Source organism: Electrona antarctica, assembly GCF_951216825.1.
Source record: "Electrona antarctica genome assembly, chromosome: 12".
In the NCBI taxonomy this organism is placed as follows: domain Eukaryota; kingdom Metazoa; phylum Chordata; class Actinopteri; order Myctophiformes; family Myctophidae; genus Electrona; species Electrona antarctica.
Window position 1 is genome coordinate 32,578,812 of NC_136793.1, and position 123,242 is coordinate 32,702,053.

Sequence of the window (123,242 nt, forward strand, 5' to 3'; positions counted from 1 at the left end):
CCTCAATTGCAGAAGCAATGGGAGCCTTATATTCCAGCCATGTGATGTCATGTCACAGACTCACAGCACATTTGACTAATACAATCAGAGAGAGCTCTCACTAGCGTGTTTACTTTCTACTGTATGACTATGATAAAACTTACAAAACTCCATCTAAATATTTGTTCATATTCATTAGGAAAGATATAAAGAAAAGTGGTTGTGTATTTCTTTTAATGAGTAGAGCACTTTTACCCACCACCTCACACAGTGGGGAATGAAACTGCATGCATGCACTATGACCAATGTAGGGGCTAGACACTATAATTCCATAACTCCATCAGAGTGAAGATGAACACTTGTATGCTTTCCTTCTTATATCCACCACGGTTCATATGCAAATGCTATGGCCTGACCTGTACACAGAAAGTCATGCCAGAAAACTTTCAGATAAGCAGTCAAATAGAGGAATGTTTAGGAGTGTGGTTGTGGTAGAGGTTGAGTTACTCTCCTACGTTGTAAATAAAATAAATCACAACCATCCTGGGCTTGTCTAGCCAGGAGGACTGCTAGTGTAATTGACTCGAACAATAGCTGAGAAATTTCTGTTTTTACCTCAGTCTCTATAGTAACACCCAAAACAGGATACTTGCTCAGATAATAAAACAAAGGCATGTGCAGCCAAGAATTCACCAGCACCATCGGCATAAGAGGGGGGGGGGGGGGGGGGGGGGTCTCAGCCCACAGCCTGTTGGTGTAGATTCTGAGGGGTTACTGTGCTGACACCTCAGACAGCTTGTGTTCACTGAAAGTATTCTACTAGAAAATGGTGTTTGTTTATTAAGAGTGATAGAGCACTCTTACAACATTGCATTGTTGTATATCATCAGCAAAGCTATTTGAAATGTATTTCTAAGGGTATGTCAGCCAACCTACCCACACTCAATACAAGCCAAAGATTCAGAAGAAGCTCTGACATTTAGTAAGTCTCCTATTTGACCTCAGACATTAATATGTTTAATAGACATTAATAGTACATTCTATTCAGGAGAAGCCTCACACAAGCTTTGATAATCGAGTTCCTTTTAACCAAGTGTTACACAAACTTCTTCAGCAATACCCCAGGAAATACTGATCCATGGCTGTCAACTCCACAACAATTCCACAAGCTATCTCTCGCAACTCTCGACCCAAGTTTGGGTTCTGAATTTCTGATCGATCCAGCTTGTGCATCAATTAAGAATTTTAGTATACTGAAAGTTTAATAAAACCCTCCTATCTTGTTATATTTATATTAACATAGCCATTGACTTAGTCACAGAATTACATTCTCACGTACACACATACACACACGGTCAAGAGGATCCAGAATATACTACTCTACTTTAAGTGTTTCAATGAGGTAATGCAAATAGTTTCGTAACAAGGAGAGGCTCTCTGGAGTGGGTCGTTAGCCCACATCCAGATGGGGGTTGCCCCCGTAGGGTCTGCTGACCTGCCCTGAACCATTCTTTGTCAAATGGTTCAAATCGGAAGGTGCCCTGGCAGCCAGTGCGGTGCCATGAAGACATCCCTCCATATCAAGAGACCATTTACAACACCTCAGTTCTCTCCATCCTTCTCTACGGTGCAGAAACCTGGCCTCTCAACAAGTGGCTGACGGAATCGATGGCGTTGACACGAGAGCGCTGCACTCAATAGAGGGGATAAAATGGCAAGATAGGGTCTTCAACATCAAACTGCAAAATTGTATATAACTCGACTGTTGGAAACCCCTTTGTTGCCAAGGTATATAGCGTCGCAGTCCCACCCCTTTCATGACGACGACAGGCCCAGGAAATAATACCCCATGCATTTTTCCCAAAGATATTTAAAAAAGTATTCATTTAAAGATCTGCAAGTCTCGAACAAAGCCAACTCGGATCGTGACAATCATGGAAACAAATAATATTTTGGGCCGAACAAATAATTACAAAGATGAAAAAACAAAAAAAAAAGTGTTGTTCGGCCCCCAAAAAATTGTTTGTTGTCATGATTTGTCACGATCCGAGTTGGGTCCAGAAAACCACGCCCACTGCTATGCTCTATTTGAAGAGATAGAGTGATAGACCATCAAGCAGGACTTGGCTATCATGACTGAAGAATTGTCAATCAATTATATCAAGTGATTATCAATTACTTGATATAAAGAATTACATCTCTTACAGTACAGTTTAACAGCACAGCACTCAACATATACGTACACATGTGTCAAAGATTTACTACTGTGCGCATGATTAAAACATATTTGGTTAAATTATAAACAGGGATCATCTTATGAAAGAAAATTTATTTCCATAACAAACACATACAGTACATTTTAACAAACATAAAAAGTGCAATATGCATTCAAACTACAGCAAATGTACAGTAAAAAAAAGTTACTGCATAATTAAATATAAAAAGAAAATGGTTACAAAAACTGTAAAGTAACCCATTGTGAGCCTTGTCACATCAGTGTGACAACAGCTGTAAATTTCATTGACGATATGAGCAAAAACATGACAGCTACAGTATGATGAGCCCAGTGACACTCCGTCTCGCTTTTGTTTTTCAAAGGTGCAAACATGTTACAGCGTTTAAATATCGTAAATGATTGACATTATGACTCACACGTTTTATACAGCTTCAATGGTGTATCCAATTTGTTGAGACAGCCATAGAACTTTGGTCTTCCACATTTCAATGAGCACAAATTAGTTTTAAAACATGGCAATGCTTGTGAACAAAAAAATATAAGACATAGAAGATTCAGTATGGAATATTCTGGTTGTTTCCTATACTATAACATTTTCTGAATGCATAAGTCTGGGCAAAAAAAAAAAAAAGTAAATGTTTCACATTATTTGATTTGACGACCTCAAGTCTATGTCACCACACACCGGAGGTGCTCTCACATTGTAAGATGATTTCAAGCCATGCAATGTGACCCTCACCCTGCCCTTCCCAATAACACAGTAGGGAATGAGGTCAATAACATTATTCTAATGTTATATTGGAAAATAGCTTTTGTACTAGCATCCACTCATTACAAGCAGTGCAAACAAAAAGGAAAACCATACATACAAATGTTTGTCCGTCCCCCCCATCGCCCCCACAAACTGAGCGGAAGCTAAAACCTTCTCTCTTCACTCTTATCCTGTTCAGTTCACCCAAAGACTCATGTACGCTATTGCATTCATGCATTATGAATAATTTTGCATTATGGGTTTAAAATGTATTTCTGTAAAATTCCTATTTGCTTTTATATAGCTTATTGGTGAATTCAATAAGAGAACTGAATTGAAATTCTAAACCAGTGTTGATTTGAGAAACAACTCTATGTACGTACCATGAGGTAACCCTTTATTTTACAATCTACCACTCTACCATCTAGTCAGATATTGTGTGGTAAACCAATTCATAAATACTTTCCTCCACATTTCAACTGAAGTTCATCAATGTACCACTTTGTACCAGACAGGTAATGATAGTACCAACGAATACCAGACCATAATTTGGTAAATATGAGGCCATAGTAAGAGCATAAAAGACTGTAAAGTTAAGGATTTTACCCCATCATAGTCCTTGCCTTACACACAGCTCTGTGCCTCTGCTCTCTCGGGTAAGGCACTTTAGTGTCCATGAATCAAACCAAGATAGAGGTGAATTAATGGCTTACATACAATGACAGATACAGCAATATGACCCTCCTCACTATAAGCAGCAGTATCAGAAACAAAGTGGCAAAGGAAGGTGTTGATGGGCACTACTAAACTCTTCATAACAAAAGGTTGGCATAAGTTTTCTGCAGGCTCCTTTAGTCAACAAGCCAATGGCACACATTTTTTCATCCATTTCATGAGATAACTTTCCTCTTTCCAGAATCTGTCTGATCCCCTCCAGCTCACCAGAGGGAGGGGTGGTGGGATGGCCGTGGAGGACTGTACCTCCATCCTTCTTGTCAGCTTATCCTGAGCTTATCCTGGGCCGGTACTCTCTCTGGGCTGTGCAGGTCCCTGCCAGGCCGAGGCTGGACAGGGATGGTATGGCAGTCCCAATCTAGGCCAGGGTCTGGCTCTGGGGACAGGGAGAGGAGCAGGAGAGTGCCTGCATCTGAGGAGCAGGCTGAACATAGGTCCTCAGAGGAGAAGTTGAGGCTCCCCAGCTTGGCGAGTGAGTTGGAGCGTTTGAGTCTGGAGGGTACAGTGAGTCCCGCTAGGCGCATACGTGCCTCGATCTCTTGGGCCCTTAGACGTACTAAGCCAGGTTTCCCCCGCACGCTACGCAGGCTGTCACTGCTGGAGCTACGTGTCAGAGTGGAGCCATGCGGTGAGGAGGTGGGCGTCAGCAGACCAGACCCCATCACACTCAGCAAGGCCTCATTGGTAGGTGGCATCACCAGTGGCTCAAGGCGTAACTGGCACGATGTGGAAGCTTTAGTTAAGTCGCCAGGTAAGACTGAGAACTCTTTCTCCTCAGTGTGAACAGAACTATTCTTGGGCCTGCAACAGGAGTGAAAATGCTGCAAAGAGCAAAGGCCCTCCTGGGATGAACCTGATAGTGTCTCCAGTCTCTCTGCCCGGCGGCGTACAAGCCCGGACCTCTGTAGCTGCATTAGCGTCTCCTGCTGCAGGCCAAGGTAGCATGTCAACACAGGCTTCTCTTCCTCCAGAGCCAAACTCATCAACTCAGGGAGAGCCTCTGAAGCCTCTGGAGGAGAAAGAAGAGTCTCCTTCTCACCCTCTATTTCTAGACCATCACAGCCATCCTTAGATTCTGCTATGTGTGGCGAGTCTCCCAGCTGATCCTTTCGGTCAGCGTCAGCTACGTCCATAGAAGGGGAGATGGCACAGTTGGCACAGTTGCACAGAGGGCTACAGGGTTTCAGCAGCTGCCCAGAGGAATGTGGGACATCTGGGGATGAGGTGGACGAGAGTGGATATGAAGAACCAGGGGGCTCAATGGAAGCAGGGTCAGTGTTAAGGCAAAGTTTAGTGGCCAGAAGCGAAGGCCCTTCTTGCTGTCTCAACTGACAGTCCCAGCGAGCAAGCAGAGAGGGATCGACCAGCTGAGGGTTTGAAGAGGCAGTTTCCTAAACACACAGAGAAGAATGGAGCAGTGAAGTGAAATTCCTACAAACTGGAATACCACTACGGTTTCTCCATGACTTGAAAATGCTATAATGTGGATCTTTATCTACTTGCATAATCCAGCACCACATACTGCCCCTGCTGCCCAAAACTTACATTGAGGTTGTGCCGACTGCTCAAATGGTTGTTGTTGTTGTTGCAGTTCTCATTCAGGGTTGCCAGGTCCATCCCGTTACTCTCCGTGTCAACCAATTCTTCCGCATCATCACCGTCACCCCCACCTCCTCCATCAGGCTGCATGAGCACCTCCATCTCAGCCTCCTCTTTCTGCACCTCCTCCTCATCCTCTTCCTCCACGGTGCTGAACTCCAGCCTCAGGCGCAGCTCCTCCAGGGGTTCTGGACCACGGCAGCAGGTCTGAGCAGCTGTGCCCTCCCCGGATGGAGCAAAGTGGGGAAGCGGTGGATCTTCACGTCCCTCAAAGGCCTCGTCATCTAGCAGGGCATCCCGCTCCACATCCTCTATTTCGATGAAGACCTTGTCCATGTTCAAGAGGGGAGGGCCACGCACGGGTGTCGATGGCTCGCTGTCCAGGGCCGTGTCAGAGAGCCGGCGGAAGTAATAGCTATTGTAGGCGGGGTCTACCTCCAATGCAACAGTCCTGTGCGGGGTGAGACATGCCGCCCCCTTGTCGGTCAGAGCTTCCTCGCAGCAGGGAGACATGCCTGGCTCTGGAGTGAGGTGGCCCGTCTCCTCCCCTACACAGCAATGTGTCATCCCCTGTTGCCCCTCCGCCATTTCACAGTCTGGGTCCGGGCGCCACAGCTTGTTGTGACGCTGTTTACTGAGACAGAAAAAAGGAGAGGATGAGGGCAACAGGCATTCAAATGACACCCACAGTCACACACACACACCCACACCCACCCACAGTCTCACACACTCACAGTCACACACCCACAGTCACACACACCCAGTCACACACACACACACACACACACAGTCACACACACAGTCACACACACACACACACACACACACACACAATCTCACACACACACAGTCTCACACACACACAGTCTCACACACACACACACACACACACACACACAGTACCTTGCATCCAGGATGCCCTCGTACTCTGCTAGCTGTCTCATAAAGCTTGCATTTGGTCGTGTGATGCTCCTCTTCTCCTTAACAAAGTTGTAGGCCTTCTCTAGTGACCAGCCGAACTCTTTCATGGCATAGGCAATAACTGTGGAGGCAGACCGACTGACACCCATCTTGCAGTGGACCAGACACTTGGAATGGTTCTTCCTATTCAGGATAAATCAAAACTCTGCCTTAACAAGTGGTTTATAGATTAGCACAATCATCAATGTGAATGAATACTGGATGGCACTTGGATGTCAATACTACTAGCTACATTGTGGTAACCATAGCTGTAAGTATGTATGTCCTTCGGTAATATTTTCTATAATATTTTCTCTGTTATGATCCAGTCGTTTGCAAAGAAGGAAAGATAGGAAATGAGATTTCACTGATTTGGCAGTCAGCATAAAATAATGGCATGTCTGTCTCTGGTGATGACGAACCGTTTCTAAAACATGCTTAACATGCAGTGACTTATTGACCTCTGTTGCATTAACAACTCACTTTGCTTTAACAATGAAGTTGTATGTGTCATTCCAGTGAGCCAGCAGGTCAGTGGCCTCCTCATCATAGACGCGTATGTTGTGATAACTGAATGTGCCTGGAAAGAAGTTGTCTATCTCCCTGGTGACATTGAGGATATAGCCCACCCTGGGGAGGAAAGATAGTGTTAGAGGACACTTTCCCATCAACATTCCTAGTTGAACAAAACAAAGTGAAAGATGTTTTGAACAAGGTTGCTGTATCTTAGCGCCTCTGTAATTGCAAAATAATTACCCAGTCTCTTGTAGCTCTTCCAGATTGGAGGCATTCCATTCTGATCCCTGCCAACAAATGACATGAAAGTACCGTTTATACCCAGTCTGTATAATTGTTCTCTTCTCAGAAAAAAATAAAGGTTCACAAGCAACATTAGCCAGACACCGGACATTCACTGAGCTGACAAGGACAAGACCAATACTAAAACCTTTTTTTTCTATAATTTTTATCCCACGATTTTGCAACCCATTTTTTTCACCCAGTGTCAATTATCTAATGTAATCCTGGTTGCTACACTTCCTCTGCCAACCTGGGGGGGCAGCGGACTGACCTCATGCTTCCTTCTATGCATGAGTAGTCCAAGCTGCTTCTTTTCACCTGACAGGGGGGAGTTTCCCCGGCCGGATGTAGCGCGTGGAAGGAACACATTATTCCGACCAGTTCCTTTCCCCTCCATCAGGGGGAGGTAGTTTAGAGACCAGGATTACTGCATGTTTTTTGTGAGGGTACCTACTACCTACCCTAGGGCAGGGGTTCTCAACCCGTGGGTCGCGACCCCTCGGAGGGTCGCCAAATTATTGTGGGGGGTCCCCAAATTATTATTTTTTTGCAACTGAATGACTAGAAAATGGAAAGGAAGAGTTTACATAGTACACATAGTACATGCATACACCTTCCCTAATGTATATCTGTGGTCCCGAGACATTGCCAAAGCATTTCAGGGGGTCCCCGGCCAAAAACGTTGAGAACACCTGCCCTAGGGGACACAGGGAGAACATGCAAACTCCACACAGAAAGGCCCTTTCGCCAACCCCGCCTCTGGTATGGGCACTGATGACACGGAGGAGAGAACACGCCCCCAGCGTCTCCAGTGGGAATCGAACCCAGGACCTTCTTGCTGTGAGGCGACAGCATTACCACCGTGCCCTACTAAAACCTTTTACAGAAAACCATAGTGTGACTAAATGCTTCAGCAGATGTAGGAGGTGACATGAGGCATCTTACCAAGTACAGATAGTCAAAAATGAGTGTGGCCTTGTCCATCTGCCCCAGGATCAGTAGCATCTCGTTGTCGATGAACTCTTTATACTCGTTCAGGTTACAGTTCATGTGCTTCTCCAGCTCTGTACGGATCTGGGAAAAGCATTAGATCGCAGATACCATGTTATTTTAGAGGCTTAAAAAGTAATACTCTTACAAGACCATACTGCTGTTTATACACATCTCTGCTGTCGGGAAGAAACCTCTTAACTTCAAATTGTTCATTTTTCAGGAAATGAAAATTATACATTTTTCAGGAAGCGGTAGTGGACTTAGTTGCTTTAGCCAGCTTTAGACAGTTTGAGGGTCCAATGGAGTTAAGAGATTTTGTCCAAAGCGATTTTTACTACTTTCCATTGGTTCAATATTATGTATGAAACACACAGATGTAAAGGGTGTTCAATAGCACTGATTTATGCAACAAAACAAAAATCAAAAACCTCAAAAATGGAGTTAGGTTTCCTCCCGACAGCAACAACTCCTTGTCTATTCACACTCACAGCCTCAGCCATAAAACATACATTAACAGACCATTTTCCTGTTATGGATTTATTTATGGATTTATTTTTAGATATTTTTAGATTTGTTCGCATTTTCTCCATTGAAAAGTTACTGAATATATCTGAATAATTTACTCAATGTTGGGCAAACCTCACTGCTATGTTTAAGAAGACATGTATGTTTGAATTTCTTTCTCAAATTAATGTATTTGCTCATCAATCTATGCTTTAAAATACATTAAAAAGAACTCAATAATAATAAGGTACCTTTGGCAAAACAAATAAAAGGAACAAAAAAGTTCAGAGTTGAATGACTTATCAAGCAAGTTTCAAGTCTCTGGAAGATCATTTTTATACCGAAATTAATAGAATCCAATGGTTTCCTTGAAAATCAAACAAACAAAGTGGTATGCTTTGACCGTGTGTCTGTCAATGGCCAGACCGCTAGAAAAAGAAACAGGACAACTGCATTATTTATGATTTCCGGGTGGTGCTCAAACGAATTATATTAATAGTGAGGACGCTCGTTTCCTTTCCGGGTTATTCAGGGAGGTAAGGGCTTTTGTTGTGAGCACAGTGATCAGTCACATTAGCTCAGACCCCTCAGCTATCATTAGAACCAGTTACATGTGCTCAGTGATGCGATACAAACTCACAAATGATTTACGATCGTCAGGATGCGCGACGGCTCACCATGGACAGCGCTCAAACCTTTTGAGATACAGCGCTTTGAAAATCCTGTTATAATGGAGGCTCAATGGAGCTGGATTTAAAAAGACGGAGGTTCTCCATACAAACCGGAGCAATGCTAAAAGGTAAATTAACGGTCGCCGCTTTCATATATGGAGTATACGGTTGTCTACGAACATTATGCGTAGTTAGCACCTTTAGGTAACGATAGCCTAGCTACGTTTATAAACGTAGATAGCAGCGAAAAAGTTAATGGTCAATGGCATTTAATGTTTGTGTTGCCACAAATTTACATCATATTTGAGGCACATTGTCCTTTCATTGTCAATGGCAAATATGAGACGTGAGGGGACAAAAGCTGTATATAGGAGGGGCTAGTGCCCCTCAATAATAATAATAAAAATCACACCCGTGTGAAGTGAGGGGCGCTCTTATCATCGTACATCATCATACATCATCTCATACTGGCCAATCAGAATGCCTGTCGCCTGTGATTGGTTAGCCGATTTGCTCGTCTACATATGACGTACATTTTCCCTTCAATGTCAATGGCGTTTATTGTTTTGATGTTTAATTTACTTCATACTGTATTTAGTGGAATTTTGACCTAATTTCTCCATTCATTGTCAATGGCAAATCTTGAGACGTGTGGGGACACAAGCTGTATATATCCCCTCAAAAAAAACAAAAAGCTATAGAGCTATACTCCTGAACAAGATCTATTTTCACCTGTTTGGAGGTGACATTCTCCAGATCCTGGCACATCATGAGGCTTCTGAGTTTGGCTTTGATAAGGCACTCCGTCCTCTCTCGTTCTGAAGGCCTACAAAAGATAGCAAGTCTTGTTAGAGACCTACAATTAAACAGCATTCACACAAACCTGGCCATTATAAATCAGTACATGAGCAGCTGTATGAGTGAATTATAATACTCTTCTTCAGAGCCAATTTATGTTGACTGACCCAACAAATATGGTTGGTGAGTCAGGCCGAGTGGTCTCCAAATCCTTCATGGCATTCCACTCGTTGATGCAGCTCTGCTCTGAAGCAATGCAGCTCTCATAGTAGCCTATCCAGGTGAGGGCCATCCCCCCTGGGAAGTAGTTGCACCTGCGGGACACCTCGCACGCCTTGTGCAGGACCTGCAATGCTGACCTACAATGAGATTGTATGTAAAAAATCACACCCGTGTGAAGTGAGGGGCGCTCTTATCATCTCATGAACAACAGAATTCATGTGATTGGTTGGCCGATTTGCACGTCTACATATGATGTAAATGTTCCCTTCATTGTCAATGGCATTTAATGTTTGTGTTGCCACATATTTACGTCATATTTGGTGGACATTTGACCTAATTTCTCCTTTCATCGTCAATGGCAAATATTGAGACGTGTGGGGACAAAAGCTGTATATAGTAGGGGCTAGCGCCCCTCAAAGATCACACCCGTGTGAAGTGATGGGCGCTCTTATCATTATACATCATCTCATGAACAACTGAATTTATGTGATTGGTCATTGGTTAGCCGATTTGTTCAGTCATTAGTTAGCCGATTTGTTCGTCTACATGACGTAAATTTTCCCTTCATTGTCAATGGCATTTAATGTTTGTGTTGCCACAAATTTATGTCATATTTGGCGGACATTTGACCTAATTTCTCCAATCATTGTAAATGGCAAATATTCACACCCGCGTGAAGTGAGGGGTGCTCTTATCATCGTACATCATGACGTAAATTAAGACACTATGCCTATTTGCTCAGACACTGACGTAAAATTCTCCATTCATTGTCAATGGGAATTTAATGTTTGTGTAGGACAAAGATCTCACCCGTGTGAGGTGAGGGGCACTAAGATATTAAAGTCTAACTCATGTTGATTAGGTGATGTAATGGTGATGTAAAAAAACAGTGCCAACACAAACATTAAACGCCATTAATTGACAATATGACATAAAATGTAAATGTTCCCTTTATTGTCAATGCGTTTACTAAACAAACTTTGAACTAAAGACAAACATTAAACCTGTGTATAGGAGGGGCTAGCGCCCCTCAAAAATAGACACTGCTCAGACACTGATGTAAAAATGTCCATTCATTGTCAATGGGAATTTAATGTTTGTGTAGGACAAAGTTTGTGCACATACACCAAAAGCTGGACATAGGAGGGGCTAGCGCCCCTCAAAAAAACCCATTGGGTCAGGATTTGTCATTTTATTATTGGCAATGGGGAGAATATTTTGTATTATTTATTGGAGCAACTATTTAAGATATCTCACCAATATTTGCAGTTCCATCATGGCTAGGTAACTCAACACAACCAAAACCTCTACCAAAGTCTATTCATACTTCTACCAGCAGGTGGCAGAATGAGTCTGGGCAGCCTCAACTGACTGGTCTTTAGAAATGTTGTGGTGCAAATGCCTGTCATGTGCAGTCAGAAGATTTATTGTCACGTGTGACTGATTTATTACCCAGTATAATTTGGACGCTGCCACCGTGGCTCCATAGGTTGATTGTTACTCACCACATTGCCTGTACTGACACCGGTTTGAAGACATGAGTCCGACCTGCTGTGTTCACTGTAAACCCCCTGGGGAGAAAATAAAACAGACGATCATTCCCTGGAGCAGAACAGGTCTACTACATGACAATGTTAGGTTGAACTATTATAAATTAACATAAAATGTAATCTGTATCTTCATATTTCAGTACAGTCATGTCTGTGTCAGTAGGAGGTTAGGGTGACAGAGGAAACCTACCCATCTCCATCCAGATGAATCTTTGCATCACTCCACAGAGGCAGCACCATGCCTATGGAACAGCTTTTGCTGAGAGAAAAAAAAGCCAAGTTACCGGTAATACAAAACATCTGCGTTTCTCTGAAATTGCTAAATTGTAATGAACACATTCCAAAAGTAGGCTATAGTGGAAACCTACCCTGAATTAAAGTTTACAAATATCTACAGGCTATGATATTCATATGGTCTGGGAAAACACAGGAAAGGTTTTTTTCTTAACATGAACAAATTTCTGCAGAATCTAGAAATCAGAGAGGTAATATGCAAACCTGACAAATATGGCACTTGTGATACTGAACTTGCAATGTGATCATGCATAATTCTGCAACTGCTCCACTGGGAATTAATTATAAGTTATGGAACAACTCCCTAGGACCTAGAAGGGAATTTCTTTTGACAAAGTGATAACAATACGACGGGACAAAGTTCACCCGAGTATAAAACCTCAAACAAATACACTGTTGGATCATGTCCAGATTGTATACCAGGATTGATCAGGCTCAACCAAAAATATGTTTTTAAGCTTTATTGTCTAGTTCAGTAGAGCATAGAGACCGGTGTTGTGTCCAAATAAACCCCAGGACTTCGCAATAATGTGGACAGCACACAAGACATTTCAAATCACACAGCGACGTGGTGCGTGCTAATTTAACACTCTGAAAAAAGTAAAGAATAGAGCACCGAAGTCTGACGTCACTTTCAGTATATACACAGGTTCATGTATTTATTTTTTTGCAGTGAAATCTCCATAGGGCGATTTTAGGTCGCTTCATATAAGAACTGTGTTTGAAAAATAAACCGACCACCCCGGCCTTTCTGTCAGGGGAGTGGCTGTGCGTCGTTAATGTCATATTTGATACAGCCAGTTTCTGGAGAAAATGGAATTAATGTGGCCGCAAAAGCCTTGAAACTACATATGAAGGCAATGTCGCTGCTAATATACGTAACGTCATGCCCAGCTGTCAACACACTGCGTTCCTGAGATTCCTCGTTGACGTAAGCTCAACTGGTGGTGACTCGACTCGTACTAACCACGAAACATTAAATATCAATAAAATAAAAATAAATTCATTCAGTTTCTGTTGTGCGACGGGCAGATGCAGCCACCCTGCCTACCCGGAAATGTAGTCTCTGGGTTGTTTGAATCGTTTCTAACGCTTATTTTGTTACTCTTTGGGTATATTTGTACAGTTCCACTTTCAGTCGATGCTTCATATCCATATGAGTGAAAAGGCCGGGGTGATCGGTTTATTTTTCAAACACAGTTCTTATGAGGCGATCTAAAATCCCCCTATGGAGATTACAATGCAAATAAAAAGTACACGAACCTGGGGACTGACGCCCTCTACTGACAGTGACGTCAGGACTTCGGTGCTCTATAAATATGATTCTTAATCACTTAGCCTTGGTGCATTTGTTTTATTCCAATTAGTTGCCTTGAACAGATATTTGCCAAGCAGGGCAGGTGAATTCCTGTGCCAGTTGTAGAGCCACATGTTCATTGGTTCACTGGTTTGCAGCCTACTATTCATTTTGTCTGCACCTCTATACTTTTCTATTGGGTTCTAAAGAGTTTGCCTTAGTGCCACTATTTACAATATAATTAGAGTCCTTAGCTTGATATGCCCTTTATGCTGATTGCAGCCATATCCTTTCAGATGCAGTGGGTGTGTCTTGCTTGATTTCCCTCATTGCAATAGAGCTTGTTCCTTGTTGACCTGCCCATATGCTGTTGTATATAACACGCCTACTTGATGTTTTGTACTCATACCTGACGAAGACCCACACGGGTCGAAACGTTGTACCAATAAAGACATTTCCTGGGAGCAGTGAAACAGTGTGCGGACATCACTTCCTTTTCATTCCACATGTTCATACCTGTCCTTGTTGGTGAAGTCCATTCCCAGCAGGATGTTTTCCTCCGTGTCCTGTCGCCCACTGGTGTAAACCACCACCATGTAGCGCACGCGGTCTGACCACGCACTCTCCAACCGCACTGCCTGGATGCAAGATAGGCCACATGTTACCTGCCAGTGCACCACTGCACTGATTAGTATATTGATACCATCCCTATCAGTTGTACCAGGCGCAAAAACATGACAATATAGCATCAAATAACCATCTATTTCTCTCAGCTAAATGCAACAAAGAAACTTTCTAGTGCCAGCTGAATGTCCTGATCATACTGTATGCACATGTACAGTTGGAGGCCATCGATATTGTCCTTTTCTTTTTGCTGTGGTTTGCGTGATCTGCGCAAAAGGACAGTTAACCCATTTTGGGCAGGAACCCCTTTTGGTGTTTTAAACATTGTTATAATTTAGCTATTGAAAAATAGCAGATCTACAAGCTCATAGCGCGCCACCGAGTGGCGCGCTACGAACTTGTAGGTCTGCTATTTTTGAAAAATCGTGAAAATATTTATTTCAGAAAACTGGAGGATTTCGAAGGATTTTTAAAAATGTTGAGGTCAGGCCTAAATGGGTCAAATGATAAGGGACAATATCGGTGGCACCCAACTGTATGTCCCTCTTGATTGTGCAAAGGGGTAATTAATAAAGGGGTACTACAGCAGTGTGGCAATCAAGTCCTACAATGTGAGCATCCTGGCAGATAACACAAGCCTTACGAACACTAAACTAACACACACTGTTTAACACATATCCATGGAAACATTTGGTAATGCTCTTCATTGTGTGTTCAAACATGTCTTCATGAGCTAATAATTATAGCAAGCAAATGAGAGTCTTAAGTACACAATAAAATGCATTCAGAAAGTTTGCCATGCCAGGGTGCCAGGTTGTTACTCACCGACCTTGATTCTCTGTGTGTGTGTGTGTGTGTGTGTGTGTGTGTGTGTGTGTGTGTGTGTGTGTGTCATCTCTCACCAGTTTGATTCTGTCTTCAGAACGAAGAATGTTTATCATCACTTGCAGGTGCTGAGGTAAGTCGCCTGTTGAGAGACAAACAGATCCATGACAACAGCTGTGTGGCGATTCAATATCATCTCACACCATGGTTTTATGTGATTATAAAACTGTGTAGACATATTGCCAATTAATCTCAACTTCAAACAAAATGAGATCCAGCCCATATTACTGGGATATTAAATGAGATCCAGCCCATATTACTGGGATATTAAATGAGATCCAGCCCATATTACTGGGATATTATATGTGAGAAATGCTCTTTAATCTGCTGACAATATGTAAAATAAGAGTGGTCCCTGGTTTTAAAGTCAAAATATTAAAACTAGTTATTGGAAAAGCATTGTGGTGGCCTAAAAAAAACAAAAAAAACGACCAAACATTTGCTTGATTGGTGTTTGAATGAGGCCATAGTGACATTGAGTGAAATGTCTGTGTGTGCCCATGTCAAGATGCATACTTGAGGCTCTCACATTGGCTCCATCAATACAGCCTAATCATATTATAAGGCTTCCTTGACTTGAACGAGTCGACTTTCAAACAATTTACTTTAGACAATGATGCATCTTGGACCGTCAATTAGCTGAAATGTGTCATCAATATGTTTCACAATTAACGAATAATATTTTTTTCTCTTTTACGTTAATGAACTGATCCTCCTCAAATTACATGGTTAACCATGAAACTACAACAAAGTTAACCCAGATAAATGGGGTGAGAACATGGGCTGTGGATTACAGTAACATGACGTCTCCTCCAACTGCAGTCGTAAGCAGCTATGGACTCAGAAAGGGAGCCAAGTATGCTTCAGTGTGTCACAACACCTCTCCTAGGTGGTTTTAATTATTGCTTTCAGCACAGTATACAACATGCCAGGCCATCTACCTGGACTCATAGTATTCATGCATACATTTAAGTCTTTCAGTTTCACAATTTGAATTCTCATTCACAAAATGCTAATAAAAAATAAAATAAAAACATAATTGAACTTGCAGCATCAGGGACTTCACAATGTTCCCATTGACAGCAACAGGGGCACCATCAATGAGGCAGGCATGATCCAAGTGCTCTCCTCACTATTGGCAGAGTTGCACATGCTAGATTGATTTATCCTGTTATAATACGCTTGGAGTTGATTTTTAATGCAATGTATGAGACCCTACTTTAAGTATAGTGATACTTATTAGGCTACTTAAGTATAGTGATACTTATTAGGCTACTTAAGACTTTAATAGGCAGCTGTTCATAGCTACTGTGGAGTCAGTACTGCTGTATGGGGCCGAGACATGGACCCTCACAGTACAACAGGAAAAGCCCTGGATGGAGTCTACACAAGAATGCTACGAATGGCACTAGGTGTCACATGGACGGACCGCATCAGAAATGTGGACCTCTATGGGGACCTACCACGTGTCACGGACAAAGTCCGAGAGAGAAGGATGAGGCTGGCAGGGCACTGCATCAGGCACCCAGAACTTGAGGCAAGTAAATTGACTCTATGGGAGCCAACCTAGGGCAAAGCCAGGAGGGGAAAGAAGCGTACCACCTATGTAGACGTGATGTGGCGTGACAGCTTGGCTGACAACACTGCAGAACTTAAGAACCTGATGTTGGATAGGAAAATTGTGGAGGGCAGTGATCCAGGAATCCCGAGTTGGTGTTGGCTAGACCTCACTCTCGCAGTAACAACAACTATTAGGCCTCGATAGCATTTCATTAACCATTCCATGAACACCGGTTCATATGACCTAATGACCCTCCACTACAACCCTTCAGTTGTTTTCAAACCGTTTCCAATCCCAGATCCCAAGTAGGTCAGACTGAAAAGCAATATTAACCCCATCATGCAAGTAACTGTGAATCGGAGTGTTCCAATGAACCACAATGCTTGTCAAAATATTTTAAAGCACTTGAGTGCATACAGGGGTTTAGCTCAAATAGCTATACCTAACTTGGCAGCCAAGTTGGCATCTGTTCTGGATAACAGCTGGAGGCTATGGGTGTTTTTCCCAGCCAGTCAAGCTCAGAGGCAGTCTGCTTGCCGTACCCAGAAACATAAGTCTATACAGACAAATATCTGTTAAGGATGTCTAAAGGTAATGATGGGAGTCTAAAAGTGCAAGGCACAAACATTGTGTAGACCAGGGGTGCCCACACATTTATGACGTGAGATCTACTTTAAAAATGACAAGCTCAACAAGATCTACCCACTGAAAAAATAATTGTACCATTGCTGAAAATAGTTTAAACATATAATGTACCTGGGGGGGCTTTGGAATAGGGAGGGGGGTGAAATTATGACAGGCAGTTTCTGCTGTCAAAATATGAACCCCCAGTATTTAACTTAAACGCCCAATGCATTCTCAATGGCAATAGCACAAACTTTGGCATGCTACTAGTCCTACATACTTACACCTAGAAACCCCATTCAAACCTATTTAGGTTCATCTTACGGTGGACATGTTTGCCTGAAAATAAATCTTTGAAATGTTTCATAGTTTTAGAAATATAGTGCTTTCAAATTTGAGAAATTCACAATGGGGCTCAATGGCAGATATTGGCACGTCAACAAAAAAAATCACTTTCACCTAGAAACTCCATTCACACATTTTATAATTCAGCTTACTGTGGAGACACATGCTGGAACTTTTTTACTTTGCAATGATTTGTAGTTTGAGTTATTTAACTTTAAACGCTCAATGCATTCTCAATGGCAATAGCACAAATGTTGGCATGCTACTAGTCCTACAATAGTCCAGGGATGGGAATGTTTACAGTCATTTGCCTTTTCATAATCCATTCATGACATGGCTTTATTGGCTTATTAGTTTCAATGCTGTGTGGATGAATTTCCAACTTTGGCCGTTTGTAAAAGCAATATGTTCCTTTGCAGAAACAGCTTTTCACTGCGATAGTGCATGTCGATAAACTGCTTCATACCGAGCCATGCTTTGTGTGATACCAGAATGTCAACACTAGGTATGCGCGGACACAAATATCGAGCCGCGCATGGGGCCCGGTGGACATATGCAGAGGTTCGCTACTGCATTTTACTCTGTGCGGAGCAGTCCATGTACGTTACAGTATGCCTTGTCTCTTAATTGGCCAGTTGAGTGTGTGTTTTTTACTGATTGCTAATTGCATTGAATTTCAGCTTTGAAATAAATTATTCTCAAGATCTATTGTATGAACTCATTACTAGTGAGTATGTGCTATGGGCGATACCCAGTGACAAGACAGAACTTGTAATACATGATGTTACACCAATGAACAAATATGCTGGGAAACAGGGAAGACAGAGGTAAAGTGGGATGATTTTCTCAGGACCAGGGTATATTTCCTCTCTGGGAAGTGGGAAAGGACAACTGTGTCATACAGGGTTCACTTTGATGTGCAAACACATTCATAGATTCATAAGTCAGTAACTGTCATTGCAATCAATGTAATAGCCCCATGACGCAAATGGTCCTGTAAGGGTATATTCTATTTAGTTCCATGGCATGGACCCATATATTTTGATACTCTCCAAGTTGAATTATGCTGAGGATTTCGCTGTGTAGTTGCTAATCTGAGATTGAACTGGTGGGGTATCTAAAGTCATAAGAGCAGTCAAAAATGTAAACATGTAAAACGCAAGTGATCTCATCGTCTACGCAGTCATTTACAAACTACATAACACAGAGAAGATCAACTTTCTTGACTAAAGAAGGCCACAGTGACTGCTGGTAAATTCTCAAAATGATTTCCCTGCCAACTAGGTTTGTAGAATAAAGTAGACCAGGGCCTCCAAATTGGTTGGTTTGGTTACCTGCCAAAGTGGCTGGCATAAAAAGACAAACTTGCCAGCAGGTGTCAAAGACTCACAGTAGGAGGTTTGGCTGGTGTCTGGCATACAGACTCACAGTAGGAGGGTTTGGCTGGTGTCTGGCATACAGACTCACAGTAGGAGGGTTTGGCTGGTGTCTGGCATACAGACTCACAGTAGGAGGGTTTGGCTGGTGTCTGGCATACAGACTCACAGTAGGAGGGTTTGGCTGGTGTCTGGCATACAGACTCACAGTAGGAGGGTTTGGCTGGTGTCTGGCATACAGACTCACAGTAGGAGGGTTTGGCTGGTGTCTGGCATACAGACTCACAGTAGGAGGGTTTGGCTGGTGTCTGGCATACAGACTCACAGTAGGAGGGTTTGGCTGGTGTCTGGCATACAGACTCACAGTAGGAGGGTTTGGCTGGTGTCTGGCATACAGACTCACAGTAGGAGGGTTTGGCTGGTGTCTGGCATACAGACTCACAGTAGGAGGGTTTGGCTGGTGTCTGGCATACAGACTCACAGTAGGAGGTTTGGCTGGTGTCTGGCATACAGACTCACAGTAGGAGGGTTTGGCTGGTGTCTGGCATACAGACTCACAGTAGGAGGGTTTGGCTGGTGTCTGGCATACAGACTCACAGTAGGAGGGTTTGGCTGGTGTCTGGCATACAGACTCACAGTAGGAGGGTTTGGCTGGTGTCTGGCATACAGACTCACAGTAGGAGGTTTGGCTGGTGTCTGGCATACAGACTCACAGTAGGAGGGTTTGGCTGGTGTCTGGCATACAGACTCACAGTAGGAGGGTTTGGCTGGTGTCTGGCATACAGACTCACAGTAGGAGGTTTGGCTGGTGTCTGGCATACAGACTCACAGTAGGAGGGTTTGGCTGGTGTCTGGCATACAGACTCACAGTAGGAGGGTTTGGCTGGTGTCTGGCATACAGACTCACAGTAGGAGGGTTTGGCTGGTGTCTGGCATACAGACTCACAGTAGGAGGGTTTGGCTGGTGTCTGGCATACAGACTCACAGTAGGAGGGTTTGGCTGGTGTCTGGCATACAGACTCACAGTAGGAGGGTTTGGCTGGTGTCTGGCATACAGACTCACAGTAGGAGGGTTTGGCTGGTGTCTGGCATACAGACTCACAGTAGGAGGGTTTGGCTGGTGTCTGGCATACAGACTCACAGTAGGAGGGTTTGGCTGGTGTCTGGCATACAGACTCACAGTAGGAGGTTTGGCTGGTGTCTGGCATACAGATTCACAGTAGGAGGGTTTGGCTGGTGTCTGGCATACAGACTCACAGTAGGAGGGTTTGGCTGGTGTCTGGCATACAGACTCACAGTAGGAGGGTTTGGCTGGTGTCTGGCATACAGACTCACAGTAGGAGGGTTTGGCTGGTGTCTGGCATACAGACTCACAGTAGGAGGGTTTGGCTGGTGTCTGGCATACAGACTCACAGTAGGAGGTTTGGCTGGTGTCTGGCATACAGACTCACAGTAGGAGGTTTGGCTGGTGTCTGGCATACAGACTCACAGTAGGAGGTTTGGCTGGTGTCTGGCATACAGACTCACAGTAGGAGGTTTGGCTGGTGTCTGGCATACAGACTCACAGTAGGAGGGTTTGGCTGGTGTCTGGCATACAGACTCACAGTAGGAGGGTTTGGCTGGTGTCTGGCATACAGACTCACAGTAGGAGGGTTTGGCTGGTGTCTGGCATACAGACTCACAGTAGGAGGGTTTGGCTGGTGTCTGGCATACAGACTCACAGTAGGAGGGTTTGGCTGGTGTCTGGCATACAGACTCACAGTAGGAGGGTTTGGCTGGTGTCTGGCATACAGACTCACAGTAGGAGGGTTTGGCTGGTGTCTGGCATACAGACTCACAGTAGGAGGGTTTGGCTGGTGTCTGGCATACAGACTCACAGTAGGAGGGTTTGGCTGGTGTCTGGCATACAGACTCACAGTAGGAGGTTTGGCTGGTGTCTGGCATACAGACTCACAGTAGGAGGGTTTGGCTGGTGTCTGGCATACAGACTCACAGTAGGAGGGTTTGGCTGGTGTCTGGCATACAGACTCACAGTAGGAGGTTTGGCTGGTGTCTGGCATACAGACTCACAGTAGGAGGGTTTGGCTGGTGTCTGGCATACAGACTCACAGTAGGAGGGTTTGGCTGGTGTCTGGCATAGACTCACAGTAGGAGGGTTTGGCTGGTGTCTGGCATAGACTCACAGTAGGAGGGTTTGGCTGGTGTCTGGCATACAGACTCACAGTAGGAGGGTTTGGCTGGTGTCTGGCATACAGACTCACAGTAGGAGGGTTTGGCTGGTGTCTGGCATACAGACTCACAGTAGGAGGGTTTGGCTGGTGTCTGGCATTCAGACTCACAGTAGGAGGGTTTGGCTGGTGTCTGGCATACAGACTCACAGTAGGAGGGTTTGGCTGGTGTCTGGCATACAGATTTGAAAAGGAAGGGATGTCCCCACACCGATTCACTGCTCCCAGGAACATTATTTATCTGTTCAAAATCAGGCACCTTTCCTCCAGCTCCACTCAGGAGCAAACATCTGAACATAAGATCAAACAAACACTACAGTACAGTAACCTTGACCAAATAAAACAAACTTCTGAAATTAGTTTAATTGATCATTTTCTTTTTTTTATGAAAAGTTTGATTGAATTTCTAAGCTTTCACATAAAGGTCAGTCATAAATGTATACAAATAAAGTATGACAAACTATAGAAATGTATCAATTAAAGGAGCATTCAGTGATTTGGGTGATTTGGAAAACCACCCAGTCCGCCCCGGTAACAAAATGTGCACATGCACGCTCTACAGTGGGGGGAAGTGCAACAGGCCAACAGCACGTGCACCAAGGCCCGCCCCCACTCAATCATGATTGGAGGAAGGCCCCACTCATCCTGATTGGATGAAGGTTTTGCCACCCGCCACCAAAACTGAAACTAGGGTTTTTTGACCCCAGGGGCTCACTGGGGACAGGGAGGAACTCCTTATATGGTCAGCACACTCTATAGTAGGGAGGATTATCCAGAAAAAAAGAAAAAATAAGTGATATTTGAATTAAGTCAAATCACAGAATATACCTTTAAAGGCACAATACAATAAAACAAACAAAAAAGAAGGGCAAGCAGCACATCACAGTAATCATAGATAAACAATACAGTCATTCATAAAAGATATATATACACACACACACAACACACATACAGCTGGGCTCCAATCCAATGGATCACTTCCTTTATAAATTAGAGTAGATCCTTGGGCAAGTAATCTATCAGCAGCTGCCTTCCATATATTCATAAAGTTGTTTTCTCTCTTCCAGACTCAGTGCAAGTGCCACACACACAAGACAGACAGACAGACAGACACCTTGTGGTTCTTACCTGCATGTTTGTGGTGGGGATGTACTTTTTGGCCCTGAGCACAGCTTCCCTGCAGAAAGAGTGCAGCTCCCTTCACCATGAAGAAGCTCTCGCTCAGGCTGTGAAACAAACAGGGGACAGGCGTTAAGACTATAGTAACAGTAGGCCTACACTCTAGCAGACACTTTGCTGCAGGGCCTCAGCACTGCACATTGGTTCTAAATGGGACTGCGTTGTACGTTTTTGTTAGAGGCATCATTCCATCTACCTTTCAGCACGCAGAGTGGTAGCTGAGAAGTGAGAAAAATGGCATTCTGTTTCAATACGGAGGTGCAGTACCAAATATTAAAGCAATGAGATGAGGATAAATCATGGGTGTCTGCTGCCAGTACGTTACCACGACAGCCAACTGGGGAAAGCCCAGTTGTCAGCCGCCATAGAGAGGGAGGCCCATGGTTCTGCAGCAGTGATAAATCAGGCTTCAGCCTGAATGCTTATCTGGCCTTTTTTGTGCTGCATGAGCTGCATTCTGATTTGATTTGTTGAGTCTGCTGCTGGTTGGGCCCTAATGGAAAACAAGACCTAAATAATTGACCCAAATGCAGTTGTTTGTGATACCAAATGTTTCTAATGGTAAAATCTGAAGTGTAATTGAACTCTTGAGAGTGTAGGAAAGGATGCAAAATGTTAAATTAAAACTCCGGATTTACTCTACTGTATACAATTCACACCTGCCTTCGTAAATAAAATCCTGTCAGGTTTTCATGTGCTTCTGGGCATTGATCTACAGATGACACAACAGCAGAAGAGACTACAGTGAAAGTGGGACTGAGCTTCTACCAATTATTCCGTTTGACTGTTCTTACTACAGGTAAGTCACTACATCGGCACGCTCGTAAATCTACCTGGCTGGCAGCAAGGTAGAACACACTCCTGGTATTCTGTGTGTTCAATCTGGCAAACCAAGACATCATAAAAAGAAAAATAGCACAGGTGTGATGACAGATTGAAACATAACAAAATCCCAACCAGAAACACAAACAAGTACTGCGTACTGCAGGCCAGGTCTTAACAGATGTACTGTATCTAGGTGACTTTTTTAAAATTCACTACATTGATGAAGTTACATATTTAGACCGAATTAGATGTGTTCCCAAAATGAACTCTTCTTGGCCACTAGACTTCCATTGTCTAGTATAGCAGACCGGTAACTGTACCAATAGAGAACAGTCCCAGTCTTGTGCTTCTCACCCCAAGCCCACTAGAAAGAGACAAAGTTCTACAGTGACCATACTGTATATATGTAGCCACTGAGGTTAGGTAGTGTTTGTCTCACATTTGGCTACTTTTACTTCTGTCTATTCTCTCTCTGCTAGAGATTTATGAGGATGTGAGGTGGCTACTCTGTCAGGGGATGGTTGATATTTTGAGGCAAGAGTTGCAGGAGCAAGAGAAAAACATAGGCTGGAGAATATAAACTCAACTAAACAGTGTTGTGTGCAAACACCAATTGGTCATGACTCATGATGCAAATCATGCAACCTACTTCATCTAGCAGACCAGCATTGGGTTCAGCGGACTTAAAACATGATACCTGATAAGCCATCAGTGCAAACAATTCATTCTTTTGAGATCTGAGGATATGTGAAACTTGCATTTCTCCTGGGGTGTAAATCAAAAGCTGTGGCCACTACTCTGAAGGCCATACTGAGACAGCCTAATTAAATGGCCTCAGCTCTGGTGTCTCTCACCCTCCAGCACCCTGCTATCAGCCTCTCCACAAACGCTACAGCTAAAAATACATCTGGTATCAAGGCAAACAAAGACTGACAGAAAGGCTTGCCAGAGAGCTGCAATGATTCCACATGATTATAACCTACAGTACCTACAGTCCGACATGCAGAACTGACATCAGGTTATACAGAAGAATGGGGTAGGAAGGCAACACCATGAAGAATGGGGTAGGAAGGCAACACCATGAAGAATGGGGTAGGAAGGCAACATCATGAAGAATGGGGTAGGAAGGCAACATCATGAAGAATGGGGTAGGAAGGCAACACCATGAAGAATGGGGTAGGAAGGCAACATCATGAAGAATGGGGTAGGAAGGCAACATCATGAAGAATGGGGTAGGAAGGCAACATCATGAAGAATGGGGTAGGAAGGCAACATCATGAAGAATGGGGTAGGAAGACAACATCATGAAGAATGGGGTAGGAAGGCAACATCATGAAGAATGGGGTAGGAAGGCAACATCATGAAGAATGGGGTAGGAAGGCAACACCATGAAGAATGGGGTAGGAAGGCAACACCATGAAGAATGGGGTAGGAAGGCAACATCATGAAGAATGGGGTAGGAAGACAACATCATGAAGAATGGGGTAGGAAGGCAACATCATGAAGAATGGGGTAGGAAGGCAACATCATGAAGAATGGGGTAGGAAGACAACATCATGAAGAATGGGGTAGGAAGGCAACATCATGAAGAATGGGGTAGGAAGGCAACATCATGAAGAATGGGGTAGGAAGGCAACACCATGAAGAATGGGGTAGGAAGGCAACATCATGAAGAATGGGGTAGGAAGGCAACATCATGAAGAATGGGGTAGGAAGGCAACACCATGAAGAATGGAGTAGGAAGGCAACACCATGAAGAATGGGGTAGGAAGGCAACATCATGAAGAATGGGGTAGGAAGGCAACACCATGAAGAATGGGGTAGGAAGGCAACATCATGAAGAATGGGGTAGGAAGGCAACATCATGAAGAATGGGGTAGGAAGGCAACATCATGAAGAATGGGGTAGGAAGGCAACATCATGAAGGATGGGGTAGGAAGGCAACACCATGTCCCAAGAATCGTATCCCATTCAATCACATCAGCTTTTTGGGGATGATAGCTTATTCTTCCGATTGTAGTTCAATATCTCAAAAGAACTCAAGGACGCAAGAACTGATCCAGTTCACCAGGCTGACAACACGACAGCTCCAAGTATTTCTGAAGCTTACGGTGTAAATGATCAGGAAATGTCAAATCAGAAGCAGATATTTTCTACTATTGTCATTCAAAGGGCGCTTTGAATAAGTTAGTAACTGTAAAAACAGCAACACAAGTTTTACTGTAAAAACAGCAAAACAGAAAGGTTTAACAGTGGCTTGGCTTTCAGAATCATAAAACAAAATCTTAGCTTAATACAGAAGCTTAGCTTAAGAAAAGGTACTAGGCGTAACCTTAAGTTTCAGATACTGTTCTCACATGGAACAGGACCTATTTAACCGTTTCCCAAGCCACTTGAGTGCATGGTTTCTGTGCGCTAAACTCACATGCGGCGTATCTCGCGCTGGTTCAACACAGCATTCTCCACGAAATAGGGCAGCATCTTCATCACAGCCTCCTGAGGTGACTCTACAACCAGATGCATCCTGTTGACCCGAGCAAATCAGCAACTCTGTCCACTATTGAGCTACCTCTCCAGCAGCTCAGAATAATCAGTAATGGAGTGTAATAGGAGAGTCGATACAATGTGCCCGGTCTCATCCCGCACTTCTGAGTGTCAGACAGTTCAAGCTGAGGAGTCTGCACTCATTGGTGTTGATCAGTGCATACGCGCTGCCTATTCATATGTCAATCCCTCTGTCCGCCTTCGCTTCTTCCATCTGCGTGTGGGTAGAGTTATAAGGAAAAGCTTTGTCAGACTCCTGCCTGGAGGGAGTTGCTGCAGTCTCCACCCGTTGCCTGAGAGGGTTGTGCTTGCCGACACACACACACACACACACACACACACACACACACACACACACACACACACACACACACACACACACACACACACACACACACACACACACACACACACACACACACACACACACACACACACACACACACACACACACACACACACACACACACACACACACACACACACACACACACACACACACACACACACACACACACACACACACACACACACACACACACACACACACACACACACACACACACACACACACACACACACACACACACCAAATCTGATGCGGACACCCAACATTGTCCTACTTTTCAGATTTAAGTACTGAGAGGTTCCCAAGAAACATGTCCAGACCCAGGATCTTGCAATGCTTTATCCAACAGACACAAGCGCTACAGAACAGTAAAGAATGCCCCTTTCTCTCCTTTAGCCTGGCACCACAAGCAACACCCACTTTCTAAACTGTAAAAGACAAATAGGAAACAAGGAGGGCACAAACCCTTCAAATGGGATATCTTGATCTTTTAGTGTGGACTTTAGAGCTGCATTCCAACGCAAGAATCAACTGACTCCCAGGCAGCATTACCAGGCAGCTTCCCACATGGGCCAAGCATGACTGGAGCGGATTGGATGAACTGGCAATGGGTTCTCTCTCCAAATCTCATTACTGTCAGGCTTTAGGGGAGGGATTCCCTTGCTGGTGCTTTCATACAAGTGGCCAGTGGTGCCTTTCACTCACTCCAGTCTGCCCTACACTGAACACAATCATGTGTGACATTGACAGAAGGTGCAATGACAATATAGGGAGAATTTTTTTCTAAACACCCCTGTCTGATGGAGTAGCCTTACAACAACAGTCATTGTTCTTTATAGTGGTAAATTCTACGATTCAGTGAACTCAGGGAAAGAATGTAACATAATCATGTGAAGGCTAACTTAAAGACTTGCTTAAAGGTTACATCACAAATGGGTCCCTGTTACAGTGCAAGGTATGCCTAAGTGGACAATAGTCTGTTATAGACCCCCATCACCCCACTTTCTTGTCTCTCTTGCATTGGGAGAATTTGCCGACTGTTAAGTCAATGGCTCTGTGACAAGGTAGATAACACAAGACCATCCTAACTTGCCATTGTCAACAGGATGAAATGGTCACTAGCTTACAATAATAATATCATTGTGATATGATTTGGCTTGCTACAGGTAGCCCCTCTATACAGTAAGACCAGATTCAGGAGAAGGGAGGTTGGTTTACAGCTCAGACATTTAACTATCATACATCACCACGTTCTTAGATTAAAATCAGTTTTGTAAGCCAGCGGTTATAGGGCAGAGAGTAGCGGGCGTCATCTTAGCCACTGCTCTGAGTCACCAGGTGTATGAGAGAGGTTACACAAACATCACTACAAAGACGCTACACAGAGGCAGTCACCAGGCTAGTTTATTATTACGCTTTCGCTGTGATCTGCACACACTATAGCACAATGGAAGAGAAGCAGCTTCTTGTGGCTGGCTGTTGCATAATGTTGCCACTTTCTCACTGACTCCGTTGAAAAAAGCAGGGGGAGGGTTAAGCAGTGCACACTGACTGTACATGGAGTGTTAGGGGCGGGGGCAGCAGCACAGGATACAAATGACATCAGCATGTTCTAAAGAAAGTGATAAACTACAGGCCCAGTTCTACTCCAGTTCCTTTGTATCTTATGCAATTCAATTTCTACTGGTCTACACACAAGCACACCACTGATCAACGGCGTCAACTTTGGGAGTGCCTGAGGGCTTGGGCACCCACTGAAAAAAGAATAAGGCAAATAGCACCCACTGAGATTAAGGCTGAAGATCCCCTCCCCCTGGTCATTTTGTCACGTAGGCACACACCTTTACGGTGTTCACAGAACAGGTATTCAAATGCTAAAACGGTGGCTTTGTTCCAGTGACCGCACGGTTCATTCACACTCCGTCTCCTGCAGCAACACAACACTAACACAGTCAGCGGATCGGCCCGTCTGTAAAGAGCCATGAGTCGGGAGGGGAGGGGAGGGCAGCAACACCGCCGGCCAATCTCCACACTGACTTGAGACTTGACAAACAGAGCCATCTCAGCAAAAATATCCCAAAACAATGTCCGGGGAACAGAGGCGGGGTGGCTGGGGGGCGGGGCGGGGGGCACCCACTGCCGTTATAGGAACCTGCCGCCCCTGCCACTGATCCATACAACCATGCACGCCATGATTTTCCTGATGATCATTGGCAGTTCTGAAGTGTGCATTTTGAGTAAACAAGTATGCGTTGCAAAAGGTCATTCACAGTGATACCCCTACATGAGTGCTTCTTGGACCCCCTCTATCATTTTAAAACTCTCTACAAGCAAAGCCTGCAGCATTGATATGGGCATGCCCACCCACACACATGCACATAGCAAGAACACGCACACACGCACATAGGGATACAGTGCAAACGCACCCCTCTGCAATGAGGCTGCATTCATATAGCTGTCAATCTAATCTAAATGTATAGTATATACACAACTGGAACAATCAGCACCTATCAAAATAAAATAAAAATACAACACACCCATGTGAAGTGAGGGGCGCTCATATCATCATACAACACATGGTGTAAATTCTCCATTCATTGTCAATGGGACAATGTTTGTGTAGGACCTAAATAGCCGATTTGCTCGCTCTTATCATCGCACATCATCATGACGTAACATGTCGATTTGCTCAGACACATATGACGTAAATTCTCCAATCATTGTCAATGGCATTTAAAATTTGTGTTAGGACAAAAATCTCTATAGCTATATATGAGGGATAAATTAACAACTAATGATACATGTTACAACGGCTTTGCTCAACCTCACGAAACTGGAGCAATATAGGGGCAAGAGAGGCCCTTACTAATAATGCATAGATCTTTACTGCATCCATGCAAAGCACATTGGTTAGATAAACTGAAATCTTTGAAAGCTTTGACTGCATTTTATTTCAAGGTCACGACAATACTTTTAGCCCGGGTCATCTGCTTTCTCATAGCACCCTCTACTCCTGAAACTGTGTGAAGCCTTTTATCAAGTCCAGATGATAACACTCAGCAACTGATCGTAATGACTTTCAGGCCAATTACGGGAAAATAATTGAAACTAGGCTCTCTTAATACATGCGAGTGAAAACAAAGTAGAATGTTAGCACAATTTCCAGACTGCTTTTATGTGTTCCACTTCCAAGTGCTACACAACATTCTTGTTAGAGGAATAACTGATAGCTGATATCAGTTATAGCTGATAATCCTAACCACGTCAAATTGACCATAATCAATATCTACCTATGCCACCTAACCACTTTCTGTGATGAAGATTGCTGCTAGTTACCAGTATTACATTGCCATCTTTGATACCACAGGCTGGCCAGTTCCTCCTGTATTTGTTGTTATCCACAGTAGGGATAACAGGAAGCTGTGACCTGTTTTCAAGCATCCTGTTTTCAGCAGCGACAGAAAGACTATAATGTCAGATCCACACAAAAGACATGGGGACAAAAGGTTCTAAGGAGAGACTTTCTCTGTCATACAGCCTGCACCATAAGCAATTATTATTTGACGCTAATGAAGCAGTAAAGGGCTGCAGTGTTGTTGTCCCAAATTGTTGAACATTTGTTGCAATGATCTGAAATAAACAGAGGAACAAATATCTATTTCTTCAGAACAATGCTCCTACATTTTAGAGCACTGTAAGGAAATGCTGTTTCTCACGTTATTGAGGGATTAAAAAAACACTAATGAAAACCGAAGATCGCCAATGATTCATTCACACAAACAATATTCATGCCATATAAGAGACATACAAAGTGCAAAACAACGTGTGCTGACAGTACAAACATCTCTAGAATGCAATCATATTTTTTGAGGTTTCATATTTTAAATTAAAATCTACATAATTTTGGTAATTTTTAATGTTGTTTTTTTTGTGGCTTTCGCCTTTATTTTATATTTTTTTATGGAGGGATAGACAGTAGGCTGACAGGAAATGGGGAGAGAGAGATGGGGGGTGACATGCAGTAAAGGCCGTCGGGATCGGGAGTCGAACCCGCGGCACACTGCCAGACTGGATTACCAGCCAAGGTGCCTGGACGGCTGAGCCACGGCCCAGGCCAGACTTTAACTTTTAGGCCACAACTCAAAAGAGCGCAGATCCTAGATATAAAAACGTAGATGCCTCATTGGCCTCTGCAGTTCATTGGAGCGATGTATCGTATAGTATCGTATAGAATAATTTGGAAGCCAGTCATAGCCAATTGGAATGGAATGAATCGGCTAAAATGAATGATACATCTTGCTCACATGACTCCAGAGAGAATGTGTGAGTTTTGTAGTAGTAGCAAAAAGTTTATTTGGAAGAAAAAAATCTTGTCAGGCGGAAATCGGCGTGGCCTATCTGGTGAGTTGCATCCTGATTCCTGATCCAAGGAAAAAAGATTTTGATTGTACGAGTACGACCTACAGTTCAAGAGTTATAGGCCAAAACATTTGCAAAAGATTTGGTCGAGATTCTTCCTTGGCCTTCTGGGAGTGTGCATGCATGGTTTCACAGGTGCTAGAGATGAGCTGTTCACAGACAGACAGACGGACGGACAGGAGTAGAAACATAATCCCTTGCCTAGGCCACTGGTTCTCAATGTGGGGTCTGTGAACCACCAGGGGCCTAAATGGACCTTTAGGAGTCTGTACACTTGAGTTATATTAACACAATTGTATAGTAGTATAGTATATTTGGAGTGTCTGAGATAGAAAATAAATAAAAACAAATCCAATGAAAGCCCATGGCCTAATACAAATCAAACTGGGGGTCCTTGTAATTAAAAAGGTTGAAAATCACTGTACTAGTTCAGAGTTAGACATGCCACCGTCTGTCTATGGGACTGCAAATGCAACTTCAAGAAAATCCTAATCTTACAAAGTAAATGTAAATGTCTGGATATCGGTCTGCTATTCACGTAAAATAAATTAGGCATAAACAGTTTTTTTTATGTGCTTGTTTGATTGGATTCTGTCAACAGCAATAGTACTTGCCTATTATCCGACGTAATTTTGTGATTATGAAACTTAAGGGAAAAGGCTTAGTTAAAATTACCTCAGATTTATTCGCCGTTCATCATCACTCCCCAAATCCTGAAATACAGATAAGAGGGAAACATATCACATATTTATAATAAACTTAAAATACAAGAGAATATAGTTGAAAGAGAATCTATTCCTCGTAGTATTTTTTATACTTATTTTCCATTATAATTATGTTACTACAATTCTGTGGAACAAGTCTCACCAACCTACTGCTTGTGACAAAAACAATCCTTATTGATTCTTTGAAAAAAAAACAAACAGGGGTCAATCTTATCCTATAATCCGCAGAGTGGAAAGTCAGTCGGGTCAATATGGCGTACCCTGAACATTAATATCATGTCAGGCATGAACTCCTTATTTGGGCATACCCTACACAGAACTCCATATATGGACATAAAGGGGAAACGGACAAACAGACGCGTACAACAGGTATTGCAATCCGAACTTGCATCGTTCCCGACTTGTGGTCCCAGTCTGTGTCCTCAGTATTCACAAAAATCACTATTTCACTGAAACTTTATTGTTGAAAACAAAGTAGTAACAAAAAACACCTGGGAGCACACATGCACGTGAACTGAGCTCCTGACGATCCCCACATGCATGCCCGGGCGCATTCCTCACAAGTGTATGACACGTTAGCGTTTACACCGGATGTGATTTAGAAAGTAATATCTTATCTTCATTTCACTATTGTCACTTCACTATTAAAGCCAATAAGGACACTTGGATTTACACTGTGAGCATTTATAAACAGATATTTGATTAAGTTGTCCCATAACTCATTTACCACCAACACCCCCATCTGGTGTCTGAATTGTGTACTCCAGGACCGCCACACTGAATTTGTATTGGAGACACCCATAGTTATAAAGGATAGAGGGCGGACTGCCCCGCCACCTGCTATTCATTTTCACGGAAGTTGCTCAGCACCCGGAACAACGGTCTACTTCCGATTTTTTTTTATTTGGGCACCATAATTTCGCACCCAAAATGCGGAAGAGCTCAATGTAATACCCCAGCTGCACAGGGTTTCCTTGTGCTAAATGCACGGGCCCGCCTGCAGTCCCAGCTCTGACCAGTAGGGCCAAGCGCTTCAATGTTGGCAGCCCTTCTGGGGGCTTGGAGACACCTTTAGTTTGAAAGCCATTTCACTCGGAAATCAAACTTCACCCAAAACATACATGTTGTAACTGGGGATCATATCGTTTACAGAAATGAGACGCAAATCAAGCTTCTATTCTGTTATTAAATCATTACAAAAACTTTGACAAAAAAAAAAGCTTGTTTTGATCGTAAAAGAATGCGAGTTATTACGATTCTAAAAATCACGTTCCCATAGACAGCATAAGCTAGCAGAATTTTCAGGGTTTTTTTTTTTTTTTTTTTTTTTTTTAATCGCACTGGAACCGGGTGTTACGAGTGCGTAGAGAACACAACTGTGAACCGTAATCAATTTATATTAAAGTAGGCGTCAAAAGGCGATCTCGGTGGGGAGGGCGTTTGGACCAGGAGCCGTCAAAAGGCAAACTCTGCGGTAAAAGAGTTAAACACGGAGTCACGGACACCTATAACAATTCTCTTCTTTTTCCAACCATATTCTCTTAATTTTTCATTCATCATAAGATAATGTGATACAAATTAAACTCCTTGCATTTAAGCCATCACAGGGTGAGTAAATGATAGACATGTCATTTTGGGGTTGAAGTACTCTGTTAAGCCGAGTGGCTAGACACAGCCTGTAGTAGGCTCTCCTATTACCTAATCATAAATTATATTATTAGAACATAATTAACACATGAATATTAATTAAATGATTGCGCCACTGCCAGTGTTTTTCAGTGAATACCCTTATTTTGAAGGCCCACGGGACCCGAGACGTGAACCGGATGTAAACAAACACTGTGTGTAGTTTCTTTCGCCCGGGAAATAAATGTTTTAACCGAGATCGGTTCATTAATTATGGGCGGTTGAATAAGGCTTGTTTTGACCAAAAACACAATCTATATAAAAAAAATGTGTAAATCTGTTTACATTGAGGCAGTACTACACAGGAGACTTTGAAACCTGGAGGTTACATTGGTGCCGGTGATCCGGAACTCGTATCACAAGTAAGACGCGTGAATGCGGGAAGCAAACGCAGCTGTTGTGGCAGTCTGACACACACAGAGCTTTTTTTTCCCCCCTCTTAATTTTTTTTCTTTTATTTTTCTTTATTATTATTATTATTATTATTTTTTTTTAAACACACACACACACACACACACACACACAGACATGATCTGCTGGGTCTCATAGTAAATGCTCACTGCGTTCACAATCACTGCGTTCGCAACCACAGATGGATTCATTCTATTGGGACAGTGATGTGTTAACGTTAGCCTAAAGGGCATCAGGCTATGTTATGGGATGTGAATGCTAAAGTAAACCAAAGCATCACCTATTTTAAGATGATAATATACAGATAATATTTCCTATATTGGGTGGTTCCGCAAACTTATTAAATGCTTATCTTACATGTTCACACAGGAAAACATAAGTTAGGGAAAAGAAATGCCTATACCTAAATAAATTGATGACTAAAAGATCATGATTGGTGACTCTGTCACAAGTGTAGCCAGTCTTTTTTTCTCTCATTTTGCTTTGTTCAACTAACAAACTACAACTGAAATTCCAGCCATGATTTAGTAGCATAGAAACCCTGACAATAGCAGTAAGATAGAAGAGAAATATGAGAATGTCACCTTTAGTAGGGTGGACTGATAAAAATAGGTATCTGTTTGCATAGAAGAGCAATGCAGTCTGAAATACAGAGGCCTCTGTATCATATTATAAGAGCCATGTACCTTCACAATGCAATAATCTCACAAAGATCAACAGTCTCCTAAACCGATCATTACCTATATTGTTTTTTTCCCCCTATATTGTTTTTTCCACCAGTTCCTTCCTACAGTAGCTGCACCCCTCCACCCCTAATAAGATGATGACATCATAGCTGCAGCAGCCTCCTGTGAGGCTGGGCATTTCCACCTCAGGAGGTGCTGGACCACAATAACTACATGTACGGACAGTGAATTATTAGAGCACTAGCCAGTGAAAGCTTGTCAAACTTAACTGGCTGAAAAGATCATTATCATTATACAGATGTGTCTTAAATTGCTACACCAGGGGTCCTCAACTGGCGGACCGCGGTCCACGACCGGACCGCGGACCACCTCTCTGTGGACCATGGGGTCTGTGGGGGGGGGGGGGGGTAGTGAATCAGTGAATCATATGAAATGTCCAGTACCTCCCCAGTGTCCACCAAGTGCCTCCCCAGTGCCTGCCCAGTGCCTCCCCAGTGCCCCCCTGAGTGCCTCCCCAGTGTCCCCTGAGTGCCTCCCCAGTGTCCCCCTGAGTGCCTCCCCAGTGTCTCCCCAGTGTCCCCCAGAGTGTCCCCCCAGTGCCTCCCCCTCCCCAGTGCCTCCCCAGTGTCTCCGCAGTGTCTCCCCAGTGCCTCCCCAGTGTCTCCCCAGTGTCTGCCTAGTGCCTCCCCAGTGTCTGCCCAGTGCCTCCCCAGTACCTCCCAAGGGGCCTGACTGCCTCCCCAGTGTCCCCCTGAGTGCCTCCCCAGTGTCCCCCTGAATGCCTCCCCAGTGTCCCCCCACTGCCTCCCCAGTCTCCCCAGTGTCCCCCAGTGTCTCTCCAGTGCCTCCCCAGTGTCCGCCCAGTGCCTCCCCAGTGTCCCCCCAGTGCCTCCCCATGCAGTGCCTCCCCAGTGCCTCCCCAGTGTCCCCCCCAGTGCCTCCCCAGTGTCTCCCATAGCAATACAAGAGCAATAATACAAATTAATCTTATTAATACAATTAATTAATTAATTGATCAAATGAATTAATTAATGAATGAATCAAAATGTTCGCCGCGCGGCCCGCGTCGCGCTCATGGGACCGGACCTTAGTCTTTTTCAAAAAATATTAGTGGACCTTCAGCATTTCTAGTTGAGGACCCCTGTGCTACACTATCACAGCCAACTCAAGGTTGGCTGTGATAGTGACTGAGCCGACTTGGGGACCCAACACAAGGACAACACAAGAGATGGTCACGGCCACACAGCCAACTCAAGGTACGGCCTCGGAGCCGACTTGGGGACCCAACGCAGCTCCTCCAAGGAAAACAAACAAATGAACGGAGCTGAACGTGAATCCCCCCCCACCGCCCACCCATTTTTTTCCCTCACTGTATATGTTTCTTTTCCCTTTTTACCTCCTTTATGATGAATTCCTGTTCTGTCCTTTGTCTATATAGAAGTGTCTATTTGTACGTCTCTAAATGTTTTTGATGAATTGAACATTGTGGACCCTATTGGAAACAAGTGTAATGCTTAATTGGGTCGTCCACTCACAGTTAACAGCCTTTGTATTGAGTTTGTGCTTGAAATGTACTGTAATTCTGCAAACTGTTAATACATTTTTCAATCAATCAATCAGAATGCAAATCAGTGTTGTTTAGATACGTCTAGTTCAGTGTAACAAAAACGATTCGCACCTGTGGTTTAAAAGAAATCTACTACTGCTCAAAAATCTTATTTATCAGTGGAGCCAGTCATACAGGCTGGATTGAAGTTATCTTGTTTTTAGCTAGGACTTGGCTCCCCCAACTGGTGAGCAGATGGAACAAAACAGTGTGATAAGATTTTGATAAGAGTCTTACTGGAACATAACTGCAGTTGAAAACACCAATGTCGAAATATTGGTTTATGCCAGCGGTTCAATGATACATAATAAGTATTATTGTGAGCGACCATTCACCGACACATCCTCTTGCCAATTGGTTTATAATTTGGAATATGAGCTGACTCTTTCCACATGACTGTTCTCCAGTCTGTATAAATAACAGACATCCCTTTCCTTGTTAGTGATCAAAGCAGAAGACCATAAGAAAATGGAAATCTAATCTCGGTCACTGCCATCCTTTTACCTAAAACACAGCTTGATAATAATTCTGCATATTATCCATGATATATGGATATTACCCTAAATGGATGATGACCAAATGAATGGACTGCTAACCTGACCATATATATAGCCTACTGTAGGGATAACATGTTATGGGGAAAAACGATTGCTATGCTTATGATGTTGTGGAATGTCACTTATGTCAGTCAGTCGATCAGGTACATCCTAAAGCTAGCTACAGTAAGCAGCTACACTTTAATGCATTTTTGCTATCCTAACTAAGCTCCATGCGACCTCTTGGTCCCTAGCCAAAGTAAAGAGATACAACGTGTAACAACGTTAAATGCATACCTCCTGCGGGTTCCTACGAATGGCAGCTATGTTGGTGTGTGTGTGTGTGTGTGTGTGTGTGTGTGTGTGTGTGTGTAGACTGTAGGCAGTAGACTGTGGAGGACAGCAATCTACAGTACATGTTTTACTACAAATTAATTAAAACGTTATGTAGCTAGCTATAGCATGATGCGCTGGCTGAACATGCTAGCTTAGCTTCATTCAGCGGGCCTGTCGACTAGCACCATTCCCAGTCATCCTCCGTGTTTCCACAAACGCTTTTCCATTCTTGAGCCTCTCTAAACCCACCACGTCCATCTTACCTCTCCCGCGGCCGTAGTGGTGGTGCTGGCGGTGGATGCGGCGCTGGGGGTCGGCGAACGCTGCAGAGTCACCAGCGCCATGGTTGGAAGTCGAGGATGCACTGGCCGCTGCTAGTGGGCTAACGGATGATGGATGAGAGAGCAGGGTTATTCCGGGAGAGGCAGAACTATCAGCGAAGGAAGTTGTGCCTTTTAAAATCCCTCATCTTTCATGTCTATATCTGACAACCAAGCGATGCGATATGTGTAATATATTGCATCTGCTATTAGCCGTTTGCAAATGTGCCCCACCGAAACCTTTATTGGTTGATTATTATTCATAACAGCTGGACAACAATGAACATGCAAATGTGGTGATTATAGTTACCAGATGGCGTCGTATTATAATAACAATGTAGGGCATTCGATAATAATATGATGGCGAACTTTAAACAATTTCTAAGATAATTCAATTAATTTGTGAATTAATAAACATACGTCATCATCACACCGACCATGCACCACCACCGATTTTCAGAAAACCTTGATCATTAATGTTTTACATTATTGTGCAAGAACATCATGATGCCTGATAGGGATGGCATCTCATTCTCAACACCATCTTATGATAGACGTAGACTGGTAGACACCTAAGTGAGCCTGGGACCGAGGCTAGGTAGACACTAGACATTAACAAACTACATTTACTTGAGTTAGTTGAGTAGGCTTACATTACTGTTACTGTGAATATACTTAATAATATACTTGTAATTGAGGACTAGACTAGAATGTCTGTACTACAACATATTGGAACATCTCTTAAAATCTTTTCAATACAGAAATATTCTAAAAAAGAAAATGTATTTGTAAACTTTGAATAATTAGACAGGGCAAAGAATTTAAAAAGCAAGTTTGCAAGTAATTTAACTCAAGTAGCCTACACATTATGATCGGAGCAACTTTCACTTTCACCCGATGCTCTTCAGGAAATAGCCGAATAGCATAGATTCCTAGAAGGCTCTGTAGCCTACTGAGGGCAATCTGAGAATCCCATCGTCAAATATTCGGAAAAACAGCGGCCCCTGTTGTTCCTCAACAGTCTGTCTTGAGAGACTAACTGAGGGTGGACCTAGCCTCGCGTTGCGATACTAATATACCACTGCGCTGGGCTGCCGCCTCGGGGCATATATGCAATAGGGGCGGGTTTAGTGTGGCTGCGCCAGGCTAGGGTGGACCCTGGACAGACCATGCATGATATAAATGAGTATAGTAGCCTACCAGCTATTGGACTCAGCATATGTGACAGCTCGGACATTCCGCATTTTAATTGGGAAAATCGAGTTGTAAACCTACAACTTGGAAGGTAAATGGAACATGTTTCTCTCTTTATATTGCTAATAAAAAACGAATTGCAAATATCGTTGCACTTTAGATCTGACACAATGTCTAAACTTTTTGAGGATTGCTGTTTCGCAGGTAGCCCTGGTCCAGTGCTTACAGCGAGTCCAGAGAGAGACTCGCTGTAAGCACTGGACCAGGGCTATTTCGCAGGTTCGCGTGCGTAGACTAGCTACTTTTATATTGTGTGAAAGAACACTTTGTTACAAGTTCAAGTTCAACATATGGTGACGTAACTTCGTAACCTATAGGCTAGTCCAGCGTTATTAATCTGCCGTTTTGGTACAGTGATTGCACAAACGTTTTAGTGTTGTTTTAGCCCCATATGCACTTTCTTTGGCAGTAAAGTAAACGTATGTTTTCTCACGCCAATAAAGCTCTTTTGAATTGAATTGAATTGAATTGAATTGAATTGAATTGAATTGAATTGAATTGAATTGAATTGAATTGAATTGAATTGAATTGAATTGAATTGAACACACGTGCGTGTGCGCGCGTGTGTGTGTGTGTGTGTGTGAGAGAGAGAAATAGAGAGAGAGAGAGAGAGAGAGAGAAAGAGAGAGAGAGAGGGGGGGGGGGGGGGTAGGCTATACTTCAAATCTCAGATTACAGGTTTACATATAAATATTGCCCATCATTTCAGACATGAGAGTGGCAGTGATTGGAGCAGGTGTCATTGGGCTGTCAACAGCCCAGAGCATATATGAGCAGTACCACTCCATTGTCAGTCCATTGACCATTGAGGTGTATGCAGACCGTTTTACTCCTCTGACCACTAGTGATGGAGCTGCAGGTTTCTGGCAACCATACCTATATGACAAGGGAAATGTCCAGGAGACGTAAGTATTATTGACCTTTTTTATCATTTTTTGGGGGCTTTTGAATTTTTGAGAGAGATGGGGGTGGGGGTGGGGGGGGGTGGGGGGCGACACACACGCAGCAAAGGTCGTTGGGATCGGGAGTCGAACCCACGACACCCTGTCAGGCTGGATTACCAGCATATAGGTTACCTAGCCAATAATTTCCAGCCATTATTTAGCACTTTTTAAATAAAACATTGATATATGTAATGCTTTAATTTGTTTAGACAATGGAATAAGGAGACATTTGACTACTTGCTGAGCTTCCTCAGTTCCCCCGACTCAATAAAAATGGGTGTATTCCTTCAGTCTGGCTACAATGTCTGCAAGGAGCCTGCACCAGTGAGTAGAAATGTGTCCATGAAAAATTATATATTTACCTTAAGATAAATGTGCAACAATTGATTGGCACAGGAAGCATTTTTACAAGCCAAAGGCATTGTGTAATGAAAAACCTTGGCTGTGACTGAATGGGCTAGTAAATAATTATAACCTCAAAGGACTCATCCATGTCTTTATTATATGAATGCAATTTCAGTCATTCAGTAGCTATACAAGCAGCATCTATCTACCAATACCCAGGCCATCTGAATAGAGGGTTCTGTTCAGCAAAACAAAGAACTGTTCCATAGCATGGATGAAATTCCTGCCGAGGCCCTACTTGACTGCTGTGCTCTATAAGGCTCAGGGTTTAATGAGGTTTTTATAGACCTACACAAACTGTGAATGAGCAATCAGAGGTTTCTGAAATAACAAATGTCATAGTCGTTGATTCCGTTGTGTGCATGGGTTTTGCAGGAGCCATCATTTAAAGATATTGTTCTGGGCTTTAGACATCTCACAAAGCGAGAGCTAGAGATGTTTCCTGGATACAGGTAAGAATACACATCTTCTTGTTAAGTTTTTCATTATAAGGTCTCCAGTCCGGGTATAGTATAGGGAATGAGGCGAATAACAATACAAATACATAAGGAATCAGGAACAACAAGATTACATAAACAAAAAATGTATTTAATACGTTTATAATGTTCAACATAACCACTGAAACAACTATATTCTGAATGGTGACAACTAAAACTTGTTGTCTAAATAAAGAATAAGAAACCAGCATGCATATGGTGCACACACAACTCAACTCTTGATCAATAGCTTGGTTGTGCAATAGACAATATGATAAAAATCACACCTGTGTGAACTGAGCGGTGGAACTATACTGTAATTATTATAGTTACTGTACTGTACTAAACTGCTGTACTACTCGTACTGTAGTGTACTGTGTACTGTACTCACTGTACTGTACTCTGTAGTGTACTGTACTGTACTGTACTCATACTGTACAACGCATACTGTACTCAGACTGTACTCGTACTGTACTCGTACTGTACTGTACTCTTACAGTGCTCAGTGTGAAGCTCAACAGCAACATGTAGGGCCAGACATACAGATAGACACTCGAGAGACATTCGTGCTCAAAAAGACATTGGTGTTACACAAAAAACTCAGCTTCCCATCATGCACCTGTGCAGAGTGTGAAGCTCAACAGTGCCACTTTGTCACCTGTTGGTACCTTAGAGTATATATGAATAGAGACGGCACCCGAGTTCTCCTCCCATCCACTTGCATTAAGTTGCTCAAAAGCGCATGGAGGCGATTTCACTCCTCCTTCCGGGTAGGAACAGAGTGCATTCTGGGATGGATTGGACCCAAACACATGAACGCGCTGGCCGTTGACTATCATTGCACGTGTTCACGTGCGTTCACGCATGAAACAGCGTTCACGTGTCATCATGAACGTGCGCAATGATAGTCAATGGACATCGCGTTCATGTGTTTGGGTCCAAACTGCAATACCAAATTCGGCCACTATGTCAATTTCGCCTCAGGGTTTCCTCCGGGTGTCGTCTCTATTTATATATACTCTAAGGTTGGTACCACAAACAGACATAGGGACACACAAAGTTACATGTTGGGGACGGTGTGCCACCGCTCAAAAACTGGAGGTTATGCAATAACCGTGGTTATTTAAGTAACATAAGCGAGTAATTACGCTTTAGGAGAAGCGTAATTAGGAGCGCCATGTTTCTTAAAATAACACTCCCTTCACAAGGTGCTACAATAAATTGAGCATAAGTGCAGTAAGTCAGCTGTGTATCTGAGGCATAACGAGTATCTGAGTCATTACCTGAACTTATAGGATTCACAGAACATACCCTCAGACATACATACGTATAATGGGCTAATATTCTATTGTAGATAATGTTTCATGGCTTTTTGAATAATAATACTAATAATAAACACATTTTTTCTAATGTGGCCAACTGTGTAGCTGTGGGTGGTTCAACACTGCTCTCATGATTGAGGGAAAAAGCTACTTACCATGGCTTATGGATTGGTAAGTGATTTACTGAATTATTGTCTCCACCAGGCCGAAGGCATGGGGAGAGAGTATGTTTTGCACTCCGTCCGTGTGTGTGTGTGTCCTTCCGTCCGTCCGTCCGTCCGTCCTTCCGTCCGTCCGTTATCAGCTAATCTCCGGCACCGTTGGCCCGATTTATGCCAAATTGTGCACACAAACTCCCTGGATGCCAACGACGAACCTCTGCCCCAAATATTCCTCAACGGCCTGTTATAGCGCCACCATGAGGCCGATTTAGGCAAAACACATTTCTGTAGATAACTCGTACACATTTTATCCATACATCACACAATTCGGTATACACTATCTCCATAGTCATGTGATCAACACAGATCTGCACAATTTCCCATCTTCCATCCTGATTGGCTAAGATTGGCTTCCAAAGCTCACATGATTGGTCCGTTTCGTACAAAATGCCACAAATCACAAACACAGTGTCCAATTTCCATCAAATTATACACACACATTTCCACTAGGCCGAGGACGACATGCCACTATTTCTTTCCCAAATCAGCCTCAGGGTGGCGCTATAACAGGCCAATTCCTGTTTTTACCTATAACTGCATCGACAACTTATGTATACGCACTCCCTAGAGGCCATGGAAAAACATTTTCCCTGCATCCCTCTACATCTGCCGGTTAAAGCGCCACCATGAGGCCGATTTCTGCAAAACACATTGTTTATGTTAGTCGCACAGATTTCATCTAAATCTCACGCAAATCGGTACACATGATCTCTGTAGTCATGTGATCAAGACGAGCCTGTTGGATTTCTCAGATTCTACACTGATTAGCTAAGATTGCCTTCCAAAGTTTTCAGGAGTAGCCCGTTTTGTACAAAATGCTCATCCAGAATTCTATCCTCAGAGATGCTATGAGTGATCTGGCTCTGCATTTCCTCAACAAAATGAAGAAGATTGTTGCAAGAAACAAAAAAACATGTTTATATTACTCCTAATTTTTTTTTTTATTGCTGGTTTTGTGTTGGGCCTAGTATGTGCAAGAGAATGTTCAGTGCAAGTGCCGAATGTTCCTTATCCCAGTTCAGTTTTCTCTTCTTTGACCAACAGCAATGATGCTCAGGTGCGGTGGGTCTAAATTACTCAAAAAATGCTGCTCAGCCAATCAATGAAATGATAAATGGTACATTATTATTTACATATTTTGTTGTATTGTCTTAATCTGAGGTATTGAGCTGCCTATATTGCAGGAGGGGCTGAGGACACTTGTAGATCTGCTATTTTCAAAATATTTTTAGAGACGTACAAATATACACTTCTAGCTATATACTTCTATATACTATAGTTCTCATACTTGCATAGCCTACTTGCGTATGATAAATCAATAAATCTTAAATTAATCAATCGAAAAAAGTACACACTCTCTCTCACTCACACACACACACACACACACACACACACACACACACACACACACACACACACACACACACACACACCATTCAAAACAACTTGTGTGGCACAAGGTGCGGCCAGATTTTAGTGATGAGAGAGCCCGCCTTGGAACCCAGTTAAATTGAATTGTAATTAAATGTCATATAACAACAAGTCGTCTCAAGACACTTCTACACGCAGAACCCAGAGGTCTCAGGTTCAATTCCAGGCTTCTATTCAGCAATGTCTCTCAATGTCAATATCTTCCTGGGGTCAACTTGCACGCACACATGAGGAACAACTGCAATTAGAGAGAAAAAGCAACTGCAGAGGGTCAGCTAAGGGCCGATTCATACTCCTATTTTAGGGGGGGGGGGGGGGGGGGGGGGGTTGTCATAGTATCGGTCACGGGAGAAGGAAGAGAAAAAAATTGCTCCTACGGTGACAATGACATTGAACCCAAACGATGCACTTTCCTCATTCCTCAGCCATAAAGATGTGCTGCATGCATATTATGACAGCTTGACAGCATCACCATGGCACCTCGTGATGGATGTTTATCAGATCAAGTTCTACCAGCTAACCATGTGTTTGGTTTGGCAAGGTAGCTTAAATGGTTGTGGTTTCCTCTGTTGATGAGAAAGTCCACGGCATGCAAATTGAAAAAAAAAACAACACACACCCTACAAGCTAAACTAGATTTGATGTATTAATTAGACGTAATAATTGCATGTCAAATACTTCTCACAGGAACGTCAAGGATAAATTGCCAATAGAACACTGTCTGGAACAAGGAAACTTGAGAGACAAAACAGATAGGTAGGCCTACATGAAGAGTGATTGATGAAGGACATGCCAGGATTATTTATTTATAATCTTGGCATGCCACTACGATTTTTTGGATATCGATAAAGTCACAACGTGGAAGCAAAGTGTTGCCGTAGCGACGGGAAGCTAAAATACGGTAAATGTAATAGTATAAATGATGGATTCATAGAAATCAACAAAAGACGAGCCTTCTCATCTTGGCACAGCTGTGTTTAAACCATATGTCATAGATTGACACGCTTGTCCATGTACGGACAGGTTGATGACCCCTGATCATCACAATGTTGTGGTGGACATTTTCACCAATAGTTTTTTTGTTTGTTGCTGCGGACATGCAGAGAGAGAGAGAGAGAGAGAGAGAGAGAGAGAGAGAGAGCTGTGCATTAATTTGATGCACTTCAATAACTGCAATCGCAGGAAGGCCAAGCAAGAGTAGATTGCTCACATTGCCACACTGCAGGAACAGTGTTTTCTAGTTAATAGTTGTTATTGACAACACATTGTGAGCTTGTAGATTGGGCGGCTATTTTAAGTATTCAAATATGTTTTTCAAAAATAGCAAAACAAATCTTCTGTGTTTTATAACTCTGTGCGTGCGTGCGTGCGTGCGTGCGTGCGCACACATGCTGTGGCTCCATACTGTATGAATCCATAATGTACATTCATATTATTCATTCAGTGCATAGATAGATGATAGAATATCACAGTTCCCTCTCGAATAGATGTCAGCTCCACCACCGTGCTGCTGTACTGATAGACAGGATCCATGTACTGTTACACTCACTGTATTTAACACTGTTCTACAGCTAGACTCTCTCTCTCTCTCTCTCTCTGTCTCTCTCTCTCTCTCTCTCTCTCTCTCTCTGTCTCTCTCTCTCTCTCTGTCTCTCTCTCTCTCTCTCTCTCTCTCTCTCTCTCTCTCTGTCTCTCTCTCTCTCTCTCTCTCTCTCTCTCTCTCTCTCTCTCTCTCTCTCTGTCTCTCTCTCTCTCTCTCTCTCTCTCTCTCTCTCTCTCTCTCTCTGGGTAGTGATTTGAATGTAATTATTTTCAAATTAAAATTATAAAGATTAAATGAAGGAAAGGAAAAGAGAAACATCCAAAACAAATGCCTTCAAATGGAAAACAGTCTCCTCCCTCCTGGTCCTTTTTGGTACGCAGAGCGAGGGCAGAACCGTTCTCATTCACCCAAAGGAATTATCCTTGTTACCTTTCTAAGTGAAATCTTAGTAGTTAACAAAGATAGTACTGTCACTTTAAGACCATTTGAAAAAGCAAACAATGTAAATAGACCTCAATAGACCCAAATAGTAATTCAGAGGACTCTGAAATGAATAGACACGACACCAACACATGAAGGAAAGATCATTTGAGTGATTCTCAGTAAAATCATGTTGTAAAGATTCAGCGTCATACATATAGCCATAATCCATCGTTACAAAATCCCATTGTCTGAATAATGTCTCTATATAGCATTTTAAGATGTCACAGTTGTTGTATTGTTGTGATTGGTTGAGAATAGAGTTCATGTCCCGTGATGATGACAGATGATCCGGATGTAGCGATGGCCGATCCAGAGCTGGCCTAATCCTATTGGCCAGCCGAGGGATGGTGTGCTCATTACACCATTATGGTGCAAACAGAGTATAGACTATATAGGCCATATGGAGATGTCATAACAATGTATATGGGACGGGCTGTGTGTTGACTCTCTTTTGTCCTAGCCAAGAACTAATGACCTCACTAAGCCGTTCACAGAATCTTGTAATTGTCTCCACCAGGCCGAAGGCATGGGGAGAGAGTTTGTTTTGCACTCCGTCCGTGTGTGTGTGTGTGTGTGTGTGTCCGTCCGTCCGTCCTTCCTTCCTTCCGTCCGTCCGTTACCAGCTAATCTCCGGCACCGTTAACCCAGTCGATGCCAAACTTTGCACACACACTCCCTGGATGCCAACGATGAACCTCTGCCCCACATTTTCCAGAACGGCCTGTTATAGCGCCACCATGAGGCAGCTTTTCACAATTTTTACCTAAAACTGCACCGATCTGCGTGAAACGTTGCATGCACACGCCCTAGAGGCCAAGGACAAACCTTTGACCTGCATTTTCCTCATCTGCCTTTTGTAGCGCCACCAGGAGGCTGACTTTTGTAAAACACATTTTTTGATATTACTCCTCCAGATTCTGTCCAAACATCTCACAAATCGTTACACAGTATCTCTATGGTCATTTGCTCAAGTCGGATCTGTCCCATATTTCAGATTCCATCCTAATTGGCTATAATTAGCTTTCACAGTTTGCAAGATTGCCCCGTTTTGAACAAAAGCCTCAAATCATGAACGCAGCATGCAATTTACGTGAAATCTTTCACACATTTTCTTACTAGGCTGAGGAATATATCCCACCCTTTTCAGTATCAGAAGGGCACTTTTTCTAGTTAGTGAATTATTTTCATCACATGATTTTACTTAGCCAGAATAAACAGAATAAGAAGCAATGAGTAGTGTCCTATTTTTATCTTCTATTGGTTCCAACTTCCAATGTCTAAAGCAAAGGTCAGTCATAAATGTGTAGTTTGTTTTGCTAGTACCTCACTTAATCCTGTTCTGCTTATGGTTTTGCAGTTCTGTGAGCCTTACTTATGACTATTAAATGTTACTTTATAGCAAAAGCAGCTCTTAAAACCCTAAAACAAGCAATTAGCTAATAAATAACACTACAGCTGCAGTCATCAACTGCCATCTACCAGCATGATGACATATTTTTCTGTTTTTATTGATCTAACTGTATTATCTTAGGTTGGAGAAGAGGAATGTGAAGTTTTACCAGAGGAAAATAGAGTCTTTCAAGGAGGTTAGTTACTTTTATCTTTGAGAAATCCAGAACGCTTTTAATAATGCCTTTTGATACCCAGTCTATAACATCTTCACTTTACAGAGTGAAATTCAAAGAAATATGAAAACTGCAATCCATACATTTATGTATTTTCCCAATGGAGAGAGGTAATTCACCCTTTGTCAAGTCCCGCCTGTGGTTCTGCCTTTCTCTCCATCCACTAACATTGAAATAAGGTGTTTTTCAGTTGCTTTGTATTGATATTCTGTGCATTCAATTCTTATTTTAAACGTGGTGTCAGTAAAAATGGGGCGGCGGTGGCTCAGGGGTAGAGTGCCTGGATGGTAACCTTAAGGTTGCCAGTTCAAACCCGGGCTCCCCCAGAGTTACTGTCGAAGTGTCCTTGAGCAAGACACTGAACCCCTAATTGCTCTCGATGTGCTAGTTGGTGCCTTGCATGGTTTCCGCTGCCATCGGTGTATGAATGTGTGTGTGAATGGGTGAATGTAATGCACAATCTCTGTAAAGCGCCTTGGATAAAGACGCTATATAAATGCACCATTTACCATTTAAAAAGAAACATCACAGGTGCTGCATGGTGACTGCCTGGGCACATCATGTTTGTTTTTAGTTTTTTCCAAAAATGATGTTTTAACAAATTCAACATAAACAAGGCGGAACCAGCGCGGAACAAGAGCCTGATGGTTAGTCAGTCAGGGACCAATCAGAAGGCTGACAAATGGTGAATTGTAACTGTAACACCTGAGATTCAAACCCAGGTGTTCAGCCAAAACAGGAACCACCATTGGACAGGGGATATATTGGGCTTATAAGCTTCCTGCAGGACTTGTCAACCAAAATGTGCCCTAACTAACATCAGGGTCTACATTTATCAATGGAATAGTAGGGAGACCACCTCCAACCACTGCAGATATCGTAGTTATATTGTAATAATACCATAACGGTTGGTTAAGGTAACGTTATATTCATTAAAATAAGTTCCAGATTACATCTATAAAAAGGGAAAGATGAAATGTGATTGTTTAAAATAACACATACCTTTTAGGAACTGATAAGTGTCGCTTATGTCTTATCTCATACTGTATATGTATGTGTTCAGCTGACTGAAATGGGGGCGGATGTCATCATCAATTGTACAGGAATAAGATCTGGAGACCTCCAGCCTGACCCTGAACTCAAACCCGGCCGGGGGCAGATACTGAAGGTCAGAGTGGAACGAATGGAAAATTCCTTATGTGGTTGGTTACATGATGAACACCGCCATTAGTATTAATCTTTACCTCTTTGCATTTCAGGTGGATGCACCTTGGTTGAAGCACTGGATTCTTACACATAATTCTGCCACAGGAGTCTACAATTCACCATATATCATCCCAGGGTAGTTATTAAACAAGGGCTAATATAGCTATTTCTTAATTCAATTAACACTCCAGACTTCGCTGTGTGGCTGTGGTGACTGGTGATAATGCTCGCATTATATTTGTACTGCACTTAAACCATTTCATACACAGTATACACTTTTTTGTATTTTGTAGTATATTGTGATATTGGCCCCATACCCGTTTTTATGGCTATGGCAGGGTGTGTGTGTGTGTGTGTGTGTGTGTGTGTGTGTGTGTGTGTGTGTGTGTGTGTGTGTGTGTGTGTGTGTGTGTGTGTGTGTGTGTGTGTGTGTGTGTGTGTGTGTGTGTGTGTGTGTGTGTGTGTGTGTGTGTGTGTGTGTGTGTGTGTGTGTGTGTGTGTGTGTAATTTTCACACATTCACAACACCTTTTATTTGATGTGTTTGTGTTTTTAATTTTATATCCAAGAATCCCAAAGTCTCTGTGTGGCCAAATTACACCTCTTTGTGTACAGGAGTCGTTTAGTGACTGTTGGAGGTGTATTCCAGCTGGGAAACTGGAGTGAAGAAAACAACTCTATTGACCATAAGAAAATCTGGGATGAGGCTTGCAAACTGGAGCCCAGCCTCAAGGTGACATATTGAATCATTAGGCCTACTTGTATAAGAGAATTTAAAAGGAGATTTAAAAAAAGGTTGACTGTGTCTTAACTCAAACATTTCACTTGAAAAACAATTATTTTCAGCAAGTGACATCATCATGCTGCAAAGTATAAATTAGGCTTATGTGTATTTGATATAGTAGGGCAGTACAGTATATTTGGTCAAATGTATTTAATCCTTTATGTAATACAAACTCATTAGACTTTCTGTTCTCTGGTATTAGCATGCCAGGATTGTAGAGGACTGGGCAGGTCTCAGGCCTGTTCGGAATAAAGTAAGACTGGAGAGGGAGACCATACAAACGGGTTCAACTACAATGGAGGTAGGTTACCAAGTGTAATAAGTTCGCTCAATGTTCATTGTTCATGTGCATCTAGTCATTATATTTTAGCCATGGACATGTGTATAATAATAGCATTGTTCTCAATCAGGTTATCCATAACTATGGCCATGGAGGATTTGGACTCACCATTCACAGAGGCTGCGCCCAAGAAGCAGCAAGGCTCTTTGGTCAGATTGTGCAACAACAAGGACAAGGGTCAAGAGCTCGGTTGTAAACTCCATTTCTTATATGTTGTGTCAGACATTGCATTGTATTAATGCTGCTTGATCATTAATGTATGGAACACTAAAATATTTTAAATGAGTGTCTATTAGACTAATTAGAGCGCTTATTCCAGAAATATAGTCAATATGGGTAATTACCATTCAGTCATAATCTTAACGTAAAAGAGAAAAACAAACAGTAGGAAGACAGTTGTGTGGTTAAATAAAGCTAAATAAAGAGAGGCTGTTCACCTGAGTGAACAGCCAAAATACATTTTGTATAGCTTGAAAGTAAACAAAAATGCAACGGGTATAATTTTGGACACTCGTACTACCATAACAAGTTTGATTCATGTTGTAGATTTAGTAGGGAAAGAATTTTTAACTCACTGTTAATAAATATTGCATAAGCAGTGTTGTTTTGAAACACATTTTTATTGTATCATACACATGTACGTACATACAGTGCAGTGACAATAATCTGTGCACACAATTAATGCAGCAAAACCAAGCAGGTACGAGTCAACTTGCCAGAGATGTGCAACTTGGTTATTTTACGATTTGACAATACCTTGTGTGTAATCATTTATAAATTGAACTTGGGCAAGAGTTCATCCCAGCACCACCTTTCTGACAAACAATAAACAAGAACACACAACAGCCAAGCCAGGTATTATTAATACATTATTTACAGATTTTCCTCAGTGAAGATAGAATACACCATTGTGCTAGATGGTTATGGATAAATGTGTGTACATCACCAGTATCTATCATTGAACAATTTTTGCACCATAATGGCGTGGGTTACAGATGATTCAAAACGTGTATTTCACCAGTGTAAAATTAATTCCTGCTGTGCAAGGCTAATCTCCTTTGGGTGGTATTATATTCAAGTATTTAGTATTATTTTTTTAATCACTTCGAGGTTCACTGATGGTTTCGTCTGAAGCTTCACTCCAACATTTGTGTAATCACATTGTTTCCATTTTGTGACATTCATATTTTGTAAATGAAGCTTTGCTATAGCTGGTATACTCTTTTGAGTATTGGTGTGCATACTGTATTTTATGTGTGCCACATGTAACAGTGTTCCAAGACAGAATACAAACATAAATGCTTATATGAGTGACACCCTGCCTAATGTCATCACTACAAATGCCTTTGTAAATTGTGCCTTCACAGAAGTCTATCTTTATATCTGAAGTCCCAGACCTTATATAATCTCATTTAGTCTCATTTATGATGACTTTGATCAAAAGGAACAACATTGAAATCCCAGCAATACATTTATATTAATGTTGAGAACATCATTAGTAGGCCTACTTTAGATAAGAGGAGGCTTCCTTGCCATTATCAGTAAACCTCTAACATCATAAGTGCCTCAACCATAAAACAGAAAAGGACCATTGTTTTAAGACTCTTTGAAAATCTGTAAATGAAGTCAACTATTTGAAATTAAACCCTTTCCATTCCCATTTTATTTACCATATTCTCACGGTAACAAATATGCTCTTGCGCCATACTCTTAAGAGCAAAATGTTGCTTGGTGTTTTGTTGGGGGGGGGAGGCACTCTTCCAGGAAAGTCAATGTCTACCATCATTCAGTTTGATCATCGTGTTCCAGTGCAGGACAGTTCACTCATATTCTCTAATCATCCACAGTGTGGAAATCACATGGTAAAAAACAAAACAAACATGAAAGTAATGGCAGTTGAAGACACGTTTTTTTAAAACACGGCAGTGCTGTCAGGCCCTCTCTGGCTTCTATACAGAACAGGTCATCATGAGCAGCTAGTCTTCTTGACCCTGGCCTTGTCTGTATCTATCTATCCCTCATTATCTCCTCAGTCCTGAGAGCCAGAGCTAGAATGAGGAATTCCCCCTGGGCTGTGAGCAGAGGCCCGGCCCGTCATCTCCTGACCCCACTCGCGGTGGCTGGATTCCTGGAGGCCCCGGCCTGTTGTCTCAATTGGCAGAGCACAAGAGGCAATGGCAGCTAATAGGCAACAGCAACAGTACACTGAGAGAGTCAGGTATACAGAGGACTCCAACATCACCTGCAGTGAATACAGGAAGACTAGTTACCTTCCATTTGTACAAATCCCCAGTGTTAATTTCCCCCTTTGCAACTCTGAAAGCAATAAGGTACACCCGCACACTGTGTGTTTGCTCAGTACATGAGTATTTTCTTATTTAATGAAGCAACGTTTCGGTCCCTCCGGACCTTACTCAGGCATGAGGAAGGTGAGGAAGCAACTCTGAAAAGTGTAACTCTGAAAGTGCACAAATGTAACCAAATGTACCCTTACGGTTCCCTCTGGTTACATTTGTATGCTCAGAGTAAAATCCTGTTTAGCACAGCAAGGAGCAAATGGGACATTTGATTGCTTTGTCTAGTTACCTGTGCAACAAAAGGTGTAATAAGGGCACCAACTCTTGCCATTCCACTGCTGGTTCCCAGACCTAGAGCTCTGGTTGCTGTTGGGTACACCTGCACATTTGAAAGTGCATTAAAGCCATACCATGTGTATATCAACAATGGATTTAACAATCTCTACTCTGGTTGAATAATCTAATACAATGATACACTGTAAATGTATATTACCTCTGGAGTGTACACATAGGCAGCCTGGAATCCTCCTGCGATGAAGGCCCTGGCAATGAATATCAATACTGTCATGGATGTCCTGAAACAGAGATTGTGACACCAATACTGACATTAATATAAATGATTGATCAGTGATTTTACCATTTTATTATCATTCATTGTGTTTCTGTACCATCTTACCTCCCAACACAACCATAAAGTGGAATAATGCACAGAGAGAAGACCAAGAAGCACAATGCCATTGTCTTCCTCCTTCCAAGTCGATCAATGGCCCAGAGAGTCACCAACAGTCCTATCAAGGTGAAATTAATGAATGAATGAATGAATGAATGAATGAATGAATGAATGAATCAATCAATCAATCAATCAATCAATCAATCAATCAATCAATCAATCAATCCCAAAGTTCCACATACTGCATCAACTACAAATCTCATCAAAAGGTGATAACATTTTAAATTTCATTAGTTGGTATTCACGTTTAACGACACAGTGTAGAGTGTACCCAGTAAAATCCCCAGTGTTCATTTATCAATTTCTAACTAATAGAGTGTATAAATGGAACTCTCAGAATCAAGTTCAATCAAGTCAATCATCGAGTGAAATTTGTGGGTGAAATTTGCTCCATCTTGTTATAAAAATAGAAAAAAGAAAAGGGGTAGGGGGGACAAACACAAGGAGAAAAATCAATAAAACCATAAAGAGAAAAATGTCAAGGATACGTAGCTGTGTACCTGGGAATTCAGAAAGCGTGGTCCACAACAGGTCCTTGTAGTCATCAGAATTGAGGTATTTACATTCCAGACTACACCGGGGCTCCATCTTCTTGCCTTTGGACACTAGAGGGAGTTACAACACAATAAATGCCTTAGATATTTGGGCCCTCATTTATCAATGGAGTGTAAATTCTGCTTAAATTTGAGCGCTCACGTCAGCACGGCATTTATGAAGTGATCGTAAATAGCTAATCCTTGCGTAAATTCGGTCGTAGCGTTGAAAAATGTGACGGCTGAAATCAAATCACACCTCGCCTCGTTTTTGCGACATGAACAACTGCAATACGACCAAACAACGTATGGAAACCATAAAAAGGTTTCCCCGGCTCGCCTCGCTGCCTGTTTAAACAGCGGCGCCTGCCGCGGTCCTGACTCGAAAATGATCTCACATAACCGCTCAGCCTATCTGATCCAAATGTCCAGATCTGCCATTTATCTGAATGACTGTTAAAGCACTTATTTAAAGGGGTAAATGATTAACCCCCAACGCCTATAACATTGCAAATAGGCAAGCAATATGCTTGTCATGTCACTTGGAAATAAAGGCGTTCATGTACATTTATGCAAAAATAAAAATGTTATATTATCACAGGGATATTTTGTATAGGCATCTTTACAGGCAAAGCACAGTAGCACTGTTTGATTAAGCATCTAAACTTGTAACATTGTAAACATGTTATATTGTTTTTAATTGCACAATTTTATTTGCTTGTACAGTTGGAAATCTACCAATTTCATAAGACACATCGTCAATTGTAAATTGCGTTTACACTTTATTTTTTCTCACATGTATAATTTTATTAGTTTTATAGCTATACAGTAGGAGTGAATATGTTTAGATGCCTGTCAGCTGGTCAGACAATGCTGCTCCGCTTGTCTACGACAGAAAAACAGGTATAGGACAAAGTCTACCACAGTTCCCGACCTGAAGTGATCATCAGCAACAGTGACTCACCTCCACATGCACCTCCCTCCTGGAACAGCCCTGTTGTCAGCAGAACCAGTCCGTAGTAGGAAAATGCATTTGAAAACCTGTGGAGGTATAGGAGGACACAGCACTCCGTTTTGTCACCCAGCCTACAGGCACAGTTGTTTCTTCAAAGTGTTGTGCAACGACTGAGTGACAATGGCATGAGAGCGGTGTGCTCTCACTAGTGTTGCTGAAAATAATGTTCTTAAATATAAGTTGTTGAAGAAAAAAACTCACACTCAAATGCAAACAAAAATATTGAATGGGAATACAACAACGTTTCGATCTATTTGACCTTCATCAGGTTATCTTATCAACGATAACCAGTTTAGGTTATCTTATCGAAGATAACCTGATGAAGGTCTAATCGACTGAAACATTAACATTAGACTCCCATTATTATTTGCACCTGTCGCCTTTGTAAGTGTGCAAGAGACTTGCTTTTCATAAATATATGTTGTGAAAGAGTAAGCAAAAGAAATGCATTTACAAATAAATTAACATATTACTATGTTCAAAAATAACTATTACATAGTACTCCTTTACCAAATAAACCACAGCAGAATTGTTGTCCATCGAAAGTGGGGTGAAAATAAATCTTGAATCTTCCCTCGATCCTCCTAATTCAGAGAAATATTGAAATGCACCTTGCATGACTTTGTTTCAGAACAATAGTGCAAGATAGTAGGCTAATAGAAAAGATATGTAGAACATACCTGTCTGGCAGCAACAAGTTTTCCTAAGGGCATGGGTACTCCATTCTCTGTGGCAATGCGCTTTAGGGTGGCCAGTGCTTTTTCCTGGTTCCCTGTCAATACATCATACCTGGCACTCTCTGGTAGCCACTGTCCCAACAAAAGTATTTTATTTATTATATTACTGTGTAATTCGTCATATTGATTTGATCATTAACTGAGCATATTCACAAACTGACCGTGTGAATTTGGTCAAAATAACATGACATTAATGTCAACCTAATACTCACAAAGGAAAAGATGGCAAAGATGAAGAGCGGGATATTGGAAAGGGCAAGCAGCCAGCGCCAACCCAGGGTGGGCATCACCAAGATTGCTAACAGAACTTCAAAGACCGTGCCAAGTGCCCAAAATATCTGTGAGGGAATCACAATTACTCTTGTGTAAAACTGGACATTTTGTTTAATTTCCAACAAGAGAAAAATACTATGGATGCAAACTCAAGACTCTGTGAAAGGTAGTCCATACCTCTATTAACAAGATACATGTGGCTCTCGACCTCATTGGCAGAAATTCAGCATACAGTGTCACCCTTAATAGGAAAAAACAATGAATTTTTTACTGTACCTCTGTCACGTTCCGTGACATGTTTTGTATTTTCATGTGTTTCTTGGTTTTTAGTTATTTAGTGTTTTACTTTACTGTTCTCCTGTGATCTTGTAGTATTGTGTTCCTTGTTTCTTTTTTCCAGTTAGAGTTTATCTTGCACTGTGTAGCCTACCTTTCTTTTGTAGTTTTGTTTTGTGCTTTCCTGTCTGCCCCTGTAGTTCTGTGCCTGACTTGTCTAACCCTGTTATTAGTCTAGTTTTCTCCACCTGTGTCTTGTTTGTCTCTCAGCCAATCCCTGTGTTGATTTGTTAGTTGTTCACCTGTGTCTAGTCAGTCTTTGTCTATATATATGCCCCAGTGTGTTTCAGTCCTTTGTCAGATCGTCATTGTAAGTCATGAGTGTTTAGTGTATTTCCTAGTTTTGCTTCTCTTGTTCCAAGTACCTAGTACCTTTGTTCCTAGTATTCTGAGTCTTGTATATTACTTCCTCGTGTTTGGTCCTGGTCCATTGTGAGTTTTGTCAATAAACTCTGTTCCACTTGAATTCACTCCGCTGCCTGTGCCTGGTTCGTTCTGCACCTGAGTCCTACACCTTCTCTGCCCTGCACTGTGACAACCTCAAATCATTACAATGTTATTCTTGATGACAGAAATGAAGAGAACATACGACTGTGGGGCCCCTCCAATGCCAAAGCCCACTAGGGCTCGAAGAAAGAGGATCCAGCCATAAATTGGTGCAAATGCACTCATCAGTCCATAGAACATAGTCCATAGCACACTCATCTTCAGACCCTGAATGCAGGACAATCAACAGACAACACACTGTTAAAAACATGATTATGGTTGCATTTGTCTAATTTTGGAGTGTATTATATTTTGTATCTAAAACAGTTAAGGCCCTGTTTAAAATTGTACATGATCCTGCTCTAATATTACAGCATGTATTCAACAAGATAACAACGTATATATGACATGCTCTTATAACTTACTGTTTTTCTGCCATATTTGTCAGATATATTTCCCCAAAGGGAAGAGCTGATCATCATGCCAATAAAAACTGCCTGGATTGACAAGAGAAATAGCAGGGGGTATGAATACCTGTCATTGTTACAATCACAAACAAATTACATGATACAATTTAAGGATATATACTAGTAAGATGAGTCAATCCTGATACATTATGGGCAGTTTCTCACAAATATTTTGTTGTTAAAAGTCAAGTGAGTACATCCCAACACTATGTAAACATCCTTCAGACAGAATCTCACAGCACAACACCCAAGAGCTCTGTTGTGTGCAGCCATTACCGAAGTAAGGAGGGCCACTGCCAGGCTTGGCAGTTTCCATTCACAGTGGAGCTGTGGGGCCAAGATACTGAGGATCATCATCTCCATAGCATCCGCCATCTAAACAAATAACAGCCACAAAGTAAAATCAAAGTGTTAATTTGACTCTCAAATGTAACCAAAGGACATATAAGGGTATGGGTCCAATTGTTTACCTGTGTACAATTTCACAGTTACAAATGTATAAATTAACACTGCAGATTTCAGAGTGCAGGGTGGAAAAATCAAGAGGACACACCAGATTAGCATATTTGCCTTCTCAACTGGTTCTTACCCAAGCCAGACCAGTAAGGATGGATAATTTCCATTGGAATGTGCCAAACCCTATGGCCTCTACCGCATCCTCCACCATGAATGTGTCTGGGGGGGGGGGGGGGGGGGGGGGGGGGTGAGAAAGTTGAATGTGATGAAAGCTATTCCAAATAGCTATCACGCTCGGACAGGGAAAGCAGTGGAAAAAGTAGCCCTGCTACAATCAGTACCATCAGTTGGATTGGCAAACTCCCGGGGCACTGGTGCTCCTTCTGCAAGTGCTGCGGACTCCAGATCATTCTGCTCTGCAGCAATCCGACCTTGCCCACGATTTTCACTATCATCTTCAGAGCGTGTGCTTTCACCTGTACGACGGAACTTAACAACACTGTAGGAAAGGAACACAGCTTTTACATGTCTACAACTTAGAGTATATACTCTAAGGTCTACAACCAGAACCACAGAGTTCATATCATGGCAGAGGGAGTATACAAATTAGAACCAGAGGCTGTTGCCTGGGTGACATGATTTTGGTCTGTGCTTTCTTTTCTGAGAACAGGTGGTAACCTCCTCCCATGCATGGTGTCAGGCCAAATGGGAGTTTGCACACTATACCACTTGACAGTTGGTAAACTATAGTGTACCCCCTGATAATGGATGGTTTGTTGAGCTGTCTTAATTACTGTAATTAAAATAAATACTTTCCTCACACAGTTTCAATTGCACAGATCACATAGTTGGTGTAAAGATAGTTAGTTTTAACCTTATTCTTTGACAGATAATTAAACTGAAGCAATAATCTTTGTCTGATAGTTATTTTTGGCCCTGGCAATCACGTGTTCAACTATTTGAAATATGTGGAAGTAGATGTATTGCTTCCAAATCCATACCTTTAATTATTAGGCTAAATCAAACAAACCAACCAATATCATGCCTATTACTGTATGCTTCGGACACAAATCTGGACAAGACAATGGCATACTATAGCATGGTAGACATCAACACTCAAAATCTAATATAGCCTATATTCGACAGCTGGTACAATACATTCTACAAACAAATCGATCCGGATGATGATGCATATAGGCTGCAATTTGCTTAAATGTTACAATGAATAGCTTATTAACAAACGTGAGCAAATGACAGTCGGTCTCGCCCATGCAGATAACAGCTGTAAAAAACTGTAGTGTCTCGACTGATGGAACCGATGGAAACCATTTCAGTGCATTTAGGACAATTCTTGCGTTTTAATATGTGGGCCTTCTGTTAAAAAGTATAGGCCGTGTTTTGCCCAAAATGCTAATAAAAGCATTAGAATGCAAATAATATATCCCTGTCAGAAAGCCGCGTGAGTCACTATTATAGCAAGCCTTATAGCAATTAAAAATTAAACGGCATTATTTGAATATATAGTTAGCTACTTACGGGAGTTGTCTTAGTTGGAACAAATCATCGTCCATTGTCGTGTTTATTGGCTGAAGCTGTGTTTTGCTTCATTGCTATTACATTACAACAATAAGCAGAGATTTCAGCACCAAGGAAAGCGACCTGTACGGGCTCTCAGATGACAGCCAATGGGGTGATCCCATGGTTGTGTCACAGCAAGGAGAAAGTGGATAGGATCAGAAAAGGACTACTAATAGTACTGACTGTCTCACCAGTCACAAATGCCATATCCAATTGTCTCTGACATAATAGGCCTATCGTTATATATTGTATGGCATATAATATAAGTGTGTGTGTGTGTGTGTGTGTGTGTGTGTGTGTGTGTGTGTGTGTGTGTGTGTGTGTGTGTGTGCGTGCGTGCGTGCGTGCGTATATACATATGTATAGCCTATATATTTACATGTATTCATTTATTTATATAGAGATTTGAACGATTCTCCCAAAAACATTGCTGTTATCTGCCATTGTATTATGCCTCTAGAGGGCGGTGTTGGATAGATGTATGCTGCACTCACGCACGCCCATGACGCACGCGCACACAGCGGTACATCCTTTAGTGTGGTCCGTCTGAAAGTGAAAGATATTATGGAGTTCCGTGATGAACACACACATGTTGTGGAGACACGAAAGGTCTGAAAAGCTTGTTAGAGAGTTCCTCGGCGCTCGGCCAGTACTCAGGTAAATGTCATTCTTGGCAAACAACAACCAAATGCTATTTAGGAAATAGTTCATACCAGCGATGGAGTAAACCGATCACCCGGCCCTTTTCCATTAAGTTACCTGCTACAGTTAGACGCACGGGGTTAGCTTCATGTTCTTCTTGCTAACAAACAACACTAGCGTTGTTGACGTATCAGGGAAAAAACACACTTTAGGAACATAATGATATAATTCATCATGACAGCAGCATAAGAGCATAACGTGCCGTGGTGGTCAAGTGTAGATATCCCCAAGACCCAATCGATCCTTGGGTAAGATATCCGTATGGTAATAATAATAGTAGCCTTTCTTCTTTTTTAGCTAACATTAGCTTGGTTTAGATTAAGAACGTTAGTTACACTGTTAGGATATCACAAAGCTTTTCTTACGATGTTTGCGTGTAATACTACTACTACTACTACTACTACTACTACTACTAATAATACATAATTAATTGGATGTTCTTAGTTAATTCTTTTTGATAATTGGTGGTCCATTAATACATTAAGTTGTCAGCTTGGTCACTGCATTCAAGGTTATGGATACTTTTAACTAACCATAGTTATCTCACCAATATAGCTACCATTCTAGTTCTAGGTAGAGAGCCCTACTACCCAGGGATGTACTGTGGGTGTAGAATAGATATTATATATCTATAGAATAATTCTATAGGCCTTCATTGCATTTAATACATATGTCAGGCATTAGGTTGCTTGTGTCAGATATTCTCATAATGCATTTCAGAACCAAGATGATTAGGAATTGGGGTGTAATTGGAGGCATCGCTGCAGCCATGGCAGCTGGAGTGTATGTCCTATGGGGCCCAATTACAGAGCGCAAGAAACGAAAGACAGGTAACTGTTCCAACAAAAGAATATTACCACATATGGATTGTGTGCATTATATTTGTCTTGGTTTTAGCACTAGTTTTAAAATACCTATTTTCCATAGGTACGGTTCCAGGCCTGTTGAACTTGGGAAACACCTGCTTCATGAATTCTTTGCTTCAGGGTCTGGCGGCCTGTCCCTCCTTTATCAGATGGCTCGAGAGGTTTTCAGGTATGTCTGAAGGCCAACCAGACAAAGACAATCAGCTGTCCAGGACTCTACTCCAACTCCTCAAAGGTAATAATGAGAATAGCGCCTTTCGTGAACCCAAGGACACTTTTTGTCAAAAACAACCAACAAACAACCAAACAAAACAATTATTCGCCATAAGCCTGAGAGAATAGGTGTATTTTCCAGGCAGCCTTAACAGAGTCCAGTATATATAAATTGAATCTGTAATTTCCCCACTGTTAATGTTCACAGTAGTAAAATCCGCAGTGTATGTATTAATTTGTAACTCAAGAGTTAAGTTAACATTCAGGATTTTACAGTGTAAGTACATTTCACAGCCTTGTCCAATAATGACTCTGGGGAGGAAGACGTGCTGGATGCAGGATCCTTACTGGATGTCCTCAGACTGTACAGGTGGCAGATTAGTTCATTTGAGGAGCAGGTAGGTCAACAATAGCGGAGAATGGAATCTTATATTAATTATTTATAAACTGGTCCTATGTTTTGTTTTATAAATTGTATATTTTTGTTTGCCCTGCTGTAGGATGCCCATGAACTTTTTCATGTCATTACATCCTCTTTAGAGGAGGAGCAAGATCGGCAACCCAAAGTAACTCACCTGTTTGACGTGCAGTCCCTTGAGGCAAGTTGCTTTTCGATGTGCCAATCCTTTCCTAGCACTACTGTAACATCCTCATTTGTACACACTTTTAGTTACAAATGGATAAATAACATTGAGGATTTTACAGTGTGGTCTGTCCTGTGTCCATACAGTATCCTTCCAATCTCATTTAGTAATTGTTTTTATGAACACACACATATGGGCAGAGAAAGAAAGAAAAAACTGCAGTTACATTTTGGACCTAAAAAACTTGCTATCAACTTTGAAAGACTGAAATAATTCTTTTTTTTTTGTATTTGTTTGTGTTTCCAAAAAAGGAAAATACAAGTTAAGTTCCAACTAACCAACTCACCAATATGGATACATCCGTCCTAAAGTTGGAGGGTTTCCAAACCTGACACTATTTTCATCCATTTATTCTCTTTTCTTTAAACACCAGAGGCTTCCTGAACAAGAGAATACTTTACATTGCAGAATTCAAGGTAAGGAGGCATTGAACTAATGTTGCTAAAGAAAATAAATTCAGACAAAACTAGAAAAAGTGCCCTTCACCAGGAGGATAGGACTGTGTGAGATGTTTGGCAAAATGTTTAGGATTAATATAAACATGTTTTTGAGGCATTTTGTTCCAAAAATGTGTTTTGCAAAAATCAACCTGTTGGTGGCGCTATAACAGGCCAATGTGAAAAGGGTGGGATATATTCCTCAGCCTAGTAAGAAAATGTGTGAAAGATTTCACGTAAATTGCATGCTGCGTTCATGATTTGAGGCTTTTGTTCAAAACGGGGCAATCTTGCAAACTGTGAAAGCTAATTATAGCCAATTAGGATGGAATATGAAATATCGGACAGATCCGACTTGAGCACATGACCATAGAGATAGTGTGTAACGATTTGTGAGATTTTTGGACAGAATCTGGAGGAGTAATATAAAAAAATGTGTTTTACAAAAGTCGGCCTCCTGGTGGCGCTATAAAAGGCAGATGCGGAAAATGCAGGTCAACGGTTTGTCCTTGGCCTCTAGGGAGTGTGCATGCAACGTTTCACGCAGATCAGTGCAGTTTTAGGTAAAAAATGTGAAAAGCTGCCTCATGGTGGCGCTATAACAGGCCGTTTCTGGAAAATGTGGGGCAGAGGTTCATCGTTGGCATCCAGGGAGTGTGTGTGCAAAGTTTGGCATGGACCGGGTTAACGGTGCCGGAGATTAGCTGGTAACAGACGGACGGAAGGGCGGACGGACACACACACACACACGGAGTGCAAAACATACTCTCTCCCCATGCCTTCGGCCTGGTGGAGACAATAAAGAAACCTAGTATGTTATATATTCATTTTTATTACCCTTCTAGCCCCTCTTCATCCATTACCAAGTCCATGGAAGTTTCAGCACCCCTTTCATGGGCGTTTAACAAGCAATAAGACCTGCAAGCACTGTGAACAACAAGTAAGTTACAGTAGTTTTAGTTTAAGCAGATATTAATGATATCTGTCCTGCTGTTGGTAGATTGATTCTGTTTGCCTGAAATTTTTACAGAGTCCAGTGCGATATGACTCATTTGAGAGCCTCTCCCTGACTATTCCATTACCTAAGTGGGTAAGTAATAAGTGCTGAATCCTGAACACAGATGTAGAAATAAATCATTATGACATTAATTATGGTGTAGCAAGGTTGTTACATATTGTAATATGAACAATATAAATTCTGTTTTAGTAGTTTGTGTATTATAGTGTGATGGATTTGTCTATTTAGGGTCAGCCCGTCTCCCTAGATCAGTGTCTTCAACATTTCATCTCCTCAGAAACCATTAAAGAGGTGGAGTGTGAAAACTGCACCAAGGTACAGTTCATGTTTTATCAGTTTGTCTGCCTTGCCTTTGTTTTTATGCAGTGAGATTGACCTTCAGTCCTTTAGTTGAGTGTTTATATTAATTATTCCTCAGCTTCAGCAAGGGTCCTTAGTGAATGGGCAGATTCTGGAAAGCAAGAGGACAACATTTATCAAACAACTTAAACTGGGAAAGGTAATTATCAATCATACATGTAGTAGTCATTAATGAGTTATCTCAGCCGTAAGGCTAAAATCTACACACCAAGCTGACCATAGGTGTCGAATTATATGCTAAACCCAAATCAAGCACCCAGATTATTTCTGCACATGCAGTATGTGACAGTGATGTTTGGTGTAATGTTTGGTTCCCTCTCCCAGCTCCCCCAGTGCCTCTGTATCCACCTTCAGAGACTGACGTGGTCCAGTGAAGGAACTCCCATCAAAAGACAAGAGCATGTGCAGTTCACAGAGTTCCTGTCCATGGACCGCTACAAACACCGTGCTACCATTCATAGAATCCAGCAGATCAACTGTTCCTCCAAGCCAATAAATTCGGAGAACACAAAGGAGGACATATCCACGCCTAGACTCAATGGCACTGGTACAATATGCTGAAAACGGTCTACCCAAGTACCAAGCATATTGTTCTTAACAGTTATTGTACCTACATTGTATTCTCTAAGTAGTCCAATACGTTCCGTTTTCAGATGCTGAGTACCATAACAACAACAAGCCATTGTCAAATGGAACTTGCTCGTCTGTCTTTCTCCAATCTCCTGGTTTGAGTCCACAGCTCAACCTTACATTTGACTACAGGTAAACAGTGCACCGTACCAATATCAATTCATGCAGAGTGCTAATGGACTTCGGTACAATGTGTTCTGTTGTGTTTTTCTTCCCAGCTCCCCAGAGTACCTGTTCCAGCTTATGGCGGTGCTGGTCCATCATGGGGACATGCACTCAGGACACTTTGTCACATACCGACGCAGCCCTTCCTGTCCTCGCAGCTCCACACCCTTTGGCTCCCAGTGGCTTTGGGTATCAGATGCATTGGTGCGCAAAGCCAGCTTACAGGAGGTGTTGTCTTCCAATGCTTACCTGCTCTTTTATGAGAGAGTCCGCAGCCAAACTGAGAGGTCACAGAGTAGCCACTAGCCAGAGGATTTGTAACCTGGACAGACTGGTACCAATCACTTGCTACAGCAATGGACACAATTTTCATTGTGAATGAGATAAGTAAGGAAGTATATTGTCATACTGGAGATGCAGCATTACAGCAAGACATAAACAACCAGTTACAACTTTACAGTTGTGAATGAAAGCATGCTTCTCCTTTTGCAGAGAAGTATGGTATGCATGGAAGGCACTTGGCCAAATATTTGGAACCTGTTCTTTTGTAGATCGTTTAATAATTTTCTCTTTCACCCAAGTGTAACAGTTTCTACCATTTCAGAAAGAAAGGTTAATTTATGAATTCTCTACATGGAGGGAGTTGATATAAGCTATAAAGAGGTAAACAAAAGATTTCTGTAACTCTAATTTGCCTCGTCATTCCCAAAGTATGGTATGTGTACATTATATTTACAATGACACAATTATTGTTCATAAGCTGCTGAATTTAATATTTTTCTATGTTTCAAATAAATCGTCATACTGTAAAACGTTTGTCTAGATGCAAGTAGAGGTCAGGTCATAGTGCCATCTCACCCATAATACGGTACTGGTTTAAGATCAATATGATTTACACTTGTGTGAAATACTGCCATTTCAACCCTTTTAACTTAAATTTCAAATTAGGATATGGCCTGACTGGTACTCCAGTTGTTTGTTGATCAATTTGCACTAATGTATATTTATCATAAGATTGTATTTGTGTGTAGGTGATTTCAAATTTCAGTTATAAAAAATAAAAATGAAAGTAACTTGTACAGCTCAATATTTTTAATCAGGGCCACAACAACTGCATTTGACATGAACCTGTATTGCATACTCTGAAAAGAAAGCTAATGCCTCAAATCAATCATCTAAAATCAGTGGTTACTTTTGAATGGTTGCCTCACTTCTTGCTGTCCATGAGGATACGTCTAAAGGTGAGGTTGATGCGTGGCATAAGAACCTTTTTACGTGCAGGTAAGCTGTGGTACCAGTGTGTGTTGGTTGGTGTATTCATGAGGAGCAGGCTTCCATGAGCAAGCTTCAGCTTCACTGGTTCAATATTACGAGAACTATATTTTCCTCGTGTGTCCCTGTGTCTGAAGATAAAGTCCCGTGCTGCCCCTAGGGAGACTGAGGCGATGGGGCTGACAGGATCCAACTCCCTTTCATCATCACGGTGTTCCCCCATGTGATCCTGCCCATCTTTATACCTGACAAAGAGCAGATCAGGTTAACCACATTAAGCCTTATACCAAAAAAAAGTCAAATATATCTACAAGCTTGTAGATATATTTTCTAAAAGGTTTGAAAATGCCTCAAACACTATAAAACCTGGCATGGGATGCCAGGTTTTATAGTGTGGTTAAAGAGACTATTAGCTCTGTTTGAAAAGTTACTCAAAAACAGTACTACATTACAGATTACTAGTTACTTTTTTAAAGTAATATTACTTAAGTTTACATATTACTCCCTGTACTTCATGCGGAAAGGCCTGCCTTTCCGCATCCAATAAGTCACAAGTACAGACAAGTGCGCACCGGATCAGCAGCCTGCAAAGCAACTCCATCCCAACCATTATTATAAATAAACACTAGCCCACACGAACACCAAGGCTTGTGAAAATGGTAACGAGTTACTTTTGGAAAATAGTAACTAATATTACTCAAAATGTGTAAGTAATTGGTAATTACTTACTAATTACTAATTGGTAATTACTTACTGGAAAAGGGTAATATTACTTTAAGTAATAAGTTACTTTAGTTATGTCTAAAAGCGCCAGATTTTGTACAGATGTAGCCCAGCCATGTTCTAATGATTTAGCTAGGGCGCCCGAACCGGCGACCTTCAGGGTCAAATCCATATGGCCAACATTAACAACCTACTGTATATAAGGCAAAAACTTTCTACATTTTATTGTGCATGTGATGTGTCAAACTAATTCATGATTCTGAATTCATTCCAAGCATTATTGGGCTAAAAACGGCATCACAAATGTGCCCAAATGTGATGAGGTCATCACAGTGCCTATGGCCGAATTTAGAATTTAGAGTGTTTTTTGTGACAAACTAATGCTTGGAATGGATTCAGATTTCAGAATCATAAAAAAATAGTTTGACATGCTACTTAAAGCATAATGAAAATTAGAAAATGTTGCCTTATATAGGTTGTTAATGGTGGCCATATGGATTTGGCCGCTGTGGCGACCCCGAAGGTCACCGGCTTGGGGGCCCTAGCTAAATCATTAGACTTTAGAGCATGCCCTGGGGCCTGGGCTACATCTGTGCAACATTTGGCGCTTTTAGACAAATTAGCATGAAATATCATTCCTCACCTGTTAACCAAAACAAAATTGAATGTATGTCCTGTTGTTTTGGATACAGCATCCAGAATATATTCCAATGTAGGAGTCCATCTACGGGCTAAATGTTTCACCCCAGAATAAGTGTAAATTAGTCCTTCATCCCCATATGTTGCCTGTTTTCTCGGAACATTGTAGACCTTTCCAAACACTTGCACCTTTGCCTCATCTCCTGAAACAAAAACAACAATTAAACCATTAGATAAAACTTTTTTCATTATGTGGGAATGTGGGACGTGTGTGTTGATAGGTTGATATAGGCCATATACCTGTTAAGTACACCACTTCCTCCTCCAGTTTCTTAAATAGGTGGTCTGCTTCCTCCTTAGGGAAGAGTAAAGCATAATCACAGTCTAGTCCTTCTGCTTCTACTTTATGCCAGGGAACAGGATGAGAGAACTCTGCAAAGTCTGCATCTTCATCTGCTTCTTCCTCCTTTATCCCCTCATTATCATTGCCTGGATCTAGTTTCACCTTCTTGCTTGCTCTCAGGACATCTTCAGCAGCCCCATCATTATAAGAACGCTTTTGTCCCCGAATTACAAACCTATCCATCACGAACTATGCTATAATAATAATATATTTAATTAGAAGAAGACGTCCGAGCTGGCCCAGTTGCACTCAGGTTGGAACTCAACTGCTGCACATAAATACACTGTTTTTATGTTCCTGAACTTCCTGAACGCCACTCAACGAATTTCCATACGCGTTGACGTCATGTTGTCTTGGCGCGGATCACGACTTTCACAGTGGTGCACTGCATGCTGGTCACAACAGAACCACCTGCTTGGATAGCTAGTGGGCTAATGACTAATTAAAGTAGTTAACCATAGCTTTTTCAAATTATAGTAAAACTTAACAACATGATTGGACAGAAAACTATTAATTCGTTCTTTTCACCAGTCTCGAAAAAGAGAGTTTCAAAGGTCCTGGATGAAAACGAAGGGGGTACCAAAGACGAACAGGTCAGTAAACTGACGACTGACGTTACGGTCAACTAGTAGATTGGTTGCAAGTTTACCAGTATTTTCCAACGCAGATAGTTTGATTATATTTATACTCCAAGGTTGGATAACACACTTACATTATTTAATTTTAATGTTGGAGAAATTATAGTTGTGATGATGCGGCGTAACGTAAAGCAGAATGTGTTCACAAGCGGCGACACGTTGGCCCAATCCCAATCCACTCCCTTGCTGACTCAATGAGCCCTCACTGACTTAGCTGCGCGTTCATGTGAAGTCTGCGAGGGCTTGAGGGATGTCCCATTTGAAATCGGTAAGTCAGTGAGGGCTCAGCCCCGCCCCTTTATGTGCCCTTTGCCAAAGTCAGCATCGATGCTGACTTTAGCTGACTTTGGCAAATAAATTACCCACAGTTCATAGCGTTACCAGGGGAATGAGGGGGATCCTCCAAACGTCAATCATTTAAGTATGCAAATTAGTTATTTACCGCGGTTAGAATGTCAACAAACACAATAGTGCTTTCTCACTGTTCTCAAAGGGAGACGGAATGGAAGGATAGGCTATATATTTAATAACAATAATAATAATAAGGGAAACATGATGAGAAATGACTAATGAGCAAAGTAAAATAATATGGAAATGCAATTTATGATGAATATTATTATATATGAATATTACAACCCCTATCACACAGGAAAGTGTATTTATGAAACTAATAATAAAACGACATAAATAGACATGATAGACATGTCATGCATGTAGGCACTGGCTGTGAATAAGGACAGGTTTTATAAAGTGATGCAAAGTGTCATGAATGGCGGACTCATCTTCAAAGTGCTGTCCCATTCCTTTCACAACAATTTGGAGCCCTTGCAGCCTCTCACCCTCAAGCACTTATACAGCTGATGTCACTAAAGTCAATGAGGGTTCAGGGCTCAGGGCTTGAGGGAGGCAATTGGGATTGGGCCGTTGTCTAGTGCTGCACTAGTCTACATTCACATTACGAAAATGTTTGTGCAGCGCAGATCTCGACTAAAAACGTTATTACCATTTGCAAACGTCATGCCAACTGTTGTTTATTTTGCTCAATATACTAAGATTGGACGGAAGAAGTTGAAGTCCTCAGCTACTGAGCCTGATCTTGGGTCAACCGCTGCCTCCTCGTCTCTAACTCAAGAACAACTGGACAAAATCGCCCAAAACAAAAGGGCAGCTCTTGACAGACTCTCCGCCACTCGAACGCCTGAAGGATTTGGGAAAAGCTGGTCAAAGGCACTGTCCACAGAGTTTGAAAAGCCATATTTTAAACAAGTGAGAGAGACCAGCACTACATCACCACATTTGTACAAAGTGTGTTGTTTACTTGTATTTTTTAGTTTCCATATTTATGTCCCTTTCACAGTTGATGTCATTTGTTTCTGAAGAAAGGAAACGCCACACCATCTACCCACCTGCCCAACATGTGTTTACATGGACACAGATGTGTGACATCCAAGATGTAAGTTTAATAGTACTGTATTGTATTGTGATTGAGTCTTGCTAGTAGAAACTTAAGTTGCTACGACAAGTAGGTGGAAAGCCTGGTGACGTGAACTGACAAGGTCTGACACACGGGTGCATTATTAGCCGCAATTTACAACTCTAGAATTTTTTAATAATGGGATGAATCTAGAGTTGCAATACCCTCCATTGACTCCCCATTCATCCAATTTGCTTTTGCGATCTGCTTGTATTAAACAACGTTAAACTCACCAACATTGCAGCTCTAGGCTCTGAATTATCCTCTTTCAATCTGCCAAGAGTTTGTTTCATAAAATTCTGTGCCGGTGATTCTTTTTCTAAGTGTTGGAATTTGGAAGCCCTCGATGTTGATGTCACTGAACAGCCCTGCGTTCATTTGCACATAATGCAGGAGGCAGCAGCGCGACCGGTTAATTAAAACGAGTGCTTCCGAACTCCAACACTTAGAAAAAGACTGACCTGCAGAGAATTTCTTGACAGAAAGTAGCTCATAACATGTCTACGGTGGATTTTTATGAAACAAATGCTTGGCAGATTGAAAGAGGATAATTCAAGCTTGGCCTAGAGCTGCAATGTTGGTGAGTTTAACGTCATTTAATCCAAGCAGATCACAAAAGCAAATTGGAAGAATGGGCAGTCAATGGAGGAGGGTATTGCAACTCTAGATTCAACCCCTTATAAAAAAAATCTAGAGTTGCAAATTGCGGCTGGTACATTATATGACACCTTCCTTGGAATAAATTTCATTTATTGCACGAAAGGAACTCCCTTACTTGTACCTTCCACCACCATACCCTAGCCCCTTTTAGGACCCTCGGTTACCTTTTCTGTTTGGACGGCGGTACCCCTTCCCAGTTATTCTATGGTTATTCCACTCATTATATTGCCATGGCTGCCTTTTAACCAAAATCAATGCTTGCCTTAAATATTCAGGTCAAAGTAGTGATTCTTGGCCAAGATCCATATCATGGCCCCAACCAAGCCCATGGTTTATGCTTCAGTGTGCAACAACCAGTTCGACCTCCACCTAGGTAAGCGGGAACTCAGGGAAGTACCATTTCTGATTCTATATTGTGGATTTAATAAACACCATGTCTAAGTGCTTCCACATCTAAAGCCCAGTCCACAACAATGATTCAGCCAGTCCTAAACACTGCTTAACCACCAGTCGCGTGATTTCTTTCTACGTACGCTTTAAGACATAGACCCGCCCTTGGTGACGCCCCGCGCGGCCCGCCTGCCTCTCTTATTGGCTAGCTATGCTGCTGCTGTCAGAACTCAGAAGAAGAGTAGAGGAAGTAGGGAGATGCTTAGCGATAATAATATTAAAACGTTAGCGATTTAGCGATAATAATATTATTATATATAAAGGTAAGCCTTGTAACTGTAATTGTCTCGTGAACACTTATTTTTGTTGTAGTTTGCACAGAACGAAAAGCGATTTAGCGATAATAATATTAAAACGCCAACATTAACTGTCGCCGCATGACATAATCATGACATGATTCATGACGGTGAACTATGGCTTACGTTTACGTCCTGTGTGCATGTGTAGGCAAGATTTTCTGTAGTGTGTGTGTTGCTGCAGAAGCTTTGATTGCACTGCTTTTCTTGAGAGGGCGGGTCTATGTCTTAAAGCGTACGTAGAAAGAAATCACGCCCACCAGTCCCTCCCCAACTCGTCCTTGTCCAATAGGCACGTTAGCAGCGAGGTTTGTCTCTCCATAGAGACACACAGGGACTAAAAATGTCACGCCCCCAAATGAGACAGCGGTCCCACTTCAGGTCCGTTAGAACGGTGTACTGCAGCTGTCAATGCAATCCCTATGAGAGGCATCATAAAATACCCTAATTTCACTGGTTCATTACTGAGGCTGTAGCGATTTTTTTTGTGTGTTCTAAAAAAGTATCCCATATGTTTGATTTGTCCTTTTCAATGTCACTTACCTGCCATCTCAATATACAACCCATAACGTACTATAATATACTCCATCAGTGTCAAAAGTGCTAGCATTGTAAAAGTGGTTGCACGGTATATACGTCACGGTCGCATCCCTTGAGGTTTTCAATACCCAGATATATTTGTTGTGTTTTATATGCTTTTTGATTGATTGAAGTATTTATTAACAGTTTGCAGAATTACAGTACATTTCAAGCACAACTCAATACAAACTGTCAACTGTGAGTAGTGGACGACCCAATAAAGCATTACACTTGTTTACAAGAGGGTCCACCTTGTTCAATTCATCATAACATTTAGAGACGCACAAATACTTATATATATATATATATAGCCAAAAACAGGAAATCATCATAGAGGGTAATAAGGGGGAAAAAACATACTGCGAGGGGAAAAAAGTGGTGGGCAGGGGATTCAGATTTTACGGGGGCCAGTTTCGAATTGCAACCCTTTGAGAGCGGTTTTAAAGGAGTCAAGTGATTCGCATGTCTTAATGACTGTTGGTAGGGCGTTCCACATTTTGGTGGCATAGGAGCGAAATTAATTTAGTCCTTTGTTTGTGCCGAATCTGGGTTGCACATGGTTTGAACTCCCTATGTATTTGTGGAAAATTATCCAAACAGCATCTTGCAAGACTAATTATTAATACTTATCTGGAGAATTCACTAGGTAGTTGAAAATGTCAGGATATGTCACTCTAGCTGGGCTATTTTCCCAACTATTCAGCCAAGTTAATTATACAAGTTGACAACGGTAAAACACACCGTCGGAGCTCGGCGGTAGGTAGAACATATATAAGCCCATGACGTACATGTTCAAAATATAGACATGAATGAATGAACAAAGTCAGTCAGGATCGGGATTTATTGAGAATTCCACTCGGCGCTCGTAGCCTCGTAAAGGCAGCGACGTCCCTTAAAAGCGACAGGTTCTCTGTCTGCCGTCTCCCTTCTGCTCTGTTAACATTATGGGTAACTCATTCAAGTGGTAAATTAAATGTGAAATACATCCTCTATCAAGAAAACAACAATATACGTTGACAAAGACACTTCATAGATTTGGAAACACATTCAAATCAATATAGTCTTCAGTTAATTTCGTATTTTAAAAGTAGGCTAACTACAGTTGAATTTCTATGGGCTGGCCTGCAGTACACCGTTCTAACGGACCAGAAGTGGGGCTGCCGTCTCATTTGGGAGCGTGAAATTTGTAGTCCCTGTGTGTCTCTATAGAGATGCATTTTAAATGACAGGATTTCTCCATATAAATAATGGATCATTTCAGTAGCAAGAGAATCAAAATGTCTTCTAAATCTAGTCTACCAGGCCTGCAGTAAGCTATGCACTGGACAAATTTGCATGACATTATTTAAATAAACTAGAAATATGAGGAAATGACAGAGGGAGAAATCAACTTTTAACGACTACCCGACAGAAGTTTTCATGTTGCACGGTAAGACTACGGTCATTAGTATAATTGCCATCACCTGGGTGGGTAACTTTCCCGACGTGAAGACGTGTATATGTTCAACAACACAGCCATGCAAAATAACATTGACACCTATGAGGTGGCGAAAGCTTGACCTGCATAGCAACAGTTGCTAAACTATTTGGATTGGCATTGGACAATCGCTTTTTGGGGTGGGGTTTAGCAATGGGCTAATTGTTGTTCAGTCACTTTTGTTTTAGCTGTGTATACCATGTATGCCAATCGTGAATGTACTTCAATTTGTGTTTATACCAAAAAAACTGGATTCTTGAATGAGTAAATTATGAAAAATGCACTCCAAATTGCCTTTTTTGTTTGCCACCCAGGCGTTTCAGACAAGACAGCTTGTGTTGCCAACTGTAAACTGGTGCATAACTTTTAGAACATCTAAAGATGCTCAGGTATACAGAGGTACCAGCTAGAGATATACATAGTATGTAGAAGACATGACTGAGACAGAGTGGTGGAAATCGAGACAGATATTTATAAGAGGTCTTCCAATAATGTGTTCTCATAGTGTCTGCCTAAAAGTCTGCTCACTTTCTGTCTCAGCTAGTTGGACCCTTTCTTGTCATAATTGTTTACACTGTTTAATATGTATATACTGTTAAGGGTTATCAATTCATCCATCTGAAGTTGGGTGTTCAAGGTTAGGGGCATAACCACATAAGAGTAGATAAGTGATTATTTATTTACTTTTGTAATTTTATATTTATGTTGGAAAATCAAATCAAGTGTATTTGGAATCTACCTTAGAACAGCATGTCTTCCCCAATTTCCAAATTTGGGGAAGGTTTCAGCCCGATTAGCGCCCCATTGACTTTTCCAATATAACATGTGAAAAGAAATATTGAGGTACTACTGTGGCCTACCGGCAGTATGCACAAGACATTTGACAGTAATCTATCACTCAGCTAAGCTAAATCTGGGGAAATTTGATGTAGAAAGGGGGGAAGGACTGGACCAAGTATACACCCCTGGTGGACCCTGGTCAAGTAGGGTTGATTTAATTAATAGCCATAACCTCAGTTCGAGTGAAGTACATTACATGGGCCTTGAGACGGTGAATGTCACAGAGAGGGGGTAATGTGGACACAACTCTTTTACAGAAGGTGACTTGGGATACATTCATTCCCAATGTGTTGGAGATTTGGAGATGCCTATTTCTTATGAAGTACCCCCTGTTGGGATAGATCTGTTACTTGTGCCAGTTGTGGACATCTTACAATAAATGCATAGTGCAGCTATAAATGTTTTTATTTTCCAAAAGAAAGTAATGCTATAATCATTGAATTGATTAAAACATTTTTTTGGCATGTCTTATTATTGTATTTGTATTGTGTGCAGTTTGGTGAACATATACAAAGAACTGGCCTCTGACATCGAAGGATTTCAGCACCCGGGACATGGAGATCTCACTGGATGGGCTAAACAAGGTACCACTTGAAAAGCAGCATGTTGAAGTTCTGTTTTGAATGCCCAGAGAGGTGTGGCTTGTCCAGACCTTTCTGACTGGGATGGCCCTATTGGGGCGCGCCCGTCCACACACAAGCGTGTATGCATGTGACGGAATAGCATTAATTACATTTTTGGCTCCACTAGGCTACTACCCATAATCTGCTTATAACTAACTGTCACTAAGGGATGTAAGGGTCTGTATTAAAGTGTTTTATTTATACATATGTATGCGAAAAAATCGAGGGGCGAGATGGTTTTGGGGCGACCGTACCTGATACCTTTGTAGCACCACCAAGGAACTTATTATCTAGTTTATTTTGTATTCTTATACATGTCCCTTGTCCCTCTACGTTTTGTTAGGTGTGTTGTTGCTCAATGCTGTGTTGACTGTTCGAGCCCAGCAGGCCAACTCCCACAAAGAAAAAGGCTGGGAAACTTTCACCGATGCTGTGGTGCAGTGGCTCAGCACCAATCTGGATGGTGTTGTCTTCATGCTGTGGGGATCATATGCTCAAAAAAAAGGAGCTGCTATCAGTCGAGTAGGTGTAAGATCTATAGACAGTAATTTTATGTTTTGTGTGGATGTGTAGTCGTTGCTGATGACTTATTCATGTCTTGTGTAGAACCGTCACCACGTCCTGCAAGCAGTACATCCGTCTCCTTTGTCTGTTCATCGTGGATTCTTTGGATGCAAGCATTTTTCAAAGGCAAATGAGCTGTTGAAGAAATCTGAAAAGGAACCTATAAACTGGAATGCACTCTAGAATGTCATACTGTACATGGCTGTTTACTGAGACACCACTGAACATGGATATAAATTAACTACATTGACCAGATACATAAGCTTTTCATTTAATTCCTGTTTGACATATTCTCCTAAAGATTTTGTTTTTCCAGTTTGCACTGTTTGGGTTTGTGCACTACACTGATTTTATTTACTTTTTATGAAGTTCTTTTCAGTTGGTTTGGAGTATCTCTACAGTGTTCCATTGTGTTTAATACTGCAGATAGAATACCAGAATGTAAGTTCCAGTGTCTATTCTCTTGTTGTTTTGTCTATTGAAAATGTTTTTGTATGCATTACCCCCCCCCCCCCCCCCCCCCCCCCTTTTTTTAACATAAAGAAGTGAATCCTTTTTTCTTGGTTTGTTTTTCCCCCCCCAACATGCTTAGCTATCAGAATTCTGTTTTGGATTGAAGTTTGATATACAGTTTGATACTGCTAAAGGGATTGAAGAAAGCACTATGACTAGGGTATGTTAAGTTGTTTCCATTATGGTCCTGACTGTACTGAAAAGAGTTTTTGTTATATAACAAAATTATTTAGCCCAAATATTCTGCATTTAGGTCTAAAATTGATCCATGTTAGCCTGAATAGCAGGGTCTTCATTCTTTACGGGGCCTAAACGTCATTAAATGCTGAAATGCGCAGCTAGTAAGTAACTTGTTACTTGACCTATGCAAATGAATCAATGACTGACTGCCAAAGAACTTTTGCGTGTTGGTTGGTCGTGTGTGTGTGTGTGTGTGTCTGTGTGCGTTACCAGATTACTGAATGCACCCAAATGCACCAGAGCCTTAGATGTGTAGACAGTTACGCAAAATGCGTTCACTTCACTTCATGGGGCCAGTCCAATGGCGGCTCTCCTACATAGACTAGACTTCTATTGAGAATAATGGGGACAACCAACTGGGACAAGTCCTGGACCAGAAGCAGGCAGGAAATGCATTGGACTCAGGAAACAGCCCAGCTTTAATGATCTTAACCCCCCTTTATTTTAGATTGTTTTGTGGTAATAGTACAACATAAACATTAAATAGACTTTGGTTGTTACTGTACAATACTTTAAAACAGTTGTCATGTTACACACATGCTTAAAATAGCTCTTATTTGCGCCGCCATCGTTGAAAACTTTATTTCCAACTCCCGCTTGTCTCAGTTCATGCTGCATGAACAGCGCTCGGTTTCCGCCCCCTCAATATCGTAACTCTTCATGCCGGAAGGGTGCGCGCGTGTGTGTGTGGGGCGACGCTTTCGCACTGGATGTGTGTCAATTGAGTTGTCCTGACAACTCACCAAAAGTGGCAAAAAGGGTGAGTTGTCTTGTTACCCTACTCCTTGCTTACAAGTGTTTCACCGGATTTTACTGTTAAATAAATAAATAAATAATTAGCCGTGACTGCGCACGTCTGTAGGAACCGATAGTTAGATCCGAAATTGCATTGGGCCTACTGTAATGGGTGCCACGGAAAGTACAGCCAACTCACCCCGCAATGTCAGAAAGTGAAGACAACTCACCGGGGTGAGTTGTCCGTACTTTCTCGCCCAACTCGCCACAGCGGAAAGTACAGACAACTCACCCCGACATGTCAGAAAGTGAAGACAACTCACTTTAATTCAGGAAGATAAGGTTGAATGAATCTAGATTACAATAATGTTTGTATTTGTAAGGTTTATTAAATGTATGAATTTGACCTTGACATACTTAAAGGGGAATAGCACTCATTTTCGACATTTTACTGTGTCATAAATATATTTACATCTGTAGCCTATATTGTGATTGTGCTATCATGCCTTGACTTAATTATACTTATAATTGTTGTTGTAAAGTTCTGAAAATAGACTACTTCAATATCCAATAGGAACTATGTCACCATTAGTTCAGTAAAGTATATAAAAGAGCTCAAAGGCTACATATTCAGTCAGACAACTCACCCCGAAAGTGAAGACAACTCACCCCGAAAGTGAAGACATCTCACCCCCGAAAGTGAAGACATCTCACCCCTGGTGAGTTGTCCGGACGTTCGGGGTGAGTTGTCCTGACAACTCACCAAAAATGGCAAAAGGGGTGAGTTGTCTTGTTACCTGTCAATTCAGTGCACGCAGTGACGTACAGTGTCTGGTGATCTGAGACGCAGGAAGACACTGGACTGGAACTGAGGTCTTTTGTTTTAAGTTGATTTCTCATTTATTTAATCTGTTGCATGCATCTACTGCCAACATCTACAGACTGACCATGCCCGTACAGAGCGTACCAGTTCGTGATATGTCCATCCAGTTGCGGTTACTACAACAGTATTTGATTCTCCTGAAGAAGTATCCCCTTGTCACAAAGTCTGTTACGAGGTCAGTAACATTAATGATGGTACATTAATTGATGTTTTGTTTTTATACACTGAGGGCAGCTGTTACTTTACTGTAACGTATGACTGGATTGTAGTAGTGAATTAAATTAGAATCTTGCAGCCATTTGTACTTTCTCTGGTATGAACATGGGGGACATAAGATGTATTTTCTTGGCATGAAACATTTATAGTTTACTTTAAACTGTTCCAGAATTAGATTCAAGGCTACGTTTTGTCCCATCCCTGGCTGGAAGTATTCTGTTAGCCATAATTCAGGTTCAGGATTGTGCTTTATTCCAACAAATGCAACAAGAGCTGCACTTTTGATAACTATCTTTGCTTGTATTCCTTGTACATCGCTTGTGCAACCTCTTACTATTACTTTTTTGTTTGCACTGACGTAGCCCCCTCTGTCGGATTTAATGCAGCCAATGAACATCTTCCTTAGGCAACTCCCCTATTAATAATAGATGGGTTATCCGTTGTTTATTTTGTATCAATCCGTAGCCATTCATATTACAAATGTCTGGGTCATTCCTACTATTCTGTGCCATTTCAGACACGTAACCTTTTCAAAACAATATATTTTTTACAGGATATCTTCATTTTTTTCTGAAAAAGGGCATGTCAGAAAAACATTTGTGCAACTACTCAAATGATTTCCTTATCTTTGTCATATTTACACTAACAGGGGGGACATTTTATGCTAAAGATGGCCTCATGTAGGTAATGAAGAATATGGTAGCACATTGTGAACACAGTAAGAATTTTAATATATTCATCAGCCATATTTTCAGAATTATGAAAATGTATCAGTTTCCACTATAAGCGTAACAGCCAGGACATGTTATGCTTTACCACATCAGTACCGCAACCTAAAACATTGTCAAATTGGCAAATTAATTTAATAGGGTTTCCTATTAAAAATATATGCTACTTTCTGAAGTCATGTGGCTAGAGAAATATTTGGGACATTTACAGGTGAATTTGCCTCAGCGTAATGGGGGACAGTAAAGACAGGGACAAACATTGATTTCAAGATTTTTAGCATTAAAAATAAATGTATCGCTAACATTTGGTGAGAAGTATTATTGTATACTATTACTATATAATAAGAATTCGAAATTTAGATTTAGTTTGAATTTGATTAGTTATATTTGTAACTGAAGCTGAACAAACACAATGGGGACATGGCATTTTAGCATACCTCTACTCAAATTAATATAAGATATGCTGTATTATGACCTGGGGACACAATTGGCACCGAATTCTAGGAATGACCCATTTGTGTCCTTGATATTTCAGTTGCATCCTCACTGCTCTAGGGAATGTTCTATCTCAGATATTGGAGGCAAAAAAGAAGGCCAAAGATGAACTGCCAAAGAAGGAGATTGACACAGCAGGAGTTACACGTTATGCAGTTTATGGGTGAGCTGAGCTGTATGTGATTGTGATAATAGTTGTAGTTACATTATATTATTTGTCACAGTTACATTTTATAGAATATAGGGATACATTTTACAGTATTTGCTGCAGTGCAATGATTTTAGCACTTTGTGCATGTCTTAATGGACTCTGGCCCAATTGCACATGGACTACTAGGATATAAGACAGGTGCCTGTTAACATTATTAAAATGATCTGTTGAGAGACTATTTATATTCACTCATCATCCCAGTACTGTTAATATTCACTCACATTCACTGTTGATAGTACTGTATCCATTCTTATATTCATTGTTGACACAGTCTGTATTAATTCACGTAACTGAACCTTGTTGTTTGATACACTGTGCATATATCCACCCACATACTCATTATTAGGCTGTACACGTTCATTTTTACAGAGTTTTCATAGTATATGCACTGGTCATAGATGTATAGCAGTAAATGTATATTATTAATTAATATATTCACTGTATATTTATATTGATGGACTTAAATATCCAGTGCAGATATGTAGGGCCAGTAGCTCAGTATTTTATATTTATTCTTATTTATCTTTGTGTGGTTATTGACATTTATCTGTACCTCTCCTGTGTTTATTCTTACTGCTGTAGTGAGACCTGAATTTCCCTCTGAGGATCAATAAAGATGTATCTCTTATCTTAGTTGGAATTGATCTCCCTCTGTGACAGCAGTGAGCACTGCTAAACATAATCATTCAGATTAACTAACTGGCTAAAAGTTGATTTAAAAAAAAGTCTGCACAGTAGAAAAAGGTACCCTTAAAAAAAACAATTCTGATACTGTACATCTCTCTTTCTAGTATTTATTGTCTTGATACATGGGTTTTTACACATTTGTGTATAAAAGTTGAAATGTGTGCCATTTATGTATTAGCTATCTTAATTTGTGTGGTTTCAGGTTGTTAATCACTGGACCAGTGAGCCATTACTTTTATCAGCTTATGGAGCTGTGGCTGCCCAGCACTGACCGATACTGTATCATCAAACGTCTGCTGCTGGATCGTCTTATCTTTGCCCCTGGCTTTCTGCTGGTGTTTTACTTTGTCATGAACATCCTCGAGGTGGGTCATCACGAACATGGTGGCCCCTGCACCAACCACTCCTCAAAAACTACACTAATCTCAATTTTTTAACCTATATCCTAAATTTACAGTATACTGTATATTCTCTTCTTTTCTTCATGAATTTCATTTCATGAAGCTTCTACAAACAGGATGCATCCTAGGTCAGCTGAAAAATGTTTAAATAAATCCAAACTTGACCTGTTCTTAGGCTAAAGGGTGGCAAGACTTTGAAAAGAAAATGAACAATAGTTACTGGACCGCTTTGAAGATGAACTGGAAAGTCTGGACTCCCTTTCAGTTCATCAATATCAACTTTGTGCCTGTTCAGGTAGTTACTATCCACTGGCATGACATTGCAGTCTTTGAACAGACGATGATTCAGTGTTTTTATTGACACTTCCTGTGTCTCCCTTCTTTCTTGTTTTCAGTTCAGAGTGCTGTTTGCCAATGTGGTTGCATTGTTTTGGTATGCATACCTTGCATCAGTGAGGAAATGAAGCCTCAGAAGTCAGAAGAATCTGGTGCTCCACAATGGCTGGCACATGCATTAGAGATGGAATGTCTCAGTTGAGTTGTCACACTGAACAGTTTGTATAGTAGCTATTCTAATTCAATCCTAATGTGTTCAATACATTAAGATGAACTTTTTCCACTGATTAAATCATTATTACATCATGTGATAAGACACTTTGTGTTGAAGCAAATTACTTGAATAACTCATTCAAAGACTGATTCATGTTTTCCTTAAAACAAAGCCAAAGACTAGTATGCAACTGTGAACCTAAACTTGTATTTTTTATTTGTCAGTGTCAGTTACCATGCTAATATTTGATATATGGCAGCTCTATGTGGCTTAATATCAAATATGTTTCTCAGGTAAAAGGAAAGATCCTCCCAGAATTTTAAATAACATTTAATACTATGCGAAAGTAGTAACATTTTCACCATTTTCTTTAAGGAATAGGCTGTTAATGAAATCTCATTTTGCTTTATTGTTATTGTCCATACATTATTACAATTTTAAGACAAATATGTGAGTGCAACAAAAAAATAAAAACAATAATTAGATTAAATTAATATGTGGTCCTGCAGTCTGCAAAATTAACTTGGAATGATTGTATTTCTCCTTTGAAAGTGTTTTCAGCCTCCTCTCAGTCTTAGAGTCAGGTAGATGGTGCTTTGACTTCTGACATTGTAGTCATCCAGTTTTCGGCCATCATCCATCTGCTTGCCTTCATGAATCAGCCTTTGTTGGTCCACAGGAACACCTTCCTTACTTTGAACCTTACGCTTGAACTCTTGTACAGTCTCGCCAGGTGCGATATCATAGGTACTTGTCTGGCCCTTTTCATTTTTCAAGAACACCTGGGTTGGAATCGGTATTATCGGTTCAGTTATCACCATGCAGACCTGTGATCCGGACTCCAAACCGTAGGAGCTCAAAGGTCTTGAATCATCATCTAGACTCATCTTGCTCTGGCCATTGTTGTAGGACAGCCTCTGCCTCTGGATGGCCACTCCAAACTGCTGGCTGATGAGGGTTTTCAGAGATCCCACTGTAGCGCCAGGCTGCACCACCAGGGACTTTGACTCCCCATTCAGCAGTGTTATTTGTATCTCCATGGTGTAGTCTATACAAATGAATAAAACAAATTAGTCATATTAAGATGTAAACCTGCCATGGTTTCCCAAAAAAAGTCTTAACATTAAAGTGATATTTTTTGGTTAATAGTATAGGTTTAAGCTCTATATTTTTATTCAAAGTATTTGTGCAGTAACGGGCCTCCCTGGCTGTCTCTGCAACTCTTTAAAAACCTGAATGAATTAATGTTATCCATGTCAGCAGGTAATAGCTATTACAATCTTAGTGTTCCAGTTCCAATTTTGTCTGCTTATTTCTGTGTAATGAATCTAATGATGATGCATTTTCTGTTTATTACTACTAACTGAACAAAAATCTATAGAAATGATTAGAAAATATCAGAATAGGCTATACGGTAGAGTAGAGCTTAATTATTTTAACCAAGAAATATCACTTGCCCCACCTTAATTGTGCGGGGAAAAGTGTGTTAAAATGAACGTTTTACCTTTTTATTTTAAGATCCGTTCAGTGATGTCTTTGAGCCGGACAGGACCAGATGAACTGCAAAACGAGTTGAGTACCAGTCGGTGAAGACAAAGTTGCTCCTGTTCTGGTGTCGCAGCTACAATGTTTATAAGCTTCAGCTGAGCCGTGTTTTGAACAGCTGATGAGCGACTGTCCCACCCATGGTCCCACCTCATAGTTTAAGATTCGTTTTCTCCAATGAATGTAGTGAATCGTTTCGGTTTCCTTTCTCGAATTATGCGAGCTGAGCTGATGAAATGTGACGTCATAATAGAAGATTCGAGGATAACATTACATAACTATCAATCTGATTGCTTTTTATTAACTAAAAGTAACTTAATTGAAACATTTGTATGACTTAGCTATGCCTTTATATGTGTAGGTTTGCATTATGATTCTATGGACACAAAGCAGCTCGGAAGTGAAACTTTACTGACTGAACACCATACCAGTCTTTATTCCTCCAATACTAGGCTACTCTGATTCCCTCATTGGCGTTTTGATATGGTGGCACTGGTGGTGGAAAGCCCATACCTCATTCAATGGTCCCTCATAACCTGTGCATGGGGGGCACTCATTTTGGAAGAGACCACATACCGGTAGCCTATGTTTCACCACTCAGAATAACTACCAATGATTTCTTGATTTGCTTACTTGGGGAAAATGGACCCCAACTATGCCTAGCCTCGGTCCCAGGCTTATCTAGAAAATAACTTTGCCAGGAATCCCCCCTTCTTTAAAGGAGCATTCAGTGATTTCACTTAATTCAAATATCACTTATTTTTTTGTTTTGTTGTGATAATCCTCCCTACTATAGAGTGTGCTGACCATATAAGGAGTTCCTCCCTGTCCCCAGTTAACCCCTGGGGGTCAAAAAACCGTAGGTTTCGTTTTTGGCTAGGTGGCCAAGATCAGGATAGAGAGGTGCCTTCCGCCTATCATGATCGAGCGGGGGCGGGCCTTGGTGTGCGTGCTGTTGGCCTGTCACGTGTCCCCCCACTGTAGAGCGTGCGCATGTGCACATCTTGTTACCGGGGTGGACCGGGGGGTTTTCCAAATCACCCAAATCACTGAATACTCCTTTAAGCAATAACCTACTTATCATGGAAGCACGTGCAGACGACAAATGCAAGGCTTGCATAGTCGTTTTCAAGTCTGCATACATTGCCTGCTTGAATACACTGATTACTACATGGTCCAGTCAAAGGAAATTCCCCAAAGGAGACAGATCACTGGCATGATGCGCAGGACAAATGCTAGAATTGAAAGTAAACAGTATTTCTGAAAAATGAAACCAAAACCCCTTGAATTAAGCATTTCAGGTAAAGGCAGTATGAGTCGCCAGAACCAATGACAGGTGTTCTATCATGGTTAAAATAGAGTTTGAAATTACAATGGTTTTGTATAGCAAGGGGAGTGTCTGATAAAATTAATATCAAATATCCAAATACTGAATCAAGCTTAAAAACTGTCCAAGGTGCTCACAAAAGCCTGATTAAACCATGAGTGGATGTGGCGCCACCTAGTGCTTGAAAATAACTACCCCGACTTAATGCCAAAATATTAAAATGGTAAAAACAAAACTGCAAAGTCTACAAAATACAGACATTGCATACATTTAAATGTTGTCAATTTAATGTAGTAGTACAATTGTTGGTGAAAACCAATGCTTACAAATAAACCAAAACCATAATAATCTGAAATATTAACAATATATAATATAAAATAAATATACAGATGCATTTGTCAAAACTCAGAATGTTGCAACATGGTAGCCCTCTCCTCCCTCTTGGGTAGGGGAATGTTTCCTTGGACAAAAGAAAAAGAGAATATTAGGATCATGCAGCTTAACACCTATTATAAACTTGAATGACAACCCTGCAAAATGCTTACTAATGGATCATATGTGTGTACAGGTACAGTAAGTAATCATGCACCCAGATATTTACTAATCCCTGATGTCATAAAATGTATAGAAACCCAAAGATGGTTCCTTACCAGGTGGTGCAACAAAATATTCCTCAATTGTGCTTCTGGAAAGCTGGAGTAATTCTTCAGCAATGTCTCCTTCCATCACAGAATCATCCCTTAGGTGCAATGTTCTGAAAGACAGGTTAATTAGGAGGGATGCATGCAACACAGTGATAGGCAGAAAGTAGGTGTTTAAGCAATATTACACGAGAGGGTGTTCTTTAACGTCATTAATGCAACGCCTGCAGTGCCATAGGAACTCAGTTACGAAAGGTATCGCAGAAGTGCATTAATGACGTTAAAGAACACCCTCGAGTGTAAAATTGCAATTATACAACAGTTACCCTTAAAACTAAGAGAATCGCTGAAAAATAATATTTTTTCAATGGCCACTACGACCACAAATGTGACGTCCCAAGAAACTAGAGCCACAGAGTCTGCTGCACTCCGAGAGAAAAGCACAGCTGAATTGTTTGTTTTGATTAGGCGTTGAAATAATGTGGTTTTAAGCACGGCTAGAAAGCTCTTTCAACCAATCAGATTGCTTCCTCAAAACGACCTGTTGTATAATTGTAATTAACCTCTAGGCAAAGCTGTAATAATGGAAATGTACCATACCAGTGGAAAATGACTGCAACTTTAATGATAATCCCCTGACATTCACTTTTAAGACCACAGAGCCAAATACATGATTTAAAAATATTGTGTACACACTGTAATCTAGTCTCATTTGTATTGTACCTTTCCTCCAGAACAGAATCCATTGGTTCAACTCCATCTGTGTTAACAACATGAAGCTGATCTGCAAATTGTATGGCTCTCTCTAAGCATATCAGTCCCTCTTTGGTGTGGAAATCAACCAAGGCTAGTCTCTCCAGTTTGTCCACCAGATCAGCAGGGACTTGACTTACCTTTAAAAAAGAAAGAATCAAAATAAACATGATTAGACTAGAGGTTGTAATGTGTTGTGTTGGTGTGGAGTACTAGAAGGCTGGTAGTCCAGCAGATGTCCAGGTAATTCAGTTCACACAGCCACAGACCACGGCTAAAGTCAATAAAGCTCAATTTATTTAGCAGCCAACCAAATATAAACATTGACCATACGAACCCAGGTCTCACGGCACTAAATAGAACTACAGAAAAATTTAACACAATTAACTAGAAGTAGTGCCCCTCTGGACACAGGTCTCCACCAGGATTGATATTTGGATCAAATCTGAAGAACTAATATTAAAAGTGTTGCACATAAGTGGGCCTCCTGGTGGTGCTCAAAAAGGCAGAATTCAAAAATGCAGGCCAGATGTTTTTCCTTGGCCTGTAGGGAGTGTGCATACAAAGTTTTACACAGATCGGTGCAGTTATATGTAAAGACGTGACTCTGCCTGTCACCCCATCTTGATTACATATAGAGATCATGTGTACCGATTTGCGTGAGATTTGGATAAAATCTGAAGGAGTAATATTTTAGTGAGTTATGAGGCCGAGTTGAACATTGGCATTTTTCCTCGGCCTAGAGGGAATGTGCGTGCAAAATTTCATGGAAATCGGATACTTTTTACAGTAGGTTTTTACTCTCAAGTCTTGAACGGCGCTATTTTTTGTCAACAGTGAGAAGCATGGAAATAGTAGCGCTGGCTGATGATGTATCAGCAACAACGTGGCTACGTAACAGGTGACGTTATGAAATGCGAGTCAAGCAGCCTCTGTCCAGCGCATTTTCAGATCCACGGAACGCAGCGAATCAGGCTGGAACCCAGGCTAGCGAATCTTAGCCAATCAGGATGGAGTATGAAATATAAAAGACCCGTTTCGTGTAGAGAGACTGTGTACCAATTTGCATGATGTTTGGACAAAATCTGTGTGTACTGTTTTGCAAAAAGCGACTATGCCTGGTGGCGCTTTGACAGGCCAATGTGGAAAATTTGGGGCAGAGGTTCAGCTCTGGCATCCAGGGAGTGTGTGTGCAGAGTGTGGCTGCGATCAAGCCAACGGTGCCAGAGATTAGCTGTCCACAGACGGACGGACGGAGTGCAAAACATACTCTTCCCATGCCTTCGGCCTGGTGGCGACAATGAACCACGTGTATCTGCGGAGCCTGGGTTCCGATGGGCCCCTTGTCTTACAGCGCCGGCTACTACTAGTAGGGCGGGGTTATACAACCTAAGCCTAACCTGTAAAAACAAGCGGCCCCTCAGCGACCATCGACTCCCAGGCTCCGCAAAAAAGACTCTCCCGTGTGTCTACTAATCACGCCAACACTACCACCAGAGAGAGAGCTGGAAGTGACCTTGTGGTACCAACTGGCATTGCATACTGACTGACAAGGTGTTGTCTTACTTGGCTTATAAATTGTGGTTGGCATGTCCAAGGTTATACAATACATGCACGTCATGCAGTAGTCCAATGTGCTATAAAGATGTGTATTATAACTTTAATTATTGGACAAATATATAGAATATACATTCAATATGCAGTAAAACATTGTGAGTAAAACGGTATTAGAATTCATGAATGAGTGAGCAGATCTTTATCACCATTACATTGGGAAGTTGTTTATCCAGCACTGCAGGTTTCCACATTGCAACCCATGGTACCTAGAAAATAGTTTTCAATTAAGTTATTTTTTGACAAGTTAAAATCACCATGATTAATCTATTCCTCATGTAATTATTAGGGCCATTAAACGGTAGGCTAAAGTGATATTTTGTTTTGTTATTTTTTATAAGAGCTTTGGGAGGAGACACGAGAAGACTTTAATTTCAACAAACACCTATCTAGAGTAAATAATTTGCAATGGTGGTCCAGCCAGGCCATGGTCCGTGGTAGCCTAAGATTTAGACACTCGTAGAGGTATTTTTCGATTCTGACGTCTGCTCTCTACGACGTCAGAATCGAAAAATACCTCTACGAGTCTAAATCTTAGGCTAGGCCCGTGGCATGTCAGACATGAGACATCACATGAAAAAGTTTGAAATCCCTAAACTAGTTTACCTTGGAACTGTACCGACGTCGACGTGCTATAACGTAGGTCATTCTAGGAAAGGCGTTGGTCACGTTTGATAACGTCATACAAGCGTGTGCTGTTCTGACATGGTAGAGTGAAGACCTAGTGCTAATCATGTTCAATGATCGTGTACTAAATAGGTTAAACTATAGAGTTGGGGTTAAACACACACCACTGCAGCATGCTGATGTTAGCTACTAACAAATAAACAGGGATACACTGGCCACAATGCGCATGCGCGAATGGCGGGCTCACTCGGACAGATTGTGTAGGTAAAAAAAACCCAGAAACGATTGTATTTTCATGGGGAGATTATTTAGTTATTTTACATTTAAAGGAAACTAATCAGACCACATATAATTGCATCACTGATTATATGTAGCGAAATATTCTAAATTGGGGGGGGGGGGGGGGGGCATATATTATACAGTAAATTGGATGGTGTACTATCGCCCCACCCCCATGGGGATGGTTAAATCTGATAAATACCCCTCCCTCCCCCCCGAAAGGGCAGTATTTCTATTAAATTAATCAACACTCGAAAGTGTTTAAATCACCGTTGTTGATTGAATAATGAAGTTGGATCAGTGGTTTGAGTTATTATTGATTTTGTATTGTAATTATGTATGTGTTATTCGGTATTATTTCAAAACACCCCTATCATAATGGTATAGTCTTGACACTTCCGCGTTCAAAAGTTTTATTTAGGAAAAGCTTTGGGGGAAAGTTGGCTAGCCGGCTACATTAGTATTGCCAATTAACGAGGAAATCAATTATATTGATTCTATGTTCGGTCGCTGCGAGGGAATACAGCAGTCTTTCACATGGCTATAATTATAACCTGCCAAACGTTTTATTGAGAGTCTTCATAAAGAGGAAGATGTCCACGGCTATCGTTAGCGAAGCTATTAGAGTGTCGTTTCCACTGCATTCCTCGGTTTGGGAGAATGATTACAGGAAACTGGACAATGACTTGGCCCAGGTTTGTAAACATCTCACATTCATCAGAACATAATATACAGCTATCGTTGAATCAGCTGCTACACAATTAAATAACGCGTCATCCTCTCTATGTAGGTCTTCATCTAGTAATGTAGGCCAGGCGTCACATTTAGCAGTTCCAAGTGGCTCCAGTGGATTGACAGACGTTTTATGACACTGACAGTAGACCTACATCATTTTTGAATGAATTAAAAGCCTTGTATGCATTCACTATTCAGTAACAATAGAAACGTTAGGTTTAATGACATATTAAATAAATGCATAGGTTATCTATAGATAGGTAGATAGATCATATATATATATATATATATAGATTATAGAACATTTGTTGTCTTAGTTGTCATTCAGTTAATCAGTTTTCATAACAAACACAAATGCAAATTTGACACATACCTGTTCACGAACGGTTCTCGGCTCGGTTTGTTTTCTTTGGATTGCACTCATTTAAATCGCTCCTTATTTTTCCTTTAGAGTGACATTGAGGCCGTGGATCCCAGAGGGAGGACAGCTCTTCATTTATCCGTGTCACTTGGGCACCTAGAGTCAGTGAGAGTCCTTCTGAGACACGGGGCTTCAGTAACTAAAGAGAATTCCAAGAATTGGACAGGTTAGGCATTTAATCTTAAATTACATACTGGCAACTGGCAAGGCAATCGCATGATTGTTTGTGTCTATGTATTTGGTTTACAAATGTCATGTTTTAGTGGCTTTGTGGGCACTTGGAGCCCTCCCTGTATTTCAACCTATATACACTTCGGCAAAATGGTATTTCTTATACACTTTATTTTTCTTTTACACTCTTTAAAACCACTTTAAACCACTTGTCTTTTCTGTCTGCCGTAAGGCATTATTGCCCTCAGTGCTTATTACCACGAGCCCTGAGGTTTTATAATCAATGTTTGCAGTTTGTGGATGGCATATGTTCTTAGCTTAAAAGAGTTAGAGTGGTGTGTTTGACTGAATCTGTCTCTGTGTTTAGTGCTGCAGGAGGCAGTCAGTACTGGAGACCCAGAGATGGTTCAACTGGTGCTTCAACGCAGAGACTACCTCAAAGCATCTACAGCACTGGGAGGAGTGCCTGAGCTGCTGTCCAAGATCAGAGAGGTTTCACTTGACAAAATGCCTTGCCTCTTGCCTTTTACATCTTATTCTAAAACTCAAGCATGTACTAGCGAAAATATGAATTAACCAATGTTTTGTTTTGCCCCCAGTCTCCTGATTTCTACATGGAAATGAAATGGGAGTTCACCAGCTGGAGTAAGCTTTTACCGCCCTTTTTTATACAGTAGCCTACATGTTAAATAAATTAAGTAGTCACTTAATTCATTCAATTGGTGTATGTGTTATGCAGAAAATATTAAATACATTTTATGTCAAGATTTAAAAGAAAAAAAGTTCATTTAAGGGGCCAGTTAAACATTTAAAGCAAAGCCCAGTGGTTTCTTCACTAAAATAAAGAATGCTTCGTCAAAGTAAGATTTTGTGATGTCATGCGGGAAAAAAGACATTCTCAGCACATTGTTGCCAATTTTGTGTTTTAAATGTGCTTTCATTTTTAGCTTTCTGAAATTCATATGCTGCCTTTTCTTTTTAGTCCCCCTTGTGTCCAGAGTTTGTCCAAGTGATGTCTGTCGCATCTGGAAGAGTGGTTCCAGCTTGCGAGTAGATTCTACTCTTCTGGGCTTTGAGAACATGACGTGGATCAGAGGGCGTCGGAGCTACATCTTCAGAGGCGATGGTACGTGAATTCAGTTGCGCACAGTGTCTCAGACACACACAGGCCTTAACCTTTTGACAGAGGTCTTTGTGTCATTCTCATTGCTGTTTGTGCAAAACATTAGTTTATACTGGAACTTTCAACAGATACATGCACAGAGTTGATGGAGGTGAACCATGATGAGGAAGTGGTGGACACTGAACGCTTCAACATATCTCAAGAAATGGAGGATGTCACATTAGATTCAATGCATCCTGCTGAACAGGAAGTTGCCAAAAGGTTGACTACTTCCATTGTCAATACGTACCTGGACACCAAGGATATTGCTTTTGAGAGGCAAGAGTCCCCATCTTTTTCCTCATTCCACTTTTTTCACATTATGATGATTACATAATGTAGTACATCCCTGCCGTGACATTATTTTACTCACAAACTATTTTTGCGCTATTGTTAGATTCTAAGGCGGAAAAAAAAATCAAAAATTGTGTGAGTCAACAGCCTGACTCAAGTACCTAGCATCTAATAGACTGTGTGTGTGTGTGTGTGTGTGTGTGTGTGTGTGTGTGTGTGTGTGTGTGTGTGTGTGTGTGTGTGTGTGTGTGTGTGTGTGTGTGTGTGTGTGTGTGTGTGTGTGTGTGTGTGTGTGTGTGTGTGTGTGTGTGTGTGTTTTGGACTTTTGCAAGTTATGGCAGTGTGAGGGACTCATTCCTTTTTTGAGTGGTGCAACCACTCCAAGGAACAGCAATGCCCGTGTTAACCTATGTGACTATGTATGTTACTATGAGTACCAGTAGGGGCAAAAGTGGCGCTGTTGTGCCAGAAACAGAGAGAGCGATAGTGCTGCACTGTTGCCTGCTAATGAGAGAGGGGGAGAGGGGAGTTGCACCACTCAGTTCACACGGGTGTGATTTTTCTATGTTTATATCTCTATGTAATAGCTCTAATGTACCCTTAAATGCACAAGTTTTTTTTTCTTTCTTCTTAAACATCTTCTTTTCACCAGGAATAAGTCTGGGGTCTGGGGATGGAGGACTGACAAAACTGAAGTTGTCAATGGATTCGAAGCAAAGGTTCATATGATGTAACTTTATTTTAAACATAATCACTAAAGCTTACTGTGACTTTATCTACCGGTATGTGATAGAATAATACTTGGTTGTTTTCTCAGGTGTTTAGTGTCAACAATGTGAACGTGGTGATTCGGACAAGGACAGAACATCTTACAGATGAAGAGAAGGCCAGGATAAAAAGTATGTGTGAAACCTTGTGCAGACATGATTTTCCCAAAATGGTGATTAAGGAGAGTTGTTGTTAAAAGGTCAATGTAACATGATCATAACAAATGTGTTATCCACTGAGACCATTATTCACATGGTGGCATTTACTTCATACTAGTGGGTATGAAGTGAGTCCAAATATGAAGTAAGAGCAAAATGTCCATGTGTGAATATATGGTCAATGGGAAATGGACTTTGTTTCATACTAGGTGAACGGAATGTCCTTGAGTCTCTTCTGGGCACTGTGGAGCAGCACATAAGTGCACAGGGGGTAAGAAGACATTGTTCTAGCAACTATGCATGAATAACTTCTTGAAGTTGTGGGAGTCGACCAGGTGACTTGATATGAACACTTCTTGTAATTATCTTGATAGGACCTTACTCTGGAGTATGCAACTGCCACTAATCCAACTGCCATCACTCCAGAGGAATATTTTGACCCAGAGTTTGACCTGGAAAACAGAGACATTGGACGTCCTCTTGAGCTCAGCACCCGAACACAGAAGTGAGGGGAAGAAACAGCATGATGGCACAATAAACCTTTTGTCAAATGTCAAATAAGGGGAAGTTATATTTTGTGTGAGTTTACATTTTCTTTATTCTACACAGGTTCAAGGGCACATTGTGGATGAGTGAGGATCACCCCCTGTCCCTGGTGGAGCAGGTAACACCCATCATTGACCTCATGGCCCGGACCAGCTCCCATTTTGCACGGCTGCGGGACTTTGTCACCCTGAAGTTCCCCCCAGGATTTCCCGTAAAGATTGGTACATTCACCATCCCCTCACAGAAAATAAATGGCACAATATAAATCATGACTTTTTTTTCACAAACCACACATTCAAGTGATAAACGGAGGCCCTCATTCATATGCAAAATCTATTTTAAGGTGTTTTAATTATTTACCTATTTTAATCTATTATTTGACCTTTTCACACAGAGATTCCCCTGTTCCATGTGCTCAATGCCAGGATTACTTTTGGAAATGTCAACAAATGCAATACAGAAAACCAAGCCAACACATCTGCAGCTACAACACCTACGCCAGAGGGGGAAGATGTAGAAGCTGCTGGTAGGATCAAAGCTATTTCGCTCTTAACATATGTGATGCATCAAATGTTTTAAGTCTTTTATTCTTATCATATTGTAAAACATTTATAGGAACTTGCTGAAAACGGCTCCATTGTTTTTTGGTCCACCTAGCACCCCTCCCATTCCAGGTGTGTCCTTCTGTGTTTGATGTGCCTGTGCACTACCGCCATCGGGGGGGAAGCCGCCACACTCCTATGTCCAACCACGACGAGGAGCTTTTGCAGTACGCCATCCATCAGAGTCTTTTGGAGTCCTGCAATGTCCCAGGACAGGTCAGGGCATCAAGTAGACTAGAGATCCAAGTTCACTCACATGTACTGTACCTAACCAGACCACACATTCTGCCTGCAGCTATCTTCCTAATCTCAAGATAAATCGGTTCTATCTAGTTTCATTCTCCAGTAAGCGCTAATGTCTTCTGGTTTTTATTACAGGACTTAAGCTGGGATAATGCCAACGGTGACTTCAGTGATGCTATGCTCAGTAGCCCGAGTGACAGGTAGGCGCCTTTTATTTATATCTGCAAAAGCCAGGTCAATGGAGTTCTACTAGAATGTGTTTGTATTTATTTACAAAAAGAGACATGTCTTCTTGTCTTCTCTTATTGCTCACTATTCTCCTGTTGTTCTAGGAGTGTCCCAGAGGGGTCGCTAGTGGACTTGGGAGGCACATCCAGCCCTGTGAGCTCAGTCTCAGCCTCCAGCCCTGACACAGACCTCCGCCTGGCCATGGAGCTCTCAGCCCGAGCTCAAGAGGAAGACGAGAAGAGGAAACTGCAAGAGGAAGAGGAGCTGGAGAGGATATTGCAGCTATCGCTCACTGAAAAGTGAAAGGAACGAGAGGGAATAAAGGCTAATTATTCTTTGCCGAAAAAGTGTCATGACATGTCGCTCAACGATGTACGTATTTACAACAGACTTTTTTCCAGTTTAAAATGCGTCCCTTTTTTTTAGGTGGAGTGACGAAATAATAAATGAAGCCTAAGGAGTGAGGCCAGACCTCACTGTAACCGTGTTAACTTTTCCAGATCCAGAACCAACAGCCACACCTCAACTTTCCCAACCACTACAGTCAATCTATGCAACCTCTAATCCTTTCTGTAATAGATCATTGTTGTTGCACATGCAGGCAATATCAAACTCCCTTTATTCAAAATTTTCCAAAAGCTATTTTTGGTAAGAACATACTCCTTTATATATTTGTATGCGTAGTCAGTTATGTGTCCTGTCCTTCAGTTAAGAATCATAATTGCGACCCAATACGTCATTGACCGTATGTTTTTGAGTAGCAGGGTTAAATTAACAGTGCGTTCTGTAGCATTGAAGTATAGGAAATGACTTGAAAGAGTCACCTGGTAGAGGGTCTTACTGAATGATTGAAAATCTCAGGGTTCCATTATTCCACAGTCTCTTTGCTTTGAAATTGGGCTTGTTCTTTGTAGAAATTGGAATCGTTATTTATTTTTCTTTTGTGCAGAATGATGTCAACCATTACATACCTTCTTATGTTATACTTATACCATAATTTTCTATTCTGTTCATTCCAAACTGGCTAGAAGGTTTACGGTGTAAACTAAATCTGATACTTGTGAATGTACAGTATAGTATAAGATGGATATCATTATCAAAGCATGTTGTGAGAAAATGTAATTCAGCTGCATGGTGATATCTTTGCTGCACAAGAAGAAGGAAGTTCCTGGCTTCCCTTAGGCTGAAGCCTTATTTTGTTTAGCGTGCCCCATTTATGGTTTAATGGTTAGGGCGATTTAGATTTTAGAGTTATTGAATAACCTCAACCATTATCACCTCAGTTCACAGAAGCAATAGCAGCGCCCACTGTGCCTGTGTATCCATACTGTAGTGTGTCATGATTTCAAGAATCAAAGGGGGTTATTTGTCACTCATACAAGTTGTCTTATGTTGTTGTGACATGCTCCACATAGGCTGTGCTAACAATAACTAGTATAAAGCAAGATATGATACTGGTAAAATATACAGTTTAGACGTGATCACATCAGTGTTGTATGGATCATAATAATGAAAGATATTTTTCTTCAAGTTAAATGGACATGACACCTAAACCAGCAGGGCAAGTCTTTAGCGTCTTATAGCTACAAACACCGACTTGGCAGAATGAAATTATGGACTTGAATATCAGATATGCTGGTTAATATTTAAGAGGCATGTACCACTTAAGGAAGTGGAGGTGTTTATTCTGTGCAATGGTACCAACCTTTCTGATGTGGAAACTGATTTGAAAATGCTTTATCTTCAAAAAGATGTTTTTCCAAATGTAATTGAGTGATAAAGACCATTAACCACTATAGTTGATTTAACTGATAACCAACCTTTTATCAACAGCCTGTGTTGCTTTGTCCAGTTTTCTGAGGCTTGAACTCAAAATTTGCTATTTTAATGAACACATTGCCAAACTGCTCAAAAGCCTACTTTACCAAGGCTAGCTTTGGTTAGATTTTGAGGGAACACTTTAATATGCCATTTGCTAGCTGTAAAGCTTTTTTTATTTTATTTTAACATGTCAAAAACGTGTTGATTTCTTAAATAAAAGCACTTTATTTCCACATGATTGAACTGATATGTCATTGTTTAAATGTTTTCTGTAGGCTACAAAGGTACACAACATATTTAACATTTACTTCATGTTCATTAATGTTTTGCTCCTAAAGTAATCTCCCTCAGTCACACCAGCCATCTGTGCTCTGGGTTTTACATAATGATATAGTATCCCATTCCCAGCCATTTATTGTGATCCAATTGGATTGTGTAAATGGAGCATAGGCCTATACACTGATTTATGTAGGAGAAAGTATGCCTAAATATGGAATGGGAATTGTGTTAGTATACTCCATGTGTGTTAGAAATCAAAATGGAGATCTATCATGATTTGTAAACGATGTTAAAAATCAATTGTGAACAGATTTTTACTTTATTGTGCAAATGATAACTTGTGTACCAAGTGCAGCATTGCAGTTTCAGATTTTCCTTTTCTTAATGCCTACAGTAAAAGAATAGAAGTGAAATTGAAATGTTGAATGGAAACATGCACAGAATCCCAAAAATGCATTGGTCTGACATGCGTTGCACGTTTAGGGTTAGGTTAGGGTTTTGGGTAGGGTGTCTGTCTAATGAACTAAAGCCTGTACCCCATGTCATGACTGTTTAGTTCATCTGAGAATGCAAACCAGATTTTAAAGATATGCCTTCAAATGGTTTTGCAATTCAAGAGTTGAGTAACCGATTTCATACTTTCTGCCACATCAGGTGTGTTTCCATGGCTGATATGGATGGACTTGTAGCTTATTGACAACTGTATCTATTAAAAGAGCTAAAGTGACACTCTTGTGATAATTTTTATTTCTCTAGCAAGTTATTAAATTGAAATAAAGCCTGGCAACATGGTCACCTGGATGCCCATGTCAGCCCCATACCTCATCATTGCACAAAACTTTAAATTTAAAACATAAAACACATTGAGTGAGAACACTCCTTTTCAATCGTACAACATACAATAAATGCTGTAGCAATAAAATGATATAGCTAGGCCTACTATTGATTAAAACAGAAGAAAGTATATGGCTATACATCAATTAAGACATGATAACAAAATAACAAATGGAAGCACTATAAACATTTTTATTATAAACCATGAAACCATTAAGTCTATTCATGTTATTTTATTTATTTATGATATGATCATTTATTTATGATATAATTTTTTTTTTTTTTTAATTAAACAAAACATCTTACAGAAAAAGGAGGTAGGCATTTCAACTTCTAAATGCTGGTATCGCATGACAAATAACAAACATTAAAACTTGATTTTAAAATAAGCCGTCAATTCTGTTCAATCTAGGTAGCCTATACATGTGAATTGGCTGGCTGCCTCCCAGTGAGTTACTGATCCATCCTGAAGAGAGATTGTTATCCTGTTATCCATCCTCCATGAAGTGTTCAAGAGGTTCATCGACGAGGCAGTGGTTTGTAAACACATACAGCCATTGTGATCATCACCACCAGCAGGATAGAAAGGACCGTCGCCATTGCAACTGTAACAAAATATGCATCCTACAATCAAGCATTGAATTTGATATTGGAAAAAAGACAGGCAAAAAAACATACAAATGTATAATAACACAATTTTCATTATAATTTAACTATGAACAATAATTAGTTTAATAATGCTCTGCGTCTCAGAAGAGCGAAAAGCGCACTTTTGCATTTAGCGTACGTGACATATAGGCCGGTATGGTAGCCTACTCATGCGAACTCTTACCTAAATTTTGATTCTGGAGTACCACATAAGGCCTCTCGTTCAGTTTAGAGTCCTCCAACTGTCCGCTTACTAACATTGCAAAACAAACAATTATAGTTGAACTTGGAATGATATGATGCAGCTGCAGCATCACGAAGGTGATTGTAGTGCGTGTGATGATGATGTAGTTGGAGAATGAATGAAGTGCAGTAGCGTCGCGAGCACAGTCTGCACAGTGCACACCCAATCTTCCGCCGCGTGATATCTGGGTCCTAAAGCCGTCTTTTTAATCGGATATGGAATGCCGCATGGGCACCATTATCATGGGCAGTTTTTGGCACCTAAATGTCTAAATGTAAAATGGCTATTGTAATGAGCCGATGTCCACACAGCTGTGATGATAGCATACATTCTGTCTGTCTGTCAACTACTACCACTCGCTTGCCGGCTTCCTAGTGACGTCGTCATTTCTCTCAAAGCTTTACACTGTAAATCCCTTCCTTTGAATGAAAAAATGAAACAAAACAAAACCACTTCTTTTGGCTGACCTTCAATGTCTGTCTAGGGCTCTAGGTTATATTTCTGAACATTCAAATAACCATTACTGTTGCATTTTCAAATAACTGTTTTGCACAAATACAGATTTATCTCTTTTTGAGTGGTGCAACCACTCCAAGGAACAGCATGCCCGCCCTAACCTATGTGACTATCTTTAGAGTACCAGTAGGGGCAAAAGTGGCGCTGTTGTGCCAGAAACAGAGAGAGAGTGTTGCACTGTTGCCTGCTAATTACAGAGAGAGAGACAGACAGAGAGAGAGAGGAAGGGGGAGAGGGGAGAGGGGAGTTGCACCATTCAGTTCACACAGGTGTGATCTTTTTTTACACTGTGGTTCAATGCGTTTTAAACAGTCTCTGTGGCGTTTGTCTTTCAGGTCTTTGAGGGTATCTCCTCATGGCTTGGGGCACACGTCCTGGTACAACAGGGCGCTGTGGATCAACCTGTGGGTTGTCATCATCTTCACTTTCATCGCTGGGTGGTGTCAGTGGGATTTCAGGTTGGTGTTTCAGGAGTTTGAAGAATGACTGGTTTTGTGTGACAACATGGCCATGTCTCTAGACTGTGATCATGGTGCCTTTTACCGCTATGACTTTGTAGGGCTTGGGGTCAAACGGTGTCACAAGTTTTCCTGTCTTCTGCTGACGTACGCATAAGCACCACATATCCTTCCCTCAGTGTGTGTTGTGAATGTGATGCATTCCTCCTTTTCTCAGCATATGCCTTCATCTTTTCCGCCTGTGGAACGAAGCATATCTCCTCCTGAGGCAACGGGGCAGTGGGGAGTCTGATTGACATGGGGCGGCCGTAGAGCAGGTCAGCTGGGGGCCGACTGGTTGTGAGGTGAGGAGTAGCTCATAGTTCCTCAAGAACTCCGCCGTTGCCGTGTTGACTGCTTTGGTCAGGGTGCGCATGAACCTTTCAACTTCAGCATTTCCTTGTAGCCAGTAGGGAGTAATCTTCCTGTGATGGAAGCCAAGATATTGTGCAAAGTCTGCAAACTCCTTACTGGAGAACGGAGGGCCATTGTCAGATTTCACCTGTCCAAAATGTGTGTGTGTGTGTGTGTGTGTGTGTGTGTGTGTGTGTGTGTGTGTGTGTGTGTGTGTGTGTGTGTGTGTCTGTGTGTGTTTGTGTGTGTGTGTGTGTGTGTGTGTGTGTGTGTGCGCGCGTGCGTGCGTGCGTGCGTGCGTGCGTGCGTGCGTGCGTGCGTGCGTGCGTGCATGTGTAGGTTATATGAATGGATGAATGAATATTTTATTTTCATGCCTTGTTTGACAAATGTCAATCTGGCTTTCGAACATCTCACTCCACTGACACATGCCTCCTCTATTTGAGTGATCAGACAGGTGCCTGCCCATTCATGCCCAATCTTGGTGCCCCAGTCTTTTTCCCCCACAAACTGATACATGACTCACATATAAGACAAACTGTAGTGTCCAAAGTCCTATACTAAAGGCACTACGTGGTATATTGACGGCAAGGAGGTGTTCTGAGGTGTGCTTGATAAACTGAAGTCCAAACTGTTCGGTGAATTCATAAATAAACAATATTTATTTCACAGCCGATCTGTCACCTCAGCATTCAATAAATACTTCCCGAATACAGACCACAGCTCCTGTTGCACAGTTGAAATACGGTGTGCCTCTGCCTATCAGCAACACCTGCTGTTGATTAGGGACCCATTAAATACCGTGGCAACTTGGCCTTGACCATGCCTTGCACTGTGACGTGACATAAATAATTACCTCTAAAATCAGTAGACATCATATGGCTCTTACAATAACATTTATCCATATCACAAACAATATTGGTGCCCACCTACTGGCATCCTATACCTATCCTAAACCTATTAATGCATCGTGCATAGTGCATCGTTTAGATTTAGGTCAAAAAGATGATAAAAAATGTAAAAACCCTGAAAATTCTGCCCACACGTGCGATATGGGGGCCCCCAAACACTTAGAGGCCCAGGGACCCTTGTTGGGGTTAATCCGCCCCTGATTAGGCTATGCTTACGCTGTTAATGAAACATTGGTTTAAGAAGGCAGATTTGTAAAACCTACAGAAATTGTCAGGCTAGTTGTAGGTATAGGCCCACAAAAGACCAACAATCTACAGAAATTGTCAGGTTACTTGTAGGTATAGGCCCACAAAGGACCAACAATCTATCTTCTTAAGGTAAAAGTATGACCGGCATATCATATGGGTGTGGGCCCCTGTGGGGTCCCATTTTTCATAACTGAAATGTCAGAGAGCAATGAAGTATAAAGGTCAAACTGCTTGGGGTTATATCCTTACATCATTATGTTCATGACTGATGTGTATGGCCTTTACCTTCACTTTCCAGCCTACTATCTCGCCATCCATGCTCTTCATCATTACAAGCATGAACCAGAACCACAAGCATAATGTTGGGAGTCATATCGAAATGTTGAAAATGCAACTACAAAAAACCTGTTGCTATGATTGTTTATTGACATCAAAAGAGATCATTTTCAGCTTCTGCAATAATCAGAGGAACCATAATGCCATTAATTGGCATGACATCACATGCTGGGGGGCATGATTTGACCACAGAAGTGCATAAACTCAGAGTCTACAAATATATCCAAATGGACAGGTCCATGGCATCTTTTACTGTGTGGACTAAAGAGCACGTCTTGATGCATCATAATCAGTTTAAGGACCCGCTGTAATTAAATGTTGATATTTGTTTTTATTTCTATGTGCAATCATGAACATGAACAGTTGTTTCCAGCCATCATTGGGCTTACAAGCATCCATGATGACGATTTGCATGTAAGCTATGTACTGATACTGTATGACATAACATGATAATTGAAACTGTTAATGCAGCATTTTCTCCCTCCTTGTTAAGTGCTATTTGATCAGTATTTGACACCAACTGTACTACTACTACTACTACTACTACTACTACTACTACTACAGTACATACATTTATTACATTATGTGCATTCTGGTAAATCTGGTAAAAGGCATACATATCTATGCAGCCACTGTGTTCCCTCCCTATTGCACAGTAATCACTGCAAAGCTGTTCATCTCAGATGGAAGAGCTAGAGGCCATCCAATCAGCAGTGCTCCTTTCATGTGTCTCTCTCTTCTGCTGGTCTGTTGTGCAGACACCTCTCTTGCGGTAGTGGCTCACACAAAGGGGCTTTGATCAATGCTTCCCTCAACCAGTACCCAAATGAGGAATCGTGTGTTCCACTTTCCATTCTTCTATCTCTCATACCAGTGATCTTTCAAGCATTCAGGCCCTGACAACCAGGACAGTGTGAATAACTATGGGCTTTGGGGGGAGCTAGTGGAAATGGTTTTGTTTGTGCCATAGTTTGTCCATGTGTCTGTTTTAGGTTGTGAGGGGAATGAGTGTGCGTCTGTGTAGGGGGCGGGGGATTATCTGTTAAATAAAACATTCAGCAGCATTTGAAGGTAGAAGCTGCTCTATTGCCTTGTTGATTAATTCAGGATATTGCAAATCAGCCTGTTAATTAGAATATCTTGCTGCTGAGATGAAATGGCATGAGGGAATGAGAACAAGTTTAAAATAGATACAGTATACTGTATGTAAATCACCTTCTAAATAAATGACCTAAAAACTACAAAAACAACACTTTTTTGTTTTTTTGTTTTCGTCTATTTAAGTGAAATGGTTTTATGAATAAGGATACATTGGGCTTACATAATACCCATTCTATTAAATTAAATGCAGCACATACATGGTGGATTGAAACACACTATAATAGTTCATTTCAGAGCTTGTGACAGGCAATATTTTGTCACATCCTACCTGATTGAAAATGAGTAGCTGCTAAAAACCACAACAGTCATTAATCTCTATGATAGTTTATACTGTAGATGAATTTACATTTCTGACTTAGACACAAAGTATAATGTCTCAATCAATGTTTGAACAGTCATTTCTTTCATCAGAAAATACATGTTTTTTTTGTTTCTTTGTGTGGAGAGGCACAATATAAAACAACATTTACAATTCTTGCACATAGAATAATTAGGCACATTTAAGGCAAAAAACTAGTAAAGTAAACTGAACACTTCAGACAAAGACCCAAGATTCAAATTTAAAATATACAGTTGTATAAACAAATGAATTGCAATGAGAATGCTACACATCATCGGTGGAAAGTCTGGTGATGCGAGGTTACACATCATCTAGTACACAACCTCTAGTTTCTATAGCTTTCAATACACAGAGCACTCAGACATTACAGTCTTTGGATAAGGAGTTGAATACATCACCTACTGTACACAGTATATGAAAACTTGTATTGGTATTATGCATTTATATTGTTCTTTGTCCGAAGGCCTCAGTCATATCCGTAACAGATAGCTGTGGGGGTGGCACATTACATTTTATGGGAGTAGGCTATTGAGCAGCTGTTATAAACTTCCATACAAATACTAGATCAGAAGTAAAAATACAGCATTGAAAAAGTAGTTTGTAGTCTAACATTGTTTTTGGTTTGACCACATACACTTGTTATTATATAAATAGGTCCTCTCCAACAAGAATCTGTGTAAACGTAGACATGGGTCATTTATAAACCACACACAATATCTGCTTAGAAGTTTGTCACACAAATACATTGGTATCCATAACAGCTGACATATTGTGCACTATTTTGTACAGTACATAAACATTATTCAGCTTATGTACAATAAACAGTCGATAAAACCCACTAAGAACCTGTCACATGAAATCACATACAATTCTTACATCTTACAGCCGTGTGTGTTTATGTGGTGTGTGTGTGTGTGTGTGTGTGTGTGTGTGTGTGTGTGTGTGTGTGTGTGTGTGTGTGTGTGTGTGTGTGTGTGTGTGTGTGTGTGTGTGTATGTGTTTGTTTGTCCTCATGTTATTTATGTTCATTTAGCACAGTAAAGACAGAAAGGAAATTTTGGAGAGAAACATCCCAGGACCTGAATGGAAACAAGACCGCAAGGACTTTTTTCTGTGATATCCTTTTGGACTAAGTGTTTGACAGTACTCTCTGTACTGTTTACATTTCTGCCAATAAAGTATTAAATCATTCAGCAGAGCAAGAGCTAATACATGAACTCCTGCACTTGCTAGAATATGGCATGCATACACAGTAAAATCAGACTTAATTTAATTCGGAGGTACAAATTAAGACTGAGGATTTTACTGCATAACAGCATGATCCACCAGGATATTACCATGTAACAGATGTTTTAGTTTTTCCATGTTACATGTCACACTCGAGGTAGCCTTATTAATCAAAATGAATAGCTAACATAGCCCAACAGAACACCTATTAGTACAGTAGGTTTGGTGGATCCTCTGTAAACTCTATTGTCCCTTCATGTAGTTTTATTACATAATTGAACACTGGTGTTCACACATTTGTATTTCTGTCTAGTTTAAGTTCTAAGTATGTAAATGACATCATTGCCAGTTGGTGGTGATGTTGGGTATCAGTATCTATCTTCATGCCTCTGTTGGAAATAGCAGAATATGTAAACTGAACAAATACATTGCTACCAAAAATATTAAATATGGTGTTCAGATTTGGTCACAGGCAATCTACAAAATACATGGTTGGTCCGATCAAGATTTACAAGCAGGAGACAAGTGTGTTCCCTGTTTTATAGGCCAACCTCTCTGTGTTCTTATGGTACTGGAGTCATGTTGAGGGCGTCTGTGTGGATGTCTGGCACAGTCCTCTCAGGTCTCAGACACACTGCCAGACGCTGTGAGCAACAATCGGGACAGAAAGGGTCTCAAATTAGAACAGCAAAAAAAAAAAAAAATAGCAGATAGAAGCTCACAGCACAACACGGAATGCTTAGTAGGTAGATCTCCTATTCATGATACGACAAGGTAGGGCTTAAACCCTCTATACTTTGTGAAGTAGTACTGACTGAGATGACAGGGGTTGGCTCTGTACTTGGTCTGCTTTTTTCCCCCTCTACACCAAATCGCTCTGTCGAAAATAGATGTTCTACAACAAGCTTACACAAACTTGTCGATTGGCTATTTTCTGCAAATGTTTCCTCCAGAATATGGATGCTGAGGTTCAAGTGGTTAAGGGGTGTGCTGTCACATTGCTAAATCTCATATAATTATATTACTTTGTGGAAAATGTACTTCATGAATAAACTGTATGAGATCTACTGACCTGTTTAAGTGATCCAGGGGTCCACAGTAGTTTGTATACCATATAGATTGGGATCCACATGAAGGATGAGAACCCAATGAGGTAGCCCACTGAGATGCTCCATTCAGGGTACTTGTAGTCAAACAACGTAAGGGGTGGTGCTTTCAGCAGGGAACTCACTATGATATACTAAAAAGAAAAAAATAGGTAAGAATTGTGGAACCAATCCTGAAGAGATATATTTAGAAATCTCTCTCTGTCAATTATTGTCCTTGGGATTTTGTGATAACCATTAAGCACACATTATTATTGCATAAACTGTATACAGAATTGCTCCCCGGGGTCTATCCATGGCCCCCTAATTTATTTCCCTAGTCTACACCAACATCTCTACACTGAAAATGGCAGATCTACAAGCTCAAAGTGCATTGCAAGATCTGCTATTTTCTGCGAATATTTAGAAGCTATTTCATCATTTGAGTTCCAGGGCACTGAGGAGGGCAAGGAGAATCATGGCCGACCCCTCCCACCCTGGCCACGGCCTCCTCACCCTGGTTGAATCATGGCCGACCCCTCCCACCCTGGCCACGGCCTCCTCACCCTGGTTGCGGCTGCTGAAGGGTGAAGACCTGGTTACCACACTGCTCAGGGCAGCGCACCCCCCGCGCCTCCGCCTCCCAGTTCTTCTGCCCCTTTTTCCATAGGGTTGTCACGTTTTCCTTTTACTTTATACCTGATGTAACCAAGTCTTTTTCTGCTTTTATCCTCATAGCAGATTTGTATTGACCTATTTACAAATGTCAATCAAGCTTGTTTGTTAAATGTAGGCTATATAATAATGTACAATCCTATGCGGTAGGCTATATTAATGTCTGTAGTTATATGTACCTAGCCTACTTTATCCGCGGGATTCAGCGTTTTAGCCAAAGCGATAATTTAAGCATAATAACAATATAATTTGAAAATGTATAGATCTCTCTTCAACAAATGGGAGCCAGCGGCAGGCTTTTTCCAATTGCAGTCCTTTACATAATTCTGTGTTTTAGGCAAAGTGATGCAGGCCTAATTATTATATTATGTTCATTCCATACCAAAACTGTGTCGCGTGCGCACAAGTGTGTGTGTGATTCTGATCTGTCATCTACACACACGCAGAACTGGGAGGCGGAGGCGCGAGTGGTGCGCTTTCCCGGAGCAGTGTGGTAACCAGGTCTTCGCCGCTGAAGGCTACGAAAGCCTGCCATAGAGCATAGACAACGTTTTTTCTCCTCAGCTGCTCAATGACTCTAGATTCCTTCCCTCCCCACCCCCCAGTGACAGTGACACCGGCACTTTTGACACCGGCAAATGAATGATGCACTATATACTATAACTGCACTTTATATTTATGTTTTTCCCTGCACAGTGTTGTCTTGTGTCTTGGTTTTTATGTGAAAAAAGAATTGAACGCACGCACGTTAATGTCAAGACAAATTCCTGTGTGTATACACAATGGCAACTAAAGGTATCTGAATCTGAATTTTGTTAAACAATGACTGGTCATTTTCATAGGATTTCTAAGCCCTAGTATTTATTTTCCTAATTAATTTTCCAGATGATTTCCATCAAAATTATTTATAGTCAAGGGGATTTATAATATCCTTTCTAATGTTTTTACGGCCTGTCTGTGTGTCCAAGGCTAATCTCACAATCTGATGGACAGATCAGCACCAAATTTCTTGCACCCGAAGTAGGCAGAAGTACCTCCCTAGTACCTCCCTAGTACCTCCCTACATCATATAGAAGAGTGTCGCACAAACATAGTGAAAATATCAGATCTACAATCTCTACGGCTATTTTCACTATTTTAAAATGTTTTTAAAATAATAATAATTCCCTTTTCATTTTAATTTAATCCTTTCTGAACCATGCATCGAGTAAGAGACTGTTCTTTGTGACAAGTGCTCTCATTCCTTTTGAAGTTACAGATTCACCCTTAAATGCATGTTCGTGGTGTGCCCGGTGGCCTAGTGGTCCAGGCGCATGCCACATATAGGCTCTGGCCTGACAGCGCGTTGCGTGTTCGAGTCCCGTTCATGACGACCATTGCTGCGTGTCTCTCCCCTTCTCTCTCCCCCTTCCTGTCAATCTTCACTTGAAACTATCAATAAAAAGGCAGAAAAGCCAAAAACAAGCTATTTTCCAGTGTGAGCTCTTACCGCTAGAAACGCTGGACTGATGGCCACCCAGCACACCTTCCAGAACAAACCTGGAGCACTGCCCAACATTGCCTGGATGTCATTACTGAACCGGTTGATGCCTGCAAAGGATTTCACAGTAAGACATTACAAATACATTATCACATATACTACGACTATATCTATATATTGAAATGCAGTTTTCTTCACTCAAAGCATAGACTTTTTGTTACGCCGTGGCTCTGTGGGAGGCAAGCCGTCTAGAAGTGTGTGTGTGCGTCAGTCATATATATATATATATATATTCACGTTTTCGGGCCGGGTAGGGCATAAAATGTGTGCTAATTTCCATTACTGTGGTCACTTGATATGTCTCCAGCTTGACTCTGTTTATTAAGCCCATATATGAGCTTAATATTGATGACATCAGGGATCTCCATATATCCCTGGCATAACAGGGATTGTAGGCGTGACGTCACAAGGCGTAATGGACTGGCAACCATATATGGAGTCGTGACCGACCAAACGACTGACTGGTTTTGCAAGTTTTCAAAGTAATCTGTGATCGCAGTTATATAAAGGAAGTCAACCAGTAAGACGCCTAAGGGCGAAGTCACGTGACTGCTGGGCGAGAAGACTGCTGGGCGAGCGCTGGCGCTTTGGCATGGGGGGTCAGATCAACATGGAATGAATTCTGTACTGGCCATATAAGGAGCATGTCTTGAGTGTACAGGGTTTGATGAGGTCAGATCAACATATGGAATGTCAGAACAAGTCAGCTCCATACAGTATATGGAGATCTAAGGGTGATAACGGGGACATTCTCTTGAGTGTACACCGTTTGATGAGGGCCCAGGTAGGGCCGGGCCTTAATTTTCGGGCCTGTTGAGAACACTAGTTTTCGCCGACTGCCGGGCGCGGCTGCACTAATAACTTTGAGGCAGGCGGCAGGCCTGTCTAGAGTTTGAAATTTGAATTTGAATTTGAATTGAATTTGAATTGACGGTATAAGTCAAAAGGGAGACATCGAGTTGGGTTGGCGATGTGCGACTACTGGCCAATCACAGCGGGTCTTTACTACAAGCAGCAGTCAGTCTGTTGCTCCGTGTTCAAAGTGAAAGTATAAAGAGCCCTTTTCTGTATCGCATCGAACAAGGGAAAGCTACAACACAGCGGACGCACTTGGATTATCTCTGTCTCTTATTCACGGCCAAACACATGCTGCCTTTGTTCAAAATGAACGGTTTGTGTGTGTGTCTCACTCGGACACAGAGTATTCACTGCGACACACACACGTGGCTAGATGAGCGCGAGGTTCTAGTATGTCATAAATGACTGATGTCATAGAGTGGCCACATGATGTCCAAGATCCACATTGGAGCCTCTGCGTTATTAGAACCTTGTCTTGTTTTCCCTGTGGTCAACAACTCAAAGTCACACTGTACAATAAATAAAACACTATTTAATTCCTTACTTACCATAGAACCAGGAAACTGCAATGACTTCAAGGAAACCGACTGCAATGATGGAAGAACCTACGCCAAATTCCTCCAGCAGCTTCACCACAAAGGCTCCACCCTGGCATTATTGTACAGTATAACAAGATAATGAAACAACTACAAGCAATACATTCTAATTAATTCAGAAATAACTGGTTCTGTAGCACTGGGTCTCGTAGAGCTGGGCTTTTGGTAATATTTTTCCCTCCTATATACAGCTTTTGTCCCCACACGTCTCAATATTTGCCATTGACAATGAAAGGACAAATTAGGTCAAATGTCCGCTAATCTTGTCCCCACACGTCTCATATTTGCCATTGACAATGAAAGGAGAAATTAGGTCAAATATGTAGTAAATTTAACCAACCAATCACATAAATTCAGTTGTTCATGACATGATGCATGATGATAAGAGCGCCCCTCACTTCACACGGGTGTGATTTTTATATTTTCTTGCGCAAGCAGAGTGCTGTGGTCGGCTGGACCGAAAGTGGTATGTATGTATTGTATGCATGGTTATAAAAACACTCCTTGGGCTAAAAACGGCCATAGCCACTTTACATTTGTGATGACGGTTAAGGCCGTTTTTAGCCCAAGGAAAACTAATGCTTGGAATGGATTCAGCATCATGACAACCCCCTAGTTTGACATATGTCACATGCTACTTAAAGCATGATGACATTTTGATATATATATTTTTTTCCCTTATAGGTTGTTAATGGTATGGTCACATATTATGCCAATTATAAAAAATGCTCAACATATGCAAGTTAGCATCAGGCAGTTTCTAAATGCTGAGGACCCATACTCAACATTTCTAACATAAAACTTTGGTGTACTCAGTACTGAGTTCACATTCTGGCAAGTGAACTAGAAGGGGGTGTGTTATAAAAATTAATATCAAATATCTAAATGTTGAATCAAGCAACTTAAAAACTGTCTGGGGTGCACACAAAAGCCAGAGTAGATTAAAATGACCCCAGAAGTAATTTGGAGTGAAACACCCCTTTAATTTCATCAGCTCTAGTGTCTAATATCACTTCAGCCTCATCAAGACATCTTCAAGATGCTCTGTAGAAAATTGAAATACATTTTTGATTGTGCTTCTAACTGATATTGATTTATGATTTTAAAAAATTACTCTATTGGTTACTTACATTTGTGAGGGTACTTAGAGAGCCCAAAAAGCAGACAACTACCAAGCCCAGAACCAAGAGTTCTCGTCTGTGGGAGAAATAATCTGGGTATTCATCCAATACAGCAGTGATGATTGCCTCCAGCCCACCAAACTAAGATACACAGCAAAGACATGCACTGTAAGGCAAGGCAAGGCAACTTGATTTACATACACAAATGCAATTCAGAGACATAAGACATGAAAATGTATTTAAGGGCATAATAAGCCATCCAACCGAACTGCCTCAAAACTGTCGTGTTTCCCATTTGACAGTGCCCAGGGGGGACCGCATTGGCATATTTAATAGTTCAAATTTCTACCTAACACAAACAATTCACAATTGTCTTAATTTAGCATCAGAACAAAGTGTACAAGTCATTGTGGGAAAGAAAAGTATGGCATGTTTGTCTAAATAAAAATATCTTAAAAAAATGAACAAAGTGTATATATATATATATATATATATATATATATATATATATATACACACTTTGTTATATTATTATTATTATTATATTTTTTTTACAAAAATCTGGTGGAGAACATTCAAGTTTTCAGCATAGATTTGGAAGCAGTAAGAGTTGGCTCATGTCTCAGATCCTATGTACATGTATTCCAAATTCCCATTTCCATATCTATTGCATTCTGATTAAGACAACACATAATCATTGTCTTACAACAAGGCATGTGTTGCAATGTAATCGATATTTTAAGTATAAAATATGTCTTAAGTGGTTAATGGGTAACATTTAGTGTTAATTGTTCACAATTCCTACCGTGCTGTCAAGACCCAGGGTGATCATCATCACAAAAAAGATAATAGCAAAAAATGTTGAGCCCCACATGTGGGCAATGGCTTCTGGGTAAGTAATGAAAAGTAGACTTGGTCCTGCGAATATGAAAAAAAGTGTCACAGTGAATGTTTTAAGCCTCTAAATAGATAGCAGACCGCTAAAGTACCTTTGATCATCATATCACAGAACCAGTGGTGCCTTGTATATTTATCCTTATATTGCAATTGTATGCATATTTCTCTTTACATTTATACTTATTCTTTATATGTAGGCCTAACTGCAGTTCAGCAGAAGCTTAATTGCACTAAATAATTTCACCCATTCCTTTATACCTGGTGTAAACATAAAATGGTGCAATGTATGATGCGACAATGAAGTTGAGTTGAACTTCGTTCAAGAACAGTCTTGCTGGTGATCGAGTTCTGGCACAGTCGTGCAGTATAAATGAGGCTTTACTAAGTTGCACCACACTGTAAAATTCTCAGTGATGATTTAACTCTCAGATGAATTATCATAACATACAGCTGTACTTGCCTTTATCCCTGGCCACATCCTCTACCTCCACATTTCTCTTCTCTGCCATGTGGCCTAGCACAGTGAAGATTACAAATCCGGAGACAAAGCTGGTCAGGCAATTCACTAGACTGGTCACTATAGCATCGCTGTTGAGGAAGAAACGGGGGGAAACTGTGTTCAAGCCCATATTATTGTAATATATACAGTTATGGTGGAATGTGATGTGAAAGATCAAAAGAGATTTATTTTACTTGCATGAGCTACCATTACTAACATGAGCTTAACCACTTAAAACTGGCATGTCCTTCAGAGTGTCCCTCGAATGTCCAATATCTTTACAGACCCCCCTCTTTTCTGTTTCAGATGCAGTCGTAGCCTGAGACCGTCTGTGCCCCCCCCCCCCCCCCTATCTGATTGTAAGTCAAACTCACCAACATTGTAGCTGTACGAAAAGCCTTGAATTATCCTCCTTTTATCTGCAAAGTGTTTGTTTCATAGAAATCCACCGTACATATGTTATGAGCTATAAACTTCCTGTCAAGAAATTCCTTGCAGGTGATTTCTTTTTCTAAGTGTTGGAGTTTGGAAGTGCTGGTTGGATATCATTCAACAGCCCTGCGTACCACCTGTTTTTACACATAATGCAGGAGGGCAGCAGGACGTTGCTTTACTGATAACGAGCACTTCCAAACTCTGACACTTAGAAAAATAATCATCTGCAAGGAATGTCTTGACAGGAAGTAGCTCATAACATGTCTACTGTGGATTTTTATGAAACACAAACTTTGCAGATAGAAAAAGGATAATTCAAGCTTTTCGTACAGCTGCAATGTTGGTGAGTTTGACATTGTTTAATCCAATCAGACTTTAATTGGATGAATGGGCTGTCAATGGGAAATTGCACCTAGTTACTACCTTGCTGGCAAGATGGACGCTGTCTGCATATGGTCAACTAACTGCAATTCCACACATGGTATATTTACTGAAATGCTCATGTTGGCCAAACCAAATGTTCTTTAAAAATAAGAATTGGGGAACACAACTGCAATACGCACTGGTAATTTAGATTATGCCATGGCTAGGCACTACATACAGGGCCAGGCCAACAATGGCACCCCAGCATCACTATGGCCCTCATTTATCAACCGTGCGTACGCCAAAATATGGGTACATGCCGAAATTACATTTACCATTTCCGCAAAACCTTGAACTTGACCGTGCGCCAGGACAAAAATCACGTCTGGTCGGGAGCTGTCGTACGCTTTGTCCTCACCTGTTTTTCTGTCGTACACAAGCGGAGCAGCATTGTCTGAACTGCTGACATGCTGTCACAGGCATCTAAACATATGTTTTCACTCCTAAAATGTATAAAACTAATAATACACGTGAATTTTTTTGTATTTTGTAATGGCATGTCATATGAAATTGGTAGGATATTTCCACGTGTGCAAGCAATTAAAATCGCTCAATTAAAAACAATGTTGCAAGTTAGATGCTTAAGCCATTTAAACAGTGTTTTGCATGAGATGAGCGCATACCAGTAGCCCCCCGACCCCCTCCTGGAAGAGTTAACTTCCATGACATGGAAGGCATTTGCAGTGCTGCAGCTATAGTCAAAACGGGTAGGCTACTGCAATCTACAGCCATGTCTTTCTCGCGTTACGTCTCGTCCTTTTAATTAACCCGACGCGCTCGAATGCCAATAAATGTGACTGCCGAGCCAGCGCAAGTGGGGGCCGCATCCGCATCTATAGGTAGGCTAACCCAGCCAGCCTGAGTCCACCACCACTATATCCAAGTCTGGCACCTAACACCTCTTTTTTTTCTCACTGTCCGTGGTGGGGGGTGGACCGCGTTGCCTGTCCCATGCAGATCAGGCATTGAAATGCTAATCTGGGTGCTTGTTTTCACCTGCCAGGTATGCATGCATACAGTACTGTACTCTGCTTAGGCTACTTGATCACAATATGAAAACACCACCAGCAAGAACACCCTGGCTGGCAACAGCGATGCCAGCCTGCTGTTGAAACCTTCCGCCGTCCCAGCGACGCGTGATTAAGAATCCCACCAATGTTCTAGGGTAGACCCGCCTCACCATGTGTCTGATTGGCTCCCGGGAAGGCAGAGACAGACAGAACAGGAGCGGAGGAGGAGATGCATTTGCAAAACAGCATTTGTCACGGGCTGTGCGTGTCCAAACTCATTCCAATGACGTGAGCAATGTTATTTAATTAATGCTTCACAGAATCACAGGTTCAGGTTTTCGTTCACTAATCTTGTTGTATATTAAATGAATAAACACTTTAATAATTGTACAACTAACAACACACAGTGACAGTTGCTTGCAAGTTGCGTGTGCGTGCCTGCGTGCGTCTGTGTATGAGAGGGGGGGTGAGGCGGGCAGCAACGTTTTTATTTACTTTTTTCGTCATGTAACTATGGTTTCCAAGGTCGTACTGCAGTTGTTCATGTCACAAAAACGATCAGCTGTTTGCGATCACTTTATAAATGCAGACGCGACGTGGGTGTACTACGAAACCTACACTCGAATTTGGGGCAGAATTTACACTCAATTGATAAATGAGGGCCAGAGATTCTGGGGAATTGAAAAGATCACCACCACCTCCTCGCAAGGTGGTGACATTATGAAGAAAGTGCTATGCAGAGAGGCCTATTGGATACACACTCTAACCACTTTGGAACCCATGGGCCTGAATGAGGAGCTGAATCTCTCCTGGTTTCAATACATTTCCTCTACCAGCTCTCCACCACAAGTGCCACCACAAGACGGTCCCTCAGGCACCTCTGCTGCCGGCTTGTCGCCTACCCCCCACAGGGGCTCTAATATTGTCTCTGGCCACTCTAAATGTATTTGGCCCCTTAAGCAGGACCATTCATAACCTAGTTTGGCTTTCTGCTGTATACATGCTTTTAAAATATAAAAAAGGCTAAAAGATATCTCAAAAAATTATTAAGAAAATGTAAAATATGTACTTGAACTTGACCTTTTGTAATGTTGATATTTTCATTTATAGCCTAAACTGCAGGCCTTGCCCTCTCCTAACCCCTCCCCCTTTATGATACAACAACAGCAGTCAGTGTAAGCACACCTAAAATTCCATGCGCGGACAAAAGAAGCTGTCTGCCAGCGTCTCTTCCGGGTTTTTAGCAAGGAAGATTAGAGAAGGAAGTGACATGGTCACGTGACAGTGCTGCACCATGACACTTTCATGGGAGCCAAATCTCGCACCGGAAGTTACATGAATACAAAGTAGTGAATGGAGCAAGCTTGACCAGCTCATAACAAACATTATTTATGAACCATAATCACACATCACAGGTCCTCTCAAATTTTGGGTGGCTGGCTCCTCGGCTACATCGGTCATTGTTCTTGAATGCAATGCTTTGTTCTTACCGATAGCAGTTGTTTGTGAAAGGGTTGTAGCTCGAAAGGGCAAGAAGCACCCCAAATCCAGGTCCAAGTGAGAAGAAGATTTGAGCAGCAGCATCTACCCATACCTGCAGAAATAATATATATACAGTAATGTATATTCATTCATTCATCACCCTATCAAAAATCTCAAATTATTAATCAAAATACTTTAAGTTTACCTGCTTTTGTTTTGCCTCAGTAGGCTTAGCTACAACCAAACCAAAATGTAATTTGATCTATATTTTTATTATTTACTGTGACCTATATCTATAATAACATTTTGTAAGCTGAAAAGCGCTACGATAGCCTTAATCTAGTTGCAATACAGCTGTGTTCTGAGTCTGACAGATCTGAAGAGGAGCATGCATGCGGCAGAAAAAAAGAAGGGAGAACATTAGGTATTTGTGAGTGAAACAGAAAGGGAGGCCTTTGTTAATGGGGGGAGGGGGGGGGGGGGGAATCTAAACCAATTATGCATCTGATTATCCTGGTCTGTGGGTTATTTATGCATCTCATCTCATCTCATCCATATTCCCTGGCACCAAAGCACTTACACGTGCTCTGACAACAACTGCTCTGACTTCCAACGATGCTTTTCACTGGGCCAGTTCTCAAAGCACCAGACATATTAGACAGTTTTACCTTTCTCTTTTCTAAAATATGGTTATTTCACATCCTTTTGTAACTAAGAGTGAATATTTTTGTTACAACTCACACTGGTTTCAAGGAGCTTATCCCATTGAGGCTTGAGGTAGAACACCACACCTCTCCAGGCACCAGGCAGAGTGGCACCACGGATCAGCAGGATGAACAATACCACATAGGGCAAGGTAGCAGTCACCCACACTACCTGGCATGGAACAAACCCATGAACAGAGAGGATAGAGAGCACAGATAAAAAGTAAACACACAATGCATTTATCCACTGATTATTATTTAGGGAAAATGCATCCCCAATACCTTGCCTGAGGTTTTCACTCCCTTCCAGAGACTGAAGTATACTATGGTGAAGATGAGAAATAGGCAGAGCATTAGCTGCCAGCGAATGCCGCCAACATTACGTAACCCATCAGATTTGTGGATCTCAAGAACATTCCTCCTGTCAGGATGAAATGCATAAATCAGCTTTTTTTGTATCACATAATTGCACCCCAATCCTGTTTTCTCAAAATGTTAACTAGAAAATAATTGTAAATCTTTTTTCACTTACACTTACATGCACTTACGTACGTGTAAAATTCCTCTGCAGGAGACCTGGAGTAATTTGTCCAGATGACACTGGTATTGGCAAAATAATTGGTACAGTTGGCGGTGTTCCATGCATTGTCACAGCTGGCCCATGGCAACACCATGGAGAAAGAGGAGTAGAAGTAGAAGAGTGCCCAGGCGATGATGGTGTTGTAGTAGAAGGACACATATAGTGCGATGATACAAATGGCATACCCTATACCTGGAACAGGAATTCACATCTTTAAATAGAGCACAGCGTTGTGATGGCAGCAATCAAATGAATAGTAAAATAAATTATTTTTGTGCTGATTGTTTACATTTTACATTTTTCATTACATTTTTGAAGGGATAACATTTCAAAAATACACATTATTTCACTCGACATGGCCTATTCTGTTGTGCAGTTGGTTGTTGGTTTTAAAATCACACCCAGTAAACTGAAGAAAATATGGTTCAAGTAATGCAAACCATTTTCACAAGATGTGACTGGAATAGTTAACGTATATAATATAATACTGATTACATACATGATCAGCAGCTCACTAGTCTAATCTTTTTTTCCCCCTTCTTCTTTTTTTAACAAGCACAACATACCAGCAATGGCCTATAGCAGAAACCTTACCTTTGAAAAGTGGACAGATGTGTTTCCATATTGAAATGGCACCAGTCCTATGGTACTGGCCCAGTGCCAGCTCCATGTAAAAGAGTGGAACTCCACCAAAGATGGCCATCAAAATGTAAGGAATGAGAAAAGCTCCTGCAGAGATTACACAAAGGTAGATTTCATCATCATCATCATCAAGGTCAGTAGGCTATATAAGATTGTTCTTTTTGTCTTTCTTTTTTATGGTAGAAAAATTTGTTCTGTTGGCTGTTTTGAGAAAGACTTAATGTGTATTCTTTTTTTAGACTTTTGGATGTGTTGACTTTTTGAGTGTTGCAACCACTCCTATAGACAGCTATGTGTGTCCCTGGGTCCCTGGCTGGCGGTGTCTGTCCGAGCACAAAAATAGCGTGCGTTTGGTTTTCACAAACAAGTGTCACTGTTGCGCAGCACACACACACACACACACACACACACACACACACACACACACACACACACACACACACACATTAACTGTATATATGATGATTTGGGGTGTTACAGTACAGTACAGTACAGTACAGTACAGTACAGTACAGTACAGAGACCCCCTGGGGACCCCCACACGGTAACTCCCTGGGCCGGCCCCCTGGCCGCGTTCCTGGAGGTCTGGATGTTTGGGGACCCTCACGCGGTAACTCTGTCATTTCTCGACCGTTTCGGACGCCGGGCGGCTTGCCGGAACCGGGCCGGCACCCTGGCGGGGACCCCCACATGGAGTTGCACCACTCACTTCACACAGGTGTAATTTTTATTTATTAATAGGCCTACTTCCTTCTTTGTCTAGTCTTTTTGCTCAGGTTGCTCATGATGAAGTCAATACATTTAGCAACTCACCAGAAAGAAAGTATCCAAGGATCCAAAATATGAGCAGAAAATAAATTAAAACCTTCCACAATATCTGATTACAGTTCTTTCTTAGAGAACACAGGGTGCATGCATAAGGTGCAGGAGAGATGCAGTTCAATACCAAGGACAGCTCCTGTTTGTGCCTATACTCTCTCTTTACTATAAGACATATCTAGGCTACCTTTATGTAACACTATAGGCCTAGTGCACATAGCCCCAGCCTTTTTTGCCTTTTTAGCCTGGCTTATCTAGTGTTATTTCAACTTGCACTTTTACTGTTATTTCTTATTTTATTTTTATTTTATTTTATTATGTATCTATTTATTCATTATCATGATTTTATTTTAACTATTTTTTTTATTTTAGATGTTGTTTGTACCCTTCTCTTTATGTTCAGCACTTGAGTTGTATTTTATGTAGGCCAATGAGTGCTTGAAATAAAGTTTGATTTGATGCAAAACAGCATCTTATCTGATCAGTGTATTACAGCATGCCAAGTAGGCTGTAGCCTAATTGGAGAAGCATGGTAGTAGGCTAATAATTAAACGCTTACGGTATTTCAGAACAGTTTTACAAACGAGTAAAAAGGGGCACTATAGGCTATACCAGGTCCGAAATTTCAAAAACTCTTACCGCCTCCGTTTTGATAACATATGTATGGAAATCTCCAAACGTTCCCCAGGTCCACCGCAAAGCCAATGACAGATAAGAGAAAATCCATTTTTTTGCTCCATTTGTCCCTCGAGTCCGTTCGTGTGATGATTGGCACGGGAACAGCATTGTTGTTGTATCCGGGGTTTGGGGAGCCTTGGGCGCTTAAACTCCCTGCCAAGACCGTTGACTCTTGTCGGGGCTGCATGGTTGGTGGACTCGGCCTATCAAAAGTCAGTCCACCTCCTGCGTGAAGTTTGAAAAAAGTGGCGAGATTCAGAGGGAGAGCTGATTTTTCGTACAGTAATATCGATGACAGGTCCGAGTGGGAGGAGTTTGGGAGGAGGCTCTCTAAAGATGCACGGGGCATTTGGCTCACCTACCTGTCACAGACCTGTCAGTGTCACTATAGGTGGTTAAAGCCTGATTCACTGGGCATTTGGGTTACATAGCCTTCCTGTCAGCTTAAGAAAGATGTCAGTGTGTCCTTTTGCACTCAACCTGCACAGTACTGCAGAAAAGGTCTCTTAAAAGGGGGAAGTTAATTATAGATGGCACAACATTTTGAGATAATAAATGTTTTCTTGTAGAGACTGAGGTTATTATTCTAAACATAATCTAGCATGTTGCTGTTTAATTGCATGATTATGCTTATAGGCTATTGTAATGTGTCATTCTGTGGCAACACTGCAACAGGTGATAAATCCAGGTTGGTTTGTTTCCATAACAAATTAATCATTAAGTTGAAAAGATTCACACAGATATGCATTTACTGAAGTTAACTAACAAAACATATTCACATGATGAAAAACATTTAGTTTAATTTGAATAAATTATAGATAGTACAATTAACACAATTCCCGCTCTTTTACAAATATGTTTAAGAGTATTATTCTATGGATCAAATGTGTACATTCAAAATTTCAAAAGTGTAAAAAAGTAAAAAAAATAACAGAGTTAGATATGGATGATGCTATTAATCATCATATTACATGTTATGGCCAATGTGGAATAAATTGCACTTGAGTGTTTGCACAAATGTTCTCTCATTGGATAGACCTGCAAGTTTCTCAAATCAGTGAAAGTTTGATGCTATAAATAACATCTTTCCTGGTCCTGGGTTAATGTAGTTTGGTGAAGACAGCAGAGAATAGCCTCTCTGTGGCATAACATCACTCGTTAGGAAAACCTAATAAAATGACTTTGTAATCAAATCCACCGCTTTTAGCACTGACTGGTTGAAAAGACTGCTAACCAGATATACAGAGAGGAGTAATCACAAAGGTCATTGAGTGGAGAGTGCATCAAATTAAGTTAGTTTGGGAAGTGGATATGAAAATGAGATAGAGCAGGAGGCATCCAGTGAAATTGTCACTTAAAAGCCAAATGGCAGCCAAACAGTCTGACCTTTTTATGATGCAGCTATAGCCTACCTCATGACCAGCATACTGAGTCAACTGAAACTGAAAAAAAGCGAAATTCAGTTTGTTTGATAGACGGTGCGTACTGGGTAGATAGATAGATAGATAGATAGATAGATAGATAGATAGATAGATAGATAGATAGATAGATAGATAGATAGATAGATAGATAGATAGATAGATAGATAGATAGATAGATAGATAGATAGATAGATAGATAGATAGATAGATAGATAGATAGATAGATAGATAGATAGATTCTGAGATTATTTATAGTTGTTGAATAATCTTCTTCCTTAAATCTAATCAGATTCTAAATCCATCTTGCTGCCAGAGATGGGACTGGGAAAGCTGGGACTGGTGCACAATCAGCCTTGGGATAAATAAAAAAATTGGTGCTCAGCCAAGGATCAGGGCCCTTGAGGGCCAAAGCATAACAGCCAATCCCTTACTATCTCTGGCATTCACTAACATACAGTCCTGTCAATCCAAGTTGACACACACGAGCAGAAGAACATCAGACTGACAGGAATTTGTAGCACATGCCCTGGTGCCTATTAGGGCCTGTCGACTCGAATCACACTTGGACGTGCTGGCCCGAAGATCTTACTGACAGTGTCCACACCCCAAGTCAAACAGACATGGATACGACCTGCATTGTTTATTTTATTTTGATTTTGTTTATTGTATAATATTGTCTTACCATTTTATATTGTTTTTATTTGTAGTAATTTGCTTGTTCATTGTCAATATTATTCCATTCCTTTCTTTCATTCATATTCATTATTTTCAGATTTTCCCCTTTCCTCATCGTTTCCCCTGCTGTTTCTTTTGTTCTTTTTTTAATACAGGACATACATAGACACAGAAAAAAAACTATACAAAAATGCCTGGCTTTAAATAACATTTATTTACTCTTCATTATAGTGTCTCTATTATTTTACTTTACCCCATTCTGATTCAGAGGAATGCTATAGCATCATATTTCCTTGAGGGGGAGATTGTATGGCCATCTTACTTGCACTGATTACTGTGGATCAGATAATAGCACACAGTAAACTCAAAAGTTAAATTATTGTGTAACACAAGTCATGGCTGTGCATTCAGATTGTTGATTTTACCCCATGCAAATGAGTGTGGTATTGTTTCATGCTTATATGCACATTAGGCTACAATTATAACACACATAGGCCTACTGTAGGTTTGTCGTTGATGAGTAATGCTGGAGAGGAGCTGGTGTGATGTGTAATCAGGCTGAAGTCCTGACATAGCATTAAAGGTCTAGTATTACAATACATTATCTAAGACTAAGTCATAGTAATGTGTGATTCACCTCTGGAAGGGAATCCCATATTGAAAGAAGAGGGAGGACACATTTACTATCAAAATGTGGTGTGCTTCTTCATCACAAATGTTTGAAAGAAGGAGGTTGCACATCTCATAACCAAGATGCAATACAAATTTATTTTAAGAAGTAGAAACCAACATTTTGACAAGGAAGTCTTCCTCAGAGTTTGGGTGCTTCATCACAAAAATACAGACTGCTGTCCACACGTTAAGAATAGAGTTGAACTTGAAAGAAGTACTTCATTTCATTTTCACCTTCATTTCCAGTTGTAGTTTGAAAATGAAAACATCAAGTTATTTGTACGTGTTGTTAAATCAGTATACCCAGGTGGCCTCATCTCTCAACCAGTTAATATATAATGTCATGGGTTTGTCACTCCCCTCCAGTGCCTCCACCACTGTCCACCTGTGTTACAATACCACTCCATCCTTTCACTAGCGTACCTGTTCACCTTCCACTAACAGTTTGTATAATTTGGTGGCGTGTGCTGCAATAGGTTTATCCCGGTCGCTTGAATTCACATTATCATGTGTCTTCTACTGACCGGTCATGCCCCAAGTGCTGGGTGAGCCATTCAGCATCTGTCAATCACAGGGCCCTGAGTGCAGACACTGATTGGCTCTTCGCTCTTCCACTTTTTGGTTTCTGCAAAATGCCCACCCAGCGCTTGGGGCATGACTGGTCTGGAGAAGACACATGATAATGTGAATGTGGGGAGTTGCACCACTCAGTTCACACGGGTGTGATTTTTATTGTGAGAATAAAAACATAAAAAATCACACCCGTATGAAGTGAGGGGCGCTAATATATTAAAGTAATCAACAAAACTCATGTTGATTAGGTGATGTAATGGTGATGTAAAACAAACGGTGCCAACACAAACATTAAATGCCATTAATTTAACAATAAAGAGACAATTATGACGTAATGAGTTACAAAATGACGTAATTTTCAATGGCGTTTATTAATCAAACATTGAACTAAAGACAAACATTAAACCATAGGAGGGGCTAGCGCCCGTCAAAAATAAATAAATAAAATGTCCACCTCTGACCATGTAGCCTCGTGAGTCGTGACATGCTCCATATTTGGCCGTCTCCATATATGAAGATCCCGACACTGACCTCATCAAACCCTGGATAGCCATACATGGAGAAGACTGGATCATCAGATCTGCATATATGGAGCCGGCCAGCAACTATCTGACCTCAAACCTCAAATGTCAACCTGTTCTGACATTCCATATGTTGATCCTTCCCAACACGTCCTTCCTCTTCGAGGCCCGGAAGTTAAGTGTAGGCCCACATCAAACCCTGTACACTCAAGACACTGCCCCCGCTGCCACCCTTATATATGGAGCATGTTCTGACATGACCCCCCATGCGAAAGCGCCAGTGCTCGTCCAGCAGTCTGCTGTCACCCAGGCAGATGCGTGCACGCGACCTCACTCTCGCCCTCAGGGCGTCTTACTGGTAATAATAAAAATCACACCCGTGTGAACTGAGTGGTGTAAGGTCTTATATAGACTGATCAGCTGTGGTCTGACGTAATGTCTGACGTAATGAAATCACACCCGTGTGAACTGGGTGACCATAGCAACCATGCTCATTTTTGAGTGGTGTAACCACTCCTACAACTGGCTTTTTTGTGCAGAAAAAATGAGCATGGTTGCTATGTTCAAAATAATTTCTGACGTAATTAAATCACACCCGGGTGAACTGGATGACCGTAGCAACCATGCTCATTTTTTCTGCACAAAAAAAGCCAGTTGTGAAATCACATCCGGGTGTGATTTCATTACGTCAGATCAGAGCTGATCAGGCTATATAATACTGAATCAACTTCATGGTCACAAATCATCACATCAGAAGACGACCCTACCAGAATCAGACCTAAAGGCCATTCAGTCTTTGAGACCCTTGAAACCTGCTATATAAAACCATGCTATATAAAACCTTACACCACTCAGTTCACACGGGTGTGATTTTTTTGGTACGGACAGACACGTAAACTAACAAAGCCAGTTGTAGGAGTGGTTTACACCACTCAATAACTAGAACTGCACTCAAGTGCCTACTTGCTTGTTGCACACAAGTAGGCCATAAATGGCCTAGTAGTGCGCAAGCAGAGGGCGCTGTGTTCTAGAATACAGCTCTATGACTTACTTGAAAAGTATTTACCTGTCTGACACTATTTTGAGATCTGTTGAAGAACATGAAGGTAATTCTATTTAAACATTTCAAATTCATTCTTTCATTACGTAATTATCAACAATCAATTACGTAATGTTGTAATTAATACGGATGAGTGACGGCTTTCGATGGTGACGTATATGTCGATCAGTGTCGGGTGGATTAAAGGAAATGCCTCTATGTATATGTAATTTGTATTAGCGGTATACTGTGGTTACTTTGCGTATGCCCCGTTTGATGCGTATGTATCGTAGCAGCATATGACGTCAGGGTATAACTGGTATAACTAGCTCTCAATGATGACGTAATAAAGATGTGGATTAAAGGACCCAATGCCAGGGTGTAATTGGTTTTCGATGGTGACGTAATGACGATATGTTTTAGTGTCGGGAGGATTAAAGGTAATGCCCCTATATGTATACATGTATGTAATCTGACACCACTGCCATATCAAGCACAAGTAGTCATTACGTCATACGCTGGCACGGCGCATACACATCAAATGGCGACATACGCATCGAAGCACTGGACGAAAACTATTACTTGCGCGCTCTGCTTGCGCAAGTAATAATGATAATAATAATGATGACATGTATGTAATAATAATAATAATAATAATAATAATAATAATAATAATAATAATAATAATAATAATAATAATAGGTAACTTATATGATGTAACAATAATATGGGCTATATTTCATTATTCAAGAATGAAATCAAATCATATTGAGGCAGAAACAGGTGGCATGTGGAAATAAAATATGTTATGGAGTTCTGACTCCCAGTCATAACTTAAGCAGGCTACCATCATACCTTACATGATATCTATGGTACTCTCCAACTGTTTTCCAAATTGAGGCAGAAAATGTTTTGCTATTGAATGTGAAAATATGCAAATTCCTGCAAGCTATAGAACAACAATTATTAAAGGCAGAACATTTTACAGAGTAAATATGTGATCTTTTTATGCCTGTCTTGAACCTTCTGGGTTCATTTGGGCTATCAAGTACCTTGAAGGCTTGAATGACAGTATCGCCATCTTCTGGACAATATGTGTAGCGCCCAAATCCCTATATTTAGGTGTGCTCCAGGCAGAAACTGATGTCCAAACGTTCCATAGAGTTGGTATAATGAAGATGTCAATACACTGAGCATACATGTAAATAAATACAATAAACGTAAATGATACAGATAAGCCTTAGTTGGTGGCCAAGGTGGCTCAAATGGCTCTTACAATACCACCATCATGTGGAGTAAGTAAAGATATAATTTAGGCTATACCTTATCATGTGCATTTATTTACTCAATAAACTGTGGGTATTCTTCCTCTTTAAGCTTAAACAGTTAAAGCAGCACTATGTACTTTTCTTTAAATTAATGTAGCGCCTATAGGCATAGGTGTTTATAGGTTTATAGTTGTTTTGTAAGCCTAGGTGTTTATATCTAGCCTACTATGCATACCGGTTGCTGACGAAGTTCAGACGTGTGCTCAAATAAATAACTTAAGTGCATTTACATTCAGTTTACATCAGGTATAAGTAATAGGAAAACATGACAACCGTATGGAAAAAGGGGCAGAAGAACTGGGAGGCGGAGGTGTGGGGAGTGCACTGCCCGGAGCAGTGTGGTAACCAGGTATTCTCACCCTGACAGCAGAGAGCTCTAGGACTCAGAGCAGCAGTCGTACCCAGACAGAGAGCTCTATAGGGAGGGACTCAGAGCAGCAGTCGTACCCAGACAGAGAGCTCTATAGGGACTCAGAGCAGCAGTCGTACCCAGACAGCAGCAGAGAGCTTTAGGACTCAGAGCAGCAGTCATACCAGCAGTGGTATACAGCGTATGGCCTACTCTGCTTGTAGGCCATACATGGCTTACTTGTGTGCAAGGCGCAAGTTGGCTTCTCGACAGAGTGCATTTCTATTTACTTGCGCGAGCAGAGCGCGCAAGTACTGTAATCGCCTGCGTATGTCAGTGGCGTCATGACGTAACTAAGGTATGTTTGGTCATTACTTGCGCAAGCAGAGTGCGCAAGTACTGTGGTCGGCTGCGTATGTATGGTATGTAGACCTGTCCTCGGTGGTCCCTAATTGGCTGTTGATGGTGACGTAATTAAGATATGTTTCAATGTTGGGTGGGTAAAAGATACTTCGATCGGCTGGGTATGTCGGTGTTGTCCACCGGCCAATAGGGGACCACCATTCTTGATGATGTAATAAAGTATGTTCGGTGATCGGCTGGGTATGTATCAGAGCCATAGTTGCGATATTGAGGGGGCAGAAAACAGCCCGGTCACGTGGTTCATGTACTCGCGCGAGCCCATAGACTTCAATGCATTCCGTAAACTTCCGGTCGTCCCCATTCAATAGAAGTCTATGTAGTAGAGCCGCCATTGGACTGGCCCCATGAAGTGAACGGAATTTGCGTAACTCTGTCTGTATGTATGTATCGGGGTAAGAATGGTGGTCCCTTATTGGCTGTTGATGGTGACGTACGTAACTAAGGTACGTTTTAAGGTTGGTATAAGGTCAATAAGGGGTCTAAAGGATTTAGAACAGCAATTGTAATAGACATTAGTTAGTAGCAGTACTTGCTAACTCTACTTGCGCACAGGTAGGCCATGTATGGCCTACTTGTGTGCAAGGCGCAAGTTGGCACCTCGACAGATTGCTGCTGAAGCACAGAAATTGGTAGGCACATTGACCACTCCTTTCCTGGTAGGGTGTCGTGCTGCCCAGTGTTGTTCATTTTCTCCTTTTATGCCTAACTTGCAACGATAGAAGGTTTCAGGGCACATGCATGTAGCATGCCTACTGGTGACCTTTGTGATGTTATTGAAATACTTTGTGATTGTGTTGCAAACCAATTTCCCAAATTAAGTAAAGGCTACTACTGTATATCTATTCAAAATTGTGTCTGAACCACCTGCAGTATATTCATACTTTGACCACAAGATGGCATGAAAATATAAGTATTTTGTACCACACCTGGGAATACTTCATTGGTAGGTGTAAATCAAGGAGGCTGGATATATGCCAGAACCTGTTCTGACATTCCATGTTGATCCTTCCCCATCCATCCTTCCTCTTCAATGTCTCCCTTTTGACTTATACCTGTCCATTCAAATTTCAAACTCTAGAGGGGCCTGCCCCAGAGTTATTAGTGCAGCCGTGCCCGGCAGCCGGCGAAAACTAGAGTTATCAACAGGCCCACCTGTCCATTCAAACTCTAGACGGGCCTGCTCCAAAGTTATTAGCGCAGCCGTGCCCGGTAGCCGGCGAAAACTAGAGTTCTCAACAGGCCGGCCTTACCTGGGCCCTCATCAAACCCTGTAGCCTACACTCAAGAGAATGTTGATCTGGCCTCATCAAACCCTGTACACTCAGACATGCTCCTTATATGGCCAGTACAGAATTCATTCCATGTTGATCTGACCCCCCATGCCAAAGTGCCAGCGCTCGGCCAGCAGTCTGCCATTAACGAGGCCTTACTAGACGTGCCTAGTAAGGCGTGCACGTCGCTTCTCGCCTTACTAGGCTATAGGCTATTTGGCCGCGCAGACCCCCATCTGAAAATATGTTGTGCCAAATAGGTAAGAGTTTTCAATGAAATTCAAAAATATATCCAAAGAATAAAGCGGCCAAACTGATTTTGATGCTATAACAAATTTAGCTAGGGACCCCCTGGCTGCATGGAACCCCTTCAAATCAATGACCCCATGGCCGGGGATCCTTTGGTCGGGGGTCATACTGTATATGAGCTGTAGCTTTAAAAGGCGTGTGTAGAGTAGGCGGAGCGCTGA

At 41.4% G+C, this 123,242-nt stretch overlaps 11 protein-coding genes across 20 annotated transcripts; 5 read left to right on the forward strand and 6 right to left on the reverse strand.

Moving 5' to 3' along the window:
* Positions 1–2,294: 2,294 nt before the first annotated feature.
* On the reverse strand, positions 2,295–37,644 carry ssh1a (slingshot protein phosphatase 1a). 5 transcript variants are annotated; one of them, XM_079517209.1, is made up of 16 exons: positions 37,516–37,644; positions 36,596–36,714; positions 31,022–31,059; positions 22,159–22,256; positions 14,914–14,978; positions 13,904–14,052; positions 11,987–12,055; positions 11,752–11,817; positions 10,192–10,383; positions 9,959–10,052; positions 8,004–8,132; positions 7,017–7,063; positions 6,744–6,890; positions 6,204–6,404; positions 5,247–5,934; positions 2,295–5,092 (listed from the first exon to the last, which is right to left on the reverse strand). In XM_079517209.1, the coding sequence occupies exons 2-16, from the start codon at positions 36,674–36,676 to the stop codon at positions 3,962–3,964; spliced, it is 3,195 nt and encodes a 1,064-aa protein (XP_079373335.1). In that variant the 5' UTR covers positions 36,677–36,714; positions 37,516–37,644; the 3' UTR covers positions 2,295–3,961. The 5 variants fall into 5 exon arrangements, with proteins under 5 accessions (XP_079373335.1, XP_079373336.1, XP_079373334.1 ...); XM_079517210.1 differs by lacking the exon at positions 37,516–37,644 and having other exon boundaries at positions 13,904–14,025; positions 36,596–36,746; XM_079517208.1 differs by lacking the exon at positions 37,516–37,644 and having other exon boundaries at positions 36,596–36,746.
* A 168-nt stretch (positions 37,645–37,812) lies between these two features.
* Positions 37,813–50,221, forward strand: LOC306934584 (D-amino-acid oxidase-like). Its single transcript, XM_079517214.1, has 11 exons — positions 37,813–37,937; positions 38,616–38,811; positions 39,060–39,174; positions 39,631–39,707; positions 41,159–41,224; positions 46,263–46,317; positions 47,420–47,524; positions 47,616–47,698; positions 48,177–48,294; positions 48,548–48,646; positions 48,756–50,221. The coding sequence occupies exons 2-11, from the start codon at positions 38,618–38,620 to the stop codon at positions 48,879–48,881; spliced, it is 1,038 nt and encodes a 345-aa protein (XP_079373340.1). The 5' UTR covers positions 37,813–37,937; positions 38,616–38,617; the 3' UTR covers positions 48,882–50,221.
* A 471-nt stretch (positions 50,222–50,692) lies between these two features.
* svopa (SV2 related protein a) lies at positions 50,693–57,589 on the reverse strand. Its single transcript, XM_079515545.1, has 16 exons — positions 57,552–57,589; positions 56,357–56,514; positions 56,149–56,234; positions 55,836–55,934; positions 55,518–55,589; positions 55,196–55,320; positions 54,448–54,511; positions 54,210–54,335; positions 53,941–54,069; positions 53,771–53,844; positions 53,210–53,286; positions 52,213–52,317; positions 51,659–51,770; positions 51,476–51,557; positions 51,272–51,361; positions 50,693–50,927 (listed from the first exon to the last, which is right to left on the reverse strand). The coding sequence occupies exons 1-16, from the start codon at positions 57,584–57,586 to the stop codon at positions 50,715–50,717; spliced, it is 1,647 nt and encodes a 548-aa protein (XP_079371671.1). The 5' UTR covers positions 57,587–57,589; the 3' UTR covers positions 50,693–50,714.
* A 503-nt stretch (positions 57,590–58,092) lies between these two features.
* Positions 58,093–63,301, forward strand: usp30 (ubiquitin specific peptidase 30). 3 transcript variants are annotated; one of them, XM_079517090.1, is made up of 13 exons: positions 58,093–58,250; positions 59,016–59,125; positions 59,223–59,396; positions 59,669–59,772; positions 59,875–59,973; positions 60,392–60,434; positions 61,301–61,395; positions 61,486–61,545; positions 61,702–61,788; positions 61,892–61,972; positions 62,158–62,380; positions 62,466–62,595; positions 62,682–63,301. In XM_079517090.1, exons 1-13 carry the CDS (start codon positions 58,171–58,173, stop codon positions 62,932–62,934), a joined length of 1,539 nt encoding a protein of 512 aa, XP_079373216.1. In that variant the 5' UTR covers positions 58,093–58,170; the 3' UTR covers positions 62,935–63,301. The 3 variants fall into 3 exon arrangements, with proteins under 3 accessions (XP_079373216.1, XP_079373217.1, XP_079373218.1); XM_079517091.1 differs by having other exon boundaries at positions 62,487–62,595; XM_079517092.1 differs by lacking the exon at positions 58,093–58,250 and adding an exon at positions 58,270–58,543.
* Positions 63,254–65,898, reverse strand: alkbh2 (alkB homolog 2, alpha-ketoglutarate dependent dioxygenase). 2 transcript variants are annotated; one of them, XM_079517095.1, is made up of 4 exons: positions 65,768–65,898; positions 65,563–65,617; positions 65,267–65,465; positions 63,254–64,145 (listed from the first exon to the last, which is right to left on the reverse strand). In XM_079517095.1, exons 1-4 carry the CDS (start codon positions 65,846–65,848, stop codon positions 63,836–63,838), a joined length of 645 nt encoding a protein of 214 aa, XP_079373221.1. In that variant the 5' UTR covers positions 65,849–65,898; the 3' UTR covers positions 63,254–63,835. The 2 variants fall into 2 exon arrangements, with proteins under 2 accessions (XP_079373221.1, XP_079373220.1); XM_079517094.1 differs by having other exon boundaries at positions 65,563–65,870.
* Positions 65,899–66,017: 119 nt separating this feature from the next.
* On the forward strand, positions 66,018–74,190 carry unga (uracil DNA glycosylase a). The gene is made up of 7 exons (XM_079517093.1): positions 66,018–66,258; positions 67,357–67,569; positions 67,661–67,756; positions 68,713–68,810; positions 72,575–72,663; positions 73,046–73,224; positions 73,309–74,190. The coding sequence occupies exons 1-7, from the start codon at positions 66,157–66,159 to the stop codon at positions 73,447–73,449; spliced, it is 918 nt and encodes a 305-aa protein (XP_079373219.1). The 5' UTR covers positions 66,018–66,156; the 3' UTR covers positions 73,450–74,190.
* A 1,368-nt stretch (positions 74,191–75,558) lies between these two features.
* Positions 75,559–79,332, forward strand: pxmp2 (peroxisomal membrane protein 2). Its single transcript, XM_079515750.1, has 5 exons — positions 75,559–75,812; positions 77,117–77,239; positions 78,177–78,339; positions 78,551–78,670; positions 78,771–79,332. The coding sequence occupies exons 1-5, from the start codon at positions 75,703–75,705 to the stop codon at positions 78,837–78,839; spliced, it is 585 nt and encodes a 194-aa protein (XP_079371876.1). The 5' UTR covers positions 75,559–75,702; the 3' UTR covers positions 78,840–79,332.
* On the reverse strand, positions 79,156–80,675 carry isg15 (ISG15 ubiquitin like modifier). The gene is made up of 2 exons (XM_079515751.1): positions 80,430–80,675; positions 79,156–79,973 (listed from the first exon to the last, which is right to left on the reverse strand). Exon 2 carries the CDS (start codon positions 79,963–79,965, stop codon positions 79,483–79,485), a length of 483 nt encoding a protein of 160 aa, XP_079371877.1. The 5' UTR covers positions 79,966–79,973; positions 80,430–80,675; the 3' UTR covers positions 79,156–79,482.
* A 1,387-nt stretch (positions 80,676–82,062) lies between these two features.
* Positions 82,063–85,657, reverse strand: gatc (glutamyl-tRNA amidotransferase subunit C). 3 transcript variants are annotated; one of them, XM_079516324.1, is made up of 5 exons: positions 85,412–85,657; positions 84,961–85,014; positions 83,162–83,331; positions 82,448–82,551; positions 82,063–82,257 (listed from the first exon to the last, which is right to left on the reverse strand). In XM_079516324.1, the coding sequence occupies exons 1-5, from the start codon at positions 85,538–85,540 to the stop codon at positions 82,196–82,198; spliced, it is 519 nt and encodes a 172-aa protein (XP_079372450.1). In that variant the 5' UTR covers positions 85,541–85,657; the 3' UTR covers positions 82,063–82,195. The 3 variants fall into 3 exon arrangements, with proteins under 3 accessions (XP_079372450.1, XP_079372449.1, XP_079372451.1); XM_079516323.1 differs by having other exon boundaries at positions 84,955–85,014; XM_079516325.1 differs by lacking the exon at positions 84,961–85,014.
* Positions 85,658–86,015: 358 nt separating this feature from the next.
* On the forward strand, positions 86,016–93,093 carry ankrd13a (ankyrin repeat domain 13A). The gene is made up of 15 exons (XM_079517105.1): positions 86,016–86,406; positions 86,898–87,033; positions 87,406–87,530; positions 87,638–87,683; positions 88,021–88,164; positions 88,290–88,479; positions 89,147–89,213; positions 89,312–89,393; positions 89,630–89,691; positions 89,795–89,925; positions 90,030–90,187; positions 90,361–90,492; positions 90,624–90,784; positions 90,947–91,011; positions 91,144–93,093. The coding sequence occupies exons 1-15, from the start codon at positions 86,305–86,307 to the stop codon at positions 91,340–91,342; spliced, it is 1,800 nt and encodes a 599-aa protein (XP_079373231.1). The 5' UTR covers positions 86,016–86,304; the 3' UTR covers positions 91,343–93,093.
* A 7,817-nt stretch (positions 93,094–100,910) lies between these two features.
* slc6a4b (solute carrier family 6 member 4b) lies at positions 100,911–114,687 on the reverse strand (the record flags this gene model as incomplete). Its single annotated transcript, XM_079516955.1, is given in 13 exon segments — positions 100,911–101,100; positions 101,529–101,696; positions 103,706–103,806; positions 105,163–105,262; positions 106,341–106,472; positions 107,137–107,247; positions 107,678–107,816; positions 111,086–111,189; positions 111,819–111,953; positions 112,064–112,202; positions 112,334–112,553; positions 112,956–113,090; positions 114,462–114,687. Coding segments are annotated over 13 exon segments (1,791 nt in total). The 3' UTR covers positions 100,911–101,019.
* Between the last annotated feature and the right edge of the window lie 8,555 nt (positions 114,688–123,242).

Excerpts from the sequence above, each read along its gene's own strand:
- ssh1a (XM_079517209.1), bottom strand. The coding sequence starts at position 36,676 with ATGGCGCTGGTGACTCTGCAGCGTTCGCCGACCCCCAGCGCCGCATCC. Across the intron at positions 12,056-13,903 it reads GACTTCACCAACAAGGACAG|CAAAAGCTGTTCCATAGGCA; the intron begins GTATGAACATGT and ends TTTTTCTCTCAG. Across the intron at positions 10,384-11,751 it reads GTGTCAGTACAGGCAATGTG|GTCAGCATTGCAGGTCCTGC; the intron begins GTGAGTAACAAT and ends ATCTCATTGTAG.
- LOC306934584 (XM_079517214.1), top strand. The coding sequence starts at position 38,618 with ATGAGAGTGGCAGTGATTGGAGCAGGTGTCATTGGGCTGTCAACAGCC. Across the intron at positions 41,225-46,262 it reads TTACCATGGCTTATGGATTG|GTTGGAGAAGAGGAATGTGA; the intron begins GTAAGTGATTTA and ends GTATTATCTTAG. Across the intron at positions 48,295-48,547 it reads AACTGGAGCCCAGCCTCAAG|CATGCCAGGATTGTAGAGGA; the intron begins GTGACATATTGA and ends CTCTGGTATTAG.
- svopa (XM_079515545.1), bottom strand. The coding sequence starts at position 57,586 with ATGGACGATGATTTGTTCCAACTAAGACAACTCCC. Across the intron at positions 54,512-55,195 it reads ATTGGAGGGGCCCCACAGTC|GGTGACACTGTATGCTGAAT; the intron begins GTATGTTCTCTT and ends TTTCCTATTAAG. Across the intron at positions 51,362-51,475 it reads CCTATGTGTACACTCCAGAG|GTGTACCCAACAGCAACCAG; the intron begins GTAATATACATT and ends TCAAATGTGCAG.
- usp30 (XM_079517090.1), top strand. The coding sequence starts at position 58,171 with ATGAACACACACATGTTGTGGAGACACGAAAGGTCTGAAAAGCTTGTT. Across the intron at positions 58,251-59,015 it reads GGCGCTCGGCCAGTACTCAG|AACCAAGATGATTAGGAATT; the intron begins GTAAATGTCATT and ends AATGCATTTCAG. Across the intron at positions 59,397-59,668 it reads TCTACTCCAACTCCTCAAAG|CCTTGTCCAATAATGACTCT; the intron begins GTAATAATGAGA and ends TACATTTCACAG.
- alkbh2 (XM_079517094.1), bottom strand. The coding sequence starts at position 65,848 with ATGGATAGGTTTGTAATTCGGGGACAAAAGCGTTCTTATAATGATGGG. Across the intron at positions 65,466-65,562 it reads GGAAGTGGTGTACTTAACAG|GAGATGAGGCAAAGGTGCAA; the intron begins GTATATGGCCTA and ends TTTTTGTTTCAG. Across the intron at positions 64,146-65,266 it reads AATTTTGTTTTGGTTAACAG|GTATAAAGATGGGCAGGATC; the intron begins GTGAGGAATGAT and ends GCTCTTTGTCAG.
- unga (XM_079517093.1), top strand. The coding sequence starts at position 66,157 with ATGATTGGACAGAAAACTATTAATTCGTTCTTTTCACCAGTCTCGAAA. Across the intron at positions 67,570-67,660 it reads AAAAGCCATATTTTAAACAA|TTGATGTCATTTGTTTCTGA; the intron begins GTGAGAGAGACC and ends TCCCTTTCACAG. Across the intron at positions 67,757-68,712 it reads AGATGTGTGACATCCAAGAT|GTCAAAGTAGTGATTCTTGG; the intron begins GTAAGTTTAATA and ends TTAAATATTCAG.
- pxmp2 (XM_079515750.1), top strand. The coding sequence starts at position 75,703 with ATGCCCGTACAGAGCGTACCAGTTCGTGATATGTCCATCCAGTTGCGG. Across the intron at positions 75,813-77,116 it reads GTCACAAAGTCTGTTACGAG|TTGCATCCTCACTGCTCTAG; the intron begins GTCAGTAACATT and ends TTGATATTTCAG. Across the intron at positions 78,340-78,550 it reads TTGTCATGAACATCCTCGAG|GCTAAAGGGTGGCAAGACTT; the intron begins GTGGGTCATCAC and ends ACCTGTTCTTAG.
- isg15 (XM_079515751.1), bottom strand. The coding sequence starts at position 79,965 with ATGGAGATACAAATAACACTGCTGAATGGGGAGTCAAAGTCCCTGGTG.
- gatc (XM_079516323.1), bottom strand. The coding sequence starts at position 85,540 with ATGATTAGCACTAGGTCTTCACTCTACCATGTCAGAACAGCACACGCT. Across the intron at positions 83,332-84,954 it reads AACAACTTCCCAATGTAATG|GTAAGTCAAGTCCCTGCTGA; the intron begins GTGATAAAGATC and ends TCTTTTTTAAAG. Across the intron at positions 82,258-82,447 it reads ATATTTTGTTGCACCACCTG|GAAACATTCCCCTACCCAAG; the intron begins GTAAGGAACCAT and ends CTTTTGTCCAAG.
- ankrd13a (XM_079517105.1), top strand. The coding sequence starts at position 86,305 with ATGTCCACGGCTATCGTTAGCGAAGCTATTAGAGTGTCGTTTCCACTG. Across the intron at positions 87,684-88,020 it reads ATGGGAGTTCACCAGCTGGA|TCCCCCTTGTGTCCAGAGTT; the intron begins GTAAGCTTTTAC and ends TTTTCTTTTTAG. Across the intron at positions 89,214-89,311 it reads TCAATGGATTCGAAGCAAAG|GTGTTTAGTGTCAACAATGT; the intron begins GTTCATATGATG and ends TTGTTTTCTCAG.